A 129,626-nucleotide genomic window follows, 5' to 3' on the forward strand; every position below is an offset into this window, starting at 1 on the left:
AGATTCATAACTACACCCCCATCGCTTGGAAGTCCATCTGTAAACCCAAATCTGTTGGTGGTCATGGTATCAAGCTTGGTGCCAACTTCAACATGTAGCTAGTGCCATTCCTGCTTACACCATGTCCACTACCTTATTGTCCAAGCATATGGCTAGGAAGATTGATAAGTCTCTCATGAGGTTTTGGTGGGGTTTTCATCCTGATAAGATTCATAACTACACCCCCATCGCTTGGAAGTCCATCTGTAAACCCAAATCTGTTGGTGGTCATTGTATCAAGCTTGGTGCCAACTTCAACAAGACTTTGATGAGTAAGTGCCTTTGGCATTTAATTAGTAATGAGACTAGCATTTGGAAAGATATGATCACTGAAATTACCCAAGTACCTATGTGTATTCACGAATATATCCACTAATTTACTTGAACAAATTTGTTAGATCTCAATCTAGAAATTATTTAATCAAATGAACATATAAAGTAAATAAATAAATTGCATGACACAATGATTGGTGACGAGGGAAACTCTTTACAAGTAAAACTTTACGAGACAGGCAAATCCAGAAAAGTCAATTTTATTATTTGAAAATCAAATTACAAGTAAGTTCTCAATTACAAAACTTTTGTCAATTGACTCTCTTACTTCACCAAACAAACGACCCATTTGTATCTACCGTAGTAGCAGCCAGAATCTCTGATGATCTTCAAACATTAGCTTTTCTCTTGAAACTCCAGTGGCTGAAACTTGATTAATCAACTCTCCAACATGGAGCACAATCACACTCTTTGAAAGAAATAATATGACAATTCTCAAAGGAATTTTCTAACTAAAATATGCATTGGAAAGTTCTTTAGAAAATATCTAGATCTGAATATCTACAGATCCTAACCAGTCGGATCCCTTAAATAAACAATCTGAAAGTAGTTTTAGTTTCAGTAGGACTGTTGACGGATCAAATCTATCGCGAAGACGTCTACTGACGAAATGCTGACATCTACGCTAAATCTTCTCTGCAGTAATAGATTTCAATTTAACCTCTTCTCTGGATAAGTGCAGATTCATTGGGACTCGATTTTCATACTTATGACAATCTAAACAACCTGTAATACCTCTCGATATTCTTAATATTGCTATAAATAAACTAAATAAATAATTTACATTCATCCAAAATTACAAACTTAATGAAAGGTTAAACTCTATCATTTTAGTCACCTAATCCTATACAAACTTATCAACTTAGTCACCTAATCCTAGCCAAAATCTTGCATCTAAAATCTCTCCCTTTAACGGATTGGTGACAACCTCTTGCGTCTACATTCTCCTCCTTTGGCAGATTAGTGACAAAATAGACTTTAATGAATGTAATATAGGCCTGTCAAAACACAACTAGCAAACCAAGAAGCCGAGTAGAAATTCTAAGCAAATAATCAAGAAGAAAAAAAATAATGACATAGAACAATGACTAAAATTAGTACTATCAAAGTTCACACCATTTAAAGTCTAAACATGTTCTAGTCCAACATCAAAATTATGTCCAACAAAAATTAACTTAAATGAAATCAATCATCAAGTAAAAGTTTCTAAAGTAATTTTTGCAAGCCAGAATTTAGTTCTTCCCCTCAATATTATAATTAGTTCTCCCCCTCAATATTAAATTGTCTTAAACATACCAAAAAAAGTCATTCAACTCCCCTTAAGCAAATTCATTAAACAACACGCTTACTCAAACTCCCCCTAAATTTCACAACACAAAAAAATCAAAGCTCTTCTCTCCACTTCCCCCCCTTTTGTCACTAAATTGACAAGAATCACAATATTTCCAATGATAATATCCAACACTCACTTTATTTCCAATGATAGTTGCCATATGTGAATGACATGATGAACCACTCGGCAGTGTCCTGGTTTCCACAAGTACCAATCATTCTTATGTTCTAGATGTACAAGTAAGAAAACCAGATCAAATATGCACAAATACAGATTATGATATGGTTGAGGTATAAACACAAACACTTGGTGGACATTTGATTAGAACCGAGATGTATAAGCACTTAACCCACAAAAATCAAGTCTTTATACATCAATAAATTATATTAATGTAATCATATGTATAAATGCATACGCAACCCAACAACAATCCAAGTTCCAAGTTCCAACTTCATGTATCAACTATTAACAACCCAATCTCCATATATATGCGTCAAATCCTAGAATTTGAGAAAGAGAGGGATTTGATTAAAGTACGCTTACTGTGATACTGAATCGTAGGTGAAGATTATTTGGACTTAGTCGAAATTACAAAATAATCGTATGAGATTGATAGAGAAATTGTGACTATGGCTCGAGATGAGATGAAGGTGTCGTGAGAAGTAATATCGGGGGAGGGGGGGAGTCTAGGCGTGTGTTTGTGTTTGGCAAAAATAACTTGCGTCACTTAAGTGACTAGCAATTGTGCACGTGTTTTGTGCGTTAGAGTCACATTGGGACTTATGCCAATAAACCAAAAACCAAGTCCTAGACTTCTACTTCTGAATCACAAATACCCAACACTACCCAACCTCAAAAATAAAAAATATTGCATATATTTTATATTTTCATCACTTTATTTATTTTATATAAAATAAACAATAAATAAAAATAATAAAACAAAAAGTAATCTTTATCTTATATATATAAAGAACTTGATGAAAATAACATGCCTAGATGCACCTCAGTTCAAACATAGTGTCACTCACAAAAAATACAATAAAATACACTCTTATTTGCACCAATCATAATGAATGTTCACACCTCATAAGATCATCAATGTCAAAGTTCATGTGAGTGTGTGAGTGAGCAAACTTATATAAAAAAGTAACTCTTTATTTCTTTTTCTTTGCAATATATTTTTTATAATATTATTCATGAGTATTTTCTTCTTATAAATACTCTCAAGAGATTGTCACTCATCTCAAAAGTCAAATTTTATGCTAGGGTCTAGATACATGAGTATCTCCTCCAAATACTAGTTGCACAACCCTTTTTTCTATGTTCATTTTTGTTAATCATCTTTTTCCACAATGATTTGAGTATCGATTCTTTCTATAGGACTTAAGGAACAAATCCGGTAGGGTGTTTGTCATTTTTCATAATGATTCAACATCAACTTTTTCTATATGGATAAACTATTTGTATTTGGCAAGGGGAGATCCCTTTATTATTGTACTAGGTTCAACTAATATTAGTCAATTCAAGGCATGAACTCTCTCTATAATGAGCATTTCAATAATAAATATAGAACTTAATTATAATGAACATACATATAAGTTTCTTGTAGTGCTTGTAAATGAACTTTGTCAAGGTGACTTATACGGTTAGCTTAGACAAAGTGGACGGCACAAAATAGAGAGATGCATAAGTTCTAGAGTTTACTATGTGAGAACACAAGTGCTCAAACCTTGACATATCAAGCATGCACTTTCCTTTAAAAATTAGAAACAAACTAGAAAAACAATAATGTATTTTAAACTAAAATATAAAAATATAAAACAAAACTAAACAAAAATGCATGTTCTAGGCTAATGATTTGCAAGGAATGCAAGAACATACAAGTGGTCCTATTAATATGACACAACATCTTCTTTGACCACCCACATTGCTTTAAGTTTTGACCTATTCTTTTTATCAACACCACTTTGTATGATCTTTTCTTTGTTGTGAAAAAAAAATTATGCTAATTCACCAAGCTTGATACTTATGAAGGTGATTTGTTGACTCATCTCATCAACTTGATTTTCTAGAGTTTTTTCCCTCCTTTTTAACTTTCTTTCACCTCTATTTTTCTTCACTTTATTCGAGTTAAAGTAATATAGACTTATATGGCCAACAACACTATAATGATAACAAGTAGGAATAAACTTATCTACATACTTACCTTTCTTTAACCTTTTTGTGGTTGAGTTTCCATGCAGATTTTTTGAATAAACTGACTTGGATACAACATGATTTGGAGCATTTATACTTTGATTTCCTTTGATAAAAACAATACCTTTAGAAGTAGTGGCAATGGATGATGATGCTTGATATTCTTTGCCTTTGGAAGTTGTGTATCCTAGGCCAGTTCTATCACAACTTGACTTCTGAAAGCTCAACAATGTTTCCAATTTTTTGTTTGCAGTCCAAAAAATTTTTTATTTCTCTTTTTTGTGCAACCTTTTGATCATTTAACCTTGATACTTCAACATAAAAAATTTTCAGCGCTTCAGCAAGATTATTCTTTTCATTCTTCATAACTGTGAGTTTATTGTACAGCTTCTTGTTGAGTTTTTTCAGCTTGACCACTTCTTCACATAAATTATTATATGTTTCATGTACACTTAGCTCATGGTCAACATCAGCAATAGCTATATCCAAGTCATTATCATCAAATTTACTTTTAGATTTTGTTTGCACAATATCAGAAAAATCATTAACAACAATAGAAAAATCCATAAAAAATTTTTCATCCTCAGATGATGAACTTGAAGTTTTAGATTCTAAACTGTCACTAAGTGTGACATTCAGTGCTTGTCCTTTATTTTTCTTAAACTTTGGACATTCAATTCTAATATGACCATATCCTAAGCATTCATGGCACTTTACTTTATCAATTTTTTCAGATTTTTCTTTATCCCATTTTTCAAAATATTTTTTCTTTGTAGGAAATTCTTTACCTTATTTTCGCTTTCCACTAGCTTTTTTGTTAAACAAGAATTTTCTAAATTTCCTTACAATGAGATCTATATCCTCATCGTTCAAATTTTATTTATTAGAAAAATCATCTTGATCGTCTTTTACTGTTTTTAAAGCAATGAAATTACTTTTTCTTGTTTGAGGAAGTGATGACTCGTATGTTTGTAAGGAGCCGACCAGTTCTTCAACCTTAAAAACATCCAAATCCTTACTTTCCTTAATGGCTGTAACCTTTGGGCAAAATCTTTCAAGCAATAACCTTAACTCAGGACCCTTGAATCCTCTATCTTCTCGCGAAAATTAAATCTGGAATTAACAATATTATTAAGTCTAGCATAAAAATCATTAAAACTCTCATCTTCTAGCATTTTAATCTCCTCAAATTTAGTGGTTAGCATTTGCAATTTTCAATTTTTTACAATTCTTGTGTCTTCATGTGTAACGTCCAAAATATCTCAAGTTTCTTTGGCAATCTCACACATTAAGATTCTTTTAAATTCATCGAGAGATGTAGCCATAAAAATAACGTTAAGTCCTTTGCTATTCCAATTGGAATTGGTGATCTGATCACTAGTCCAAGCATCAAGAGATGTCTCGGGCTTAATTCATCCTCGTTCAATTGCATACCACATACGTTCATCCAAAGACTTGAGGAAAGCCCTCATACGAACTTTCCAATAAGCATAGTTTTCCTCATTAAAGTGTGGCGGGACATATAACGACGATGACATGATCCATAGGGGCATGGATCATACTCAGATGAGTGAACCACGCTCTAATGCCAATTGAAATTACCCAAATACCCCTGTGTATTCATGAAAATATCCACCAATTCACTTGAACAAACTTGTTAGATCTCAATCTTGCAATTATTTAATCAAATGAACATATAAAGTAAATAAATAAATTGCATGACACAACGATTGGTGATGAAGGGAAACCCTTTAAATCAATTTTATTATTTGAAAATCAAATTACAAGTAAGTTCTCAATTACAAAACCGTTGTCAATTGACTCTTTTACTTGACCAAACAAACAATCTGTTTGTCTCTACCGCAGTAGCAACCAGAACCTCTGACTATTTTCAAACATTGAATTTTCTCCTGAAAATCCAGTGAATGAAACTCATCCAATCAATTTTCCAACATAGAACACGATCATACTCTTTGAGAGAAACAATATGAAAATTCTCCAAGAAATTCACCAAAATATGCACTAGAAATTGCTCTAGAAAATATCTAGATCTAAATCTCTACATATCATAACCAGTAGGATCGCTTAAATAAACAATCTGAAAGCAGTTTTAGTTTCAGTAGGACATTACTGATGGATCAAATCTGTCGTGAAGAAGTCTCCTGATGGAATGCTGACATCTGCACTAAATCTTCTCTGTAGTAACAGATTTTAGTCCAACCTCTTCTCTTGATAAGTGCATATTTCTTGGGACTTAATTTTCACACTTATGACTTATCTAAAAAACCTCTAGAAAAATTTAATATTATTATAGATAAATTCAATAAATAATTTATTTTTCATCCAAAATTACAAACTTAATGATAAGATAAACTTTATCATTTTAGTCACCTAATCCTATCCAAACTTATCAACTTAGTCACCTAATCCTAACCAAAATCTTGTATCTACAATCACCCATAAGTACTTGAGGAATAGTAGCTGGAACTGTATTCAAGCTAAAATGACTGACTCCAAGTTTAGGAAAAGTCTTGTCCAGCAAAAAGGCTACATCATTTCCAACTTGTGCTTTCAGATCAACAATGGGGTCAGCACTAAGGCTTGGTCTGATCCTTGGATACGTAGTTTACCTACCAGACTCCCTTCCCCTAGATCCTTGGACACTAGGATTGACCCCCTTCTCAAGGTCTCAGAGCTTGTTCTGGAGGAACCCAAGAGATGGAATTTCCTCCGGCTCCAAACTCTCTTTTCTCAGTCCTCTGTGGAAGCTATAGAAAACAACCATCTCTCTTATTGCAACTATCAAAATCTGAGTGACATTCCTCGTTGGGTCCACCATTCTTCTGGTAAGTTTTCTGTCAAGTCAGCTTACACAACCATTGTTTGTAACCATTTTGAGCTCAATGACCTCCCCACCAGCCAATGCTGAAAAAAGCTCTGGTCTCTCAAAATCCAGGATCGACTTAAGCTCTTTCTTTGGAAAGTGCTTAATGACATCCTTCCCATTTGACAATCTCTTGGTAATTACCTTCATCTCCCTGAGGACCAACTTTTCTAACGTATTTGCCATCAGGAAGTAGAGGATACCACCCACATTTTTCTCAATTGTCCCTTTACTAGAATTCTTTGGAGACAGTACACTTGGCCGATGGATGTTTGAACTTTTAATCCTCTAGGTATTAAGAATTGGGTCAGAACATTCTCTATCCTAGTGCCAACCTCAATCTTTCTGATTCTGATGCTCATCATTTCCAACTCTTTGCTATGATTGCCTTGGACAACATTTGATTTAATCGAAACCAAAAGATCCACAATGGTAGATCCTTAGATATTGAGCAGTTGTCAAACAAGACCATTGACATATATCAGGATTACTGCAAAGCTTGGGAATGGAAAGTTGATAACATGTTGTAAACCTGGAAACTACTTGAAACAGAAGATACCTACTCTATATCCATTGATGTTGCAATAAGAGGGATTGTGAGTACTTTAGCAGCTATGTGCAGGTCTTGGCTAGGGGAGATAATTTTTGTGGTTACTAAATTCTCTAGCACCATTGATCCTAACTATGGAGAAGCTGTGGCAGCCTTCATTGGAGTCAAAGAAGCTCACCACAGAGGATTCAAGAGACTTATAATAGAAGATTCCGTTAATGCCATAAATGGCCTTAATGACCCTCATTCTCATTCTTCTAACTGCTGAGAAGTTGGAAACATTGCAAGAGCTACTAGATTTTTGCTCAAGACCATGATGATTGGCTAGCTATGAAATTTATCGATCTCAAAATCGATGTGCACACTCTTTTGCGCAAGGGGCATATTCCAACAATTTGTTTGGAAACATCCCCTCATCAAAATTCCTCCTTGCGTCCTTAGCTTTCATATTGGCAAAGATTCCCCTTCCCTTTATCCCTTGGGTTGTATTACTTTTAATTGCTTTCCTTTTTTATTTGAACGAAAATTCTTGAGGAAAAAAAAAAAGAAGCTCTAGATTGGATGCATCCCGGAAATTATAAACAGTTACATTGTCGAATAGCACTACCACAAACCTATCTGGCAATCTATCCACGAACTATCATCGCCTTTGCGAGATTCCATGTTGCACAATTTTAACATATGGCAAGTTCTTTTGTAAATTCACTTTCAATAGAAGTGATAATATCTCTCAATTTTTTATTAATTAAATTAAATGTATAAATTATTACAAACTGAATCAATTAATAAGCATTACCCAAAGAAATAACATGACGAAAGTTTCCAGAAACAAATCTCATCAAAAATAAAACCATATGCATGAGAGAGAGAGTGAGTAGTAAAAAGAGAGAAGGCACAAAAAACTCATCGTTGCCAATTATGTTTTATGTTTTTTTAGTGAAGTTCCCTCTCCAACTTTAGAATGTCTAAATAAACACTAGAAGCACCATCTTTCCATTTAACTTGTATAATTCATGTTTCCGAATTCCAACATCATTGTTAAACTCCATACGCATTTCACCTCCGAAAGATCTTCAAATACAACATGTTTCATCTAAAGGAAACCAAGAAAGGTCAGTGGTTTGCATAAAATCATGCATATAGAATTGCCAAAAAAAAAAAACAAAATCTATTGAAGTCGCTAAATCAGGAGGTTTGAGACTAACATCTTCCAACTATTCTAATAATTTTATTTTTGATAAAATAATATTTATGTTTATTTTATTGGCATCGAGTATCCAGAAACAAAGTCCGGAGTAATTCTGGGGCTGCACAACCTCTCACCAAGTGGTATCAAATGAGTCATTGTTTCCCCATTCCTCCCACACATAAAGCACCAATTTATCACCTTCGTCCATCACCTCCTTAAATTATCGTAAGAAAGAATTTCCCCCAATGCAGGACTCCAAGTAATCTTCTGTGGGATATGAGAATTATCACGAGAAGTCAAGCTATGATAAATTTATTTCACTTCAAATGTTACTCTCTTGGAGGGGGCACAACACATCTGATCTTCTCTCCCCATTTATAATCTAACTGAGTAGAACCAGGAAAAAATGAAATACAGATAGAAAAAGATAGACACGAAGGGTACAAAATAATGGATACCTATCTCCAGAAGATGGGAAAGAGAGTTCAGAATAAAAGAGACACCCAGCACAGGTTTGAGCAACAAAGGATAGTAGGACAGTAATCTAGTGTATCTTTAAAATTTAACCCAACATAAATTATCAACAAAGGCTTTCAGTAATTCATATCATTGCACCAACAGCATAAGAAGCAATAGTCAATTACTGGAAATCATTACTAGCAGTTGAGTAAACAAATCGTGCTTCCGTGATATAATATAAAAATACTAACTAACCATTCAAAGGTGATTTTCCCAAAACCACTGTCTCCCATGGCTGCCAGATTCTACACGAAATAATACAAAGATAAAGAATAAATAAAATTCAACACTAATTTATCAAAAATAAAAGAAATAAAAATCAACACTAAATATTACTTATCGAAATCAAACTCAACACCGAAAATCTGTATAGCTTCTCTTAAATTACAAAGTTGGGGGAGCTTAAAGCTTTATATTATAGAACTCTATGCACTTGGGCCATTGCTGTTGACTTCAATGGAATGGACCTACATGATTTTCTTGTCTTTCTTGCGCCTTCTTAGTTAGGGCAAACAGTTATTTTCTTCTTGAGTATTTTACTGGACTATGCCCATTCATTGATCAATAAAATTTGTTTACTTATATAAAAAAAAAGTCTTGGAGTCGGCACAACAATAGAATAATGCTAAACAAAAACTTAAAGTTCCGGTAACCAATCTCCTACTTTATACACACCGGAGACTTTCTAATATATATTAATCCAAAAGATTAAAGCCCAACACTTTGTAATAGCAATTAAAGGTTAATGCCCAACAAAATCTCCAGTTAAGATTAGAAAATGTTACTCTATTGACTTCCAGGACAGGCTCCATCTCATTTCCATAATCAAAAGTTTCTTAATAACTGGCAGAAATAGGCTAGAGATAATGGCTGCAAAAGATCGATAGTTTGTGGAATGAGAACAAGAGGATTACAGGACAAGAAGCTGAAATGAGGAGTTGGTGGATATATATCTAATAGAATGAGAAGGTAGTTATGGATTAGTACAGTGGCAGTGGAGGATTAGGGAGGGATGTAGAGTATATTTCAGAGTGGAAGCAATACCATGTCTTTGATTTTTTTAAATGGGTAATAGATATTTTATTAAAGGTGTGGCCCCTGTACACAGGTGGCAAATCTACAAGCAGTAAGCTAAGGTTATCATATGCAACTGTCCAAACTTAGAGAGACTAAAGCATAATGAAATCATTCACCACACACCTAGCGACAAAGATTACTATTTTCCCTTTCAGCATGCCACAAGCTCCACCCTTCCCAAGGGCATAACCCAAACTATCCCAAGACATTTGAAAATTGAGACCAAAGTGCTCTGGCCACGGCACTGTGAAGCCGTGCTCTTCCTACACATCCAGCTCATCTCATCCACGAGTGTAATCTCCTTGACAATGTGAACAACCTCATTTTTTATTGCCGTCACTTTGCCAGAAAAGAATCTTTCTTACCCATCACTTCAATATCATGGAGATTGCACATGAGTATCAATTTCATCCTAACGAGTCTTTGGTTTTCTGAAAACATGAAAAAATGAATAGCTCCATTAAGCTACCACTCTAATATAGAATATGAATCTCCACAGAGATCATAACCAATCATGGCCCTAAAATTTATGACTGGCATAAGAGGATCCAGTAGCCTAGTCCAATCAGATGGGATATTTGTTAATCTCATGGAAGGTCAGCTAAATATATGTATCAGATAATTAACAGATTCATCTATCTACCAATGAATTAATTTGAAATACGAAAACGACAAAGCCATAACAGTGGCTCAAAGGTACCAAGAATCAATGGAATCAATTTGCTTTACCTCGCTCATCCTCGGGGGGCTTTAGCCTAAAGGATTTCGCTGTCACAGAGTCTATACCATCTAATACCACAGCTTGATACGTCTTAATCTCGCCTCCATCGCCAAGATCCTTGGCCATGAAGGTTATATAATACCTGATTCCCCTGGAAGCCTGACCCATTGCCTTCAAGACCTTAACAAACTCCAACTCTGCATTGGCATCCTACACGCCAACCAAAGCCATGAAGAATTTGCTCAATTTTCTGGTTAAAAAGATGATGGTGATAATAATTTTTATAAATAATAATAATAACAGAGAAAAAAAAAAAAAAACCTTGAACCGACGATTGTATTCGTCTATTGCGAGCTGCGAATACCGTTTATACTCATCATAATTGTAGTCTATATTGCATGGTAGAATTTGGTTGAGACAATTGACGCCAGGGATGTCAGAAACATCAAAGCCCTAAACAAACAAATGACACGCAAAGATGGAGGAATTAAACAAAAAATTAAAGCTGGAGTAGGCGTAGTCAATGATAATAGAAGAACGGATCAAATATAGTCAGACTCACGTCACTCTTCAAAACTTGTTCACTGTAGGAGTAATCTTCCTCTGGTGTCATCTCATCACGGAAATCATATAGCGCGCAATATTCCGGCGAAGTTGAAGACAAATTATTTTGGCTGAGGATTAATTCTCTTTCCAGCTTGTCGTAACCAAACAATTCCACAAGACCCATGTCGTCCATCTCCATTGCTCTTCAAGTGATAACCCAACAATTGGAGAACACGAAGACAAGGCTAGCCGCTGCCGCTCTCGCTATCGCTATCGCTATCGCCTCCGCCTCAATGACCTAAGCAAGCACGGGAATTGTCTCTCTCGTCAATTTAGAAATATCTCTCCACATTAATTGTTCTTTCCGTTAGGTATCACCGTTAACAAAAATAAATAAATCAAACATCTTTAAAAAATTAAACTAGGTAAAAAAAAAAAAAAAAAAAAGAATTTTATAAAAAAGTAATTAATGTGGAGAGATGCTTGTTATCAACGTTTAATATTTATGATAATGCTCATGCAATTTTGAATTATCAACTCTCTAAACCACAATTTAGTATGCATAATGAGTAATAATACATCTATAATTATTATGAGTAATAGTACAAGTATATCACTTTATTAAAATATGAAAAATAATATTTGCAATCATAAAGTGTATAAGTGTACACTCCTTTTCAAGAAATTGAGTAAATATGAAAATTTAATTTTTTTGAATTATATACCTCATTATTTTTCAAAATGAGTACACAATGTTTGCATAACACATGTAAAATTGGGTTACACATGTTCCAATTATAAAATAATTGTAAAAATGTTGTAGATAAATAATTTTCTTTGTATAAAATAGGGTTACAAATGGAACAAAATGTCCAAACTTTGTTAGAGGTTATATTATCAAGTTATAGGTCAAACCGGAGTCAGAAAACCCTAATTCTGACTTTGACTCCGACTTTGTCAGAATTCAAATTCAAACTCTGGCTCCGACCATAGTAGACTCAATTGGATCAGAGTTGAAGCCACAACCACCCAAAAATCACCCAAATCAAAACAAGCAAAATCACCCAAAAATTGCAACAAGTAAAACCCCCTAAAAATCACAACAAGCAAAATCTAAAAGCAAAAATCACTAATACACCCAAATCACAAGCAAAATCACTGAAATCACAAACCCAACAAATCCAATAAGTTGAAAGTTGAATAAAATATTATTAGAATATTATTCTTTTAATTTTATTATTGTTTTGAAATTTGAAAAAATTGAATTATTTATTATATTTTATGTACAAATTTAGAAAAATTGTAATGATGAAATGAGATAAGATGAAACACTTTCACTATCCAAATAAAGTCTAATTTTTCTTTCCATCAGGCATCACCATTAACAAAAAAATAAATCAAACATCTTTAAATATGTAAAAAATGAATTTTATAAAAAAGTAATTAAAAAAATACTAAAAATTGAGAATATTGAAAAATAATAAAAGAATGGCCACCTCGAGCGAGGGCCAAAAAATCTTAAAAACTCAGGAAAACATAAGCTAATAAAAAATAAATTCAAAAAAGAAAGATATATAAAAGAAATAGAGAAAACTTAGGTTCATATTGAAATATAAAAAAAAAAAAAAAAAAAAAAAAAAAAAAAAAAAAAAAAGAAGAAGAAAAGATACATACAGTATTTTTTATTAATTAATTTAGTTATTTTAGCACATCGCATATATTTATAACCAAATCGATCTAAACTATGTCTAAACGGGTTGGTGTCTCTTTTTTTTTTTTTTTTCTTTTTTTGTTTTTAATTAAAACCGAAACAACTTTCATTTATCATTCAATACTCAAAGGAGTACATTGTTGCTCCAGTTGGACACAGGGTTTAATCCAATATAGACAATCTTCTATCCACACTACCTCTTCCTCACATTGAAGAGCATACTTAGCTAGTTTGCACATTACCCTCCCTAAGAGTGTATTGAAGTTGCCATTTCTGACCATTTCTGAACTTTACTATGATGTCTTCAATCAGTTGTCCATACTATGCACAATTCTCCTCCCTTTCCTTAACTTCCTTGATTAACTTCATGGCATCCCCTTCTAGAATAGCTTCCTCAATTCCAATTTCTTCACAGAAAACTATAGCTCTCCAAAGTGTATTTGCCTCTGCCACAACAACATCTTTAAATACAAGAGAAGGCATGCACGAAGCACCAATTACATCTCTTGCAGAGTCCCTAATCACAACTCCAGCACCCATTTTTAATCTGCTTTCATTAATGGTTGCATCCCAATTCACCTTATAAGTATGATGACTTGGAGTTTGCCATGTAACATTTCTATTAACAGGAATTGCTCTTAGAACCTCACCTCTGATCTCCCCCTTTGCTTGTGTAAACTCTTCTCTTTCAGCCATAGCAGTAGACAGCACATCTGTTGGACTTTGAAATGAGCTTTCAAAAATCCATTTATTTTTCCCCAATACATAAGCCATTCATTCCAGCTCACTCTTCTGTAATCTCAGCTCTAAATCTGTCCATGTTTCAGAGAAATCCTCTTCTCTTCATATCAGCTTTTGTGCATATGGTCTTTTGTTGACTTGCGTATGGCCTGAGCCTACTTCATTAATTAATTACAACTAAGTATGCTTCCTTAATTAATTACAAGAGAGTTTGCTTCAAACACATGCTTGTTTTCACCCTTTAATATTTATAATAATGCTCATACCATTTTGAGTTATCAACCCTATAAACCACAATTTAGTACGTATAAAGAAAGAGTAATGATACTTCTAGAATTATTTTATAAATTATTTTACATTTAACCAGTACAAGCATGTCCCTTTATTAAAATATAAAACGGTCTTTAATTTCATACAGAGTTATGAAATAATTGTAAAATATTGTGGACAAATCATTTTCTACATTTAAAATAGGGTTACAAATGGAACAAAATGTCTAGCCTTTTTTATTATGTTATAATATTAGAATTTCAATAAGATAATTTAAAGAATTCAACCTGTTGCTTCATTGGCAGAGGAAACCTGTCTGAGAATATAAATGGGATTTCCCACTTCAATAACCTTTTCTTTCCCTTCAGCTACAGTTAGAGAGTCCTTCCAGACCATATCAAACCAAAGTAGACCTACAGAATCATTTAACATGCTATTTGTGAATCATGTGGGATGGAATAATATAGTTGGACGTCTGGAAATTAGGCGTCACCTTTCCCATCCCTTGTTGAGTTGGAATCAAGACTATGTTTGACCGGAATGCCATGAAAGTTTCACCTACCTCGGCCTACAATCCCAGTCTCTTGATTGATCGTAGGAATCTAGAAAAACACAAGTGTCTTTGTAAACATTGGGAGACATAACACAATCAATCGGGAAGCAATGATTTTTAGAAGGTTCAGACGACACCAACCTACATTACCAGAAGCCCATATGTGCATAGCAGACTCATGGATGCAAACAGGATATCATATCCCAACTGGGTAAAAAAAAAAAATGGAGATTTAGAGTTTCGATATTACCCTTTTGAGCTCTGCTAGGTTTTTAACATCTTGCATGACGATAAGCCTTTTCATGGCCGCCTAGGGCCAATTGGGCCCACATGCGACGATTGGGCGACTGCGAACCTTTGCAGACATGGTTGCGCAGTCTCCCCTCCAAAGGTCATTGATGGAGAAGTTTGCATTATTTTTTCAAAAGAGGAGATTGAGCGCTTTGCAGAACCATTCAAGTTTTCCATGGTCTTGAAGTTCATGAGGTAAGGACCTACGTTGGACGCTATCTGTTCATTCATTCGAAGTCGTTGGGGATTGGGGTCACAACCAATGGTCTCTTCAATGCGCAAACGTCGGAATGTTTTCATCCGTTTATCAAATGAGGTTGATTTTTTGAAAGCATTGTCCAAGGAAGCTACCGAAATAGATGGAGTGCCTTATCAGGGATTTCATTGGCACCTGGAATTTAATGAGGATAGGGAGCCGTCGCTGGTTCTAGTTTGGGCAGTCCTACTGAACTTGCCACCGAATCTCTACCATGAATCCTTTTTGAAGAACATTATTGCCCCTATTGGAAGATACTTGCGCCGAGATAATACCACAAAGTGTGCGACTCGAACTGATGGGGCCAGGGTGTGTGTGGAAATGGATGCAGCTAAGGAACCTCTTCAAGGAATTTGGATTGGAATCTCCTATAAGCTATCCAGTTTGTATGTGGAGATTGAGTATGAGACCCTCTCGGCGTATTGCTGCGAATGTAATGTCCAAGGACACAACGCTCAAACCTGTCATTGGAGAGATGGAGGAAAAAAGGATGTGGAGAGGAAAAAGAAAGAAGGGGAGAAGCAGATGAAAAGTTGGGTATCGAAAACTCAGGAGCAAGATGGCAACCGAAACGTAGAAACACAAATGAACGGGTAGAGCAACACTGAAATAGAGGGAAACGGAAATAACACCATTGTGGTGCAGGAGCCTCAGGTGGGAGGGAGTGTAGACTCGGACACACGTGTGTTGGAAACAGTTTTTGGAAATAGGGATGATGTAGAGGAGGGAGAGGTGGAGGTTGGGGAAAAGGGGATGGTGCATAAAGGTCTTTGGTCAGATACAATGTTGATAAAGGAGGTTACCATGGTGCCGGATTCATGCCAGCTCCTTTTAGGTGGGTTTTCGAGTGAGGTAGCAGATTTAGCAGGTGAGAAGTGTGCTCTAGAAGCTGTTGAACATGATATGCTGCCTGAGATGCATGGGAGGGACAACATTGGTTTAGGGGAGGAGGATCAAGGTTCTCATGGTGGTTCTTTGTCGATCTAGAAAGGGAGGTCGGGACACACATGGAGAAATTCAAGGATACCCGTCGAATAGCGAAATGCAGCCAAGAAAGGAGATAGATTAGAGTGGGAAACGATTAAGAAGCTCTACCAAGGTTCCTAGCAAGCCCCTACGATTGAATTTATGATGTGCAAGCCCATGTTCTGGAATATAAGAGGGTTGAGAACGTCAAGGAGGAGACTACGCAAGATTATAAAAAGAAGGAAGCCTAATTCCTCACGTTGGTAGAGCCTTTTGCTAATGAAGCTAAACTGAAATTATTACAAAATAGTTTAAAATTTGAGTCCGATTTTTTGAACCAGAATATTGGAGGGAAGATATGGTTGTTGTGGGGGGATGAACTACAAGTTGCAGTTTTGAATGCTAGTGCCCAACATGTGTCAGTTTCTTTTCCATTTGAGAATCGGCGGATTTATATCTCTATTGTTTACGTGAAATGTAGCTATCAGGATCGCAGAGAGTTATGGCAACTCTTACAGAAGGACATTCCGCAGGACACAGCATGGTTAGGCCTCAGAGACTTTATTGTTATTCGTGGAGATAACGAAAGGCATGGGGGCAGACGTGCCCAAGTGATTTCTTGGAAGTTTGTAAATAATGACAGAGAGTGTAGCCTTTCCTCGTACCTGGGGATTGTTATTTATACTGGGGGTCGGAGGGAATAGATCGTATCTATCTCTGTGGAGCCCATGTCTTTACCATTGTTTTGCTTGTCAGTCTCTTAAATGTGGCGTGCCTCTATGACGATGCGACGTATGGCCCGGGTAGTACTGTCATTAATGCGGCGTGGCTTCCCAATTTGTCTTGTACTACTGGTGCTTTTTGCGGTTCATTGATGTTGTTCTGTCAGATGATCAAGGGTCCCTCCTTATTTCTCGCTGGTTTGCACAGACAGGCACTCAAAGGTTGGGTGTTGTTCGAGGGACCATCAGATCGGCGAGTCCCATCTCCTTTACTCCCGAGTTGGGCCGAGGAGCCCATTTCCATTGGGATGGGCCTTTTCTCCTTATCCTTTCAGGGATTCCTTTCAAGCCCACTAGGAGGGGGGAAAACCTCCTTACAAATCGAATCATTAATGTATCATATTATTATTTCACTTTTATTCTATTATATATAATATGGCACTTTCGTCACTCTTAAATTATTCTTTATTTAAGAAAATAAAAAATTGATGGATAATGCAATCTTGTCATAGTGAGATGAAAGTGATATGAGAGTGAGATGAGACTAAGATACGTAGAATTTCGAAGAAAAAGTGACGAGGCATGCATTTCTTTGTCCTTTTGTTATTATCATGTGTGATATAAATACCTCTAAATTAGCTGGTATGTTTGGTAAGTGGGATGAGACACAAAATTCTCATCTTATCATTACAATTTTTTTAAATTTTCACACAAAATATAATAAACATTTCAACTTTTTCAAATTACAATTCAACTTTTTCAAATCCTAAAATAATAATAATATTAAAAAATAATATTTTAAACTTTCATCTAAAACAAAAAATTCTTATTAATTGTACGGTTAGAGTATTTTCTCTATCGGAATGAGTAGTTTTCATCTCTAGTTCATTTCTACTTCATATATAATTTATCTATATGTTTTCAAATACAACTTTAATAAACTGACATGAACAGTGACATTTATTCCCTAACGGGTGGGTCTACACCCACCGCTAGGGCTCTGTTGGGCCATTTCAGTTCTTTTAATACTTTTAATATTTTTAAAAAAATTCATAATATTATTAAAAAATACTTTCTTAATCTTTAAGTAAAAATAAAAAATAAAAAAAGTGGAGCAATAGGTTACAGCGGGATCCCCTAGCAGATACCTACCTTTTTCCTTCCTAGAACATCCTCAATGGATTAGCTAAAAACTAAACCCAAAATGGCATCACAATGGATTATCTAAATTCTAAATAATTGGAATTTAGCTACAGTCATTTCCAAAATAATTTCTAAATTTGAAAATAACTATTCAAACATCAAATATATTTGAAAATAACCTTTTACTAAAACTTCTTGGATTAATTTTTTAGTAAATAGGCAACATTTTTCGATGGTTTTTTCTTTTGAAATCTCTCCAAAATATCTTAAAAACTAATCCTTTACTTAGAAGTTTCTGGTTCTTGGCAAACCATGGTCTTCTTAAGTTTGTGACGATATTCTTCTTTAAACTCAGGATTTGTAATTTGAGAAATTAAAGTTAATAAAAGATTTTCTTTTTTTCAGCTTTGGTTAAAACATTAATTGTTTTACTTAAAGTTTTGCAACAATAATCATTACAATTGCAACCAAGCTTAATACTAGGAGAATCAGGAGATTCAATTTCTTAGTGATATTCTGAATCACTAGAACTAAACTCATGAATGTCAGATGATGAGGAAGATTGTGTTTCCAGAAGTCAAAACAATTATTATTGATCATTGACATTAATATTCAGCTGATTCAGCTTATTTTTGAATTTATTGGGCTTCTTAGGACATTTATCTACAAAATCTCCATATTTGCCATAATTAAAGTATTTCCCTTTTGAGGAATTTTGAAAATTATTTTTCCTAATAAAAGATTTAAAAAAAGGTTTTTTATTAAAGGATTTTTTGTAAAAATCATCACGGGGTTTTCTCCTTATACCACCATGAGATTTGGAAAACTTGGTAGAATATTTGTGCTTTCGTCTAGATGGAGCAATAGGAGAAAGGCCAAATTGTTCATAAAAATTTCTCATTTCATATTTGGCTTTCTTACTATTTTTCATCTGTTCACGAAGCAGCATTTGATCATTACATATACTAATACCAAGTTTCATCAGTGAGGTGCTTATCCCACCAATGACGAAGCACACCAGAAAAATCATTAGTTAAAATAATAGCAATATCAGGTTACCTGATATTATTGTTAATATAGGCATTTGCAACTAAAGACATTTTACTCATGGTATTGAGTAAAGACATTTGCAACTAAAGACATTTTACCATTTTACTCATGGTAATGTGTAATAATTTTACACATTAAAAGTCGACATAGACCCAATTAGGAATAATCAACTTTGGCTTGAATTTCCATGAAGTTTCTCAAATTCCATATACACCATTCGTGTGTGTGTGTGTGTGTGTGTGTGTGTGTATATATATATATATATATATATAAACAACTCTTTGTATCAAACAACTCAAAAAATAGAAGGATTGAAAAACTCAGACCTTACTACCAATACATAAATTAGGGCAAAGTGATCAGAGGCCTTTTGGGTTTTATAAACTTAGACCAACGATAAAACAATGCACTCTCTGTCTTTGGGTGCGCATTGCAATTGACACCGAATTGAAATCAGACTAAGTAAAATCACATCCAAGAAAGGCCATAAATACATACTACACTAACATACATACATAAGCATACATGAAGTACAAAATTTCTTATACATGCATATATGATGAATATATAAAGACGAGGAGAGAGTGAACTCAAGGAGATAGAGAACGTTCGGAGCGGAGAATCGAAGAAGAGAAGGGAGCGGTAATGGTGTGCCTATGGAGGTGATGGAGGTCCTCTTTCATCTAAAATACCTAGCAAGAACTAGAACTTCAGTAGAGGTTTAATTTCATCAGATAAAGATGAATTGGTGACTCACGACAAAGGGAATGGATAGCTTGGCGAAAAAAATAGAGAAGAAATGGAGGGAAGAAACGGAGAGGAAGAAAGGGAAAGGAAGAATGGGAATTTAGGAATTCACGAGTTGTTGGGAGGGAAGAAAGGGAGAGGAAGAGAAATGGGATTTCGAGATTTCTGGTTGTTGGGAGAGGAAGAGAAAGGGGGAGACAGTAACGACATCATGGGTGAAAGACTGATTTTGCTAATAAAATAATATGGATAACAATGAACAGTAGGTCTTCAAATTTGAAGATGAATTGGAATGTCCTGTAACTCAAAGTTTTAGATTTTACCATATGGTGAATCCAATGCAGTGATTTGAAAGCCAAATTCATCAAATTTTGAAGATTGAACTCATTTGATAAGTCCAATGCTAATGCTTTCAGGGACTCTTTTTATTTGATATTCAAGTTTTCATTTTCTCTCCTACAAAATCTTTATAAAGGTTGGTGGTATAGTCACTCAAGGGAGTGAGTATAGAGGTAGTAGTCTTATCAAAGACTACCGAGATGGCTTGTGATTGTTACTCCCAATGTTTTGAATACTGTTTTGGTGACCGTTTCGGTTAAGGTATTTGAAATAAGATATTTTGGTACCAGTACCGTTTCAGAATAGTTTATATATAAATAAATTATATAAATATATATATATATATATAAATGTATATAAATTATAAATAGTTTGGTTTGAATTGAGAGGGTCCAAAAATGAGCTTGCAGTTTGAAGAAATGAAAAAAAAAAGTGTAAAGGCCGAAATATGTATATCGGCCAAAATACAATATATCGGCCGGTACAGCCCGATAAATCGGTCGATACGACCGAAATTTTGACTGGTACGAAACAATATATCTATCTGTATTGGCTACCCAGCCAGTACAACATATTTCAGCCTTACCGGCCGGTACGAAACAGATTTCAAAACACTGGAACTTACTCCCTCATTTCTTTACCTTTCTTTTTCTTTTTTCTTTTATGTTTTTTTCTATTATTTAGTTAACTTTTACTATTTTGATTTTTCATGTGCCACTCTCGACACACGTGATCACCATGCACTGCATATATGCCACCAATCTTCTCCTTCTTTTATTTTTGTCTTTTTTTAAGATCTTTTAATCCCAAAAATTGATACTAGATCCAATCGTAGAGTGCGTAAGTATCGTACAATTCTTTTATAAAAAATTTATTTTCTATCATTTAAATTCTGTATTTACTCTTTTTTTTAAAGATTGCACAATATTTACACATTCCAGGATATCATTTCTCCATATAATTTTTTCTTTTATTTTTCACGTGTCTTTAAATCGTATATCTAGCCCGATATGTCAACCACCATGCACGTGCCTGGCATCACCCAACCATGGTTCCCTTGTTGTCCTCTATTTGACTAACCTATCCCCTAACTTTTTTGTGAGAAATATTTTAGACATGAAAGAATTACACAAAAATAAACCTACAAATTGATTTGATATGATATGGTACGTCAGATTGTAAAGTTACTTTTATTGTATAGTAGATCTAACGGATCCTATAAAATCACATCAGTTTGTTAGTTTACTTTGTGTAATTTTTTTATATATGTACAAGTTCTCCTTTTTTATTAGGCGTAGTAGCCACGGTGCTAGTGTTGTTGCGTATGGTCTTCACGTGTCAACATACCACCATCGCCAAATCTCACCCGCACTTGCATTACCTCTGTCACATTCTCCCTAGTGCATACCTCCACTTTTTGAGGTTTGGTGCTGCTTTCTTTTGTTGATAAAACCACCCTTCTTCAGGAATACAAATAATATAGAGATTTTAGACAGCTTCAATTGCAAAAGAAAGGCAAAAATCTTGTTGGAAGAATTATTGGGCCAATTCGTATACTCGATACCATATATGTAAATGTTTGGAAAACAGAGTTGGTTTTGCAAGGATTTTCCATATTGATAATTGTATTATAGTGCAGTATATATATACAATGAATGAGCTGCTGTGAGCTGTCCTATACAATACTGCAAGCAGTAGGCGTGCACAGTGAGGTAGTGCTTGGTATGGCAGAGTTTGTTATAGTGCTCCGCCAAGACCGTTACAACAATTTACAGAGAATCAATTCACAACCTATTCTAAGTTATTCCTGAAGGTTCTGGAAGAGCTGCTGACTTGGAGATTCCTTGCTGTGTGGCTTGTGCCATGGATGCCAGACTGGATGCTTCAACAATATATAACTGTGACAAAATACCATGTAGCATGCAGAATAACAAGTGGTGAATTTCCATGTTTTGCAAACTACCATTTTGTAATTGCAGAGAATCAAGATGTTTTTGTAATTTCAGTAGGTGTTTTAGGGATTCCGTGGATTTGAGATATTTCAGGAATTTTATTTATTATTTTTCCAATAAGGATTTGAGAGATTCCATAAATTGTACATATTACTCTTTATGAAATCACTTAGAGAAGAAGTAGAAAGTGTAAAGGTATCTCTTCAAGAACCAGTTAATGAACAGAACAAATAAAGGAAAAGAATGCCAAAACACAAAGAATCGAACCCAGAACTCAAGAACTCAACACAGAGAATGACTAGCCCAAGAATTCCTCAATTCAATTCCTGGAAAAAGGTTTTCAAGGAACCTTCAACCTCCTTACAAAGAATCTGTAATCGGCTTTCTGAACAGCCTTCCACACAACTGATTCCATCTATTTATACAAAATGAAAGCATGAAACGACGTCGTAAACTAAACAACTATGAATTAGCACTAACTAAAACGCACCGTATCCCATTTATAAACTTAAGAGCTATTACATGAAACACACCGTTTCATTAAAATGAAACACAACGTTTAACTTACTCGACTGACCGTTACGAGTAGTTTGGATTTAGAGATGAGTTGAGGTGAATTGAGATTGTTTGTGAATAGTAAAATAAAAGTTAAATGATTTGTTATATTTTGTGTGGAAATTTAAAAAAGTTGTAATAATAAGATAAGATGAGCTGAGGTGGGTTTTGAATGCAAACGAGGTAGGTGCAGCGGTATGCATGCAAACGTTCTCATATGCTTTCCATCCATAGATCTTCTTATTCTCTTGAAGTTTCTGTCACAAACAATTCCTTTTTGGATGAAATGACTTTTGATGTCTGTTATAGTAGTGGCATCTTTTGATTTTGGTCAGGAGCTCTCACCAAAGTCACTATCAGATGATTCAGATCATTTCTTTGTATGAAACATCCATCCAGCCATTCAATTTTTCATGCAGAGTACGTTTGCATAGACGAAAGAAGACCTATGGCTTTGCAAGAAAGAAGGGTGCTAACCAAAGGTAGCAAGAACAAAAGTCAAAGCAAACAGGAAAGAAGAGGACGAGAGTTATTGGGCTTCTTTGTGTGGAGCTCGGTTTTGTTTGTGGCGGCTCGGTCCATGACCCAATCCATCAAGATCCATCAAGTATTATTGTGGTTATTAGATAGATATTCAACGAGACTTGGGTCATGTAGCGGAGGCTTGTGTCGTGTCCGATTGATTCCACTTTATATTTTTCTTTTCTCTTATTGTTCCTAACACGAGCTTGTTCGAGCATCAAACACTGTAATGGACCTGATTGTGAATGGCTAATGTATCAAGGAAGGTGATGGAAAACATGGAATATGCTTGCTGCAATGAGCAAGCAGAATGCACACCAGTTGTTTGTCAAATTGCTGAAAGGAAATTTCACTATGAATTGCTACGGGAGTAACTTCGAGGGCTCCTAAACCTCCTTACAGAAATTCAACTTCTACAATATTCCAAAGATGCCTCACACTGATTCCTCTCCTTGCCTTAGTACGCTGCACCCTAACAGAATTGAGACAAATTAAACTTACCACTATCACTTGCTAACATGTGACAGCTTGAACGCACCGTTTGGAAGACTCTTCCAAACGGTTGCGTTTTACAACTCTACTGACATTTATTTAAATGGTGCGTAGCACCCTAGCTAATACATAAAGCAGTACACATTTCACTTCTCTTCACGACGTCGTTCCTTTCTCTTGATATTCCTTTACTTCTCGTATTAGTTCGACAGCTCCAGACCCCTTTGCACTTCGAGTTCCTCTTCTCTTCTTCTAGTTGCTTCTATCAGAACCATAACAAACACAAGTAGTTTCATTTTACACATGACATTATAAAAATGAAGTTTAAGTAATTTTCTTTCTTCTCACACTGGAAAAATGCAAAAGACCATCGGATAATTAATTATTAGTGCAAATAATCAGGAATACGTCGAAGCCCATAAATAAAGAAGTTTTTCCTAAACTTACAATCAAAGAAAATTTAAACTTCAGCATACTAACAATTCCATAATAATGCAACTCAATGGCTTACCTGCCCTAGTTTTTCCATATGGAAATCATGTGATCCAGCACTTTCCCAACATTCTTCACAGCCTCATCGTCACCAATCTCCATTGTAAGACCCAGCATCGAGGCCCTTGAACAGCATCATTTTTGGTAGGTATTTTTTTCCCCTCATCTGCTTTCTCTTGTTTTTATTTTTCTTTTTCTCCTTTCCGATAGTTTCTCCCCCTCTTTCTCTTTTCGGTTTTCTTTTGTTTCTCTTCCAGCCGTTTCTCACTCACCCAGTACCCATCCTCCCCCGATTATTCTCTTCCCTTCGTTGGTTTCTATTTTTGGTGAGTCCGGGTTTCATGCACAACTGTTTCCCCATTTTCTTTTCCTCTCCTCTATTTTTACCGAAGACTACTCTACTCTAATTCTCTCTTCTCGGCAGTTCAGTTTTCCCTTGTTGTTGGTTTTTCTCCTTAAAGCTTTAGCTCTCTCAACAAACCCAGCTCCTCTTCCTCTCTCACTTGGTGATCTTTTGCCTACAGGTATCTTTCTCTCTCTCGTGTCCCTCTATTGTTCAGTATTTGTTGGTGCTGCAGTTTTGGGTAAAACAAATTTCAGACTTGGGTTGCTGAGAGCTCCTCCAGTTGGTAAATCTCCTCTTTTCTCTTTTCTTCTCTAAGATTTCACATCTCTCTTCATCTTACACGAAATGGCTATTGAATAGATTTTTTTTTTAAAGTGCAGTCTGTGGTTTTGGTGGATCTTTCCCGTGCGTCTTCATGTTTGTTGTAGTGCTGTGATTACATCGTTCTACTCGGTTTCTCATAACCGTTAAGCCTCCAACCGTAAGTTATTCACTTAGTTGGACAATTTTTCTCTCTTGAATAAACAAAATTCTGACTTTCTCATTGAATCACAGGGAATTATTTTCATCTCTAGACAGGGTTGCGTTGCTCCCTTCTTTCACCGGTCACCATATGACGCTAGATATAAGATATTGTTGTAAACTTTCTTAGTCACCTGTTTACGTGTGTAAGAAGAATAGAATTTGATTTGTTGGATTTTTGCTTTAGAAATAAATAGTAGTGAGTCTCGTTGGGTGCCGATTAACATTTAGAAGTGTTGGATTTTCTTTTTGTGGGTTGTGAAAGGAGAAAAACGTTTAGTGTGTAGTGCTGTTTTGGTGGAGTTGTTGGTGTTTGCTTGGAGTAATGGGTTGCTGAATTGGGTTTGATGTATTGATTATTTCAGTGGACGTTGGTTCGGTGGGTGTTTAGACCAATATTGAAATTAGTATATGCTATTTTGGGTTGAAGTGTGGGCTATCCAAGTGATTAGATGGCTGTTTGGGTTGAGTTAAATTTGCTGAAATATGGTTTAGAATTTGGGTCTTAATTGTTTTGATTAAAATTGTGTAGTTGGTCTTTAATACTTAGTTTATATATATTATTTTTATGAATAGGTGATGAGACTGATAGAGATCTTTTTCAAGGCATAGATAATACGCTGCAGGAGTCAAGTAAGCAGGGTTCCTATACTAGACTTTATACGAGTTATTAAGACTGATGTTAACTTTCTGAAAACTTTGCATATTTTGTGATGAAATGAGAACTTGGGAAAAAGCAACCTCGGTCGTTTATTTGCATTACTCATGAAATCTGTACGAAAAAGGAAAAATATTTTCTGACATACATTGTGTAAACATGAGCTAAATTTTATCATGTTGTCACTGAAATCTGAAAAAGAGTGATATTGAGAATCTGCAAATTTGTGCATTGATTTAGAAAGATGCTTCGACTTTTGTTTTCATTATGTGAGAATGATCTGATTATGTTTTGGTACTCTGTTTTATTTTAATATGGCATCTGAAAACCTTTGGCATGGTGTACTGATTTTGTATCTGACTCTGTCTCTACTTTACTATGTTATGCTCTGCTCTGTTTGGGTTGGTACTAACTTCTCTATCTTTGAGTGCACCCACTTTGGAAACAATGTGGTTTTATTGTGGTCTTTCCTGTGTGCACACTCGGGGCTCCGAGAAGAATAAAGGAAAGATTTCACCTCTGTCTCTGCCTGGTTTGGCCATCGGGGTTAGCACAACTCTACCACGGGGGTGAAACATGGTCTTTGCTCTATGAGATGCTCTGTTTGATGTGATGATGATGCTCAGTTTATGTTATGTCAAAGTACTCTGTGTTTTACTTGTCTTAAAACCATCGCTCTGTTATTTTTGAAAACATGTTTTATTTTGCATGATAATTCTAGAAAATATTTTGTTCTGCATACTATACTTTGTAAATGCTCATGCTTGCACGCTAGCATATGTCCTCTGCTTACTGAGTTGTGGATGACTCATCTCCCTTATCTTCATAATATTTTCAGATGATGTGGAGAGTTCAACTGAGGACCTAGATTTATATAGGAATGGTGAGCATGATTAAGCTGAGGAGAGGATGTTAAAAGAAGAAATTCTGATGTATTTTAGATTTGATGTCTTTTAGATCTAATTATGTTTTTGGTTTAGTAGGACTTATAGAATTATCAGTTTGGCATGTTATGACTACCGGGAGATTGTGAACCCCTTGGGTTATTATTATTATAGTAATGAGTTTGCAGAGTTTTTAAGATATTTATTTAGAAGATATGAGATTGATTTTGCTTATGAAGTTTTTGGAGATTTGTTTTAGATGTGTTGAGAGACATGTTTATAAGTGACAGGTAGACCCGGGTATGGGGCGTTACATCCTTAATCGAACCCAAAGCCTCGTTCAACTCCAATGCTTCCTTAATTCTTGCCTCTCAATAAACCTCGATATTGAGGTAAGGATGTGCCACAGGGCTGTGCTTGAGGCGGGTGAGAGAGAGAGAATTGAAAGAGAGAGAGATTTTGGAGTATTTAATTTTGATAGCTAATATTCTTTTAAATACTTTTGGGAGTATTTAATTTTGTCTATTACTTTTTTATGAAATTGTCATAGAAATTCACTGAATAATGCAAACCAGCTAATAAGTTTTTCTTAAACAATTTATATATAACCTAATTATATAGACCCAAGCACTCTTTAGAAAACTATTTTTCTTTTACAACTGATTGTAAAATTGAACGTAAAATAATTGTGTCGGTATCATTATCCTTATGAAAAGAAATTATACAAAATTGATGACAGATATGTCGGATGATCATCTTCTTCCTCATTAAGGGGAGCATCATGTGGAGTCTATCAAAACAGTAATTCTATGTGGGATCATCTTCTTGACAGTATATATACTTCTGACCTAAGCTTTTTATCACATTAATTGTGGAATGGGAACTTGGTAGAAGTTCTCTCTCTGGAGTAATTTTGTTGAGGAAGTTGATTCTGATCTTAATGCTATCTTGATGGCTCAAACTCATTGCATATGGATTGGAAGAAATGTCTGTTGCAATGTTAATTGCTGAAATGTGAAGAATCTTTAGTCAAAGGAATATCTGGAGATTTGAGATTTGTGTATTGGTTTTTGCATGGACATGGAAGCTACCTATCTCAACAAAGGCTCTATACTAAATAGAACACTCTCCTGGATGCTTCAGATTTTGTTTGGTCTTGACCTCTGCACTAAATAGAGAAAGTTATTCCATTTTTACTTTCTGACCAGCATCCAGCTCCATTATTGATCAGGCACCTTGCACAGGTTTGCAGGTCCAAAAGCTGTCAGTGAAGTTTTTGCATTTTACCTTATTATTATGCCTCCAGAGCCTGCATTTTATACGAATAAACCATAGCTAGCATTTTACACGAATCAAATGCATGGGGACTAAAATGGCAACTTGTTGGAACTGGTAATTCTCACTGCGCGCAGTCTATACGTACCAGCAATCGCTCTTGCCCGGCATAGCTGCTCCACCATCTGTCTGTGTCAGTAGTTCGTATGGTGGTGGTCCATCCTAAGTACGGAAAGGAGGCCAGCATGCAGCCCTGATTCTACGAACATATATAAGCGCGAGCAGTAGAGAAAATTAGAGCTAGCCATTTCTCGTATTGATTTTTTCTTTAAAAAAAAACTACTGATGTATTTGATTTTCGGGCTACCATTCTTTCATTTCAACAGATTAGGTTAAGTTCTGTACCTTAAAAGCTGAAAGGTTGGGTGATGAGAAGGGTATTAATTATGACTAATGATGAAATGTAACACCCGGGCAAGCCAAGCCCGCTTTACAAAATTTTTATGTTTATAAGTATGAAAAGTCCATTTAAAATTTCGAGTAAAATTTTTGGAAGAGAGTATGAGCCTAAAATATTTTTGACAGATTATAATTTTAGGATAAGTTTAAAATATTTTAATAGACCAAATGGATCTTCACTCCAAAAAAAAATTTAATGAGACATGTGTAATTCTTTTAGGTTTAGTCGAGGCCTAAGAATTAGGCAAAAAGTCCATGCATTAATCCCATAGTGCACGTTTTGTAAAGAGGCCTAGCCCGTGAAAATAATTTTAGACTTCACGTACTACACTTTCATGTCCGTTTACTCACTGCATGCACGCCACTCTCTCTTCTCTAAGGTTTTATCAGTTTTTTTTTCTTTTATATATATGTTCATTACACTGTATCGCACACAAACCCGTAGCCATCCTCCACCTAAAGCTAGAGCTACCGCTTCAATTTTCTCTCTTTTCTCCTAGTTTCTCACTGCCGCCGCACCACCAGATTATCCTACTCAGACCCTTTCCCCCACTAGCCAGCGACCATCATAAAACCCCCTGTCAAGCCCTCCCCGTTGCCGTCAAACCTCTGTGCTGCCCATGCTTCTCTCGGCTTCCCACTGCCGAGTGAGCCCACCTTTTAATACCAACTCTCGTGGTACCTCGCCCTCAGCAGAAGCAACTTGGGTTGTCCATTGCGCGTAACAAACTGCCCTGAACTCACCGCCGTAGCCCAACTGTGAACCCACGGGGAACCACCACTGGCCATCAAATAGAGAGCCCCTGTTTCTCCTCTCGAAAACAGAGCATCACCACAAATCCGGTTGATCACCACCTTATGACGGGAAAATTATCGGGCTAGCCACAGCATCGAGCCGGTTGTCACCTTTCCGTCAGCATCGAGCCTTCTCAGTTCCGACTTGTCCCTCGCGGTGAGCTATTGCTGAACGCTTACATTGCTTCTCTGTCTTTTTTTTTTTTCTCTTGCTGTGTGCACTTATTTTATTTACATCTCTCTCTCTCTCTCTCTCTCGTCCAGTGCATAGCCGCCGAGTTCACCATCTCCCATCGCACCCTGCGCCGTCGCATGTTACCTTCTTGGTGAGCCCCTGCCATGCATTGTTATTTCACACGTGTTATATATGTTTTCAAACAACAAAATGCCTAACTATACCTTACCGAATAGTTGGTCTTTTAATTAAATGAAATTTCAATAGTACTCTTTACTACAAGTTGTATTAATGTACTTTTAAACTTTTAATTTGTATTAGTACTCTCTAATTTATTTACCTTTTACAGAAATCTTTTAAGTAAATTAAATTGGTATTAAGTAAGGTTTTTCTTTCAAAAAGTAAACAATAATGTTGTATCTTTTATTATTATGATCTAGCTTATTATATTGTTGCTGTATATTTTAAAATATTTTGGTATAATTATATTATCTAGTATCAAACTTTATAATTACAACTCAATAGTAAATAAGTCAGACTTTTAAATATTTTAGTCAAAGTTATTAAATGGACATTAATGATTTTAGAAAGTGATGATTTATTTTGGGGTTATGAGAATTTTAGGTCTTGAGGAATTAAAATAGGTTATATTAGGAGTTTAGGTTTAAATATCGAAATACGTGCTTGATTGAAAATTTACAGAAATTACATGATTATTTTATAGGTGACAATTAATTATTGTTCGGCATTTTTGAGGAAATTTCTTAAAAAGGCTAAGAAGTCCAGGTAAGCGGGGTTCCTATGCTAGACTTTGCATTAAAATAAAATGGGGTGAGGCTGAGTTTTGAGAAGTATGCATATTTTGTTATGAAAAGAAAATTGAACTACCTCGGTTATTCGTTCTGTATTACTCATGAGATTTTGTTTAAGAAGAAAGTATTTTCTATCATGATTGGTGTAGACATGAGCTTATTTTTGACATTTTGTTTCTGAACCTTGCAAAAGAGAGCGAATATGAAATTTTGTGCATAAAATTATGTTTTGTGATCTGATTCAGTTCTGTTCTGAAGATGTTCAATACTCTGATGTGATATGATGTGTTTTCTGAAAACCTCTGGCATAACATTTTGTTTTTGTTCGGTCTGACCTTACCAAGGGTGTAAAACTGTGGCTTCTGTTTGGGTTGGTACCAACTTTTTTGTTTCTAGTGCACCCACTTTAGAAACAAAGTGGTTTTCTGCATAGTCTTTCCTATGTGCACACTTAGGGGCTCTGAGAATGAATAAGGAGAAGATTCACATTCTGTTTCTGCTTGGTTAGCTACCGGGGTTTGCACAACCCTACCACGGTGGTTAAACATGGTATTTGTTCTAATATGATAAGATAAGATGTGATGTTTCAGTTTATGCTATGCCAAAGAGATTTTGATTATGAATAATTTCGAACTTTCGCTCTGATATTTTTGATAACATGTTCTGACGCTACATTTTGAAAACATTATTCTGATTCTGCATTTTGAAAGAAAATATTTTGTTATACATTCTGAACTTTGTAAATGCTCATGTTTACATACTGGTATATGTTCTTTGCTTACTGCGTTGTTGATAACTCACCCCTTATCTCCATATATTTTTCAGATAATTTTGATGGTCTAGCTGGAGAACAAGAGTATGAAGTTTTAGCAAGATGTGATGATCGTAGTGGAATAAGTGCCTGAGGGTACAATGGCTTATTTGAGAGTTGTAGTTAGTAAACTGATTTATTTTTCGGGTATTTTGATTGGATGAGTTAAGGATAATTTCGAGTTTCTGAAGAGTTTTTAATTTATGTTAATGAGAATTTTTTTGTTGTCCTCATGAAGGAACATAGATATTTGGGTGGATTAAATGGATTACCATTTGATGGAATTTTCTGAATTTTATAGTTGTGTTATTGAAGTTGATATTAAGTATTAAGAGCTAACTCTCTGGACCTTCAGGATCGGGGCGTTACATGAAAGAGACCATCATCTGGATTTATGGATGAGTATGTATTCTTTATTTTAATAAAGTTTGGTAAGAGTTGTCAGGGTAGGTGTGGAAGTCGATTAGTTACATCAGTAATTTATTTATGACATTTTAACCTTTGGCAATTGGGTGGAATTATAAGAGTGCACAACTGGAGAATTTGCATGATGGACTGGGATTAAACGTCATGAAGGCTTAGAAATTTGTTTATTTGAGATCAATTAGGACGTAAATCTTGGCTATGAATTTTCAAATTTTTGGAGGATTTTAAGAACAATAGGTTCTTAGGAACCACAAATTGGATATCTTCATGAACAAAGTGTGAGATTAAGTGCCTCCAGACTTTGGAAAACTTTATTTTGCTTTGTGTATGAGGTTGTTAGATTATGTGAAGAGTTCTATTTACTTTTTGATATGAAGTTAAGATTAGAACTTGGGTGAAATTATTGTTAGGCTTTTAATCGAACCCGTTGTTGAGGTTTATAACCTGTTCTGAATCTTGAAGTGTACGACAAACAATACCAAGTGCTTGAATTAGGTGGTATTTAAGGCATCATGCAAAAATATTGGGAAGTTAAAATCTTGATATATTAGGTTCGACAAAAATGATCGAGGATTAAAATAGGCAGGGAATGGATGTCAGGCATAAGTGTGTAGGCCTTGCCACTACACAGTTGTCGCCACCTACCTCAGCCACAAAGCCACCGTAGGTCAATTTTCATTTTCGGAAACACAGCCGCAAACCGTTGCACCATCACCACGTTTAAACTGAGAGCATCAATTATAGGAGGCCAAAAACAGAGTCAAACATTGCACCTCCACTTCCAACGACTGAAGCTCCCCAACCACTAGCTATCGTGCACCATAACGTAGCCGTGAGGCACTGCCAAGTCGATCACCATTCACTGCCATAAGCTTTTGTGTCTTCCTCCCCTGTCTTCTCTCTTTCTCTCACTCTCTGTCTATCTCATCTCTCTCTCTCTCTCCCCGTTCCCTCTCTCTCATCACTTTCTCTCTTTCTCTCAGTGCTTGCTCTGCCGCCGCATCACCATTGTCGACCTCAGACCTCCCTGCGCCGTCGCATGTTCACCTCTCTCCTAGTATAGAACTTTACTCTCTAATGCACGGGTTAGTGGAGCGGTTGTAGTTTTTGAAGTTTTATTATTATTAATTTTTTTTATTGAGTTCCAGCCTTAACCTATACATATTTATGGTTAACTCCCAAAAATACCCCTGGTTATATGTTTGGGCTTACTTTTAATTTACTCTTTAAAGGCTTTGTTTTATGTGTGTGTGTGTGTATATATATATATATATATATATATATATATATATTATTACAGAAGATAGTTAGCGTTTTAAAGTGTATTACTTATTATTATATTATTTGGTTTCATAATTTTTATAAATGAATTTTAGTAGTAAGTGTTTAATATAATTTTGAACGGTTTAGATAGGATTAAATCTATTCTATTAAACGAAGTTTTGATTTTTACTTTAATAGATTTTATTATAACTTTGTAAACTAAAATATTAAGCTGGAGTTGTTTTGTCAAGTGGAAGTTGATGAATTTGGGAAGTGATGATATTTTAGAATTACGAGAATTTTGGAAAAAAATAGGTTAATTTAGCATTTCCAGTTTAAGTATCGAAATATGTGCTCAATTGAAAATTTATGAAAGTTACGTGACTATTTTATAGTTGACGGTTAATGTTGTTCGGCATAGTTGCAGAAAATTTTTGAAAAGGTAAAAAGACTAGGTAAGCCGGATTTCTATACTAGACTTTGCATAAAAAAAAATGAACTGATGTTGATTTTATGAAAAATGTGCATGATATGTTTGAAAAAAAATGTGGAAACAACCTTAGTTATTTGTTCTGCATTACTCATGAAATTTGTATAAAAGAGGAAAGTATTTTTGTCATGATTGGTGTAGGCATGATCAAATTTTTGACATTCTACTTCTGAACTACGCAAAAAGAGCGAATACGAAATTTTTGAAAATTTGTGCATGTGATGCAAAGATGTTCTGAATCTGTTTTTTAATGTGAAATGATCTGAATTTGTTTCAGTACTCTGTTGTGATAAGATGTAGCACCTGAAAACCATTGGCATGACTTTCTGATTTTGTATCTGATTCTGTTTATGGTCATGATCTGATGATTCTGATTTTGTTTTGCTCTGATATATGGCCTTGTCATGGGTGATAATAATGACCTCTGGCTCTGTCATGGGATATAATTGTGACCTCTGGCACTGTTCAGGAATATAATAGTGACCTCTGGCCTTGTCACGTGATATAATAGTGACATCTAGCCCTATTACGAGATATAATAGTAATCTCCAACCCTACCACGGGAAATAAGAGTGATCACTATTCGGAGTGAAATCTCTTTAGTAACATGGTAATTTATGTTTTACTTGGTTCTCTGGAGAATGCACAACCTTACCACGGGAATTAAATATGGAAAGATAGAGAGATTTTTGAGTATTTAACTTTGATAGCTAAGACTCTTTTAAATACTTTTGGGAGTATTTAATTTTGTCCAATACTTTTTTATAAAATTTTCATAGACATTCACTATGAATAATGCAAACCAGCTAACAAATTTTTCTTAAGCAGTTTATATATAACCTAACTATATAGACAGAAGCACTCTTTAGAAAACTTTTTTTCTTTTAATTGTGTCGGTATCAGCATCCATGCGAAAAGAAATTATACAAAAACAGTTACAAGCACTTGAGAGAAATAACAAACAAAATTGCCTGCGGTTGCTCTTTAGTGGTACTCTGCTGCAGCAGCAGTATCCTCTATGCTAATAAGATTCACATCTAAAGCCTTCACGCTCACTCTCATTCTTGACAGTATTTTCCCTCCAGCAAAAATAATTTTACATCTATGTACTTCAGACCCCACGCCATGCATGGCTCCATGATGCACGTTGCTCTCCTCACTTTCATGCTGCCCTGCACCACCAGCAACCACATCAACAGCTAGACATTTCTTCCCGTACGCGGCCACTATCAACTTGCCTGCCACTGTACCACCGTGGGATAGCCCCACTGCCAAAACCAAGTCGCGCGCCACCACCCTCCCATTTCAAGAAAAGCCGCAGAGGAAGCACCACGTGAGACGCCGAGCACAAGCAGCCACTGCTCCTGCACGACGAAGCAGCCAGGGCAACTAACTAAGCCTCTGCCTTTCACGACCGTAGTCCCACGCCACCCCAGCACCAACCCGCAAGCCTCCACTCACGACCTGCACCCCAACACTCCTCGTCTGTTCTAACCACCTTGAAACAGAGCAGTTTTTTTTTTTTGTTTTACTCAGCCAACCCACAGCATTAACAATAGCACTATGCTGCTGGCATATACATTTTTATAAAAGCGTCGCGCAGTCCTTGCTCTGCTCCACTATCGTGTCAGTTGTCCGAATGGTTGTGGTCCCTCCTACGTACGGAAAGGAGGCCAGCATGCAGCCCTCATTCTCATTCTATGAACGTATATATGCATGACCAGCCCTGATTCTTCATTTTGTGTTCATCTGTGCTTGCTTGATCCTTCCTCTCCTCTCTTATGGTTAGTACGTCGATCTTCTCTCTTTAATGATTCAACTTGTCTCTATATTCTTATTCATCATGTTTAAAACAGAAAGATGGAACCAGATGGGTGCTTAGGGCCTGCCCTGTGTTCTTTGTTTCGTTTGCCTGGGAATGCCCCAGTGTATTTGTACTGGTTTTATTTCTTTAATTCATTATTACTTCAAGTAAGTTATTTCTACAAAGGAGCCATTGTGAGGAATAGCCATTCTAGAACAATCATTGGTTTGTGATCTTTCAAATAGAAATGCTATATGTTATATGTACGCACATTTTATAAAAGAAAATAGGATTTAAACAATAGACCAAAACTCAGTCACTGTTGCTTTTCATTTCAGAAAACATCCCGTTCCATAACCTTGTTTGTTGGTTTTCCTGTGTAGCCACAACCATTTCCATGGATTAATGCGTTTCTTTTTCCAGTATATGAAACAAATATTTACTAGGCCGAAGATTGCAACTCTAGCTGTGCCAAACTTAGTGAATCGGAAATATTGAGAGTGGCTAAGAATGGCGGAGATGAATACTGTGACATTGGACGGGGAAAGGTAACAGATAACGGGTTTTGGTCTGTCCGTTGCAATCTTTTTTTCTTAAAAAAAAGTGTACTTATATTATAAGCTTAAAACGTGTATACATATATATAACAGCACTTCTCATGATGAAATTGCCTAATTTTTTTTTAATTTTTTTTTGTTTAAAAGGGATACTTTTATTGCTCATAAATATGCTTACGACAACTTATTGAGTACAATATTATGAATAAATCGTAATAAACTAGACCAGCACGAGAGAGGGATATATAGTTTTATGCATTTAAGGATAAAAAAATTCATATGAGAGAATCACATGCACTGTGCATTGTGTAAGTTCCACTTTAGAAACAGCTGTAAATCAAATGTCGTTTGATTCCCTCTATTTCAATTGTGAAAAACAAAGCCTAAATAGAAGTATACGTGAACTTTGCTTTACTTTTATTTTCATCGTGCATGAGCGATATTCTATAGAGAAATGTTTGGTTTATTTTCTGCGTACGTACCCTTTGCATGATTTATCGTATATTTCGTTCTTCATCATCTATGTTTTTTATCATAACGATAATTTATAAATAATGCAATGTGTAAAAAATATTATTTGAAAATATATGTTTATATTTTTTTTGACACAGTCATCTATATATATCTTCTTACTGATGTATTTTAATTAACTCGTAATTAGGATGATCAATTGCCTAAAAAATTTCCCCTTTTTTGGGACTGGCGTATTCGCAATGGTGGAACCTTGAATCCAGTTAAAGATCAAAAGAATTGCAGTAAGTGATACAAAGTTTTTTAATCATATATCATTTATCACTATATCTATTTGTCATGTCCTTAAGACCTTGGCATCTTTAAACCCATGTTTTTCTTGGTACAGATTGATATCATGTAATGTATGAAATTATATTTGAAATATTAGTATTGGTCATTGAGTTACTCCTAATTATTATTATTATTATTATTTGTTGATGTGCATGCAAGGGTTGCTCTATGCTCGTGTCTGTATTCATCATAGTTGCTTGCTGAGGCTGATGGAGAAAAAACTAAAATTCTTCTCCATAAATGTGTTATTTGAGGCCTATTGTTTGAATGTATTGTTATCTTAGACTGATTGATATTCTTTAAATATTGTAATCAATTCACCTTCTTGGTGTTGGCTTGCTGTTTGTCCGCTTACTAATAGTTTTAATGATTAAAAGCTATTGATTCTTGTATCTAACACTCATGGGGAATAAGATTGTTTCACTTATCTAAATATAACTATATTATTTAACTTAGCACGTAAGATATTAGATACTAATAATTTCTTAGACTTTTGTAAACAATAAGATGCGGCATTATAATTCCATTATTGTCAAGAAATTAAGTATATAATTCTCTGCTTAGATATGTGCTGGGCGATAGTTGCTTCTGAGGCTGTTGCAGCTTGTCTTAAAGCTAAAAATCCAGATAAAGATCTTCTCGAACTTTCTTCCCAAGAGTTGCTCGATTGTTGTAAGGAAGAAGAGAAACAATGTTACTCATATTCAATCATAAAAGCTTTGAAATGGATTAAAAGTTATGGGATTATGAAGGAGGAAGAATACCCATTCAAAGCACATAAATGTCCTTGTCGACACAAGACTGAAGAACAGGTTATATAAATTTGAAGTTCTCCTCTCTCTCTCTCTCTCTCTCACTCTATATATATATGTTTGTGTATCTACTTCATTTATTCTTATCTTGGCTCTACATGTAGAAAACTCTTGCTGTGAAGATCGTAGATGTCCAAAAGGTAGATCATGATAATGAAAATGAGCTACTTATGAGAGTGAAAGAACAACCAATAGCATGTGGTTTGATAGTGACCAAAGCATTCCAAGAACTTAAAGGCGTAAGTATTATCAATTTTTAATTGGGCATACATACTGGTAATAATATAATTATTCTTCCTTATCATTTTTTATGTTATTGTTTGATAGGGTATATATGAAGGATCCGGTGAACTCGATTTAATTCTCCAAGGAAAAAAGAAAGCTTATCAACATGCAATCCTTATAATTGGATTTGATTATGATGAGAAAGAAGATAAAAATTATTGGATCATAAAAAACTCCTATGGCAAAGATTGGGGAGTGCACGGATATGCTAGAATTGCTCGTAAGTCTAGTCTTCCAAAAGGCAAGCCTAACTTGATTTTCCGAACCTGCTACCCAATAGTACCTAAATTATAGCATCTAAATTAATATGTATATCCAACTTTTAATGTATTTGCATGTGAAATAGTTTAACTCAGAATTTCATATCATTGTCGATCGACATCTTCCAACTATTCTAATAATATTTATATTTTTTTTATTGGCACCGGGTGTCTAGGAACAAAGTCTGGAGTAATTCCGGGGTTGCACGACCTCTCGACAAGTAGCATCAAATGAGTCATTGTTTCCCCAATCCTCCCGCACATAAAGCACCAATTTATCACCTTCGTCCATCACCTCCTTAAATTATCTTATGTAAGAATTTCCCCTAATGCAGGACTCCAAGTAATCTTCAGTGGGACATGAGAATTATCGCAAGGAGTTAAGCTATGATAAATTGATTTCACTTCGATATGTCAATTTCTTGGAAGGGGCCCAACATGTTCGATCTTCCATTCCCAGTTATAATCTAACCGAGTACAAATAGGCATGAAATGAAATAAAGATAGAAAAAGATAGACACAAAGGGTACAAAATAATGGATACCTATCTTAAGAAGATGGGAAAGAAAGAGTTAAGAATAAAAGAAACATCCAGCAGTGTTATGAGATACAAAGGATAATAGAACAATAATGTAGTGTATCTTTAAATAAATTTAACCCAACATAAATTATAAACAAAGTTGGAAGAAGTTATAAGGTCTACAACTCTTTTACAACTACTCCATGAGAAATTGCTCTCTCTTTCCCCCCTCTCTCTCTCTCTCTCTCTCTCTCTCTCTCTCTCTCACGAGCTATCGTTTCCCTTTTTCCATTGCTCCTCGTTGGAAATAGCTATTATTTTCCCCCCATTTTGTTTCTCTTCACTGTTTTCCCTCCTCTTCTTATCTTCTTCCTTATCTCATGATGGTTTTCAGTAAGTTTTTTTATTGATTCCAAGTCTTTCTTCTTTCATAGTGTAAATGACAAATGGTGGAAAATCACTGAGAAAAGTCACAAGGTTACTAAGTTTATTACGGTAGATGTTTATGCTATGGAATGGTTGGCCTCTATAGTGTCTACCTATGGTGCGCCAGCTGGTCCGTCAGTGTTCTATAAATCCAAATGAATTGGGAATCAGGTGTTGATTGGCCAACGATGCCACAACAAATTTGGATGTTTTCTGTCGCTATCTGAATATGGAAAATAGGTGAGGCGTGGTTTTATCACCGTCCCGGAAGGATTGAAGGGTGAGGGATGGAGGCGTTTTGCTGCAATGCTGAGAGAGGCGGGCTTCAAGTCCTTTATTTCGGGTGTGGAAAACAGGGCAGGTTTTCAAAGGAACTCCTCGTCTTCTTGAGCGCAAGTGGTGTTGGGTTTGAAGAAGTCCTTCGAGGATGTAGTTAAAAAGTCGCCCCCCTTCTGATTCTTATGGTTGCTTGAGGGGTAAGTGGACTGTCTTTGGGGCAGATGGTGGGAAAGTGGTGCAGACGGAATTCAATTCTGCCAAGTATGACGTTTGGGTTTCCAAGGGTGACATGTCAGGGGTTGGAGAGGGTATGTCTTTGTTATCCATGCAAGACACATTATTGGACATGAGGGGTAAAATCGATTTTATGTTAAGTTGGGTAAAAATGGGCCTGGGCTCGAAGAAGAAAGGAGCAAGTTGCAATCTTGGAGTTATGGATAAGCAGGAATTGGATTACACTGTTGGGCCAGCCTCTAGGGGCCCAAAGCTTGGCGAGGATGAGAAGGGTAAGTAAATGACTGGGCTGGGCCGGGCCTAGCTAAAAACCCATTATGCATTTGGCGAGAGAAGCTCATATCGGGCCTGTTTTGGGGCCAAAAGGCATTGTGCCTTCACCACCACCTGAGTGCCTATCGTCGACTCGCAGCCACTAGGGTTAGCATAGACCTTGCCAAAGGTGCTAGTTGATCCCTCGGAGAGTGCAATGGTGCTGGAAAAGCCTCTGAAATTGAAGGGGAATTTCTGTCGAGTTTTGAGTCTCGGATAGTGGTGGAGTAGATAGCTGCCTTGTCAATGTCTCTAATCCCATATGTGAGGCGTTTGCATTCGGTAGACCCTGTTATGTTGGTTATTCAACCACCATTGCCAGTGGAGGCTTTATTTCGTATAGGGAAGGAAATTGGGAACTCTCCATAAGTGATGCTTAATTCAGAAATGGTGCGACAGGGTGTAGATGGGGAGGCTTCTGGTGTTTCAAACTTGCAATTGGTTTTATGCAAAGGGAATTGTACTGGTGGGAGCCCAAATCCTATATGTGCTCTTCCCCCCTCACATGCTGTGCCAGATTGGGTTCTTAAAAAAGTAGAGGAGCTACAGGCCTGTGTTGTGATTTCCAATGTTGGCTTTGAAGAACAATTCAAGGCACTTCTTATAGCCATTGAATTTGGACATTTGTTGGTTTTAAAACCTAATTCTAAAAAAAAGGGGGGCTAAGGAGACTATAATGCTCTATAAATTATGATATCAAGGAGGGGAGTGGAGGAATGGACAAATTGAAAGGGAGCGGATTACACCTTTTTCATGAAGCCCCAGATTCTTACATGGAATGTTAGGGGTCTTAATGATCCTAACAAACATTCTCTAATCAAGTCTTTGTTACATAATTGGAAAGTTGACATATTTTGCTTACAAGAAATGAAGTTACACTTCATCGATAGATGTTTAATTCATGGCTTGTGGGGTTGTCCCTTTGTGAGTTGGGCTTATTTGGCATCTTTGAGAGCTTCGGAAGGCTTCCTCTTGATGTGGGACACAAGGGTGGCAGAGTTTACAAGAATGCATTGGCAATTTTACTGTAGCATGTTTTTTTAAAAAATGTTGAGGATAGATGGGAGTGGGCCTATGCGGGCGTCTCTGATCCAAATTTAGATAGAGAAAGGAGTCTATTGTGGGATGAATTAGCATGTTTGTACTCTCTTTGGGACATTATGTGGTATATGAGTGGTGATTTCAACATTACTAGGTTCCCGAGCGAACGTTCAGGTAATTCTAGCTCTTCCTAAGCTATGAAACATTTTTTTAATTCATTTTTTATTTGGATCTTCTAGATCTTCCTCTTGTGGGGGCGTCTCTGCTTGGTCTAATGGTCGTGGCTGGTCGAGATTTGATCGCTTTCTTGTTTCCCCTTCTTGGGAGGCACATTATCAAGAGTTAATGTCAAAAGAGATTGCCCTAGGTGTGTTTAGACTACTTTCCTATCTTATTGGACAGTGTTAGCATTCATGGGGGTCAGAGGAATTTTAAATTTGAAAATATGTGGTTGAAAATTGATGGCTTTGTAGATAAGGTTAGAAGCTGGTGGGCATCTTACTAGTTCACAGGTACTCCTAGCTTAATTCTTGCTAGTAAGCTCAAAGCTTTGAAATTTAATTTAACAGAGTAGAACACAACAATTTTTGGGAATATCATTGGCCAGAAAAATTCTCTTTTGGAGGCGTTACAGGTTTTGGAGTCTAGGGAAGAAGACATGGTCCTTAAAGATGAGGCTTTTTTGAGGAAAAAATATGCGGTGGCTGACCTTGAGAGAGTGTTATTGATGGAGGAGATCTCTTGGCGGCAAAAATATAGGTCCCTTTGGTTGAGAGAAAGGGATAATGTTTTCATAAAATGGCCAACCCACATTGTAGGAACAATGCCATTGAGATGCTTCATTCCGATGGTTGTGAAATCTCCTCTCCTCCTGAATTGATGACATTATAGTGCATTATTATGAAGATCTTCTTTCCGAATCTATTTCTTGGAGGCCTAAGCTTGACGGGATGGTTTTTGACTCTTTTGATCCACTTAGTGTGAGTTGGTTGGAGAGACACTTTGATGAAGACGAGGTTTTTCAGGTGGTTAGTGGGATGGTCAAAGATAAAGCTCCTAGACTAGATGGTTTTTCTATGGCCTTCTTCCAAGTTTACTAGGATATTGTGAAGGAAGATATCATGTGGGTTTTTCAGGAGTTTTTTCTCTTTTAAAAAGTGTGAAAAATCTCTTAATGTCATCTTTATTGCACTTATTCCTAAGAAACCTAGGGCCTTCGAACTCAAGTATTTTCGACCTATTAGTATTGTGAGTGGGATTTATAAGATAATATTGAAGGTGCTTGCTAATCGTATGAGCAAGGTGATGGAACACATCATTTCTAAGCCCCAAAATACCTTTGTTCGGGATAGATAAATCCTTGACTCGGTGCTTATTGCTAATGAATGCCTTGACAGTTAGATGAGGGAGGGCACTCTTGGTGTCCTTTGTAAGCTGGATATGGAAAAGACTTTTGATCATGTGAATTGGGACTTCCTATTCTATATTCTTGAGAGATGCGGCCTTGGGGCTAGGTGGTATTCATGGATTCGACATTGTGTTTCTACTCCCCAATTCTCGGTTTTGGTCAATGGTAATTTTGCTTATTCTTTCATAGTTCGGGTCTTGAGACAGGGGAACTCTTTATCTCACTTCCTTTTTGTCATTGTCATGGAGGTGTTGGGTCGGATGGTGCAGACTGCTGTAAGGGAGGGATATCTATTGGGATTTTCAATTGGTAATGACACTTATGGGCCTATTACTCTATCACATCTTCTTTTTGCAGATAACACCATCATCTTTTGTGATGCGGATTTTGGCATATTCAAGCCTTAAGGGTTATACTATAATGCTTTGAAGTTGTTTCTGGACTTAAGGTGAATTTGGGCAAGTCCAAGTTGATTTTAGTGGGGGAGGTGTGTAACGTCAATAGTTCAGCAAGATTGTTGGGATGTAAGATTGCCTCTCTTCCCATGAAATACTTAGGACTTCCACGAGGGGCGCATTTTAAGGCTCGTGCTATTGGGATGGGGTCGTTGAAAAAGTTGAGAGAAGATTGGCTGGTTGGAAGCGTCTTTACTTATCTAAGGGTTAGACTCACTCTTCTAAAGAGTACTCTCCCTAATCTCCTTACTTAATTATCTATCACTGTTTCCACTGCCCGCGGGAGTGGTAAACCGGATTTAGAAGTTGTTTTGGGCTTTCTTTGGGTTGGTATGGGCGATGCTACTAAGTTCTATCTCATTAGTTGGAATAAAGTTTGTACTCCCATTTCGATTGGTGGGTTAGGTGCTCGTTATTGGGTAAGTGGCTACAGAGATATCAATTGGAAGGGGAATTGGTTTGGAGAGAGATAATTGATCGAAGTATAGTAGTGCATTGGGCGGGGGGGGGGGGGGGGGGGGGGGGGGGGGTTGGTGTTCTAACGCCATTCGGGGGACTTATGGTGTGGGGCTTTGTAAGTTTATTAGAAAGGGTTGGGGGAGTTTTGTTAGTCATGTGAATTTTTCTGTTGGCGAGGGAGCTAGGATCCGTTTCTGGTTTGACATTTGGTGTGGTGAGTGGGCTCTCTACAATATGTTTCCAGCTATTTATAGATTGGCTTCTGATAAGTTTGTTACTGTTTCAGATTTGTTTTCTTGCCCTAATGGTGTGATTTAGTGGGATATTTGTTTAACTCAAGCAGTTCAAGAATGGGAAATTGATGCTTTTTTCAGTCATCTATACTCACTAAGGATTAATGGTAATGCCATGGATAAAATGTTATGGACTGCAAGGGGAGCAAAAACTTCATTGTTCACTCATACTATAAGCTTTTGTCTTTTCAGGGTAGCCCTTCCTTTCCTTGAAAGAGTAGTTTGAGGTCTCACGTGCCTTCTAAGGTGACTTTTTTCGTTTGGACAGCTTCCCTTGGAAAAACCATGATGCTAGACAATTTAAGGAAGAAATGTCTCATTGTTTTGGAGTGGTGTTGCAGGTGCAAAAAGAATGGAAAAACAGTGGATCATCTCCTTCTGCATTGCGAGGTGGCAAGGGCTTTGTGGAATGGTGTTTTTCACAAACTTGGCCTGGATTGAGTGATGCCATCAAGAATGGTCGAGCTTCTTGCTTGTTGGAACGGGATTTAGGGCTGCTCTCAAGCGGGTGTGGCGTGGAAGATGATCCCCTTATGTCTTATGTGGTGTGATATAATATAAACATGCTAACTAACCACTGCACTGCAGAGGTGATTTTGCCAAAACCACTGTCTCCCACGACAGCCAAAGTCTACATGAAATAATACAAAGATAAAAAATAAATATAAATCAACACTAATTTATAAAAAAAAATAAAAATCAACACTAAATGTTACTCATCAAAGTCAAACTCAACGCTGAAAATCTGTATACCTTCTCTTAAATTACAGAGTCTTGAAATCGACACAACAACTGAACAATGCTAAACAAAAAATTAAAGTTCTTGTAACCACTCTCCTATTTTATAGAAACTAGACACTTTCTAATATATATTAAACTAGAAGTTTAAAGTCCAACAGTTTGTAATAGCAATTAGAGGATAGTGCCCAATAAAATCTCTGGCAAGATTATCAAATGTTATTTTATTGACTTCCGGGACAGGCTCTATCTCATTTCCATAACCAAAAGGTTTTGAATAACTGACAGAAGATAGGCTAGAGATGATGGCTAGAAAAGATTGATAGTTTGTGGAATGAGAATAAGAGGATAACAGGGCAAGAACCTCAAATGAGGAGTTGGTGGATAAATATCTGGTAGAATGAGAAGGTGCCGCCCCTGTACACCGGTGGCATTATCTACGAGCAAGAAAGCTAAGGTTATCATATGCCACTTCATCGGGCTGGTTTGGGGGCAAATACAAAACACAAAATTATCATCTCATCTCATTTTATCATTATAACTTTTTAAATTCTCACACAAAATATAATAAATAATTCAACTTTTTCAAATCTCAAAACAATAATAATATTAAAAAATAATATTTTAAACTTTCATCTAAAACCAAAATTCTCATCTCATAATGAATTCAAGCTCAAGCACCGTCTCTCTCCAACATCAAAGAAACGACCACTGCATTCTTCCCAAAGACCCCACATTAAGCATAATGGAATCATTCACCGCACATCTAGGCAACAAAGATTATTATTTTACCCTTTCAGCAAGCCAAAAGCTCCACCCTTACCTAAGGCATAACCCAAACTATCCCAAGACATTTGAAAATTGAGTACCAAAGTGCTCTGGCCACGTTACTGTGAAGCCCTGCTCTTCCTATCCATCCAACTCATCTCATCCACAAGAGTAATCTCCTTGACAATGTGAACAACCTAATTTTTCATTGATGTATCTTTGTTAGATAAGAACTCGTACTCATCACTTCAATGTCATAGAGATTGAACGAGTATTAATTTCATCCTAACACGTTTGAAAACATGAAAAGAATGAGTATCCCCATTAAGCTACCACTCTAATATAGTGTACGAATCTCCTCAGAGATCATAACCAAACATGGCTCTAATCTTCTTCTTTTTTTTGGCATCGGGTGTCCAGAACAGTATCTCAACTAATCCTAGTGGTTCAAAGGCCTCGGCAAGGAGTTTCTCATAAGTGCACCTCGGTTAATTTAAAGGAAAAATCTCCCAGTCCGATGACCCCTAGAGATTGTTAGCACCTAAGGAGATTTGAACCTTAGACCTAGGGGGAGCATACCCCTAAACCCAAGGCCTTTACAAGTTGAGCCAAACCCTCGGATTAGTAGCTAAACCCTAGGGGGTTTGGCTCTAAAATTCATTACTGGCATAAAAGGATCTAGTACTAGCCTAGTCCAATAAGATGGGAGATTTGTTATAGTCACACGGAAGGTCATCTATCTAATAATGAACTAATTAGAAATACGAAAACGACAACGCCACAATAGTGGCTCAAAGCTTTCAAGAATCAATGGAATCAATTATCTTTACCTCGCTCATCTTCGGAGGGTTTTTGCCTAAAGGATTTAGTTGTCTCAAAGTCTATCCCATCTAATACCACAGCTTGATACGTCTTAATCTCACCTCCATTGCCAAGATCCTTGGCCACAAAGGTTATATAATACCTAGTTCCGTTGGCGGCCTAACCCATTACCTTCAAGACCTTAACAAACTATTGGCATCTACACACCAACCAATGCCATCACGAATTTTCACAACTTTCAATTTAAAAAGATGACGTTGATAAAAACTTTTATAATGATGATGACGATGATCAGAATAATAATAATAATAGAAAAAAGGAAACCTTGAACCGACGATTGTATTCATCGATTGCGAGCTGCGAATACCTTTTATACATATCATAGTCGTAGCCTATGTTGCACGGTCGAATTCAATGGAAACAATTGACCCAGGGATGCAGAAACATCAAAGCCCTAAACCAACAAATGACACGAAAAGATGGAGGCATTAAGCAAAAAATTAAAGCTGGAGTCAGCGTAGACAATGATAATAGAAGATCGGATCAAATATAGTCAGACTCACGTCACTATTCAAAACTTGTTCCCTGTAGGAATAGGCTTCCTCTGGTGTCATCTCATCACGGTAATCATTTAGCTGGTTAAGTAAAGGCGAAGGTGAGGAATATTTCTTTGGGTGAGGATTAATTCTCTTTCCAGCTTGTCATAACCAAACAATTCCAATAGACCCATTTCGTCCATCTATGTTGCTCTTCAAGCGATAACCCAACAATTGGAGAAACATGAAAACAAACCTATCCATTGCCACACTCACACTCGCACCCTCTCTTGCCTCAACTAGACCTGCAAAATCATTTAACTTGCTATTTATGAATCATCTACGATGGAATAATATAGTTGGAAGTTTGGGAATTAAAGTCACCTTTCCCTTCCGTTTTTGAGTTGCACGCAAGATTGTGTCTGATTGGAATGCCTTGAGACTTTCACCTACCTCAGCCTGCAAGTCTCTTGATTGATCGTAGAATCTAGAAAAAAAAAGAGTGTCTTTGTAAACATAGGGAGATAACAGAATCAATCGGGAGGCAATGATTTTTAATTTTTTTGAAGGTTCAGCCGACAACAACCTACTTTACGAGAAGCCCATATGTACATAGCAGACTCATGGATGCAAACAGGATATCATATCCCAGAAATCAAATGTCCCATTGATATGTACATGTATTTCTTGCATACAAGGTACATTTAAGAGGACCACGAAATGTTTGAATTTTGTAGATTTAACTTAAATAACATATGATGAGAATGGTACATCGATGTAGGAAAAGTATCCCTGTCAATTAGGATTTCTATATTTTCGACCTTAGTTATAAGATTCGAGTTTTCAAGCATCTGCATTAGGATCCACAATCAATATCATCAACACCCGTTTGGATTTGAGATGAGTTGAGATGGTTTTAGATGAGTTGAATAAAATATTATTAGAATATTATTTTTTAATATTATTATTATTTTAAGATTTGAAAAAGTTGAATTGTTTATTATATTTTGTTTATGAATTTGAGAAAGTTGTAATGATGAGATAAGATGAGTTGAAGTGAGTTTTCAATCCAAACTGAGGAATATATAAAACTTGTTTACCTCTTAGCTTGAAAATGCACTCATGCTTCATCTTCAAATTGAACTACAAGTGGTACTAGCATCTATTCCATTAAATGTTATCTCTATAGCTCATCTTATATATTTTTAAGTCACGTTTGTTTCTTTGGAAAGAAAAAGGTTTTTCACACAAAACATGAAATACGTAGATATTATTGTAGAAAATATAACATGAAAAGAGATAGCTCTTTACCTTACAACGGGTGCATAGCTTCACACCCTGAAATGTGAAATTATTTATCCTGATCTCTACCCACATGTCTTCAACAAATGGTTCACAACCATTTATCAGGATGCTGAAAAATGGAAGTAATTACAACTTTTAAAGATTCTAGATATGTAACACCCGAGTCCAGCGCCAAGCCGCTTTCTATTTCTTTTTTTGGATTTATACGTATGAAGAACCCAGTTAATTTTCAAGTATTATTCTTTTCATATTGATTGTGGGTCCAAATTGTTTTTTTGTTTTTTGCTTTTTGTTTTTGTTTTATGTTTTTTGCTTTTTGTTTTTGTTTTTTGTTTTTTGTGCGGATATCGAATTTTTTATTAATGGGCTTTCTATTTTAGTATTTTTCTTAAACATTTTTGGGTCGGATGAAAAATATTTTTATGGGCCGAAAAAATTTATGGAACATGTATAATTTTTTTTAGGCTGAGTCGAGTCCTAAAACTCAGAGAAGTCCATTTATTAATTTTTTTGTTCACTACGAAACATGGGCCAAAAGCCCAAGCCCATGAGGTCTGGTGTCGCCCCCCGACAACATGCATGTCCGTTTCTTTTGCATGCACGTTTCTTTCCGCTAGGGTAAACGTTACACAAGTTCACGCAGCCCCCACAGACTCCTTTTCATGCACGACTTCATCATGTCCGTTTTTCACGGCATGCATGATGCACTTCTCCAGGGTTTCCCATCGCCTATATATATACATACGTACCTGCATGTGATAGTTTACCAACCTATGGTTGCTGCAAACCTCCATTAAAGCCTCCTTTCCCACGTCGGTGCATTGTGGATAACCAAGACCAGCAGCTATCAAGAACACCACCACCTCTCAGGCATCGTGTTCCTTGCTGTCTCTCATCTTAGCGTCAACCATGGGACCATAGTGGAATAACACCACCAGCTGCTGCCACGAATGAGCCCAGCCCGAAATGCAAAAACCATGCCTCCCTCATCACTATCCTAAGCCACCCGTGATCCTTCACGCCTCAGCCGCAATGGCAAGTCACAACATACCCAGCTGTCGCGAAACCAACCTCCACACCATGAGCTCTCCTTCCACTCAAAACCATCGTGTGATAGCCCCACTACCCAGCCCACGCAAAACCGGTAGCCACCTATGTAGAGAACTGAAGACCTCTATTTTTGCTCCCCAAAATAGAGTAAATGTGACTCAACCAACCTACGCCCCATTGCTCAGCCTCAGGCAGGAACCACCTAGAAAAGCCATAGAAACCATCGTCTATGCTCTAGTCATCTCGTGCTGATCCGGTAGGCCCACATCGATCCTTCCCACCGCCTCTCTCTCTCTCTCTCTCTCTCTCTCTCTCTCTCTCTCTCCCCCTCCTAGTGCCCAGCCGCCGCGCTCACCACTGTTGACCACCGCCCAAAACCTAGCCCCGTTGCGACTCATTCGCTCTCAATGAGTTGTGGAGTTTTGCCTTGGGTCGCACATTGTTTTCCTCCCGTAAGCCATTGTTTCCCTCTGAGTGTTTTAGTTTTCAGTATTTCACAATCAAGTTTTCCTTATTACTAAAATGCAAACTTTGGCAGAATTAGTATTGATTTGAGATGGGCTATGCTGCATTAGAGGCTGACATGTTTATGGGCCACGGCTAGAATTATGGGTTTACTGTGTATAGTTTGATGTCAAGACCACGTGTTTGTATGGAAAATATTATAAGACCAGTTTATGGAATAATATGATGTTAGGATTTAATCATGTATTTGTTTGGAGAAATTGTGTGAAAATCAAAGCATTATGGGAGAGTTGATATTTTAGGGTGTGAAGGAGTGGCCCATGCCTGAAGGGCCCAAGCCCAAAACCTTTCCATGAGCTAAGAGTTTGGGCCGGAGAATCACGTGCTGAGCCCGTGACCCTAAACCTATCTGGGAAGACCTTTTAGCGCCGAGCTCGGATGTGCCAGTGAGATCATCTCAGGGCTCAACAGCCTACCGGGACCTACCGTAGGGACGCTGGGCAAGACGTCCAGTTACACGCGGATAGCTGAATGTGCCAAGTCACAATCTAGTTAGATTCAAGGTACGTCGCACTCAAATGCATGTGTCAGGAAACCCGACACGCAACGGCTCACCCCACGTACGAAGGATGGCTCACCCACGACTTGACACCCTACCTTGGCAGAAAGCAACTGGACAGGCCTAGCACGACTGACATGGCACAATCTCCTTCAGCCGCCAGAGCCACGGGCTGACACATTTTGGCAGTAGGAAATGAGAGGTAGCAGGTCTGACACCTGACACACCACGACCTCCCTCAGCAACAGGACCTAGATTAGATATAAATAACGGGCATCCCTTCTGCGGGAGTTCTCTCTCAACTTTTGATTGTTATTACTATTCTTCAAAGTTGTTCATAGATAATCGTTCACTGACTTTGGCATTGGAGTGACCCCAAACGTCACCGGAGCCCTTTCTCCTTGTTTGCAGGTGGCGTGAGCTTGGTTGTTGCGAAAGTGCTCGGGTTGTGAAACATGACATCAACAATGGCGTCGTTTGTGGGATGAATTTTCCATAAAAGCATGTACTTCGAATGTAGGCAACGACGCGGTCCCAAGCTACACGAAGGGGGGAGGGACGACATGGAAGGGACGATGGAAGCGAGACTTGCGAGCATGGAGAGATAGTAAAGAAACTGACGGAAGAAGCTTGGATGCTACAACAGGAGAATGCGGACATCAAATGCACCAACAAAGAGTTAGTGGGAGGTGCAGAACCGAGTGGCAACGAACAAGAGGATTCACGACAGGTCTCTGCGGACACCGCGGCTGAGGAAGAGAGACACAAGATGCACGTTCAAATATGAGAGCTTGGGATAAATGCACAGAGATGGCTAAGAAGATAGACACGCCACCCACTGTTGACCAGCTACTTGTTAGCACTGACCTCTCATACAGCGCGGGGTCATGGCAGTGCCACTTCCCCCCAAGTTCAAGGTCCCCCAGATGGAAATGTACGACGGGTCCAAAGACCCATTGGAGCACCTAGAGACATTTAAAGCCCACATGACTTTGCATAGTTTCTCAGGAAAAGTCACCTGCTGAGCTTTCCCACTAACATTGAGAGGAGCCGCCAGGATCTGGTTTGGGTCGCTGACATCAGGAACGGTAGATAACTTCAAGGAGCTCGCCCACCTCTTCATGACGCAATCCTGGCAAGTCGAAAAAGGAGACTCCCGACAGCTTACCTTCTGATCGTCAAACAACGTGATGTTGAGAACCTGATGTTATACCTTGGGTGTTTCAATCGAGAGCGTATGACCACCAACAACCAAGACGAGAAGATCACGTTGGCGGCCCTCCTATGAGGAATCAGGCCTTTGAATTCGTTCATGGTGGAAATAGTGCGAAAGAGCCATACAACATTAAGGGAGTTCATGGACTGAGCAAATGGATTAATCAATGCAGAAGATACACTCGAGGCCCTGATTGCCCCACGACGATCCGAGATAGAGCGAGCGGGTCGAAGGCGTCAGGCTTGGGAGGAGGCCGAGACCAGGGAAAGAAGGGAGTGCAAGATACAAAGAGTACGGGAGAAATGTTGACTCGGCCTCAAGGGGAAGCCGCGCACACAAACTTGGCCATGGAAGGGAACCGGCTCCCTAGCCCCAGAAGAGAGTAGCCACGAGATGAGGAAAACCATCCATATTGTGAGTTCCACATGAATAACTGGCACAACACTCAAGATTGCTACGCCCTAAAGAGGATGAGGGAGGAAGACCAGCGTAATTGGACTCACAGGTTGGAGGACCGCGTAGATCGATGCATAGGAAGGCGCATGGGTCCCTGGCAAGGTGCAAGTCTGAGAAGGCAGAAAACGAGGGATGAAACGTGGAGGAGTCCCCCGGCAGAGAATAGGCCACTCGGGGAGATCGACACAATCACCAAGGGGTATGCTAGAGGCGAGACAACTTCATCAGCCCATAAAGCACATGCCGGAACTGCGCGGTACGAGGAAGTGTTTACCACTGAAAGAGTTGCAAATAGGCCCTTACTGCGCATCGGATGCCCCATGATAACCTTTGATGTGAGAGACGAAAAAGGCATGTTGCACCCGTATGACGACGCATTGGTGGTAACAATGCAAGTGGAAAACTTCAAAACCAGGAGGATCCTAGTCGATAACAGCAGTTCGGTAGACATCCTATTCTGGGAAGCCTTTGTGAAGATGGGAATCAATTTGGACGTACTACGTCCTGCTCCAATGCAACTCAAGGGCTTCACAGGAGACGTTGTTCAACCAATGGGAGCCCTTACCCTTTCAGTATTGGTAAGGAAAGCTCCCAGAACTACGGCCATCATGTTCGACTTCTTAGTTGTCGAGGCTCCATCCTCATACAACGCCATACTGGGGCGCCCCACCCAGAATAGTTTGAGGGTAGTAATATCCACTTACCACCTCAAAATGAAGTTTTCTACCGACTCGAGGGTGGGCGAAGTCCGTGGCAAACAGGTTCTTGCCAGGGAATGCTACGACCGAGAGTTTAGGCATGAGGTCAAATTAGTCGCGGCAGTCAAAAGGACAGAAGAAGCGCCCAAGCTGGGTTCACCTCCGCCCTTGACTGAATGGGACGAAGAGATCCGTGATGAACAGGCTCTTCGGCAAATAGAACCCAACGAAACCTTGGAGCTAGTTGTAGTTGACCAGTTGACACTAGAGTGAAAGGTCCGGATCGGGACTAAGTTGGACCCGAAGATGAGAGCGGTGCTGATATCCCTCCTAATAGAACATCGGGACGTGTTCTCTTAGAGCCAAGAGAATATGCCTGGGATTGACAAGTCCATCATTGATCACCAGCTTTGAATTGACCCAGCGGCTCGGAGAGTCAAGTAGAAAGGGCGAAGCTTCAGTGCCGAGAAGTATGGGGTGATAGCTGAGGAGGTAGACCGTCTCCTTACGACAGGGTTCATCCGGGAGGTTCATTACCCGGAATGGCTATCTAATGTAGTTCTAGTGAAGAAGGCCAATGAGAAGTGATGGATGTGTGTCGACTTCACCGACTTGAATAAAGCTTGCCTGAAAGACAGCTTCCCTTTACCAAGCATTGACCTGATATTGGATTCGACGACGAGGCATCCCCTCCTTAGCTTTATGGACACCTATTCCAGGGATAACCATATCAGGATGAACTAGGACGATGAGGAGAAGATAGTGTTCGTGACAGATCGAGGCCTCTATTGCTACAAAGCAATGTCGTTTGGCCTAAAAAATGCGGAAGCCACCTACCAATGACTAGTCATGTGATATCCCATATGATGAGGATAAGGATATGTGGTGTATGAGATCCGACATTGTTTGAGAATGAGAAGTTCTTGCACTTTATACGGTTCCAATGGAGCTCAAATTGTATCATTGACTGGTCCTTTTGGAATATAGGCCATGTGATTTAGGCCTTCCATTGAGGAGTTACAAATGGTATCAGAGACTATCCCAAACAGAAATGTGAGACTGGAGCCATGCCACCTACAATGGATAGGCCCGACGAGGACGTCAGGAATTTAAGGGAGTAGATTGTGATACCCGATATGATAAGGATAAGGGTATGTGGTGTATGACATCCCACATTGCTTGGGAATGAGAAGTTCTTGCACTTTATAAGGTTCCAATGTAGCTTCAATTGTATCATTGACTAGTCATTTTGGAGTATAGGCCATGTGATTTTAGCCTTCCATTAGGGCGTTGCATGTCAATCAAATGTTCAAACAACAGATCAACTGAAATATGGAGGTGTACGTAGACGACCTGTTGGTGAAGAGCAAAGAGTCCGGACAACATTTGGCAGACTTACGAGAAGCATTTTCTGTCCTTCGACAATACCAGATGAAGCTAAACCCATTGAAGTGTGTGTTCAGAGTGGAGATGGGTAAGTTTCTAGGGTTCATGGTCTCCGAGAGAGGGATTGTGGCGAACCCAAAAAAGGTGGAAGCAGTGATAGGAATGCCTTCCCCTCACAACCTTCACGAAATCCAGAGGTTGGCTGGGCGGGTAGCAGCACTGAACCGTTTCATTGCTCGATCAACCGATCGATGCCTACTCTTCTTCAAAGTCCTAAGGAAAGCCCAGGAGTGGGATGAGACTTACGAGAAAGCCTTCGCCGATTTGAACCTGTATCTGAGTCGTCCCTTAATGCTTAGTCAAATAAGACCCTAGGAGACCTTGACGGTATACCTAGTAGTATCACCACACGTGGAAGAAGGGCAACGACCCATCTACTACATGAGCCAGGCCTTCCTTGAAACAGAAGCAAGGTACCCACGAACGGAGATGTTAGTATTTGCCTTAGTCGTCGCTGCTAGGAGATTAAGGACATTTCCAAGCCCACCTGATGAAAGTACTCACTAATCTCCCCCTCAAGAAGGTACTGCAGAAGCCAGACACCTCGGGACGGCTTGCAAAATGGGCGATCGAGCTCAATGAATTTGACATGGAGTATTAGCCTTGAGACGCAATCGAAGGATAAGTGTTGGCAGATTTTGTTGCCGAGTTCAACAATTTCCAAGATGAAGTTCCGAACGCACCCCAAGAAAGCTCTGGCAGGTCTACATCAACGGCTCATCCTGCAGAGCTGGTGGGGAGTAGGGGTGCACATCGTCACTAAGCAAAGAGAGGAGCATAATTATGCAGTGAAGCTGGCCTTCAGAACGACAAACAATAAAGCTGAGTATGAAGCGCTCTTGGCCGGAATGACAGTTTCACGGTTACTAGGAGTTGAAGAAATAGAAGTGAGGGCAAATTCCCAAGTGGTAGTTAGCCAAGTACTAGGGCAATTCGCCACGAAAGGGGAAAGGCTAAAGAAGTATTTGCAATGAGCGTGACTGCTTTCACTACTTCAACATCCAATAGGTGCCAAGAGGAGAAAATCAGAAGGCGGATCATTTGGCGAGGGCTGCGTCAGGGCAGGAAGAATTCCCGCTTCCAGAACACACTGTAGTCAGGACGGTCGACGCCCCCTCCATCGTGGTGGAAGTGTCTATCACGACCCCAACACCTCCTGAGTGAGCAATAGATATCTAGAAATTCTTGCAGGAAGGGCAGCTACCTAGTGACCCAGAAGAAGCATGAAAGGTCAGGAATAAGGCGGCTCCATTCACCATGTTGGAAGGAGTTCCATACAAGAGAGGTTTTTTTGAGCCACTCCTCAGATGCCTCTCACTGGATGAAGCCCAATACGTGCTAGCAGAGATTCATGAAGGGATTTGTGAAAGCCACTTAGGAGGGAGTGCTCTCGTTGCGAGAGTGACCTAGGCCAGATATTACTGGCCTCGTTCCCTCAAGGATGCAGAAGACTTTGCCAAGAAATGCACAAAGTGTCAAGAGCACGGGCCGATTCTGCACTGCCTGGTGGAGGAGCTGACATCAATCACGGCCCCATGGCCCTTTGCCCAATGGGGCCTGGACCTGATTGGCCCATTCCCAGCAGCAAGAGGAGGATCCAAGTTTGTCATTGTCGCGATCAATTATTTCACAAAATGGGTCAAAGCAAAGGCTCTCGCGAGCATCACTTCCAGAACCATGAAGAAATTTCTATGGAAGTCAATGGTTTGCCGATTCGGCATACCTCATAACATATCAAACAATGGAAGATAGTTCGACTGCACACATTACCGGGAATGGTGTGCAGAGCTCGAAATTAAAGTGAAGTACTCCTCACCAAGACATCCTAAAGCCAACTGACAGGCCGAGGCAACCAACAAAACTCTCCTCTCCACCCTTAAGAAAAACATTAGGATGCACAAAGGAGCATGGGCCGAAGAGCTCCCAAGTGTGCTGTGGGTGTACAGGACTACTGTCCGAACCCCCACCAGGGAGACACCCTTTAGCCTCACCAACGGCAGCAAAGCAGTAATCCCCGTGGAAATCGGACTCCCCACATTCCGTGTCCAACATTTCAACCCGGACACTAACAACGAAAGGCTAGCCAAGAACTTAGATGTCCTGGAGGTGAGGAGAGAAGAAGCAGCAATCCAAATGGTGAACGACAAGCGGAAGGTGGAATAATACTTCAACAGACGGTTTGGCCACGCTCTTTCAAGGTAGTTGACCAGGTGCTACAGTAGAATGGAATAACTACCCCGAAAGTGGGGAAGCCGAGACTATGATGGAAAGGCCCGTACGTAGTGACTACGAGCAACTGACCCAGTTCCTATCGCCTAAAAAATAGCTAGAGACATGACCTACCCCACTCGTGGAATGCTGAACACTTAAAACAAGTATTACGTGAATAAGTATATTGTGTACGAACAACCATGAATGAATGAGGACACCTGGATGTTCATCTCAAATATCTTGTTGTTTAATATATATATATATATATATGAATAAAAATGAGCCTACGAGAGTAAGGTCCCAAGTCTCCAGACTAGGTATCGACGCCCTGTCCTACAAAGTCGAGTCCTTACACTCGTAAGAAGATGGGTTCATTGACTCGTTGCGAGGTAAGATCCTAAGTCTCCAGACTAGGTACCAACCCCCCAGTCCAACAAAGCCAAGTCCTTACACTCGCTAGAAGACAGGTCCCTTGCCACGCTATGGGGTAAGGTCCCAAGTCTATGGACTGGGTACCGGCCCCTCGTCCAATAAAGCCAAGTCCTTACACTTGCAAGAAGACGGTTGACTCACAGCGGGGTAAGGTCACAAGTCTCCGGACTGGGTATCGACCCCTCGTCCAACAAAGATGAGTCCTTACACTCGCAAGAAGACAGGTCCCTTGACTTGCTGCAGAGTAAGGTCCCAAGTGTTCGGACTAGGTACCACCCCCCGTCCAACTAAGTTGAGTCTTTACACTCGCAAGAAGACAGGTCCCTTGACTCGCTACGGGTTAAGGTCCCAAGTCTCTAGACTGGGTATCAACCCCCCATCCAACAAAGCCGAGTCCTTGCACTCGCAAGAAGACAGGTCCTTTGACTCGCTACGGGTAAGGTCCCAAGTCTTTGGACTGGGTACCGACCCCCAGTTCAACTAAGCTGAGTCCCTATACTGGCAAGAAGACGGGTCCCTTGACTCGATGTGGGGTCAGGTCTTAAGTCTCAAAACTGGGTCCTGACCCCCCTCCCCCGGATCAGTAAAGCCAAAACCCTTGTCAAAACCGCAACAAGGAAAACGAAAGGGGAGAAGAAAGGGAAACAAAATAACACAGTAGCTGCAAGAAATGGGCCTTCGTTTCATTCATCGTCAAGCATACATAGTTACAAGAAAGGTCGGGGGCGCCATGCAAGGTTACAAAGCACTAAAAAGAAAAGGGAGAAAGTGAAGGGGAGGGGTCGAGTCCATCACTGGGTGGAGAAGGGTGAGGAGCGCTCGGGGGAATGAGGGATACCCTAGCTTCCCAAAGTTCTTAAAGTAAGCTTGCGCCTCGAAACTAGAAGGAAATGAGGATAGTGACAAAGTGTGCAAGTCCAGCTCGGAATTCTGCAACAAGTGCTTGTGCATCTGATCGAGCCCTTCTAGATAGCCATCAGACCAGGCTGCATCCTAGAAGGCGTTTGCATTCGCAATTCCGGATTGGATCTCCCTAGGACGTTTGGTGACATCCTCCAGACAAGACTTCAGTCTGGCAATCTCATTGTTGATGGATAGGAGGTCAATGTTCTTCTGAATTCCCGACTATGAAAGCTCAATGATGCTTGCCTTTGCTTGTCATAGCTGCTCTCTTAAGTGCTGAGTCTCTTAAGAATGCCTAAAATGTTTGAACAGTAGCCGTGAATGCTGTCCGACAGTTAGAGCCCAATTCTGTCGGGATTCCTCCAACTCCCTTCGGGCGGACTCTGTCTCCTCCCTAGACTCTCGTAGCTCTTTCCAAGCGGACTCCAACTGCTCCCGAGTGGCCTCCAACTTCGCTTCCTGAGTGACCAAACTCTATTAGGAAGTTTGGCGAGCCATTTCCACATCATGCAATAGACCTTCCAAGTGCTGGTTTTGTTCCTTCATGTACACCACGTCGCTGATTAGCTCCTTCCGCTTAGTCTTGAGGTTCTTTATTCCTTGGGCCACCATCTTCAACCTAAAATATCTTAAGCACAACAAACTCCTGAGCTCCCAGTTGGCTTCCTCTAGCTCTCCCAATTCCCCACCGATCGTTGTGGCCAACTGGGCTGCGGCTTGCGAGATATGTATATATATGAGAAATAGAAGACTGGACAAGGCTTTGCAAAATATGTCAAATGAAGGAAGATACCTGGTCAAATAGGGTCGCGAGCCTCGTCCAGGGTCGAGGCTAGGGCCTGCGTCCCTTCTGCCCTTGAAGAAAATGAGGGGCTTGCGACAGCTAACCACCAAGAGAAATTCAGAAGGGACCCTTAGGTCTCGTTGCCGGGCTCGAGAGCCACGGGAGATAGAGCCTTAGAGTCGTCATTATCACTCAAATCTATGAAAACCAGAGGATCTTGAAAATCTGGGCCACGATTGGTCTCACTAGGCCCAGCAGACAAACGGGGGAAAGACCCCCATAACCAAAGAAGTAGGTTTGACGGCCTCGTCCAAACTCCGAGTTGTAGCAGGAAGAGCTTCAGGTCTCAGCCCTACTCCTCCTCCACTAACTTCTTTCTCTTCTTCTTCCTCGCCTTCTTCCTTATCATGAGGAGCTTCGGGCCGTCTCATCTTTGCCAGCACCTCCATGGCTCGTATTCTGGGAAGGAGGTTGCCTTGCCCAGGGAACCTTGCGGGCCATCTCCACCCGAACCTTATCCTCGAAAGAAGTGAAGGGCTTGAGCGGGTTAGGCTCGCAAGGCAAGGAATGCGCCAGAGAAGCAAAAAATGTTTTAAGATCGTAGGCATTCAATTCTTCTCAGGAAGGAAGCAACGGGTCTGGAAAAGGTTTGATGGGAGCTGGCTGAGAGCTAGTGAAAGTAGAGGGCCTAACAGCATGGCTTGAGCCGCTAGGGAATGACGTCGTGCTTCCCCATGTCGAAGGAACCAGAATCTCTGCTACGAGAACTCCTAGTCATGATGCATTTGGGGTCGGCTTCCCAGTTCCCCAGCACGATTGTCAGAAGGAGAAGAACCCTCAGCCTCACCACTTTATGGGGAGAATCGTGGCATACCCTTGGTCACTTTGCCTGGCAGCTAGAAGAGCTTGAAGTGCGCTTCCAGGGAGAGGGCTGGGCCTAGGGGGAATGCTACCCAAGAAATCCCTCCCGATAGTATACGAACAGTCAGGGGTAGATAGGTAGTTGTGGATGTTCTCGTTAGAAAGGACCAGATCAATCTGTGACTTGTCAGGGTGGGCTTGCACCCAAGCTGTCACCAACTCCAATCGAGCCTCTTCCCTCTGATTAAGGGTAAGTTCCAAGCTCTTTGTAGAAGGGGGAAATCCTCAACATGCCTAAATAGGAAACTCCTTGTGGGCGGCCTCCCCTTCGGGGTACTCCCAGTCCAGACCCAACACGAAGAAAAACTTCTGGGACCACTCCTTTATGCTCGAGCGAGGATATCTTGCAACCCAGAGACTGGGCCTAGAAACTAACGATGCTTCCCGGTCGGTAGATAAGGCGATATGCGGACAAGAGCTCCCGAGTTGTCAGGTCTGGGTATTCTTCATGAGTCTTGTTGAGTATCATCTAGAAGATGATGCAACCGCATATCAGGAGCCGCCACGCATTAGGGTGGAGTTGCGACGGGGCCAGTCAGAGGTAATTTAGAACCCCGTGAACTGGATGACAGAACAGGAGGCGAAGACCATTGGCAAACATTAGCTTGTAGAGAGCCACCCTCGTCGCTGTGCCATTAGGATTCACCATGTGCTCACCCTGGGGAATCTCCAGAACGACGGTAAAAGAAATCCTATACTTGGAGCGGAATGCCCTGAGGTCATCGCAGGAGACAGAGGAAACCCAACGTTTCTCCCTAAAATACAAAGGAACATGATCAACTTTGAGTGCCATCACAGCGATGGGAAGCGATAGGAGAGTGGTGACAGAGAGAAGAGAAGGGAGGGGAACACGACGACTGCTGAGAAAGAGAACGAGAAATGGTGGAAATACGACAGCAGAAGGCATAAGGAAAGGGTGAAGAAGAAGGGGTGGGCCTTATATAGTGAAGGCAGGATGGAGAGTGCGCATGAAACGAAGTGGCTCTGACAGTAGCGACATCAGCAAGCACCATGCGGCGCACGGTCTCTGAAGCATCCGCAGGAATGGAAAGCGTCATGTGAAGGGAGTGAGGGGCACAGACCAATAAGGTCCCAGGATACTAAAGGAAGGGTGCCAGCACATCAAACCAATCGTTGGGCGATGGGACAACCAGGGGAGAGGAGCCCCATCGACGATAGTTGGCCTCGGGAACTTTAAGCTCGAGAAGCCTAATGAGTGGCAACGTAATTAAAAGTATTATTAATTCCCACCACGTGCACGTGATAGGAATGCGCGGGGTACTGTGAGGGAGGGGCCCATACCTAAAGGGCCTAGGCCTGAAGAGGTCAAGCCCAGGAACTCTAGGCCCAAGGATGAAATCCTTTCGTGAGCTAAGAGTCCGGGCTAGAGAATCACGTGCTGAGCCCGTGACCACAAACCTATCCGGGAAGGCCTTTTAGCGCCAAGCTCGGATGTGCCAATGAGATCATCTAGGGGCTCGGCAACTGGGACCTACTGTAGGACGCTGGGCAAGATGCCCAGCTGCACATGGACGACTGAACGTGCTCGGTCACAGTCTAGTCAAACTCAAGGCACGACGCACTCAAATGCATGTGTTAGGAAACCTGACACGTAACGACGCATCCTACATACGAAGGATGACTCGCCCACGACCTTACACCCTACCCTGGTAGAAAGCAGTAGGATAGGCCTAGCATGGCAGATAAGCCACGATCTCCTTTAGCCACCAGAGCTACGAGCTGACACACTATGGTGGCAAGAAATGAGTGGTAGCAGGTCTGAGACTTGACACGCCACGACCTCCCTCAATAGCAGGACCTAGATCAGGTATAAATAATGGACATCCCTTCTACGGGAGCTCTCTCTCAACTTTTGATTGTTCTTACTATTCTTCAGAGTTGTTCATAGAGAATCGTTCACAGACTTTGGCATCAGAGTGACCCTGGATGTTATCGGAGCCCTTTCTCCTTGTTTGCAGATGGCATGAGCTTGGTTATCGTGGAAATGCTCGGGCTGCGAAACACGACATTAACATAGGGTTTCGAGGATCTTAGACATTAGAGAAGTATACAGCTTTAATATCTCAGGTTTAATTATGAAATACGTGTTCAATTGAAAATTTTCTCAGCTTACGTGATTATTTTATAGGTGACGCTTGGTATCTCGATGACACTGTTGTAATGAAATTCGAAGAAGGTAAAAAGTACAGGTAAACGGGATTCCTATACTAAATTTTGCATAAAAGAAATGAAACGAGGTTGATTTTAAAAATATGTATGCTTTTTTTTTTTTTTATAGAAATCTGAAATTTCATTTCATCAAAGGAAAACAAAAGTTACAGACAATTGTCAAGCCATAAAGCTTGAGAAATACAGTCTGGAACACAATCCCACCATAATGCAATATTGTCAACTTGACTCACATTCCTAGCCAACAAATGAGCAACCATATTCCCCTCCCGACATACATGTGTAAAAATACAACTCTCAAAGTGTGAAGAAAGTTGTTTAATTTCATAATATAACCCCCCCCCCCCCAAGCTAAGAATTATACATGCTGTCATCGTGTAAAGCCTCCACACAAAGCAAGTTGTCACTTTCTACTAAAAGCTTTGAAATACCCATGGTTGCACACAACTACAATTCTCTGAAAATGGCCATCAGTTCTATAGCTTCTATGTCTTCCATTTTTGTTTCCACTTTACTTGTAGCCATTAAAACCCTGACATGATCATCCTGTAAAACAACCCCGACTCCTGTTTTTCCCAACTCAGAAAAAACTGCACCATCAACATTCAGTTTCAACCATTCAGTTTGTGGAGCCTGCCATTTATAATGCTACTTTAATTGGACCCGATTCTTTTGTTAAACCTACCCAAAACTTTTCAACATAGAGATAGCACTATCTGCAACTTGTTTAGGTGGTAGTAACAGTTGATCATGCAGATATTTATTTCTACGAAACCAGAAACTCCAAGCCAAAGCAAAGAACACTGATAACTTTTCATACATTTGCCTTTCACAAAGATCCAATGCCATATCACTTAATGTTTTTTCTCTGTCAAAAACTAGCCTTGGAATATAAGCCTGTATCAAACCTGTTAAAGCCTTACAAGTCACTGTATATGAAAGAAGTATTTTCTGTCATGATTGGTGTAGACATGAGCTTATTTTGTTACATTCCATTTTCTAAATTGTGCAAAAATAGCGAATATGAAATTTATGAAAACTTGTGCATGTGATGCGAAGATGTTCAAAAGCTATTTTTGAATATGTAAATTGATATGATTCTGTTCAGTATTCTGTTTTGATTTTATGTAGCTTATGAAAACATTGGCATGAATTTCTGAGTCTGTATCTGATTATAATCTAGTTCCGTTGTTGCCTATGTTCTGTCTTTGTTAAGGCTCTGCCATGAGTATAATAGTAGTACACGGCACCGTTATGGGTATAATGGTAGTTTATAACCCTACCACGAGTGTTTAACATGGTATATGACCCCACCATGGATATAATAGTGGCATACGGCCTCGTCATGGGTAGAATAGTGGCATACGGCCCCGCCACGGGTATAATGGTGGTTTATAACCCTACTACGGGGGTTAAACATGATATACGGCTCTACCATGAGTATAATGGTGGTTTATAATCCTATCACAGGGGTTAAACATGGTGTATGTCCCGATGTGATGCTCTGATATGCTATGAAGATGAGGTCTCAGTTTATGATATGCCAAAGAATTTTATTTTTGAATAAGAATATTTATGAAAGTTTCGCTCTGACATTTTTTATAACATATTTTTATTACGAATTTTGAAAGCAAATATTTTGATTCTGCATTTTAAAAGTAAATGTTTTATTTTGCATTATGAACTCTGTAAATGCTTATGTTTACATATTAGTATATGTTCTCTGCTCACTGAGTTGTTGATAACTCATCCCTTATCTTCACAACATTTTTCAGATGATTTGAAAGTTTTAGTTGAGGATCAAGATTATGGAGCATGGGTGATGAGGTATTTTTAAGCATAGTGGATTAAGTATAAAAGGTTTCTATGAGTATTGACGAATTTTATTAAGTAATTTTGTCATGTTTTGATGACTTGGTATTTTGAAATGTTGATTATATTGAGGTAGTTGGTTTGAAACAATAATTTTTATATGGTATTGAGAATTTTGAGTCTATATTTATAGTGTTGGAATGTGAGTTTAAGTGACAAGAATTAACTCTCCGACCCCTCCGAGACCGAGACGTTACAAGTGTTTATGACATAGATTCAATGGCATTTGGTCCGGATTAGTGGTTGGTATTGACTTTTATAGTAGTGAATGTGTAAATATAGGTAGCGCATAGTTCATTTATGTTTAAAGATCATGAAATAAAGAGACGTGATAAGAGTGGATACTTGGGGACGTCTAAAACGGTTAGCTGGTACGTACGAGATTGTTGAGAAGCTCATATCCAGTGATCCCTGCAAAAGATATATGTTGAGATACACCTTTAAAATTCTATGTGAATAGTTTATAAATAGTAGTGAATTTGTTTTAATAATAATAAGTAGTAGTAAGACTACTTAACTTAACAAACACAGTTTAATCTACAATTCTCAACTAAACCAACCTGAGACAACAGCATGTATGAATACATGTCAGAAAATAAGACTGTGTCCAGGAGCATATTCAGGATCCACAGGCCTAGTTTCTAAAGATGCATTAAAAAATGATTGAATCCATGATGAAGGGAAGTATATATGAAAGAAGAAACAGGCCCAGAGTCTCATAATGACTGGAAATCATCAATGGAGGTTGCCATGGCAAGATGTTTGCATTTTGTCTACAAGGCTTTTTTCTTCAAACACGTACATCATGTGCAGGTGTCTTCAAGAGAGTTTTTATTTCCCACGACAAAGGAATTTCTGCTTTTCATGGGTACCAACAAGTATTGGACAAAAAATAGTAACGTTTTTCTGTTTTTTAATTTTCACCGTCGTAATGTTCTAAAACTCCTTTGATCAAGCCATACTAATATTAAAATGAACTAGACGGTAGGGCTTCCCTAGAAAATTTGAAAACCACTATGATGCTTCATCTCCTTCATCCAATGTAGAGCCTGATCACCATTCCCAGACTGAGACACCATCTGCTAGCTGTTTCATGTGCTTTACTTAAAGAAACCTTGAGCACATTCATCCCTGGATCTTTTAAAACTGTAAAAAAAAAAAAAAAAAGCAAGTGATAAATAATAATTAAGAGCACAAAGGAAAAAAAAGTAGAGCATCTTGCATGCTTCACGTGGAATAAAAAGGAAATAAAATCAACAGACAAATTTAACACCACCCAGCTTGCAATATAACCTCCATACACTACAACAAAAAGGCTCTTAAATTATAGCCATTTCGTCCTGAGCTTGTTCGAACAACACTGTGCCAAAAGATAAATTGAGATGAAAATCACCATTTCGTGCCAAAAAATATCTTTTGGGACGAATTTGAAGGAAACCATTCAAACATGTTCGAATAGGAATTTCTTTTGTCATAGTTGAAATTCGTCCTAGAATATCGTTCAAATTGTTACAATTTTACATTCGAACAGGATTAATGTGTTTGAATGATTGCAAAATACGTTTGAACAAAAATAAATTATACACACATTCGAACGGTATGTGGTCGTTCGAATGATAATTATTTTATTTAAAGTCAATAATAAAAAACTAAATAGACATTCATAATATTTGGAAAAATACATTAGAAACTGTTTAATACTCACAAAAGTTTTATAATAAGTGCGAACTAAATAAATAACTATGAGACTGGCATTGTTCATGGATAAATAGATAATCCCAAAATCTGTACGTAAAAAATCATCATTTCCTTGGAGGCCTGTACTGTTGCATAAGCTGATGCATTAGGAGTTGCATCTGTCTTCTGAACTCTTCTTGTTGTTCTTCGTGTTGTTTGAGAAGCATCTCCATGTCTGCTTGTTTTGCTAATTGAGCCTCTAACTCATGCTGTCTTGTAGTCAATTCTTCGATTCTGGAATTCGCATTCTCTAGCACTATAGAAGTCATAGATGCAAACCCAGAAGAAGAGGAGGAGGGTGAAGGCTTTACACAACGACCCAAACCCCTCAAATATCTTGAACGTTGACCTAGGACTTGTGTAAAAATATTAATATCACTTGTTGAGGAATTTTAATCTGATGTAGATTCAGCACGTAGGGCAACCATTTTATGCTAGACATATATATGATAAAAAATTAATATCGTCATAAATATTCTAATATATTTAATTAAAAAGGTTATAATACTTACATAATTTTCACGGGCATCATGATAAGTCCACTCTCTATTACGATCAGTACGCGATATAGCATATAATTTTGTCAGATCATAATTGGTATCTGAATCTTGCTATAACAAATATGTGTTAAGATATAAAGTTATTATGATTCATCCAAATAATTAATTATATCCAATAAAAAAAATATTAATACCAATTTCTTAGAGAGGCAATGGAAAGATCTTGAGCCTGCATGATGATTAATCTTTAATTTTGATCTATTTGTTTTGTTTATAGAACTTTGCTTCTGCAAAGAAATTGAAAATATTATGAGGCGAAATGAAAAATAGGATAAGTAAAATAATTAAATTTAATTACACCTGATATGATGGATCCTCAAACATGTCACAAAGTTTTTCCCACTCAGAAGGTCGAACATCCTGAAAAGGATGTTGGCATGCATCTTCCTTCTTCTCAAACTTATTATAATGCTCATGACATCTCGCCTTATATTTGTATCTTAATTTAAAGATTTAGTAGTATTTTAATTTAAACACTTCATTTTATTCATTTAGAATTAACTACTTAAGTGTTATTAAATCCTAACTATTTGTATTTTAATTTAAAGATGTAGTATTAAGTATTTTTATTTTTATTTAGTTGAAGTACTTTTAAACTATTTTTGACTAATCGTTATTGACAACTATCCTTATATATTTGTATTCTAATTGTAAATACATTGATGTATAGTTTCCGTTCGAATGATACTAAACTATGTTCGAATAATAAGCCTAAACCATTCGAACGTATTCATTCCAAATTTCAGTCCTCTTCAACAACGGAAAACCTCATTAATCACGAACTCACAACAACACAAACAATAATATCAAGAGCATACAAATTTTCAACATTGCAAAATATAATATTCAAACCAAAATGATAATATAAAAAGCATACCTGAATTTTTGGAGATGAGAAGACGAGGAGATTAGATTATATGCCGTGTACCCTTAGCGAAGGAGCTCCCCAAAAAGTAGTAATCCGAGAATAATTGTAACACCCCGTATTTTAGTGTATTTTTACTGAAGGAATTATTTTTATGTAATTAAAATAATTTCTCTTATTTTAAATTGGTTGGATTTTAGTGAGTTTATTTCTATGATTTTTATTTGGTGAAAATTATTTTTATGTGCTTTCCAAATATTTATTTATTATTATGCATTTAAATTGCTTTTAATATTTAAATTAATTACCGTGGGATTTAATTATTCCAATTTGACTTTACCATTACGTTTAGATTATTTTATTTAACTTGTGGTTTTAAAATCGTTTCCGTTAGATCATTTTTGTGACCCAAGTTATGAGGATTGGACCTCATTTTTTTTTTCCCTCTTTTTCTTTCCTCTCCTTTTCTTTTCCTCTTTTTTTCTTTTTCTCCTTATTTTTTTCCTCTCCCGCGCGATCTCTCTCTCTCCTCTCCTCTCCTCCGCCCGTTTCCATCTTCCACTCCCAGCGCCGCCGTCCGTCGGCGGTGGTCGACACCGCCCGGTCCTTTGCGTTCCCCAGCCGCCGGCCGTCCTACCCCACCAGTATCACCGCCGTTCGTGCCGCCGTTAGCCTCCACGAAGCCCACGAAACCCACGACGCCGCGGCACACTTTCCTCCATTGCGCCGCCGTCGCACCGCCATTGGCCACCATCTTCCTACCACTTCATTCCCGGGCTCTTGGCAACCCATTGGACCCAACCCCAGCTCCGATCCGTCACCGGTGAAGCCCCACCAAGTCCATCTCCGATTTGCACTTTTTTGGCCTAAAACCACCCCTTGCGCCGCCACCCACGGCAAACCACCACCACCACTAGCTTCACCGACCTCCCTAGGCCCTACCCTATCAATCTTGGGTCTTCGTTTGTCCTCGTTGAAAAGTTGGTAATTGTGACCCACGGCCACAGTGTATTTTACATTGTGGTGTTGCTCAAACGTCGCCTTTTTCAACTTCGTGATCCTCGGAAAATTATTATATTGCACTGTAAGTATTTCTCCAAAGAATTTTCGTAATTTAAATGTATTTTTGCACTAACCTATTTCACTGTATTTTTTTGGCATGCCGGACTGAGTCCGAGGAGTTCGGGGGTCGGATGGATTTGTGATTGGAGTTGTTTGGTTGGATTTGATTGGATTGGTATTTGTTGGTTTGGATGTTGTGTTGGTACATGTGCATTTCATCATTTCATGCATGATCATGTTTGTAAAAGAAAACTGGGTTTTCGTGTATTGCATTCATGTTCATGTGCTTTGAAAAGCTATGATTTTATGTGTTAATATTTTTGGTGCGTGTGTATCACGACCCCAAGCCGAGATGGGGCATTAACTCGGTGGAGCTCCTCTGGTTACTCGGGAGCGGAATATACTGAGTAACGTCCCCTGGATTGTCGCCGGGCGACAATGGGTTCGGACGAGATGGTCTCGTGCCGACTCCGTGGTCCTTCTGCTGGCCGGGACTAGAGGATGTCTGGCCACGTACGCGCTGGGCGCGGAACTGGGCATCGCTCGTTGCGTAGTGTGGGTGCTTGGCCATGTACGCGCTGGGCGCGGAACTGAGCACCGCTGCGAAGCCAGGACGTGCGAATGGTCCATAGGGGAGACCATGGTGCATATGGAAATAATGCATGGTGCATTTGGGATTAATGCACTATTTTCTGGGAAAATAGTGCGAGTTGATTTTTGGGTAAATCATTTTCTGAGAAAATGTTTTACGGATAATTTGGATTAAAATGAGATTTTGGTGTGTGTTGGAAATTTATCATTTTCGGAAAAATGATGTTTTGTGGAAAAATGCATGTTTTCATGTGCATGCATGTTAGTTGCATTTAATGCATTTTGTATTACGTTGTTGTTTGGGTTATACTTACCTGCGAGACCATTTTGTGGTGTCGCAGATTTTGATGCTGATGAGGAGGAGGAGGGCGAGCCTGAGGAGACGGCTCCGCTTGAGGAGTGATCTGGGATCACTCGTTTGTAGCTTTTAAAACTATTGTAAATTATTTTATGGATGACTGTATAACTGCTATTTAAATCTTTACTGATATTTGATTGTAATTAAATTCTGGTACTTAGTTGACTATCCGCTGCGTTATTTTATTTGAACACTGTTGCATGTACACACACTGGCACTTCGTTGGGATGTGTGACCGTGTTGTCACCATCCTGGCGTCTTGATCCCTGTGTATTTATATAAGGGGATTGGGGGCGCCACAGGTGGTATCAGAGCAGTTCGGCTCTGGGTAAAACCACATGTCCTTTAGGATAGTACCAGAAAATTATTTTTATTATTATTTTAATAAAAAAATTTTTTAAAAGTTATGTAAGTTAAGTTATTTATTTTACATTATGAGTTGTTGCTATGTCATTTTATGTTAATTGTTATTATTTAAATTATTTTATTTATCGCTTTAATTATTGTTTATTTTTGGTTGAATATAAATTATCTGGATTTAAGCGGGGTTGGAGAATGTTCTATGACAGGATTATGGTGAGACCAAGAAGGCAAGCTGAGGTGCCTGAAGATGAGTTACCTAGAGGTGATGGAAATTATGCTATGGCAAGAGCATTAAATAGAATGACAGAATTTCTTCAACAGAATTTCCGACCGCCGCAGGGAGATTCAAGTAGAGGAGTCCAAGTGGGTTGTCCCTATGAGCGCTTCCTAACGCATAGGACCCCTGCCTTCATTGGGGAGGAGGACCCAATACGAGCTAGGAGGTGGATTCAAGATTTGGAAAGAACATTTGAAGTTTGTGGATGCACGGAGGCTCAGATGGTATTATATGGAAGTTATATGCTGCAAGGTGAAGCGGCAAATTGGTGGGAGACCAAGCGGACATTATTAGAAATGGAGTTGGGTTCCTTGGCTGCTGTGTCTTGGCAGCGTTTCAAGAAAGAGTTCGATGACCGGTTCTTTCCTGCTTCAGTGAGAAGGCAAAAGGCTCGGGAGTTCAATAATTTGGTCCAAGGTGGCATGACTGTGGAGCAATATGCAAGAAAGTTTATGGAGCTTGGACGGTTCGCTCCTCACCTCATTACTACGGAGGAGTTGCGGGTCGAGCGCTTCCTGGAGGGTTTGCGCCATGAGGTACGTAAACAAGTGGCCTGCCTTCGGATTAAGGACTTTCAAGAGTTAGTGGATTTAGCCAGCATTGCAGAGCGGGAAAAGGCGGAGTTACCATGGCGAAGGGAGTAGTTCTGGGTCGCCTCATAAGTTCGTGCAAAGGACTAGTGCCCGTCCGCAGACGACCACCGGTGTTCGTGCTGGAGGTCGAGCTCCAGTTTGTAACAGGTGCAATAGAGCCCATGAGGGTGAGTGTGGCCAGAGAGGAATTCAGTGTTTTAGATGTGGCCAGTCGGGTCACTTTGCTCGGGAGTGTCCTGGTCAAGTTCAAGGAGGGCAAGAAGCGCGAGGAGCGCGAGGAGGTCGACGAGGTGGAAGGGGCAACCAGAGACAGTTGGTACAAGCTCGGGTTTATGCAGTGACCCCTGGTGATGTGGATTACGGAGCTCCAGAGACCCATGATGCTGGGGTTATTACTGGTATGCATTTAATCATTTTAATTTGATTTAATATTTGTTATGGTTGGATTATTTGGGATTGTCTGGTGGATGTGTTTGCTTCAGGTAGAGTTCGCCTATATGATTTCTATGCATGTACTTTGTTTGATTCTGGGGCGTCTCGATCTTTTGTGTCTGCCACTTTTGCACGGATGTGTAATCTGGTTACGGAGCCTTTATCGCAAACTCTAGTAGTGGCACTTCCAAATGGTGAGATGGTGTGGTGCTCTAAAGTTGCTTTGGGCTGTCCTTTGGATTTTGGAGGGAGGACACTGGATGCAGATTTGATTGTATTCAAGTTGTTGGGATTTGATATAATTCTGGGAATGGACTGGCTGTATCGATATTCAGCAAATATTGATTGTAGAAGCCGGGTAATTGGTTTTCAACTCTCGGATGATGATTATGTGGAATTCGTGGGAAGTAAGTTGAAGGCAAAACCCACAATTATATCAGCAATTCAAGCTAGGAGAGATATAGCTCGTGGAGCAGATGCTTTTTTGGTCCAAGTTGAGTCTACTCCATCTGAGAAGAAGTCGTTAGTAGATATTCCAGTTGTGGGCGAGTTTCCTGATGTGTTTGTAGATGATTTGCCCGGATTGCCTCCCGTTCGCGATATGGAATTTGTTATTGATTTGGAACCTGGTGCGGCTCCTGTGCATAAAGCACCTTATCGCATGGCACCGGCTGAATTAAAAGAGTTGAAGGCTCAATTGCAAGAACTGGTCGACAAGGGATTTATTCGGCCTAGTACTTCACCGTGGGGAGCGCCCGTGTTGTTTGTCAAGAAGAAAGATGGTACTCTCCGAATGTGTATAGATTATCGGGAGCTTAACAAAGTGACTATTAAGAACAAGTATCCTCTACCAAGAATTGATGATTTGTTTGACCAACTTCAGGGAGCGGCTATCTTTTCGAAGATTGATTTGAGGTCAGGGTACTATCAGTTGAGAATAAGAGATAAGGATGTGCCCAAGACTGCTTTCAGGACGAGGTATGGGCATTATGAATTTAAGGTGATGTCTTTTGGGTTAGCTAATGCCCCTGCTGCTTTTATGGATTTAATGAATAGGGTGTTTCGGCCTTTCTTGGATTCTTTTGTGGTGGTGTTTCTCGACGACATTTTGATTTATTCTCGAGATTTGGAAGAGCATGCTTGTCACCTTCGCCTGGCACTTGGGAAATTAAGAGAACATCAATTGTACGCTAAGCTGAGCAAGTGTGAATTCTGGTTAGAAGAAGTTAAGTTTCTTGGACATGTGATTTCTCAAGAAGGGGTGGCTGTAGATCCTAGTAAAGTAGAAGCTGTTTTGTCGTGGCCTCGCCCTTCAACAGTTCGTGAGATACGAAGTTTCTTGGGACTTGCCGGTTACTATCGAAGATTTGTGGAAGGTTTTTCTCGGCTATCAGGACCTCTCACTGCCTTGACTAGGAAGAATACTGAGTTTGTATGGTCTGACAAATGTGAGAGAAGTTTTCAAGAGTTGAAGAGAAGATTGACAACGGCACCTATTTTGGCACTTCCGGAGCCACACAAGCCATTTGTGATTTTCAGTGATGCATCCAAATTCGGGTTGGGATGCGTTCTTATGCAAAAGGGACGGGTTGTTGCTTATGCATCTCGTCAGCTGAAGATTCATGAAAGGAATTATCCCACGCATGATTTGGAGTTGGCGGCAATAGTTTTTGCGCTTAAGATCTGGCGGCATTATCTGTATGGCGAAGCCTGTGAAGTTTATACTGATCACAAGAGTTTGAAGCATCTGTTTACTCAGAAGAATCTAAACATGAGGCAGAGACGGTGGTTAGAACTAATTAGCGACTATCAGTGTGAAATCAAGTATCATCCAGGAAAGGCAAATTTAGTCGCTGATGCCTTGAGTAGGAAGTCACAACAAGTGGATGAAGCGGAATCTTCAGATGTGGACTCTCTCCTTTGTGGAATGAGGAGACTTCTTATCGAGAGTTCACAGCAAGAAGAATTATTATCTTCAGTCTTGGATGTCCGAGTAGTGGATTTTGATGAATTAAAGACTCTTCAAAGAAAGGACCCTAATCTGTTGGCTATCAGGAAAAGAGTCAGAAAGTCTAGAGGACCCTTGCATTACAGCTTGGATAAGGATGGCATTCTTAGGTTTCAGGATCGTAGAGTGATTCCCCGAGACTCTGAATTTAAAGAGCGAATTTTAGCAGAAGCTCATGCAGCTCCTTATTCGGTTCATCCAGGAAGCACAAAGATGTATAGGGATTTAAAGAAGAATTTCTGGTGGGAAGGAATGAAGTCGGACATCGCCCTGTTTATTGAGAAATGTGACACATGCCGACAGGTGAAGGCTGAACATCAGAGACCTGCTGGTAGACTCCAACCTCTCCTTATTCCGGAATGGAAGTGGGATGATATTTCTATGGATTTTGTGGTAGGGTTGCCGAGGACTCCTAGTGGGAAGAACTCCATTTGGGTGATTGTGGATCGGTTGACCAAGAGTGCCCATTTCTTGCCTGTTAATAATACTGACTCGTTGGGTAAGTTGACTCGGTTATATGTCAAGGAGATAGTGCGTTTGCATGGAATACCCAAGAGTATTGTGTCAGATCGGGACCCGCGATTCACGTCCCATTTCTGGAAGAGTTTGCAGGCGGCATTAGGCACTAAATTGAAGTTTAGTTCGGCGTATCACCCCCAAACAGACGGCCAATCAGAGCGTACTATTCAGACTCTGGAGGATATGTTGCGGTCTTGTGTCATGGAATTCCAGGAAAGTTGGGAGAATCACTTACCACTTATTGAGTTCTCTTATAATAACAGTTTTCATTCCTCCATTCAGATGGCCCCGTATGAAGCCTTATATGGACGGAAGTGCAGATCGCCTTTATGTTGGGATGAAGTTGGCGAGAACAAATTGCTTGGGCCTGAGTTAATTCAAGAAATGAAGGATCAAGTTCAGTTTATCAGGAAGAAGATGACTGAAGCGCAAAGTCGCCAGAAAAGTTACGCAGATACAAGAAGAAGAGACTTATCCTTTGAAGAAGGAGATTGGGTTTATCTTAAAGTCTCTCCTATGAAAGGCGTTAAGCGCTTTGGTAAGAAAGGAAAGCTTAGTCCAAGATACATTGGCCCTTTTCAGATCGTAGAGAAGGTTGGACTTGTTGCTTATAGGGTTGCCTTGCCAGATTATTTTGGTGATGTTCATGACGTGTTTCATGTGTCCTCATTGAAGAAGAGTTTTGGACAGCAAGAGCCACGTTTTGTGGATCCCGAACGCATTCAACTGCGGCCCAACCTTACTTATGAAGTTGCCCCGACCCAGATCGTAGATTGGAAAGAGCAAGAGTTAAGGTCCAAGGTAATACCTATGGTGAAAGTGGCATGGGGTGATCCGTTGGCTCAAGATTTCTCTTGGAGAGAGAGGCCGACATGAGGGAGCAATATCCATACTTGTTTGATTGATTTTGACGGTATGTTCTAAGTATTCTCTTGGTTGAATCTTGATCTTGTCATGGTGCAATATTTGACCTTGCCAATTTCGTGGACGAAATTTTTTTTAAGGGGGGAGAATGTAACACCCCGTATTTTAGTGTATTTTTACTGAATGAATTATTTTTATGTAATTAAAATAATTTCTCTTATTTTAAATTGGTTGGATTTTAGTGAGTTTATTTCTATGATTTTTATTTGGTGAAAATTATTTTTATGTGCTTTCCAAATATTTATTTATTATTATGCATTTAAATTGCTTTTAATATTTAAATTAATTACCGTGGGATTTAATTATTCCAATTTGACTTTACCATTACGTTTAGATTATTTTATTTAACTTGTGGTTTTAAAATCGTTTCCGTTGGATCATTTTTGTGACCCAAGTTATGAGGATTGGACCTCATTTTTTTTTTCCCTCTTTTTCTTTCCTCTCCTTTTCTTTTCCTCTTTTTTTCTTTTTCTCCTTATTTTTTTCCTCTCCCGCGCGATCTCTCTCTCTCCTCTCCTCTCCTCCGCCCGTTTCCATCGTCCACTCCCAGCACCGCCGTCCGTCGGCGGTGGTCGACACCGCCCGGTCCTTTGCGTTCCCCAGCCGCCGGCCGTCCTACCCCACCAGTATCACCGCCGTTCGTGCCGCCGTTAGCCTCCACGAAGCCCACGAAACCCACGACGCCGCGGCACACTTTCCTCCATTGCGCCGCCGTCGCACCGCCATTGGCCACCATCTTCCTACCACTTCATCCCCGGCCTCTTGGCAACCCATTGGACCCAACCCCAGCTCCGATCCGTCACCGGTGAAGCCCCACCAAGTCCATCTCCGATTTGCACTTTTTTGGCCTAAAACCACCCCTTGCGCCGCCACCCACGGCAAACCACCACCACCACTAGCTTCACCGACCTCCCTAGGCCCTACCCTATCAATCTTGGGTCTTCGTTTGTCCTCGTTGAAAAGTTGGTAATTGTGACCCACGGCCACAGTGTATTTTACACTGTGGTGTTGCTCAAACGTCGCCTTTTTCAACTTCGTGATCCTCGAAAAATTATTATATTGCACTGTAAGTATTTCTCCAAAGAATTTTCGTAATTTAAATGTATTTTTGCACTAACCTATTTCACTGTATTTTTTTGGCATGCCGGACTGAGTCCGAGGAGTTCGGGGGTCGGATGGATTTGTGATTGGAGTTGTTTGGTTGGATTTGATTGGATTGGTATTTGTTGGTTTGGATGTTGTGTTGGTACATGTGCATTTCATCATTTCATGCATGATCATGTTTGTAAAAGAAAACTGGGTTTTCGTGTATTGCATTCATGTTCATGTGCTTTGAAAAGCTATGATTTTATGTGTTAATATTTTTGGTGCGTGTGTATCACGACCCCAAGCCGAGATGGGGCATTAACTCGGTGGAGCTCCTCTGGTTACTCGGGAGCAGAATATACTGAGTAACGTCCCCTGGATTGTCGCCGGGCGACAATGGGTTCGGACGAGATGGTCTCGTGCCGACTCCGTGGTCCTTCTGCTGGCGGGGACTAGAGGATGTCTGGCCACGTACGCGCTGGGCGCGGAACTGGGCATCGCTCGTTGCGTAGTGTGGGTGCTTGGCCATGTACGCGCTGGGCGCGGAACTGAGCATCGCTGCGAAGCCAGGACGTGCGGATGGTCCATAGGAGAGACCATGGTGCATATGGAAATAATGCATGGTGCATTTGGGATTAATGCACTATTTTCTGGGAAAATAGTGCGAGTTGATTTTTGGGTAAATCATTTTCTGGGAAAATATTTTACGGATAATTTGGATCAAAATGAGATTTTGGTGTGTGTTGGAAATTTATCATTTTCGGAAAAATGATGTTTTGTGGAAAAATGCATGTTTTCATGTGCATGCATGTTAGTTGCATTTAATGCATTTTGTATTACGTTGTTGTTTGGGTTATACTTACCTGCGAGACCATTTTGTGGTGTCGCAGATTTTGATGCTGATGAGGAGGAGGAGGGCGAGCCTGAGGAGACGGCTCCGCCTGAGGAGTGATCTGGGATCACTCGTTTGTAGCTTTTAAAACTATTGTAAATTATTTTATGGATGACTGTATAACTGCTATTTAAATCTTTACTGATGTTTGATTGTAATTAAATTCTGGTACTTAGTTGACTATCCGCTGCGTTATTTTATTTGAACACTGTTGCATGTACACACACTGGCACTTCGTTGGGATGTGTGACCGTGTTGTCACCATCCTGGCGTCTCGATCCCTGTGTATTTATATAAGGGGGATTGGGAGCGCCACAATAATTGAGTGAGGTGAAAACTCTTTTGAGTTTGGGGGCTAGATTGAGGAAGAATGGTGCTAGTTGGCGAAGGGGTTCTGTTTCGTAAGAGACTGAGAGTGGTGAGCGGGAGGAGAGCGAGATTGTGAGGTTCTGTTGTGTATTTGCAGAACATTTCCTGTTTGAACGGTTATTTACTAACTGTTCGAACGTGAAACTATGATGCGGGAAAAAAAAATTCCCTCCTAAATTTTAACATAGTAAAGTAACATAGTAATATCATATTATAATATATATTCCTGCATATTATATATTATATTATAGTAAAGTATATATGAATATATAATATCATACTAATTAAATTATAGTATCAACATATTGTCTCATCTATAGTACTAGCATATATAGTGTCATCTAATTAGACTATAACTAAAATATATTATGTTAATATATTAGACTATATATACATATATATATATATAGTATCATATATAGTGTCATCTATAGTACTAGCATAGATAGTGCCATCTAATTAGACTATAACTAAAATATAATATGTTAATATATTAGACTATAGATAATATATATAGTATCATATATAAAGTCATCTAATTATACTACAATTAAAATATATTATGTTAATATATGAGACTATATATAACATATATATAGTATCATATATAGTGTCATCTAATTAGACTATAATTAAAATATAATATGTTAATAAATTAGTATAGTATTTAAATGTATTAAAGTAAACTGTTCGAACGTATTTAACCATTCAAACGGTCATGCATATATAAGTTGTCGCGGACGGTCATTTTCACGGACGCCGAACTGCTAACAAAGCGTCATTTTTTCCAACATAACTGTCCATCTCTCCTGTTTAGAGCCATCGTTGCCACCGCGATTAGTACCCAGTCGAAGCCTCTTCCTCTAAGCACTAGTATGCTATTTTTCTAACCATTTTACCATTTAAATTTAGGTTTTTGATGGATTATTTGTTTAAATTAGGATAAAACAATTTATCCACCAATACTCACGTAGATTTGCTTAAATCCATTGTAGGAAGGTTTATTTAAGTCTCTTTGTATTATTTTATTGAAAAATCGATGGAATCGAAGGATTCCATGGATTTTAATGCCTGAGTTGACTCAGCGTTGTCGCTAAGTTCCATTTGCAACGGCACAAGTTTATTAATTAATTGTTCAAACTTTGTTCTAGACATTCGAACAGTACCACGTTCGACCATTGTTTTATACGTTTGAACTATACAAGCCAAACAAGTTTTACATACCGTTCGAATACTATTTTAGGCGTTCGAAAAAATAGTGTTCGAACGGTACGATTAAATTTAGTAATATTAGTGAATCGATATTTTTATTCTATATTGTAGTTCTATTAAATCTTAACGAGAATAGATATTATATTATAGTTAAATTAACATAGAAATTTATCACATTTTGTTAAATATTTAATTTCTATTAATATTAATCTAATTAATATTAAATAATGTGATATTATTTTTATAAAATTTAGTTGATCACAATGTCTCACTTTATTACATTATTATTCGTATGTAATTTAGTGATTAGTTATTTATTATATTCACTTATCGTTAATGTTGTATTGATAAACTCTTTAATTGTAAACTTCAGGTTGATTAAAATGTCTTCTTCTAGGGTAGGACGTAAGCGATGCAATCCAGCTGAGACTAGTATTAGTCCAGGCTGGGAGATGACTGTTTTGCCAGAGCAACAAATGAAGCTTTCTGACTTCCAGAGTCTTGTCTGGGAGGGTCATTCCCTTCCATTAGTTTTCAGCGATTGAGGTTGGGGACCTATCTTAGATGAGCGGGAGGAATCATGGGAGAGCATCTCCTATATTGACATTGTTTCTGAGTTCTATAAAGAGCTCGGTGTGCCAACCTAGATGACAGAGGGGCATAAAGAATCTCTGTCTGAAGTGTTCCAGTTGTATTTTCATGGGACAGACTCTCTGAGCATCTCGGTATTCCTAGGCTGCCAAATGCATATCCGAACATGGTGCCTAGAGAGTTTGATCCTTTAGTTGAGGAGGAGACAGCTGAGGAGGAGGCACCAGTTTAAACAGATGAGGTCGATACCCTTGCTGATCATGAGGTGAGGGATTTAGTTGTTGGTCCAGATGCTCCCCCGTATGACCGTACGAAGAACATCAAGCAGGTAGATCTATCTTCTTTCTCTTACTCTTGTCAGACGCCACCTCTTCACTTGCCAAAAGTCACAAAGTCTAAACAGAGTCCCTCCATCCTCCACAAAGTCATTGCCCAATTTGATCATCTCAAAGGACCAATACTTGGTCACAAGCCTACTCTATCCCTATTAGTTAGTCCATCTGGGAAAACTTGCGTGGCTCTTACAAAAACTGTTAGTGGAGACTTCCAGTTTAAAGGTACCACTAAACCCACAACCAAACTTTGTCTTTCTAATTCCACAGCCAATTCTGTCAAAAAAATGGAACCATCCTCATCTTTGGATAACAAGCAAAGGAACAACATGGACATTATTCCTCTAGAAATCCTTGCACCTATTGATATCACACCTCTTGCTACCATCCCACTAGGCACTGAAAGTTTCATTCCCTTTGAAAAAGATATGTTTGAGTCACCACCAAAACCATTACCATGCCCATCCACTGAAATCATTTCTTCTAAAAAGGGGTTCTTGAACTCACCTGAGAGAGATCTACCACCAAAAAAGAAAGAACACTCTTCTAGAATATCAGAGTTTGACACCTTTGCTTAGATGGAAGCAACCTTCACAGTTGGAGCTGGAGGAGCAAGTAGCATGGAGGAAGACCCTCCCTTGTCATCATTCATGATAAAAGCCAAGAAGGAGGGAACCTGCAGAAGAACCAGGAAAACCAAAATGCAGTATTCTTCATATCAGAAGTCATATGCAACGCGAGGAGGTAGTAATACCCCACCAACAAACCATGTCCTTTTATCTTCCACAATCCAAATGGCCGAGGCGATAGAGCCTAATTTGCCCCACAAACAGGAATGAGAGTTCTGTCTGGGAACTACAGAGGCATAGCCTGACCTGCTGCAAGGAGAATTCTAAGGGCTCACATCAAGACTCATCATCTTGATGTGGTTTTCTTACCTAAGACACTTTTGAATGATGCAAAGACTAATTATGTTGTTAATAGTTTAGGATTTTCTTGATCTTTGCATGTCCCATGCCAAGGCAGGAAGGGAGGGCTTTTGGTAATGTGGCGCCCTGGTGTAGATATAGAACTTGTTTATAATTTCTTTAACATTATCTCTATGCTTGTGTACTCTGATCATGCTTATATGCCATGGTTACTTTTAATGGTTTACTGCCCTGCTCATCATTTTCAAAAGCATAATTTTTGGGACCTATTGTATAAGATCAATCACACTTTCTCTGGCCCCATTTTAGCACTAGGAGATTTTAACTCTCTCTTCAATAGCTTAGAGAAGCTTGGAGGCAGGCCTTTTGCCTCTACTTCCTCATCTAATGGCTTGAGAAATTTCATGGATGAGGCAAGTTTTGCTGACTTAGGTTACAATGGCCCTTGTTACACTTGGACCAACAATAGAATGGGCCAAGGTAACATTAAAGAGAGATTAGATAGAGCCATTGCTAATCCTCAATGAACTTTGCTCCATCCTGATGCAAAGATCTTACATCTGCCCATTCACAATTTTCACCATTCCCCCCATCCTCCTAAACTACCACAAACCCACACTAGCAAAGCCTTCAGATTTGAGGCCTTCTGGGCTAGGGACCATGCATGTAGTAATGTCATTAAGAAGGCTTGGGACTCCAACCATAGGGGTAATCCTTCCTTTATTTTCATGCAAAAGTTGAAAATGGTCAAAAGTGCTCTCAAAAGTTTGAACTTTAGTCACTTTGGTCATATTCAGACTAGCATTAAGACCCTTTCCAACATGCTATCTCAAATTCAGTCTCAGGGTCCCTCTCATAATCTCTCTAATCAAGAGGACTCTATCAGAAATAGTCTCAATGAGCAACTGAAAAGAGAGGAGATTTTGTGGAGACAAAATTCTCGAGTTTAGTGGCTCACAACAACTGACCAGAATACCAAATTCTTCTATATGTTCTCCACTATAAGAAGAAGAACAAATGAGATACACTATCTCAGAACTTCTAAATTTCTTGGAATTCAAATCCTCTAAATATTCAAATCTTGTTCCAAGAACATTTCAAGAAAATCTTTCAAATCTCTTACCCGTATTGCCCTGATGACCTCTCTAATATGTTTCCTGATAAAATTAGTGAGTAGGATAACCTTATGCTACGTATGATTCCTTCTGATGAAGAGATCCTCTCCACCATTAAGCAAATCCTCTCTTCCAAATCCCTGAGACTTGATGGTTTTATTGTTTTTTTTTACAAGACCTATTGGAATATTGCCAAAGAGGATTTGAATAAAGCTGTGAGGAACTTCTTCACCTCTGGTCATATGCTTAAGGAGATGAATCATGCTAACATAGTTCTCATCCGTAAGATTGCTTCTCCTATCACAGTTCACCATTTCAGGCCTATTAGTCTCTCTAATGTTTGTTACAAGAGGGAGGGAACCTGCAGAAGAACCAGGAAAACCAGAATGCAGTATTCTTTATATCATAAGTCATATGCAACACAAGGAGGTAGTAATACCCACCAATAAACCATGTCCTTTTATCTTCCACAATACAAATAGCCAAGGCGGTAGAGCCTAATCAACCCCATAAACAAGAATGAAAGTCCTGTCTGGGAACTGCAGAGGCATAGCCCGACCTACTGCAGGGAGAAGTCTAAGGGCTCACATCAGGACTCATTATCTTGATATGGTTTTCTTATCTGAGACACTTTTGAATGATGCTAAGACTAATCATGTTGTTAATAGTTTAGGATTTTCTTTATCTTTGCACTTCTCATGCCAAGGTAGGAAAGGAGGGATTTTGGTAATGTCGCACCCTGGTGTAGATATAGAACCTGTTTATATTTTCTACAACATTATCTCTATGCTTGTGTACTCTGATCCTGCTTATATGTCATGGTTACTTTTAATGGTTTACTGCCCTACTCATCATTTTCATAAGCATAATTTTTGGGACCTATTGTATAAGATCAATCACACTTTCTCTGGCCCCATTTTAGCACTAGGAGATTTTAACTCTCTCCTCAATAGCTCAGAGAAGATCGGAGGCAGGCCTTTTGCCTCTACTTCCTCATCTAGTGGCTTGAGAAATTTCATGGATGATGCAGGTTTTGCTGACTTAGGTTACAATGTCTCTTATTGCACTTTGACCAACGATAGAATGGGCCAAGGTAACATTAAAGAGAAATTAGACAGAGCCATTGCTAATCCTCAATAGATTTTTCTCCATCATGATGCAAAGATCTTACATCTGCCCATTCACAATTCTGACCATTTCCCCATCCCCCTAAACTCGTAGAAACAAACCCCCACCAGGAAAGCCTTCAGATTTGAGGAGTTCTAGGCTAGGGACCATACTTGTAGTAATGTCATTAAGAGGGCTTGGGACTCCAACCATAGGGGTAATCCTCCCTTTATTTTCATGCAAAAGTTAAAAATGGTCAAAAGTGCTCTCAAAAGTTGGAACATTAGCCACTTTTGTCATATTCAAACTAGCATCAAGACCTGTTCCAACCTGCTCTCTCAAATTCAGTCTCAGGGTCCCTCTCATAATCTCTCCAATCAACAAAACTCTATCAGAAATAGTCTCAATGAGTAGCTAAAAAGATAGGAGATTTTGTGGAGACAAAAGTCTCTAGTTTCATGGCTCACAAGCACTGACCTGAATACCATTGGTCTGGTATGAGAAGTTATGGGAAAGAGTATATTCTTCCATATGTCCTCCATTATGAGAAGAATAAGAAATGAGATACACTATCTTAGCACTTCTAACGATTCTTGGGATTCAAATCCTCTCAATATTCAAATCTAGTTCCAAGATCATTTCAAGAAAATCTTTCAAACCTCTTACCCAGATTGCCTCAATGACCTCTTTAATCTATTTCCTGATAAAATTAGCGAGGAGGATAACCTTATGCTATGTAGGGTTCCTTTTGGTGAAGAGATCCTCTCCACCATTAAGCAAATCCTCTCTTCCAAATCCCCGGGACCTGATGGTTTTCCTAGTTTATTTACAAGACCTATTGGAATATTGTCAAAGAGGATTTGAATAAAGCTGTGAGGAACTTCTTCACCTCTGGTCATATGCTTAAGGAGATGAATCATGCTTACATAGTTCTCATCCCTAAGATTGCTTCTCCTAGCACAGTTCACCATTTCAGGCCTATTAGTCTCTCTAATGTCTGTTACAAGATTATCTTGAAAATCCTCACCAACAGACTTAAGGTTGTCATGGGGAAAATTATCTCCCCTCACCAAACTGCTGGGAAAATAATTCAGGAAAATACCATTCTAGCTCAAAAAATTTTCCATGTCCTTAGGACAAAAAGTGGCAGAAGTCTTATGGCTATTAAGATTGACATGGAAAAAGCCTTTGACTTTATCAAGTGAGAATTTATCTTAACCATTTTTAAGAGTCTTGGTTTCAACCCTACTCGGATCAACTAGATAAAAGAGTGAATTAGTACAACTTCTTATTCCATTGGTGTCAATGGTGAGCCGTAAGGCTATAACTTCCCCAATAGAGGTATTAGATAGGGTGACCCTCTTTTCCCATTCCTTTTTATTTTAGGCAGTGAAGTTCTGACCAAACTTATCTTTAGGGAGGAACATGTTAACAACATCACTGGTATTAGGATTAGCAGATCTAGACCTACTTTATCCCATCTCCTCTTTGCTGATGATCTCATCCTTTTTTGTAGTGCTAATGTTAACACAGCCAAAGCATTCTTAGATTGCTTTAAGACCTATACTACTTGGTTTGGTCAAAGGGTTAGTGCTTCCAAATCTTCTATTCAGTTAAGCAAAAACACTAGCATCGATGCCATTAGAGATATCAAGGACATTCTTAATTTTAGCCCAGTTCCTTTGAGAATTAAGTACCTAGGCTTACCTCTTAACTTTGGTTCTCCTCAAAGACATCATTGCAATGGGACTTTGGATAGGATTTAGAGTAAGTTTCTGGGTGGAAATCAAAGTTGTTCTCCCAAGCAGGGAGAACCATCCTCATTAAATCTGTAGCTAGTGTCATTCATGCTTACACCATGTCCACTACCTTACTGTCCAAGCATATGGCTAGGAAGATTGATAAGTCTCTCATGAGGTTTTGGTGGGGTTTTCATCCTGATAAGATTCATAACTACACCCCCATCGCTTGGAAGTCCATCTGTAAACCCAAATATGTTGGTAGTCTTGGTATCAGGCTTGCTGCCAACTTCAACAAGGCTTTGATGAGTAAGTGCATTTGTCATTTAATTAGTAATGAGACCAGCATTTGGAAAGATATGATCACTAAAATTACCCAATTACACCTGTGTATTCACAGAAATATCCACAAATTCACTTGAACAAATTTGTTAGATCTCAATCTTGCAATTATTTAATCAAATGAACATATAAAGAAAAGAAATAAATTGTATGTCACAACGATTAATGACGAAGGGAAATCCTTTAAAGAACTCTTTAAACGTAAAACCATACGAGGCAGCCAAACCCAGAAAAGTCAACTTTATTATTTAAAAATCAAATTACAAGTAAGTTCTCAATTATAAAACCTTTGTCAATTGACTCTCTTACTTTACCAGACAAACAATTCGTTTGTCTCTACCGCAGTAGCAGCTAGAACCTCTGATGATTTTTAAACATTGGCTTTTCTCCTGGAACTCCAGTGGTTGAAACTCGATCAATCAATTCTCCAACATGGAGCACGATCATACTCTTTGAAAGAAACAATATGAAAATTCTCCGAGGAATTTTCTCACCAAAATATGTACTGGAAAGTACTCGAGAAAATATTTAGATCTGAATCTCTACAGATCTTAACCAATAGGATCCCTTAAATAAACAATCTAAAAGCAATTTTAGTTTCAGTAGGACTCCACTGACGGATCGAATCTGTTGTGAAGAAGTTTCCTGACAGAATGCTGACATCTACACTAAATCTTCTCTACAGTAACAGATTTCAGTCCACCCACCTTTTTCTCAACGATCCCTTTGCTATAATTCTTTGGAGGCAGTACCCTTGGCTGCTGGATGTTTCAACTTTTAATCCTCTAGGTATTAAGAATTGGGTCAAAACAATTCTCTATCCTAGTGCCAACCTCAATCTTTCTGATTCTGATGCTCATCATTTCCAACTCTTTGTTGTGATTGCCATGTACAACATTTGGTTTAATTGAAACCAAAAAATTCACAATGATAGTTCCTTAAATATTGAGCAGTTTACAAAAAAGATCATTGACATATATCAGGATCACTGTAAAGCTTGGGAATGGAAAGTTGATAACATGTTGCAAACCTGGAAACCTACTCTATATCCTTTGATGTTGCAATAAGAGGGAATGGGAGTACTTCAGCAGCTGTGTGCATCTCTTGGCTAGGGGAGATCAATTTTGTGGTTACTAAATTCTCTGGCACCATTGATCCTAACCATGGAGAAGTTGTGGCAGCCTTCATTGGAGTCAAAGAAGCTCACCACAGAGGATTCAAGAGACTTATCATAGAAGGAGATTCGGCATTAACAACCCTCATTCTTCTAACTGCTGGGAAGCTGAAAACATTGCAAGAGATACCAGATTTTTGCTCAAAGACCTTAATGATTGGCTAGTTGTGAAATTACATCAATCTCAAAATCGATGTGCTCACTCTTTTGCGCAATGGGCATATTCCAACAATTTGTTTGGAAACATCCCCTCATCAAAATTCCTCCTTGCCTCCTTAGCTTTCATAATGGCAAGGATCCCCCATCCTTCTTCCCTTGGGTTGTAATACTTTTTAAATTACTTTTAACTGCTTTCCTTTTCTATCAATGAAAATTCTTGAGGAAAAAAAAAAGCTCTAGATTAGATGCATCCCTGAAGGTGATAAACATTTACATTGTCAAATAGCTCTACCATAAACCTCTCTAACAATCTGTCACGGACTATCATCAACTTTGTGAAATTCCATATTGCACAATTTTAACATATGGCAAGTTATTTTGTAACTTCATTTTTAGAGAGGTGGTACTATCTCTCAATTTTTTATTAATTAAATTAAATGCATAAATTATTACCAACTGGATCAAGTAAAAAGCATTACCCAAAAAAATAACATGACGAAAGTTTCCAGAAACAAATCTCAGCAAAAATAAAACAATATGCATGAGAGAGAGAGATAGTAAAAAGAGAGAAGGCACAACAAGCTCATCATTGCCAATTATGTTTTATGTTTTTTTTTAGTGAAGTTCCCTCTCCCACACAAGGAAAAAAAAAAAAAAAAAACACCCAGTTCACATTGACAAAAGCATGCAGCATAATCTCACTTAAGGTACCATTGGGGAGGCTTGAAGCAAAGGAGTTTTGAAAACAAAATTAATAAGCAACATCAGGCCAACTTTAGAATGTCTAAATAAACAATAGAAGCATCATCTTTCCATGTAACTTGTATAATTCATGTTTCCGAATTTTAATAGCATTTTTAAACTCCATATGCATTTCACCTCTGAAAGATCTTCAAATACAACATGTTTCATCTTAAGGAAACCAAGAAAGGTCAGTGGTGTGCATAAAACCATCCATATAGAATTGCCAAAAAAAAAAAAAAAAAACTATCGAAGTTGCTAAATCAGGAGGTTTGAGACTAACATCTTCCAACTATTCTAATAATATTTATGTTTATTTTTTGGCACCGGGTATCCAAAAACAAAGTCCAGAGTAATTCTGAGGCTGCACAACCTCTCGACAAGTGGTATCAAATGAGTCATTGTTTCCCCATTCCTCCCACACATAAAGCACCAATTTATCTCCTTCGTCCATCACCTCCTTAAATTATCGTAAGCAAGAATTTCCCCCAACGCAAGACTCCAAGTAATCTTCTGCGGGATAAGAGAATTATCACAAGAACTCAAACTATGATAAATTTATTTCACTTCAATTGTTACTTTCTTGGAGGGGGCCCAACACATCCGATCTTCTCTCCCCATTTATAATCTAACTGAGTACAATTAGGCCAAAAATGAAATACAGATAGAAAAAGATAGACACAAAGGATAGTAGTCTGAACAACAAAGGATAGTAGGACAGTAATCTAGTGTATCTTTAAAATTTAACCCAACATAAATTATCAACAAACACTTTCAGTATTGCATATCATTGCACCAACAACATGAGAAGCAATAGTCATTAGTGAAAATCATTACTAGCATTTGAGTAAAAAAATCGTGTTTTCGTGATATAATATGAGAAATTATTTACATCAGCTACAGTACACCGTGTTGAGGAAGGAAAAAAAAAAAAAATCACGTTGAGTGTGCGGAGAGTGCGGCTGATGCATATCATTGCTCATATAATATAGGAAAAATCTACTCAACCTCCGGTCGGCTCATCGCACACCACACACTTCTAACGAGTTGGGCGGGAGAGAATGCAGGGGTGACGGGTAAATTTGGATTTGCAATGCGGAAGAAGAATGAGCTGGTGGGATTTGTAAATTTCTGGACCTCTAAAACGTACCGTTTCATTTTTTTATTTTAAATATTTACACGTAAGCTGGTGTGCGGAGGTTAACAGTGGGAAGTTGGGTAGAAGGACTCAATATAAAAATACTAACTAACCATAGCAAAGGTGATCTTCCCAAAACCACTGTTTCCCATGACTGCCAGAATCTACATGAAATAATACCAAGAAAAAGAATAAATAAAAATCAACATTGATTTATCAAAAATAAAAGAAATAAAAATCAACACAAAATATTACTCATCAAAATCAAACTCAACACCAAAAGTCTGTATAGCTTTTCTTAAATTACAAAGTTGGGGGAGCTTAAAGCTTTATTTTATGGAACTCTATGTACTTGGACCATTGTTGTTGACTTCAATGGCATGGACCTACATGATTTTCTTGTCTTAATTGCACCTTCTTAGTTAGGACAAACAGTTATTTTCTTCTTGAGTGTTGTACTGGACTTTGCCCATTCATTGCTCAATAAAATTTGTTCACTTATAAAAATATATATATATATATATATATATATTAAAAAAAATGTCCTGAATTCAACACAACAACAGAACAATGCTAAACAAAAAATTAAAGTTCTGGTAACCAATCTCCTATTTATACACACCGGACACTTTCTAATATATATTAATCCAAAAGTTTAAAGCCCAACACTTTCTAATAGCAATCAGAGGTTAATGCCCAAAAAATGTCCGGTTAAGATTAGAAAATGTTACTCTATTGACTTCCAAGACAGGCTCCATCTCATTTCCATAACCAAAAGTTTCTGCATAACTGACAGAAATAGGCTAGAGATAATGGTTAGAAAAGATCGATAGTTTGTGGAATGAGAACAAGAGGATTACAGGGCAAGAAGCTCAAATCAGGAGTTGGTGGATAAATATCTAATAGAATGAGAAGGTAGTTATGGATTAGTACAGTAGCAGTGGAGGCTTAGGGAGGGATATAGAGTATATTTCAGAGTGGAAGCAATACCATGTCTTTGATTTTTTTAAATGGGTAATAGATATTTTATTAAAGGTGCGGCCACAGTAAACAAGTGGCAAATCTACAAGCAGTAAGCTAAGGTTATCATATGCCACTGTCCAAACATAGAGAGACTAAAGCATAATGGAATCATTCACCACACAGCTAGGCGACAAAGATTACTATTTTCCCTTTTAGCTCCACCCTTCCCAAGGGCATAACCAAAACTATCCCAAGACATTTGAAAATTGAGACCAAAGTGCTCTGGGCATGGCACTGTGAAGCCGTGCTCTTCCTACACATCCAGCTTATCTCATCCACGAGTGTAATCTCCTAGACAATGTGAAGAACCTCATTTTTTATTGCTGTTACTTTATCAGATAAGAATCTTTCTTACCCGTCACTTCAATATCATGGAGATTGCGCATGAGTATCAATTTCATCCTAACCAGTCTTTGATTTTCTGAAAACATGAAAAAACGAATAGCTCCATTGAGCTACCACTCTAATATAGTATATGAATCTCCGCAGAGATCATAACCAATCATGGCCCTAAAATTTATGACTGGCATAAGAGGGTCCAGTAGCCTAGTCCAATTACATAGGATATTTGTTAGTCTCATGGAAGGACAGCTAAATATATGTATAAGATAATTAACAGATTCATCTATCTACCAATGAATTAATTAGAAATATGAAAACGACAACGCCATACAGTGGCTCAAAGCTATCAAGAATCAATGGAATCAATTTGCTTTACCTCGCTCATCCTCGGGGGGCTTTAGCCTAAAGGAATTCTCTGTCTCAGAGTCCTAGGCTACGTTTGGGTAGTGAGAATACCTGAGAAGTGTTGAGAATGTTTGTAAATAGTAGTGAAAAATTAATAATAGAATAATGAATAGTAGGTAAAAAGTAATGAATAGTAAAAAAGTAGGTAAAAAGTAATAATAAAGTAAAGAATAGTAGTGAGAGTACTTGAGGTACTCTTGGTACCCAAACGTAGCCTAAACCATCTAATACCACAGCTTGATACGTCTTAATCTCACCTCCATCGTCAAGATCCTTGGCCATGAAGGTTATATAATACCTGATTCCCCTGGAAGCCTGACCCATTGCCTTCAAGACCTTAACAAACTCCAACTCTGCATTGGCATCCTACACACCAATCAAAGCCATGACGAATTTTCACAATTTTCTGTTTAAAAAGATGATGGTGATAATAGTTTTTATAACTAATAATAATAATAAAAGAGAAAAAAAAAAGAAAAGAAACCTTCAAACGACGATTGTATTCGTCTATTGCGAGCTGCGAATACCGTTTATACTTATCATAGTTGTAGTCTATGTTGCACGGTTGAATTTGGTGGAAATAATTGACACCAGGGATGTCAGAAACATCAAAGCCCTAAACCAACAAATGACACGAAAAGATGGAGGAATTAAACAAAAAATTAAAGCTGGAGTAGGCGTTGACAATGATAATAGAAGATCGGATCAAATATAGTCAGACTCACGTCATTGTTCAAAACTTGTTCACTGTAGGAGTAGGCTTCCTCTGGTGTCATCTCATCACGGAAATCATTTAACGCGCAACATTCGGGCGAAGTTGAAGACAAATTATTTTGGCTGAGGATTAATTCTCTTTCCAGCTTGTCATAACCAAACAATTCCACAAGACCCATGTCGTCCATCTCCATTGTTCTTCAAGTGATAAGCCAACGATTGGAGAACACGAAGACAAGGCTAGCCGCTACCGCTGCTGCTCTCGCTATCGCTATCGCTATCGCCTCAATGACCTAAGCAAGCACGGGAATTGTCTCTCTCGTCAATTTAGAAATATCTCTCCACCTTAATTTTTCTTTCCATTAGCCATCACCGTTAACAAAAATAAATAATATTGCCATTAGCCCTGTTTGGAAACATCCAAAACACACAATTGTAAAATGTCAAAAATATCCTCACAACAAAACCCACTTCTCTCTCATTTCACACATCTAATTTTTGAACTAGCATTACTCTTAAAATATAACACATGATTGTAACTAGCATTACTCTTAAAATATAAAATAGGGTTACAAATGGAACAAAATGCCCAAACTTTGTTAGAGGTTATATTATCAAGTTATAGGTCTAACAAGAGTCGGAAAGCCCTAATTCCGACTTTGACTCCGACTTTGTTAGAGTTTGAATCCGAACTACAACTCCAATCATTGTAGACTCAATCGGACCAAAGTCGAAGCCATAACCACCAAAAAATACCCAAATCAAAACAGGCAAAATCAACCAAAAATCACAACAGGCAAAATCACCTAAAAATCACAAGCAAAATCTAGAACCAAAAATACCGATGCACCCAAATCAGAAGCAAAATCACCGAAATAAAAAACCCAACAAATCCAATAAGTTAAAAGTTGAGTAAAATATTATTAGAATATTATTTTTTAATTTTATTACTGTTTTAAATTTTGAAAAAGTTGAATTATTTATTATATTTTATGTACAACTTAGAAAAATTGTAATGATGAGAAGAGATAAGATGAAATACTTTCACTATCCAAATAAAGGCTAATTTTTCTTTCCATCACACATCAGCATTAACAAAAAATAAATCAAACATCTTTAAATATGTAAAAAATTAATTTTATAAAAAAGTAATTAAAAAATACTAAAAATTGAGAATATGGAAAAATATTGGTTTTTAAAAAAAATAAAACCAAAACAACTTCCATTTATCATTCAATATTCAAAGGATTACATTGTTTCTCCGATTGGATACATGGTTTAATCCAATCTGGACAATCTTCTATCCATACTACCTCTTCCTCATATTGAAGAGCATACTTAGCTAGTTTGTGAGCTACCACATTACCCTCCCTAGGAGTCTATTGAAGTTGCCATTTCTGACCATTTCTGAACTTTACTTTGATGTCTTCAACCAACTATCTATACTATGCACAATTCTCCTCCCTTTCCTTAACTTCCTCGATTACCTTCATGGCATCCCCTTCTAGAATAGCTTCCTCAATTCCAATTTCTTCACAGAAAACTATAGCTCTCTAAAGTGTATTTGCCTCTAACACAACAACATCTTTAACTGCAAGAGAAGGCATGCACAAAGTACCAATAACATCCCCTGCAGAGACCCTAATCACAACTCCAACACCCATTTTTAATCTGCTTTCATCAATGGCTGGATTCCAATTCACCTTGTGAGGGAAGGCCCATCCCAGAAGGGCCCGGGCCCAAGGAGGTCAAGCTATAGAGCCCCCGGGCCCAAGGACGAAACCCAACCGTGGGCTAAGAGCCCTGGCCCAAGGTCTTTCGACACCAAGCTCGAATATGCCAAGGAGAGCGACTCGAGACTCAGCAACTTACCGAGCCCTACCGTATGGCACCAAGCAGGACGACCTGATAGGCTACAATCTCCCAACCTAACAAGCTACGATCTCCCTCGACCGCCTAAATCGCGGACTGACACGCTGTTGTGGTGGGAAGTGAGTGGAGCAGGATTGACTCAAGTATGACCTGACACACTACAATCTCCCTCGACGTTAAAGCCTGGATCAAGTATAAATAGCAGCCATCCCTACCACGGGAGGTAACTCTTGAAACCCTTACTATTCATTCTAATATTCTGATCTTTCCTCATCACTAGAGAATTATTCACTAACTTTGGCATCGGAGTGACCCCAGACGTCATTGGAGCCTCTTCTCCCTCTTGGTTGCCGGTGACGTGGAGCTTGGTTATCGAGTTACTGCTTGACTGCGAAACACGACATCAGTAGTGGCGCTGTCTGTAGGATCTATTTTTCCATAAAAGCATGTACTTCGCATACCAGCAGCAACGCGATCCCAAACTACACGAAGGGGAGACTGCGAGGAGGAAACAATGGAAGCAAGACTCGCGAGCATGGAGGAGACAATAAGAAAGCTAATGGAAGAAACTGGGACACTCCGCCATGAGAGCACAACCCTCAGGCACACCAACGAGGAGCTGGTGAGGGAAGGAGAACCGAGCGGCAACGAGCATGTGGATTCGCAGTGGGCCCTTACGGACACCGCGATAGAAGAAGAGAGACGCGAGATGCAACTCAAAATCTAAGAGCTCGGGAACAAAAGTGCAAAAATGGAGAAGAAAATAGACACCCCATCCATCGTTGACCAGCTACTCGTCAGTACCGACCTCCCATACAGTGCATGAGTCAAGGCAGTACCGCTTCCCCCCAAGTTCAAAGTTTCCCAGATGGACGCGTACTATGAGTCCAAAGACCCGCTGGAGCATTTGGAGACGTTCAAGGCCCACATGACCTTATATGGTTTCCCAGAAGAAGCCTGTCGAGCCTTCCCACTAACACTGAAGGGGGCCGCCCGGACCTGGTTTGGGTCACTATCTTCAGGAATGATAGAAAGCTTCGAGGAGCTTGCCCACCCCTTCATGACATAGTTCTTGGCAAGTCATAACAGGAGACACTCGACAGCTTACCTCCTTACTGTCAAATGGCAAGACGACGAAAACCTGAAGTCATATCTCATGCGATTCAGTCAGGAACGTATGACCACTGACGACCAAGACGAGAAAATCACATTAGCGGCCCTCCTGGGAGGGATCTGGCCACGAAATCCATTTATGTCCGAGATAGCACGAAAGACTCCTTACATGCTAAGGGAGTTAGTGGACCGAGGAGATGGGTTCATCAACGCTGAAGACACCCTTAAGGCCCAGACAGCCCCACGACGATCCGAGGGAGCAGGCGGACCTGAAGGCTTTAAGGCAATCAGGAGGTCGCGACCATGGAGGGGAAAGGAGAGGAGCACCAGATGCGAAGAGAATGAGAGAAGCACTAGCTTGGCCCCAAGGGGGAGCCACACTCATACGAGTCTAGCAGTAGAAAGGAACCGACGCTCGAGCCCCAAAAGAGAACGACCATGAAAGGAGGAGAACCGCCAGTAATGCGAGTATCATATGAACAATCGACATAGCACCCGAGATTGCTATGCCCTGAAGAGAATAAATAAGGAAGAGCATCGTAACCCGGTGCGCTGGTCAGAGAACCAAATGGACTAACACGGAGGTGGGCGGCAAGGTTTTCTGGGGGAAGCGAGCCCAAGAAAGCAGGGAGCAAAGGACGAAACGTGGAGAAGCCCCCCCAGTGGACAGACCACTAAGAGAGATAAGCGCAATCACTAGAGGATATGCCGGAGGTGGAGCCAGGCCTGAAAGGCACACGCACGAAGGGCACGCTACATGGAAGTGTTCACCTCCGAGAGAGGCTAAAGCAGGCCCATACGGCACATTGGAGGCACCACGATAACCTTCGACGAAGGGGATGCAGAAGGCATCCTCCACCTACATGACGATGCATTGGTGGTAACGATGCAAGTGGCAAACTTTAAAAACCAGGAGGATCCTGACCGACAACGGCAGTTCGGCCAATATCCTATTCTTGGAAGCCTTTGTCAGAATGGGCATCAATCTGGATCAACTGCGCCTGGCTCCAATGTCGCTCAAGGGCTTCACAGGAGACATCGTTCAATTGATGGGAGCCATCACTCTTTCAGTCCTGGTAGGGAAGGCACCCAGGGCTACAGCCACCATGACTGACTTATTGGTCGGCAAGGCCCTATCCTTGTACAATGCCATGCTGAGACGCCCCACCCTGAACAACTTGAGGGCAATAACGTCCACTTACCACCACAAAATGAAGTTCCCTATCGACTCGGGGGTGAGCAAAGTTCACGGCGAGCAAGCTAAGACCGAGAGCTGAGGCACAAGGTCAAAATCGTTGTGTCCATCGAAAGGATGGAAGAAGCACCCAGGCTAGGTTCACCTCTGGTCCTAACTAAATGGGATGAAGAAGTCCGCAATGAACAGGCCCTTCGGCAGGCCACACCCAACAAGCGTTTGGAGCTGATCATAGTAGATCAGCAAAGACTGGAACAACAGGTCCGGATCGAGACTAAGCTGGACCAGAAGATGAGAACGACGCTGATATCTCTCCTTATCGAACAATGAGACATGTTCGCCCAGAGCCACGAGGATTTGCCCGGGATCAACAATTCCATCATCGAGCACTGGCTCAGTGTGGATCCAACAACCCAGAAAGTCAAGTAGAAATGACGGAGCTTCAGCGTTGAAAAGTATGGGACGATAGCCAAGGAGGTAGACCGCCTCTTAGCGGCAGGATTCATCCAAGAGGTCCATTACTCGGAGTGGCTATCTAACGTAGTTTTGGTGAAAAAGGCCAACAAAAAGTGGCGGATGTGTGTCGGCTTCACCGACCTGAACAAAGCCTACCCGAAAGATAGCTTCCCCTTACCACGCACCGACCTGGTTGTTGATTTGATGGTAGGGCATCCCTTCCTTAGCTTTATAGACGCTTACTCTAGATACAACCAGATCAGGATGAATCCGGATGACGAAGAGAAGACAGTGTTCATAACAGACAAAGGCCCCTACTATTACAAAGCAATGCCATTTGGCCTGAAGAATACGGGGGCCACTTACCAACGGTTAGTCAACCGAATGTTCAAGCAACGGATCAGCCGAAATATGGGAGTATACGTAAACGATCTACAGGAAGCATTTTCCATCCTCCGGCAATATTGGATGAAGCTCAACTTGTTGAAGTGCTCTTTCAGAGTGGAGACAGGTAAGATCCTGTGGTTCATGGTCTTTGAGAGAAGGATTGAGGCGAATCCCGAGAAAGTGGAAGCAGTGATGGGAATGCCTTCCCCCTGCAACCTTCATGAAGTCCAAAGGCTAGCCGGAAGGGTAGCAACTTGGAATCGGTTCATCGCTCGATCAACCGACCAATACCTACCCTTATTCAAAGTCCTGAGGAAGGCCTAGGATTGGGATGAGACCTGAGAAAATACCTTCACAGATTTGAAGTTGTACCTGAGCCACCCCCCACTGCTAAGCCAAACAAGACCTGGGGAGACCCTGACTACGTACCTAGCATTTTCCTGGCATGTCGTATTAGCCGTACTTATCCAAGAAGTAAAAGAAGGGCAGCGACCCATCTGTTACATGAGTCGAGCCTTCCACAGAGCAGAGACAAGATACCCCCGAACGAAAATGTTGGTATTCACCCTAATCTTCACAGCCAAAAGATTAAGGCTGTATTTCTACGCCCACCTGATAAAAATGCTCATCGATCTCGCCCTCAAGAAAGTACTGCAGAAACCAGACACATCGGGACGGCTCGCCAAATAGGCGATTGAGCTCAGCGAATTCAACATGGAGTACCTGCCCCAAGTCGTGATCAAAGGACAAGGTTTGGTAGATTTTGTTGCTGAGTTCACCAGCTTCCCGAAGGATTCCTGGATGCACACCAAGAAAAGGCTTGGCAGGTCTACGTAGACAACTCATCCTACTGGGCTAGCATGGGAGCAGGGGTGCACATCATCATCGAGCAGGTAGAGGAGCACAATTATGCAATCAAGCTGGCCTTCAACCAACAATGAAGCTGAGTATGAAGCACTCTTAAAGGGAATATTAGTCGCATGGTTACTAGAGGCTGAAGAAATAGAAGTAAGGGCTGATTCCCAAGTGGTAGTTAGCCAAGTACTGGGGCAGTTTGCCACAAAAAGAGAAAGGCTGAAGAAGTATCTTCAACTAGTCTACAACGAGCGCGACCAATAGGAATTCCCACCACTTGCCCTTGATAGGAATTCATGGGGTACTGTGAGGAAGGGCCTATCACAGAAGGGCCTGGGCCTAAGGAGGTCAAGCTCTAGAGGCCTTGGGCCCAAGGAGGAAACCCAACTGTGGGTTGAGAGCCCGGGCCAGGGGACCAAGTACCGAGAGCAAACCAACCCAGGAAGGTCTTTCAACACCAAGCTCGGATATGCCAAGGAGAACGACTCGGGACTCGGCAACTTGCTTAGCACTACCGTATGGCACGAAGCAGGACATCCTACTGAAAGCAGAAGGCTGAATGCGCCCAATCATGGTCTCGTCAGACTCAAGGCACGTCGCATTCAATGCACATGTCAGAAGGCCCGGCACGCAACGGTATGCCTCCAAAGCATGCACGACAGCTCAACCACAACCTAAAACCCAACCCTAGCAGAAAGGCAATAGCAGGTTTGACCCAGCAAAACTTGACAGGCCATGATCTCCCTCGACCTCCTAAGTCGCAGACTGACACGTTGTTGTGGCGGGAAGTGAGTGGAGCAGGACTGACTCAGGTACGACCTAACATGCCACGATCTCCCTCCACAGTAGAGCCTAGATCATGTATAAATAGCAGTCATCCCTTCCAAGGGAGGTAACTCTTGAAACCCTTACTGTTCATTCTAATATTCTGAGCTTTCCTCATCACTAGAGAATTATTCACTGACTTTGACATCGGAGTCACCCCAGACGTCACCAAAGCCTCTTCTCCCTCTTAGTTGCAAGTGAAGTGGAGCTTGGTTATAGCGTTAATGCTCAAGCTGTGAAACACGACATCAACACACCTTACAAGTATGATGACTTGGAGTTTGCCATGTAACATTTATGTTGACAAGAACTACTCTTAGAACCTCACCTCTGATCTCCTTCTTTGCTTGTGTAAACTCCTCTCTTTAAGCCATAGCAGTAGACAGCACATCTATTGGACTTTGAAATGAGCTTTCAAAAATCCATCTATTTTTCCTCTACCATAATTTCCTGAATACATAAGCCCTTCTTTCCAACTCACTCTTCTATAATCTCAACTCTAAATCTGTCCATGTTGCATAGAAATCCTCTTCTCTACATGTCAACTTCTGTGCATATGGTCTTATGTGTCCATTTTCTCTCATTTTCTCTACTCATTTCACCCGCCATGGACATACGCACCGACACCATACAGTCGCATCGGCACACTGTCAGGGGCTCCTAACAATACCAATCGAGGCCTAAATGGGCTGGGAATGAATCTTTCTCCTATTGTGCGATTTTTAGAGCATTAACAGATACTTCTAAAATTATTTTATAAATTATTTTACATTTAACCAATACAAGCATGTCACTTTATTAAAATATAAAACTGTCTTTAATTTTATATAGAGTTATGAAATAATCGTAAAAATATTGTAGGCAAATCATTTTATACGTTTAAAATAGGGTTACAAATGGAACAAAATGTCTAGCCTTTTTTATTCTGTTATAATATTGGAATTTCAAGAAGATAATTTAAAGAGTTCAACCTGTTGCTTCATTAGCAGAGGAAACCTATCTAAGAACATAAATGGGAAATCCCACTTCAATGACCTTTTCTTTCCCTTCAACTACAGTTAGAGAGTCCTTCCAGACTAGATTTAGACCAAAGTAGACCTGCATAATCATTTAACATGCTATTTGTAAATCATGTGGGACAGAATAATATCGTTGGAAGTCTAGAAATTAGTTGTCACCTTTCCCTTCCGTTTTTGAGTTGGATGCAAGACTATGTTTGACCGGAATGCCTTGAGAGTTTCACCTACCTCAGGGGATGCAATCTCAGTCTCTTGATTGATTGTAGGAATCTAGAAAAACGCAAAAGTGTCTTTGTAAACATTAGGAGACATAACACAATCAATTGGGAAGCAATGATTTTTAGAAGGTTCAGACAACACCAACCTACTTTACGAGAAGCCCATATGTACATAGCAGACTCATGGATTCAAATAGGATATCATATCCCAGAAATAGAAAGTCCCATTGACATGTACATGTATTTCTTGCATACAAGGTACATTTAAGAGGACCATGAAATGCTAAAGTTTCATACATTTAAGCCCATAAGACATACATTCATTTAAAACATTACGAGGTGGGTTTTACTTAAATTTCATTTCATAAAATATTCCCACACCTCGTCTTTTCATTCATAAGGAAACTAAAGCATACATACATTTGTTCATCTTATCACTTTTCTTCGGCTAGTATGCATTGTTACGCCCCGTGTGTGAGGGTTAGCGGTCTTCGTTTGAACCTGTACTCCCCCAGTGGCCATGGGTTGGAAATCCCTTTCAATCAAGGGGTAGCACTAGGTATCAGCATTGCAATATGCCCATTCATTGGTACCGTCATTCATTCATTCTTCTTGGCCGTTACGTAGTTTCATACATTAAAGCATTCATTCATTCAGTCATTTATTTTATTCTTTCATTCATCAGTCCATTCATTCACAAATGGCAATTAAAAGCATAGGCTTAAACATCAACTTTCAAGGCATCATTTAAAACACCAGTTCATGGCATCCTTTTAAAACATCAGTTCATTGCATGATTTAAAACATTAGTTCATAGGGTCATGTAAAACCTCACTCATAAACCTCACATTTCATTTCATGAAAATACATACAATATGTAATGCGTATAATATCCATTCACATCCATACAATTCATACTTTGGGGTGCATAAAAAGGGGTTGCCAAGGACTGCCTTTACATACATATACCTTAAAGCATTATACTTAGCATACTTTCGTAAAACATCATTTATTTCATAAAGCATTGTAAAGGAAAAACATTTCATTTTCATATCATATTATCTAGAAAACTCTAGAAGAGTATAAACATAATACTTACCTGGACTCCATGCCATACTCATGTCATGCAGTCTATTCACGTACGTGTCAGATGGCAACCTACATATATACACATAACCTTAGCTTCATTCTCTATCTAGTGCATAAGCAACTAACTAGAAAACACAGACTACACTTCACATAGACACACTCTTCCTTCTATTCTCATCTTCTATGTTTTCCTTTATCATGTTTCCTCTTTCTCAACTCTTAGCCTGTGACCTATCCAAGGTCACCTCACTAGATACATCATTCTACTCCATGTGCTTATCCTTTAAAGTGAACCTCCACGATTCACCTTAAAGCTAAGGGACACTAACACCTTCATCTTACCCTTCCCATCAAGCTCATCTTGATACATAACTTGAACCAACCAGGTCATGCATCTCAATCCTAGTCGATACACACGTCCCTTCCTTCATGTATCCTAAACCACTCTTCATCCTCATTCCCATCCATACATACTACACAACTTTAAGCTGACTCTGAGGCTTAAACATCGTGTATCTATGCTTAGGATAGATTACTCAGTACATATGGTAAATTAGTCCAGCACATGTGTTCAACCAATTACACATGTACCCTACCCCCTTTTTATCACGTAAGATCAACATATAATCCATTGATCACTTGCTTGTCTAAACAAACTCCATACTTTGATACCAACCTTCTCTTACACCCAGCTACCCAGGTAGCATGACTCTTCTTGCTACCCATCCAACTACATATCTCATCCCAACACTTAACATGACATAACTCTATTCACAGCTACACCTCCCATCACATCACGTAGCTCGGAACTACTTCCAAGCTACACTGTGACCTTGTCACTTCACATGGCATCCCACCACATCACCTCTACACCAAGTCCTCACTTATCACAAGCACGACTTCTCACTTAACTATGTCACTTCGTGACATCTCGTCATGCTCCCGCTACGTCACTATTACACTACTCTATCACTTTATCCATACTCCCAACCATAACACTAGGCACAGTAACTCCCGTCACAGTGACAACCATAACACTAGGCACAGTGACACCCGTCACAACTACTCCGGGACACTATTTCACAGGTCTTAACACTCCACATCATGCTTCACACTTCTCAACTATGCAACCATCTACCACTTCATGACATGTCATACAGTGCATCACAACTTCACTACGTGAAATACACTCCAAGTGTACTCCCTTTACATCACACTACACTTCTCACAGCAGAGTCCACAATATGACACAAGACACCTCACAACTACACCCATCACTTCACAACTATGCCACACCTCACATCACCTCACTACATAGCGAACTCCACAATACCACAGCACAATCCACAATCCACTTCACATTAAACTAATGGAAAGAGAGTTATACCGTACATCAGGATAACCCATGCATTGCTCGTTGTCCGATAAGGCCCCATGGTGTCGGAAGCCACTAGCTTAGGAGGTGGCCGCTCCGTCATGGTCACTGTCGTGACTATGGAATGTGGCTATCTCAGAGACCAAATCTAGGGTTTTGGTGACTAGATCTAGGCTATAGAGGGTGGCCTACATGGTGGGGAGTTCATGGGTGGTGGTTAGAGCCATATACGGTGGTTGTCCACTGTGTAAGGTGGCTGTTTGGGCTGCTTTGGAGGCAGCTCGACTCATGGCTAGAGGGGAAGGGAGATCTGAGAAGGTGGTCGTGGGTGGCCCATGGTGGCGTCGATGGAGGGTCACGACGGCGTTGGGTGGTGGAGGTCGTGCATGGCCAAAACTAAGAAAGGGAAAGGGAGGCTATGCGTGGGGAATCTAAGGGTTGGGTGTGGCTAGCTACGGAAGCTCTGGTGGGACTGTGGTGACGTGCAGCGGCCCTATGGCGGCAAATCTGGGCCATAATAGGGAGGAACCGAGAGAGGGAGGTGCTGCTCAGGGAGAAGGGAGAGAGAGAAGAGCTCCAATGGCTGGGGGGAGAAGCTTACGTTAATGAAGGGCTGGGTGCAGTGCAAAAATTGTGATGATATATTTATAATTGAGTAATTTTACATACAACCGTAAAGTACATAAACGTCGCGTAATCGAGTAAGTCCACTATTAAAAAATTAATTTTTTCATGTGAGTCTCATGTTTTATTCATTTTTTTCAAAGCGATTACATAATTCACGGTTGCAAATATATTTTCTCTTTATAATTATTTTATGATTGATTTTCAAATGATTAATAAAACCGTATCACTTTATTAAAAATAAACTTTAATATTATAAAATTACCTTTAGTTTCATGTAAAGTTGTAAATTAATTATAAAATAGTTATAAAATTATTATTTTGTTTATAAATATAATAAAGTCTCTGAATTAAATAAAACGGAAATGAAAAAGGGTTGGCAACCGCTAAACATTAAGAAGTTAGAATGGCTATGCACAAAACAAGCATGCCGGTCCACATTCAAATAAGCTTCACTATGTTTTTTTAAAAACAACAATCTTTTAACATAGCAATTGCCAATTAGCAAGTAACTGAATTATTCAAGGTACCATAGGACCACCTCTAGCACATGTCAATTTGAAATTGTGGAACTTAAATCACATATGGCACTGTAGTCACTCTTAGATTATTCTTTATTTAAGAAAATCAAAGATTGATGGATAATACAACCTTGTCGTACTGAGATGAAAGTGATATAAGAGTGTGATATAAGAGTGAGATGAGAGTAAGATAAGTAAGATTTCGAAGAAAAAGTAGCAGGACATGCATTTATTTGTCACTCTGTTATTATCATGTGTGATATAGGTACCTCTAAATTATTAGCTTACAGTCGCTAAGTCGTCCCCAACACCTGCATAAGCTACATTGACGAAAGATAATCGCATCGTCCAATGGTGGTAACTTGTTTAATTTATTTTTCTTTTCTCTAATGCCTTTGATTGTTACTTATCAAAGACTATAAAGGTAGCTTGTGATTGTTACTCCCTCCTTGTTTTTTTCTTTTTTCTTTTATGTTTTTTCTATTATTTAGTTAACTTTTACTATTTTGATTTTTCATGTGCCACGTGATTTTTCTATATATCGACACACGTGATCATCATGCACGCATATATGCCACCAATCTTGTCCTTCTTTTGAAGTCAACCTGGTCTTGACATATTTATAAAAATGGTTCTCTTTTAATTTTTATTTTATTTGTCTCTCTTTAAGATCTTTGAATCCCAATGTTAGATATAGTCGTAGAGTTCGAAAGTACCATACAATTCTTTTTAAAAAAATAAGGTCCACTATTAAAAAATTTACTTTTACTTGTTTACAATCTCACATAGCCTCTCATTTCTCCTTGTACAATGGAGATCTACTTGCTAGAGAATATGTTCTCCCTCGAAAGGTTGAAAAAGAAGTCGAACAAGTTAAACCCCAGAAGCCTCTCAAACCGTCAAAAAAGTCCTCAATCCATAGGTTCACCTTGCCTTTTATCTCCTGACCCCCATTTGCTTCAAATCACTTTCCTACTTTTCTCTCCTAACATCTTACACCTAGTTTTTCTTTGTTTTATGTCAAATCACTCATTTTCGTTCCCTGACACCCTCACTCCTTAGTCCCTTCTTGTCCCCTCTCCTTCTCTCATATTTTGTCTTCTAGTGAGTCCTCCCAATGGGTTGGGCCTAGGAAATTCCATGAGTCGAGGGAAAAATCCCCTCACAGTTACCATGCCAATTCCTATCCGACCTGTCCAATGGAAATTTTTCAGCCTATTTTCCATTTGCCTCACCTCATTCTGCTGGGCCATCAATTTTTCCGCTTGTCGGTCTTTAGGTGGGGTTCTTCCCCGCCAAGCCTTCATGTCGTCACTTTGTCCTACCAATTTCCTTTAACCTTCTTTTTCCTTTCCTATTTCCTTTAGCCATCTTTTCCTTCTATTTCCTATTTCTTTTAGCTGCATTTCCCTTAGCTGCCTTTTCCTTTTGCTCCTATTTCCTTTAACTCCGTTCATTTCGCTCCTATTTCCTTTTGCTCCTATTTCCTTTAGCTCCTGTCCTTTCACTTCTATTTCCTTTTTTTTTTTCTTTCCTTTTGCCTTCCTCTCCATTCTCTTCTTCCTTTCCTTTTCTTACGCTTTGTCCCACCGCTTTTCCGTAACTTTCCTTTTCATTTTCTCCTTCATGCATTGTCAGAGTGTTAGTTTTTGTTTGTGAAGATTCCTTTGATGGAGATTCCATTGTTGAAGATTTTATTGATGGAGATTCTACTGATAAATATGTCAGGTGGCCGAAGGCAGACCCGCACACCTTTGCGAGAGGGATAAAGCTGCCTCTAGCATGACTCGTCCCTTTTCCTCGCGAGGAGGTAGGTTGGAGCTGACGGAGTTTCCTTTGGTGGAGATTCCATTGATGAAGATTTCTGTTGATGGAGATTTTGCTGATGTAGAGTCTGTTGGTAGAGATTTTTTCTTCGAGTGGCCAAGGGCTGACCCGCACTCCTTCGCTGGAGGAATAAGACAACCTTTTAAGCCTATCTTTCCCTTTTGCCTCGTTGGGAGGTAAGTTGTGATGGCGATCCCGTTAATGTAGATTTCGTTGATGATGTTCGTGTCTTTCTCTTCATTATTCGGGCGGTCCATAGACTCGGCCCGCTCACCGTATGGAAGAGGTCTGAATGCCTCATGCCAAACTGCCTTTTTCTCCCAGGATGAGGTAATTTAGACAGTGATGTGGCTGGTCTCCTCCTTCGCTGCAGTGGGGATCAGGGTAAGTATTCAAGCAGCCTCAAAGCTGAATCTGCTCTCCTTCACGAGAGGAACAGGACGGCCTTTGGCTCATCTCATCCTTTTGTTCCCCACGGGAGGTAAGTTGCTCGAGCAGTCTGTTCTAGACCCGCTCCCACCAGTTGACACCGCAAGAAATTGTAAGTTTGGTTCAAGCTGGCACTAATCCCACACTTCGTCATAGTAGAGGTCGAGGTAAGTTATTCGGGTAGCCACAAGGCTGATCCCGCCCTCCACTATAGGAGGAATAAAGCAACCTTAAGGCCTATCTTTCCATATGGTATCCAGCAGGGAGGTAAGTCATTCGAACAGTTTGCTACTAAACCCGCTCCCACTCATTGACGCTGATGAGCAAGGTAAGCATTTTCCTTCGAGTAGCTGAGAACTGACCCACACTCCACCGCAGGAAGGATGAGATAACCTTTAGGCCTATATTTCCCTCTGTTACCCCGCTGGGAGGTAATTCGGATAGGGATGTGGCTGATCCGCTCCTTCACCGTGATGGGGGTCAAGGTAAGTTATTCGAGCAGCTGTGGGGGCTGGTCCCGCTCTCCCAGATGATGAGGTTGAGCCACCCGCTCACCTATCATCCTTTGTGGGGAGGTAGGTTGTTTGGACCATTTCTTCTAGACATGCTCCCGCCTGTTGACATTACAAGGAAGGGTAGGTTTGGGTCAGGCTGGCGTTGATTCCACACTTCGTCGCAGTGGAGGTGGGGTAATTCATTCAAGGAGCTGTGAGGCTGATCCCGCTCTCCACTGTGGGAGGGACAAGGCAACCTTTAGAACTACATTTCCCTTTGGTATCCCGCAGGGAGGTAAGTCATTCAGACAGTCTGTGATTGGACCCGCTCCCGCCTGTTGACTATTACGAGGAAGGTAAATTTTTGTCTTCAGGTGGCCATGGACCTACCCGCACTCCTCTGCGAGAAGGATAAGACAACCTTTTAGGCCTACCTTTCCCTTTTTGTCTCCTGGGGAGGTAAGTTGTTGATAGAGTTCCCATTTAGTGAAGTTGACTTTGCAGATGGAAACTAGTTGATTCTGTTGTTGCAAGTTACGCTAATTGGAGATATCGTGTCAAGTTGTACAACTGGTCTTTCAAACTATAGGAAATAATTACGTTAGTAAAACAAAATTCACATAAGTTTTGAGGGGGACAAACCGGAGCGTTTAGCTACTGTGACTGATTTTTGCCCACTGTTGTTTGCCCGTTGCTTGACCAAAATTTCCTGTAGTTGTTTTGTAGTTTCTTCTCTTCCTCACTCCTCAGTTTTATTTCCACTTCCATTTTCCCTTTTTTCTTCGTTGTTGGGGAAGTCACCCGTCTTCAGATTTGTTCATTTTCTTCTGATCATGTATTGTCGCGATGCTGTCTGTCGAGTAAGGTGGTGGGCCATGTGCACACCATGCATGACCGTGATGTCCTTAGTTGAGAGGCTCTGCCCGATGTGCATGGCCAAGCTACTGGTAGGTGAGAAAGAGATCACATGCACTGGTTGACAAACACATGGCCGAGGAGCTGGCCAAGTACTCTAGCTCAACTTCTGAAAAATGCTAGGCTGAGGTGCTAGTCATGTGCGCAGATTAAGGAGCTCCACCTGACATGCATGGCCAAGGACTGAGCTGTGCGACTGGAGGAGGATGAGGAAGGTGTTGTCCGAGGGCCTTGAACCGTAGAGTTTTTGGCAGAGGAAGAATAGCCGAGGAGGAGTTGCTCGAGGAGTGATGGGCCGACGTGCCATCGTGCACGGTCGAGGAGTGACGCTTCAAGGGCCATGGAGGGGCTGCCGATGAGTCCATGCCCGTGGAAAGTCTATGGCCGAGGAGTTGTGGCCATGGGCAAGGAGTTAAGGTCATGGAGTTCAGTGGCCGTGGCCGTGGCCGAGGAGAAGGATGCCATGATGCTAGGCCGCTAAGTGGTGGGCTGAGGGGGAGGATGCCGTGAAGGTTGGCCATGTGCGAGGAGAAGGATGCCGCCATGAGTTGGTCGTGTTCATGTGGCTGCATACCAGGTGAAAGAGGCTGCCACCAATTAAGAATGGTCGGCGTTCACTCTGGGGAGGGGAGTTTACATTATAATATGCTTGCTTACAGTCTCTCATAACCTCTCATTTCTCACTGTACAATGGAGATCTACTTGCTGGAGAAGATGTTCTCCCTCGAAAGGTTGAAGAAGTCAAAGAAGAAAAACTCCAGAAGCCTCTCAAACTGTCAAAAAAGTCCCCAATCCATAGGTCCCCCTTGCCTTTTATCTCCTGCCACCCATTTGCTTCAATTCACTTTCCTATTTTCTCTCCTAACATCTTACACCTTGTTTTCCCTTACTTTATGTCAAATCACCCATTTTCCTCTCTTGACACCCTCACTCCGTAGTCCCTTCTTAACCCCTCTCCTTGTCTCATATTTTGTTTTCTAGTGAGTCCCCCCAATGGGCTAGGCCTAAGAAATTCTATGGGCCTGGAGAAAAATCCCCTCACAAAAGCATTGGAAGAATTGTTGGGCCAATCCTTCCCATGTATCCCTTCTGCTTATTAATACTATGAACTTGACCATTAAAAGCAAAGAAAAAATAAAAGAACAAGATTAACGTGTAGGCCTCGTAATCAAACTCGAGTCTCAGTCTACGTAAAAGTTGGAATAGCATCACAGCTGCAACAACTACCAGATGTCCTGCTACATCCAACCATTTTCTCCTCTCTTTACACTACCCTTCTCTTCTTGCACATTTTCTTCCCTCCAGACCGACCACCACCACCCCTCACTTCTTCATGAACACTATCATTCTCTACCCCTTACCAATGTTGTCGCCACTGCCACCCCCATTGTCAGAGTTCGAATCCAAACTCTGACTCCAACCACAGTAAACTCAATCAGAGTGAAGTCGAGGGTACAACTACCCAAAAATACCCAAATCACAACAAGCAAAATCACCCAAAAATCACAACAAGCAAAATCATCCAAAAATCACAAGCAAAATCTGGAAGCAAAAATCATCGATTCACCCAAATTACAAGCAAAATCACTGAAATCACAAACCCAACAAATTGACACAAATTAAGAGATGGAGATTGAGAGTAAAGGACTTACGAGAGACTGAGACTGAGAGGTAGAGGGTGAGGGACTTAGAAGAAGGATTCAGTGGCAAGGGGCAGTTGTGGCGATGTTGAAGGGTGTGGGAACACAGAGGGATGACGATGAGAGAGTGAGGTCACAAAGGCGACAGGAGGGGCATTGTCGAGAGAAGAGAGAGAAGCTTACTTGGTCGAGAGAGAGAGAGAGAGAGAGAGATGAGGCTGGCGGGAAGGGGGACCTTGGGTTTCTTAGAAGAGATCGAGGAGAGGGGGCTAAAGTTGAACATTGAATGTCGAAGTGATGAGATCAAACGGGAGGAGGGGTGTTTAGGTACTAAACACGTAAAACGGAGTCATTTTACAATTTGAAAACAACGTCGTTTTACGCAATAGTGTGGTTGTGGTGAGGTGTACAAAGTGTTTTGACTCTGTTTGAGGCCTCTTGGGCTGGGCTGCGAGGGTTTTGGGCTTTTAAACCCTCTATTTTTTTCATAAACCTTATTTTGGCCCTTTTCTTCTCCTAAACCCTAAATCAAATCTTAAACCAATTTTAATCTTTGTTTTAGCCATAACTTTTTTTATTTATGAGTTCTATAATTGTTTTTTTCACTAAGTTTAATTGTTAATTAGTATTGATTATTAGAAATTACTATTTAATTAATGTCTAATTACATGTCATTATACGGTACTATTACATGTTATTAACTCGTTATAATATTTTATACTACTGTCTAATTTAACTTGTATTATAGTGTTTACTTACATGTTATTATACTAAACTTAAAGTATTACATGTTATTATATTAGTTTCTAACTTAATTATATACTAGACTTAGTATTTGTAACAATCCGATCCTAAAATTAGGCCATAAAATATGTTTTATGTATTTCCATATCATTGTTGAATGATAAATTATTATTATTATTATACTAGACCAAATGTATATATATTTTTAAATATTTTTTATTTATATAATATATTATTTTATATATTAGTTGTACAAGTTAATTATGTAATATTCATACAAAGGATCACCATTGACTATATTTATATTAAAATTATTTAATATTCATTAACTATATATAAAATGTTAAAAAGATCACTTAATTTTATTAATCATATATATAAAATAAAATAAAAATGGTCATGGACTGAATTGAACAGAATGGACCAACTAGACCGATACCTGACGGTCCAATTTTACAAAAATGATGCACTGAAATTTTTTATCCATGACTCTCCCTAGACTTAATCGGACTAGACCGACTACACCCCTAGGCACCACAAGGCATAGTGAAAACTCCCTACCAGTAAAGAACCCAATTCAACCACGACCCTATACCTCCACAAGCCACCATAAACAAATCAGAGCACAAAGAGATCACCATGCAAGGTAGTGCAGTCGCCTTACAACCCATGCACGACAACCCAACTAGCACTCGTCACTCTTTGTTTGGTGATACCAGGAACAGAGTATGCCGCCATCACTCAACCACAAAAGGAGGAAGTTAGCTCCGCCCTACACCGCTTTACACCGTCGTGACTCATTCTCTTTCCACGACAAGCCAAAGTACTATTAAATCATGACAACCATTGTGAGCCATCTAACACAAAAAGAACCCATGCCCGTGAACCCAAGGTAACCACCCTCATATTGTCGAAAACACCTAGAAAGCCCTCAAACTCGCCGGACACAACTTTCCCTCAATGAGTCCCTTTTGCAAACTATCATCTCCCTTTCCCATCGCTTTTCTTCCCTAATAGCACAAAAATCATTTTCTTCTCGGTCTAACAAATGTGACAGAATTATAAAAACCATTACTAAATTATAAAAAAAACTCCTATTTTAAAGATTGGGGAATCCACAGATATGATAGAATTGCTTGTAAGTCTAGTCTTCCAAAAAGCAGGTCTAGCTTGATTTTCCGAACTTGCTAACCAATATATACCTAAATTACACCATCTAAAATAATACGTATATACAACTTTTTATGTATTTTACATATGAGATAATTTAAGTCAAAATTTCATACTATTGTTGATATCTTATGATATAATAATTTTCCATTCTTAATAAGTGAAAATTGAAAAGTTTAGAATGGCTAAAAATAGGTCCAGAGATGCATCCCTGAAGGTGATAAACGGTTACACTATCAAATAGCTCTACCATATGTTTTTATCACTTTTAAAATGATTTTTTTAAAAAAAAAAAACTTTTTAACACTTTTTAAAAGGCTTTTTCATCCAAATTTGGACCAATATCCGGATTTTATAACACGTTTTTTCTTTTTTCTTTTTTTTAAATAAATGTGTTTTTAACACTTTCTAAAAGGCTTCTTTAAAGGCTTTTATGTTTATTATTTTTATAGGCATTTTTTATATAATGAATATTTTTTAGGCATTTTTTAACCTTTTTTTATTGTCTATTCAAATTTTTATAAAACAAAATAAATAATAATAGACATCAACATACACAATACATTACATTGTTGTTTACAAAGGAACAAATAGTGAAAAATTTAAAAGCAACAGCAAAGAACTGTGGAAGAAAGTTTGAAGTCAAGCCCCATATCCCTTCATTGTGAGCTGTGGGAAACAAAGAACAAGAAATCAAGAAATTAGTAAAAAAATCATATCCCAACTGATATGCATATATATTAGAGAAAAATGAGATAGTGAGAAAGCATAATAAGCATAATGGCTTGCCATGGAAGATGAATAACACAACCTTTCTCTTCATCTTTCACATCCCACATTGTCTTCTCTAAAGCCCATCTCAGAGAAACAGAAAGAGAAATAATGGTGTGAAGAAATGATGTTCACAGTTTGGGTCATGTGGACAGTTTTCTCATGAACTTCACACAAAATAATCATCTCAGCAGGTCATGAAGTTCACTTCTTGAGAACAGACAGGAGAAAAGAGAGATACCTAAATGAGACTAAAGATGAAGTGAGGCCTAATAAGCTGGAGTATTATGCATTGGGATTTCTTATCAGATTTCTCTAAACCCAGATCCAAACCAAAAGGAAGGAAAAAAAAGTTTAATGCACGCGGTGGAGAAATAGAGAACTTCAAATTCTTGACATACACACCAACTCTTGCTGGAGGGAGATCACCAGCAAATTAAGAACGGCGTCATTTTAATCCTATAGTTGTGTTTTAAACACAATTGAAACGATGTCGTTCAATATTAAACCAAACGGCATCATTTTATTCATAACGTATTAAAAAAAATAAGTAAAACGATATCGTTTGGTTTAAACCAATTGGCGTCTTTTTTATATCAATTCGTCTTCTTCCTCGCGTCTCAGCTCTCATCCTCTCTCTCTCTCTCTAGTCTCTACTCTCTCAGACGAAGCTCGGCCTGAGAACCGACCGTGAACCGCCATAGAAATGAAGCATTGGCCGACGTCGGATTTTCTTCTCCCCATCAACCGGTTTCGGCCGGTTTTCTCCCCCTAAAACTTAAGCGTCGGTCGGCATCGGTTTTGCCCAAAAAACACACCGAAGGGGTCGGTTTTCACTCCTAGAAGAGAGAGAGAAGCTTACTTCGGAGAGAGAGAGAGAGAGAGAGAGATGAGGCCGGCGGGATGGGGGACCTAGGGTTTCTTAGAAGAGATCAGGGGAGGGGCCTAAAGTTGAACTTTGAATGTCGAAGTGATGAGATTGAACGGGAGGATGGGCTATTAAGGTCCTAAACACGTAAAACAACGTCATTTTACCCTTTGAAAACAACATCGTTTTATGCAATAGTGCGGATATGGTGAGGTGTACATAGTGTTTTGACTTTGTTTGGGGCATTTTGGACTAGGCTGCGAGAATTTTGGGCTTTTAAACCCTCTTTTTTTCGTAAACCTTGTTTTGGGCCTTTTTACCTAAACCTTAAATCAAATCTTAAACCAATTTTAATATTTGTTTTAGCCATAACTTTTTTTTATTTATGGGTTCTATAATTTAGTGTCTAATTGCATGTTATGATACTGTAGTATTACATGTTATTAACTCATTATAATATTTTATACTAATGTCTAATTTAACTTGTATTATAGTATTTAATTACTATTACTGTACTAAAATTAAAGTATTACATGTTATTATATTAGTTACTAACTTAATTATATACTAGACTTAATATTTGTAACAACCCGATCCTAAAATTAGGCCATAACATAAGTTTTATGTATTTTCATATTATTCTTAAATAAAAATTTATTTATTGTTATTATTATACTATTATCACTTTATCAAATTCACGTCATTAATAAGTTGCTAATTTTAATTTGAAGTAGTATCATTATTGGCATCATTATTTTTATTCTTCAATAGGATAAGTGTAGTGGATTACTTTAAACTTCCACATTCTCCCTCTCCTCTAGGATGTATATTTTCTAATTGTTTTCCTCTCCTCTTGTAGTTACTCCTTTCATAACTGACTAAACGAGCATCTTTAAAATCTCCATCGGCCCACCGCCTTCAGATGTTTCCTTGGTTCAAAGTTTTTAGCAATCTTGTAAGCCTTATGGTGATTTCTTAGTCCTAAAGATTGAGGCAATCAGGTTGCCTACTTATATGCCTAAATCTCCGATGTTATAACCTTTCATTCCCCCACATTATTCCATCCCTCTCCTCCATGCCGATAGCCCTTTGCTCCTCAACTCTCAGGAGTAAATAGACGGACCCCACTGCCTTGCACCAACCACCGTCGAATCAAATTGAGAAGAAGAAGAAGCCCCAGCCCATACCGTCGAAACCGCCCAGCTAACGGTCCAAATTGGCAAAAATAATACACTGAAATTTTCGGTACGTGACTCTCCTCGGATTGAATCGGACCAAACGAATTACACCCTAGGCACCGTAAGGCATTGTGAAAACTCACTACTAGCAAAAAACACTATGCAACCATGACCCTATACCTCCACATACCATCATAAACAAATCAGAGCACAAAGAGATCACTCTCTACTTGGCGATACCAAGAATAGAGTATGCCGCCATCACTCAACCATAAAGAGAGGAAGCTAGCTCCACCCTACACCGCCTTAGACCATCGTGACTCCTTCCCTTCCCATGGCAAGCCAAAGTACCAATAAATCATGATAGCCATCGTGAGCCATCTAACACCGAAAGAACCCATGCCCATGAACCACCCATGGTAACCACCCCCATATCATCGAAAACAACCCAAAAAGCCCTTAGATTTGCTACACACAACTTTATGTCGATGAGTATCTGTCGCAAACCATCATCTCCTTTTCCCATTGCTTTTCTTCCCTAACGGCACAAAAATCATTTTTCTTCTCGGTCTAACGACGCTACTCTGTTCCCGAAGCCTTGTCTTTATTGATCTCTGTCCGGCCACCCAGAATGATCATCGCTTGGCGTCACTTTCTCCCTCTCAGTAAGCTCTACCACCAACACTCTTTCACTCTCATGTGTGATATCAACTGAAAATGAGCTTATATACATTCGTTACCCCAATGTGTAAAGGGGCAGCAGTTTAAGTTTTATTACCTGCAAATCCTCTAATCCATGGGAGTAGCATTTTAGGTAGGGGTGTAACCAGCCCGATCCATTCCAATTTTGGACAAAATTTAGGACCAAACAGGTATGGACCGGTTTTACATTTTTGAAAACCGATTACACACCGGTTACCCTCCTAAACCGGTACATCCGATTTTACCGGTTCCGGTTCGATTCGGTCCGGTTTTAGTAAAATGCAAATTTTTCATAAAAAATATGTTTATAAGAAAAATTGCATTAAAAAATCTGTTTTATTAAAATTCTGTTACTATTTACAAAAATATGCTTTATAAAAAAAAAAAATTGTTATGTAAAAAAAATCTGCTATAAAAAAACTGCTATAAAACAAAAACTGAAAGAAGAAGTTTGTTATTTAAAAAAAAAAAAAAAAAAAAAAAAAAAAGAAACTACTATAAGCCTATAAATATAACTGCTACAAAACTGAAAACAGAAATTTTCATGTTTAATATTACAATTTTAAGTTATAAATTATAATAACATTATCTTATATATAATTATAATTTACATTATTATATATATTATATATATAAATTTTATATAATATTAAAAAAATTAATTTAAAATATATAATATAGTGAACCAGTCCAGTCCGGTCCTAAAGCTTATAGAACCGGAACCGGACTGGTACTAGCCGGTGTTGGAACTAAGGGAACTGGTCCAGGACCAGTCCAAAACCAGATTGCTTCCACAGGTCCGGTTCAGTTTGATTTTTTGGTTAATTTTCACACCCCTAATTTTAGGTATAAAATTTTTATTCTCGACATGTATTAATTGCACTTGATTTTAAATAGGCTTGATTTATTTATTTTAGAAAATCCTAATATTGTAAATTGTACTGGGTTAATATATAAGTTGGGCTTGTGTTAACGTGATCAATAAGACCAAGCTGAGAGATTAACAGTATAGTAGTAACAAATGTGTATGTCGCAATAAGACCTAGCTGATAGATTAACAATATGGTACTTATATTTGGATGTTGAACTGAGTTGAGTTGAGTTGAGATAGAAGTTGAAAATTGAATAAAATATTGTTAGAATATTATTTTTTAATATTATTGTTATTTTAAGATCCAAAGTTGATCTGTTAATATAGTATAAGAAATCATTTAAAAGTAGCCACATGTTGAAAACGGTTTAATAAAACGCTTTAAAGATGTTAATAAATGTTAATTATAAAAAATATTAATAAAACGGTTTAAAGAAATATATGTTCCTCCATTTCAAGATGTTTACGCTTTGAAAGTTGATGGTAAAGAAGGAAGGCAAACCGTTTTGTGAATAGAAGTACTAGAGATAGAAACCAAGTGTGAATGAAAGCCAGATCAATATCGTTGATCCCAGTTGGTAATATAGAATTGCCATTATGATTTTGAGTCATCAAGATTATTTGGAAATTAAACTAGATGTTCAGATTTTAATGAGATGATAGTACTAATGGAGATGAAGTATAGGTGTTAACGTCATGTTTTGTACACCTTTGGACCTGGTTCAAGTAACTCGGGTCTTGGTCCTCGCCCCTGCACACAGAGAGAAAGAGGGGCCTTGGTGAATGCCGCGGAGTCTCCAATGCTTACGTCAGTATATCTCCTTAGTAGTTTGTGTGAGAATTTAGATAAATCAGATAAAGTTCTTCGTACATGGAGGTCAGTTTTTATACTAGATTTTGGGATGGGGACAACCCATACCTTGCCTTAGGGGGCTCATGTCACTTCAACTGTTTGTTTAGTCAAAATCTTTTAATGCGGCGTGGCTCCTAGGTGGCGCCATTAATGCGACATAGAGTTTAGGGAGTAGCACCATTAATGTGGCACGGCTCCCTGACTACACTTTAGTCTGCGAGTGATCATTGTTGAGCCTGTCCATGCCTGTTGTCAAGAGATTGAGGGCCCTCCGCATCTCTCGCACACTTACTTGTACAGATTCTAGAGGCTGGGTGTGTTAGGGTGGCGAATTTCATCTGTCCCAATCGTTTGTCTTTCCTGTGCGAAGGTTGCTCTAAGGGTTGGCCTTGCTCAAAGGCCAAATGCCCCTAGAGGCCCAATGACTTTTCTTCAAGGAAGGTCATCGAGCCGGTTTGGGCTTCTATGTGCTCCCCTCGAGGCCCTCTTTTGGGCTTGTTACTCAAGCCTTTAGGTGGGAAAATTTCCTTACAGTTATTCCGCCAAATCTAATCAGACTAGTCTGGTAGAAATTCGCTCATGCCTTTTGTCTTCTTATTCTTGTTTTCTTGTAGTCACATCCATAGAACTCTCCCACCTTTGAAATTGACAGTCATTATTGTTCTCAGTCATGCTACATGTCAGGCACTTGGTACTTGATGGTACTCGCATGCCTTTTTTGTCATTAAGGATGTCAGGTGATGGTTCCTCTCCTGACTTTAGTGGCACGTCTTCTGACAGTTAGATTTGGCACTTGATTGTGCCTGTTCAGTTTTCCTAGCATTGATGGTATCGGGCAGCTCTTCCTCTCCACGTCACATTGTATAGTATGTGCTACGGGATTCATGCTTGTCTCAATGGCTTTGTCGGGCGCATGTGCTCCAATGACGTTGGATCCCAGCCGTCACTAGTGCCTATTTAAACCCCAACCCCATTGTCATTTGGAGCCTTCCTTAATATTTTGCTTTTGCCTTCTTTACTTTCCCAAAGTCCTTTCTACCTCACTTCCTTCTCTTCGCATCCTCCTTCTGTGCGTATCCTGCCTCCACTCCTTTCATCTTTACATTCTCATGGCTTCCAAAAACTCTTCTCGCCCTGCTCCCAAACAAAAGCTCCAAGCCTGCCAAACCGTCTGGCTCCTCATGGACTCCCGAGGGCTTAGACCCTCCTAAGGTCAGTACTAAGTCACAAAGGTTCGATGGGTTTCTTGGCAGTTGGTGGTGTCATTGAAGTCAAAATTCAAGGTGTCTGGCATCGTCGAGTTTGAGGTGCCACCCCCCAATGAAGGTGACATAGATTCTGAAGGGTACGCCTTAAAGGTGGCCTTGTACCCTAGCATGTTTTCTAGAGGCCTTAGGCTACCTTTATGTTGTCCAGTTCATAATGTGCTGGACTATTTTCATCTGGCAACTGCTTAATTCCACCCAAACGTGTGGAGGATCTTGGTGTCGTGTTGTGTCATTTGGCAGTAAGTGTTGGAAGAAGTAGGTTCTGAGTTCCCTAACCTAATTGCTTGCGAGTTTCTCCATACCCACAATCTTTTGAACCAAAATGGCAACATATGCAACTTTCAGTCTATTCATGCATTGGCTCGTTTAAAGATGCAGTACAACAGGGTGAAGGGGTGGAATCAGAGCTCCTTTTCCTTATCCGGCAGAGGGTGGGAGCTTCCGGTCGACCAGGCCATCTAGGGAGTTGTTGGCTAGGACAAAGTTTCAAACCCTCGACAACTCCCAAGGAAGTGAGCTAGATTGAGACCATTCAGGCATGGGCGAACACTCAACCAAATGACATTTTTTATGAGGCCTTGTTAGATGAGGGCATCCTTTAATGGTACTTGGCTCCCCTGACCAACATGCATTTCGTAGATCGAACCAAACCAATGTTGTCAACAGTTCCCCAGGTCCATAGGAGATCCCTTAGCCCGTTGGTGGAGGGAAAAAGGAAAAAAAAATCTAGGAGGGACGTTCCTGCCAAAACTGGTTGCTCCTTTGCCCCCCCCCCCCCCCCCCCAGGGGAGTCTTCTGGATCCTGTGCTAGTTCAGCAGCCAAAGCCATCCTCAGAGAGGGGAGAGAAGCATGCCCTGTCTCCCAACACTGCACCTTCTTCTCCTTCCCCACGGGATGCGAGTGGTGTTACACAGCTCGAAGGGCCCTCACAATCCTTTCAGAAATTTCTTCTCCGACCCCGTCAGGCAATGCGAGGATTGTGGAACTCTTACCCTGAGAGGAGTTGCTCTCCCTACAATTATACAGGGTCATTTTGGACCACCCTACCCTAGAGTCCCAGGTAGTGGTCCCGTCCCCCGTGATTGATATCAATATGGTTCCCTCACCTATGTCCAAGGAATGTCCTGCTAGAGGCAAGGATTTCTTCAATTGGGTTTATATCACGGAATCTCTCCCCCAAAGCTAGGGTTGTCTCGTCCGAGACTTTTCCTAACAGCGACAGAGGCAACAAACTCTTTTTGGGAAAGAAGTGGTGATGGCCGTGTCTTGAGCTGTGGGGGTTCTGGTTGATGTGCCCAAAGCTGAGGCCTGATGGTGCCAATTGAGGTTAATAAGGCTTGGGCTGTTGTCATCGATGTTGGGGCTTCGTTGCCCACCACTTACACTATCCCGACCTTTGTATCGAATCGGCGGGAATAAGGGTCGAGGTCTTGGTGGTGCCACTGGAGACCAGCTAGGTAATGGTTGTTATGACAGACACTAGGTCCTTAATGTCCTTCACTAACACCATCCCAGAACTTGGTGTCAACAAGAGCCGGTGTCGAGGCAGGGATGAGAGATACGTGGGAGACCGAGGTAGCTCTCCCCGATCCTTGCATTGATGTGTTGGTGGCCGATGAGATTCTAGCAGCCCCCATGGGGCCAGGAGTCGGAGAGGTTCCTTAGCATGTCGTGGAAGGTGAAGGTGAAGGTCAGGGAGGTCCATTCCTAGCAGAGTTCGTGTACGGGGGCTGAAGCATCTGGATAGATGGCACCCTGGTTGAGAATCCTTCTGAGGAGAGGGGGTATGCTGCTCCGAGGTCGGCAATAGGCGGGCCTGTTCTAACCCTGTCCAAGAAATGGTCGGGAAGCTAAGGGGGTTCTTCTCCGAGATTGGTTATCAACTCGTTACATTCCTCTTGATGTTTTCTCGGCACATTTTACTTTGGTACTAATTTGAAAACTTTCATGGCATGGTGTGGAGTGGTTGGCAAACTTCATCATGGATGACTGGGAGGGGTTGAAAGGCAAGAACCAGGCACTCTGATTCTTGGCGTGATTGACTTTGCACCAGACCAAGAAAGAGAGGAGGAGGAAAGAAGAGCTAAGGAATCCTTCATTAAGGTGCAACTCAGTCGCTTATGGAGGCAAAAAAGGATACTCCAACTTTGTCACCAAAGGGCCCAACCCAAGTTTGACTTAGCGAGGTCACGGGATGAGGCAGGTTCATGGCATCTTGAAGTAGCGCTCACTATGAAAGAGAGGGACAACCTTTAGGAATCCCTCGATCACCAGCTAAGGAGCAAGAAAAGCTTCAATCTGAGAATTCGTGGTTTGGGAAGCAGCACGACTCCGATGCTCGGGCGTATAAGTGGCTTGAAGGGAGGTACAAGGATTTCTCCAAGTATTTGAAAAACAAGTCGAAATATCTCAAAGTTAGGTCCAAGAGGGTGAAGGACTTGGAGTTTGAGAATGTCGTGGCTCGCACTGGGGAGTCCAGAGAGAAGAGTTGGGTTGATGTGTTGGAGACTCGGTTGGTCGAGGTCGATCGTACGGTAGCCGCTCATGAAGCAACTATTGAGGACCTGCGCTCCCTCCTAGATCAGGTCGAGGCCGTCATCTCTCAGTTGAGTGCCGAGTTGTTACACGTAAGTTTGGTTCTCAATGATGCCTGGTCTTATGGGCACATGGAGGGTTGGGAGAGAATGAGGAACCATGTTGCAAAAATCAAACAAGTTAGTATAACTAATCTCCAATTATGGTTGTGAAATTTGCAAATTTGATGAGATTTGAGTTGCGGTGGAGATTTGAGGTGTTATTCACTTGGCTTGTGTTATTCATTCAATGGAGGTGGAGTGTGGCGAGATTCTAAGGTATTACTCATTTGGCATTCCATTTCAGGGGTGGCATCCCCCAGGAGTAATGTTGGGTAGTTGAAGGAAGAAACATGCTCTCCACCAGAGGAGAGGTCGGGATGCCTTAGGTTAATCCCGCCTTTTTGGTCCCTCTGGGAAGGTAAGTTGCCGGACAGCTAAAGAACTAGTCTACTCTTCATCATGATGGGGGTTAGGGTAAGTTGCCAGGCAGCTAAAAGGCTGGACCCGCTCTCCTCCATGAAAGAGGTCGGGCCATCAGGGGGCTAGTCCCTCATGTTGATTCTCACGGGGAGGTAGGTGTCGGGCAGTTTGGGACTGGACCCACTCCCATCCGTTAACATCATGGGGAAGGTAAGGGTTAGGTCAAGCTGGCGCTGATCTTGCTCTTCTTCGTGGAGGAGGTTAGGGTAAGTTTCCAGGCAGTTGAGAGGCCAGACCAGCTCTCCATTGCTGGAGGGATAAGATGGCCCTAAGGCACATCCCATCCTTTAGGGTCCCGCTAGGAGGTAAGTTATCAAGAAGTATGGGATGGGATCTGCTCCCGCTTGTTGACGCTCACGGAGAAGGTAATTCTCGGGCAATCGAAGGCTGGGCCCTCCATTGCAAGAGGGATAAAGCAGTCTTTAGGCGTAACCCATCCGTTTGGGACTTTGCGGGGAGGTGTCAGACAACTGAAAAACTGGGTCCGCTCTTCGTCGTGATGGTGGTTGGGGTAAGTTGCTGAAGTCGAGAGCTTGAACCACTCTTCGTCGAGCCACCTGCCCACCTATTAACCCTCACGGGGAGGTAAGTTGTCTGGCAGTTTAGAACTAAACTCATTCCTGCCTGTTGACATCATAAGGAAGGTAAGTGTTGGTTAGGCTAATGCTAATCCCAGTCTTTTCTGGGGTGGAGGTCGGGGCAAGTTGTCGGGCAGCCGAGAGGATGAACCCACTCTCGGTTGTGGGAGAGATAAGATGGCCTTAAGACACATCTCATCTTTTAGTGCCCCACGGTAAGGTAAGTTATCTGGCAATTTGGGATTGGACCCACTCCCATCTGTTGACACTCACGAGGAAGGTAAGTGTCAGGCAGCCGAAGGCTGGGCCTGTCTCCTCTAGGATAAATTAGCCTTTTGGGAGCAATCCATCCATTTTAGGCCTCGCAAGAAGGTAAGTTGTGGGTGATGGAGATTACATTGCTGGAGGGAGGAGTCGAGAAGTGGATAGGCAAGACGTAATTTATTCCTAAAAAACCACACTTTCATTAATAAAGTTTACACCATTAGCATGATAATGTAAATTACAAGTTATAAACTTTTTGAATAATAAAACTTTTGTAGATGCTCGGCATTCCAAGGGTGTGGCAACTCATTCCCTTAGGAGTCTCGGAACCAGTAGGAGTCCGAGCTGTTGCTGGCGGTGACCACGTAGGGGCCTTCCCACCGAGGGCCTAGTTTCCCTTCGTCTTGGATTCCCCGTCTATTTTAGCAAGAGGTCCCCTATCTTGAACGCCCATGGGCATACCTATTTGTTGAAAATCATTCCACTCTCCTCTTGTTGATTACAGTCCTCACTTCTGCTTCAAGTCTGACCTCCTCCAGCAAGTCAACTATTCTTCTAGTCATTCATTGTTGGAGTTTTGCCCGAAGTGTTGCACCCTGTAAGTAAAAATCCTGACCTCGAACAGCGACATCAACTTATGATTGGAAGTGAGACTAAAAGGGGTTTCTCCCATTGGGATCCTCACCTTGATTGGGTATGCCCATAAAACTCCAGGAAGCTCCTCTACCCAGGCGTCCTTTCTGTCACTAAATTTCTTTTTGAGTATTCCCATCAGTGTTGCCTCCACCTACCCGTTGGACTGAAAAAGTCCTGGAGACGAATATCGAAATTTGATCCCCAAGTCCCGACACTAGTGTCGATATTGGTCGGAGTCAAATTACATTCCATTATTTGGTATTATGACACAAGGGATGTCAAATCTAGAGATGACAGTCTTCCACAAGAAACGGGTGATGTTGCTTGCCTGATTGTTGCCAATGTGTTGGCCTCTACTCACTTAGTGAAGTAATCCACCTCCACCACTACAAATCTTACTCCTTTGCCTGGAGGAGGGGGCCCATTAGGTCAATTCCCTACTGGGAGAATGGCCATGTTGAGGTGATTGACGTTAGTTCCTCTGGTGGACAATGAGGCACTTCGGAGTATTCCTGACATTTTCTATACTTTCGCATCTTGGAAGGCGCGAGGTCAATAGTATCTTGCCTTCATCACTTTGCCTGCCAACACCTTTCTCCTAGACTAGTCGCCGCAGATTCACTTGTGTACTTCTTCTAGCACGTATTGGGCCTCTTCGAACGAGATGCACCTTAAGAGAGGTGTGGAGTAACCCCTTTTATACAGGATTCCCTCGAGTAAGGTATAACATGTTGCCCTATTCTTGATCTTTCTAGCTTCCCATTTGTTATCAAGTAGCTCGTTGGCATCTATGTACTTGATAATATCTAATGCCCATTTCGGAGCTCCTGGCTTTACTTCTGCAATTTCAATTCCTACAATGGGTATCTCAACAGTCTTGATCAGCGTTTGTTCTAGCAGAGGAAAATCTTCTTGCCTGAACGCTATTTACGACAACTTATCCGCTTTTTGATTCTCAGCTCTTGGCACTTTTGGATTTGAAAGTGAGCATGTTCGTTGTTCTATCAGTGTTATATACGTCTTCAATTTTTTGCTCTTTGTAGCGAACTCTCCTCGTACTTGATTGACCACTACCTAAGAATTAGCTCGCACCTCTACCTCTTCCGTACCCAAAGACCTGGCAATCACCAGACCAGAGAACAGTACCTCGTACTTTGCCTCATTGTTTGTGTTTTTAAATGCTAACTTAATAGCATAATCATGTCCTCGCCCAAATCTGTAACAATATGCACCCACACTCCCCTCCAGGAAGTTGTATGTTCAACATTTTCAGGGAAGCTGGTGAATTCTGCCACAAAATTTGCCAAAACTATTCTTTTAATAGAATTTATGGGTGCGTACTCGATGTCAAACTGGCTCAGTTCCACGATCAAGTTTGTAAGGCAGCCTGAGTTTTCCGATCTTTGCAAGATCTTCTACAGGGGGTCCCGATGAGGACCCTTACTGGGTGAGCTTGGAAATACGGGCGGAATCATGGAGTGCTCACTACTAAGGCGAAGTTAAGCTGCTATATGCGTGGGTATCTAGCCTCTACTCCCCAGTTAGCCCTGCTAGTGAAGTACACTAGCTTTTGGATTCCCCCTTTGCCACTTACCAGGGCCGAGAAAGTTGACTGCAAAGAGACTAATAGGTATAGGACCAAAGTCTCTCCACATCTAGGTTGGCTTAGCAGTGGAAGGTTGGTGAGATATTTCTTGAGAGCCTCGAATGCTTGGTCGCACTCGTCATCCCATGCTCGCACTTTCCGCAATGCTTTGAAAAAAAGTAGGCATTTGTCGTTAGACCTCGACACAAACCTATTAAGGGCCATTATCCACCTGGCAAGTTTTTGTACTTCATTAATACTTTGAGAATGGGCCATCTAGAGTATGGCTTCCACTTTCTTTTGGTTAGCTTCTATTCCCCATTGTGAAACCATGAATCTCAAGAACTTCCTGGAGCCTACACTAAAGACACACTTTGCGGGGTGTGTCCGATAGTATCCAAGGCTATTAATTCAGCTTCCATAGTAGATAGTGATATCATAGTTTGCTTGGAAGATCTCCAAGCCACAACTGCTCCACTGAGAGTGGAAATATATCCACTCGTTCTATGATCTACTGTGTCAGTTATCCAACTAGTATCACTATATGCTTCTAATACAGTGTGATACCCAGAATAATGGATACCATATGTCATGGTTCCTCTCAAATATTTAAGAATTATGTCCAATGCCTTCCAATGAGAATCATCAGGCCTACTAGTATATTTGCTAAGTCTACTCACAGCATATGAAATATTAGGTCTAGTAGAATTAGCAATATATAGTAACGTACCAATAATATAGGACTATCTTAGTTATGACACAGGATCTCCACGATTCTTACATAAATGCAAACAAGGATCAAGAGGTGTACTGGCAGGTTTGCAATCGAATCTCTCAAACTTTTTAAGAATCTTTTCAATATAATGAGATTGATTTATGCTAATATCATCATGAGATCTCATTAATTTAATACCAAGAATTACCTATGTCTCTCCTATGTTTTTCATGTCAAAATTCTTAGATAAAAAGATTTTAACATCAAGAACAATATATATATTGGTAATAAAGAGGAGAATATTATCAACGTAAAGACATCGCATTACGCATGCACCATCAATTATTATAGTCTATAAACACTTATCAAATTCATTTATCTTGAAATCATAAGATAAAATTATTTCATCAAATTTTTGGTACCATTGTTTAGGGGCTTGCTTTAAACCATAGAGAGATTTAATAAGTTTTCAAACTTTCATTTCCTGTCCTGGAACCACAAACCCCTCTGGTTAAACTATGTATATCTCTTCTTCTAGATCGCCATTGAGAAATGCAGCCTTTACGTCCATTTGGTGGACTCAAGTTTATAGATCGCTGCTAGAGCAATTAGAACACAAATTGTGGTTATTTTAGTAACAGGAGAATACGGATCAAAATAATCGATACCCTCTCTTTGTGTAAAGCCCTTTGAAATTAGCCTACCGTTAAATTTATCAATAGTACCATCAGGTCTCAATTTCTTTTTAAAAATCTACTTACATCCAACGGTTTTACATCCAGGAGGAAGATCACATAAGTTCCAAGTGCCATTAGTCTTAAAAATTCTATCTCATTATTTACTATTTCTTTCTAGAAAGCAGAATCAATGGAAAGTATGGCATCATTTAAGTCAATGGGTCTTCCTCCATAGAATAAGTATAAAAATCATGTCCAAAATCATTTTCCTTTCTAACTCGTTTTTCTCTTCCAAGTTCATTTTCTAATCCAGATGCACTCTCAGGATTAGATATAATGATAGGTTAACTACTGGTGGAAGGATAACTTATTGTAGGTAAAGATCTTTCTAATTTATTTTTGAAAAGAAATAGATCTTTAAAGAATGTTGCATCCCTAGACTCCATGATAGTATTGGGATCAATACCTTGGACTTCTGATTTGATAATCAAAAACCTATATGCAGAACTATATCTAGAATACCTAATGAATACTACATGCACTGTGTTGGGACCTAATTTCCTTTTCTTAATTTTTGGAACATTAACCTTTATAAGACAATTGCAAACTCTAAATAAATTAATATTGGATATTCTACCCTTCCAGAGTTCATACGGTGTCTTGTCAGATTCATTAAATGGTACTCTATTCAAGATAAAATAAGATGCAAGTATTGTTTTCCCCACCATTGTTAAAGTAGGCCGGAACTAGAAAGCATGCATTTGACCATATCTACCAAGGTTTTATTTTTTCTTTCAGCATCATTTGATTGAGGAGAATATGGAGCGGTTTCCTCATGTATAATATTATTCTCCTCACAGTATTAAATCAATTGATTATAGGAGTATTCACCTTCACTATCAAACTTGATAATTTTAATCTCTCTCCAATTGGTTTTCAACTTCAATTTTATAAACGACAAATTTACTAAAAGATTCATCTTTGGTTTTCATCAAGTAAACATAACAAAATTTGGACATATCATCTATAAAAGTAATGAAGTATTTATTACCATATTTAGAGAAGACACCATTTAAATAGCAACCATCACTATGAATTAATTCAAGTAGCGACGAATTTCTTATAACGGATTTAAATGGCTTTCTAGGTTGTTTTGATTGAATACAGATTAAACATTTTTCATCTAAATCAACAGAAATTTTAGGAATAATCTCTAAATCCATCATTCTTTTAACATTATGATAATTAACATGGGCCTAATCTAGTATGCCATATTGAAGAGGAACATATAAAAAATGTAAATTTATTATTAGAATCAAATTTTTCTATTACATTATTTTGAATATTTATTACAGACAAATCATCACTCACATAAACTTTCCCCACAAATGACTCATATTTAGTTTCAATAACTTTGTTGGATTGAAATAATAATGTGTAACCTACCCCACTAAGTAAAGATTCACTAATTAGGTTTCCCCTCGCCTCTAGTACGTAAAATATTTCTTCTGAATGAAGAGTATTTACAGACGTTAATTTGAGTTCAATTTTTCCTACTCCAAATACTTGTGCAGAAGTGGAGTTACCCATCATCACTTTCATACCGCTTGTATCCTGATATGTTGAAAAAATATTGCGGTTAGAAGTGACATATACATTGGCTCCTGTGTCTACTATCCAATCAGTAGCACTACAATCCAGATAAACTTGGAGACTTATGATTACATACCGTTCATCGGTTCCAACGGAGTCAGTCTCGGAAAGCACCATATGAGCCTATGGGTTAGGCAATCTTGGTTGTCCATTGCCTTGATTTGTTCTCTTCTTATACTGACAATTTCTAGTAAAGTGACCTAGTTTGTTACAGTTAAAACAAATCAGTCTCTTATCATCTTTGTTGATATAGGATTTTGATTTCAAATTATTCCCATAATTATTTTTACCCTTATTGAATTTGGACTTCTGATGTAATGGGTTCTTATGTATTTTATGGCCTTCTACAATATTTGCTTTAGACTGAAAATCAAAAACCAATTGTGTGCCAGAATCATTTTTCAAGTGTTGTTCTTGAATCCTAATTGCAGAGATCAAGGTTTCCATGGTCATATTTTTAGTCTTATGTTTAAGAGATAGGAAAAATTCTTCCATGAAGGAGGCAACTTGTCTATTGTACAAGCAACTTGCAAACACTTAGTAATACCCATTCTCCGTTGGCCCAACTCATGCTAAAAGATAGTTAACGCATGGGTTTGTTCTACCACAGATTTGGAATCATCCATATTAAAGCCAAGAAACTGGCTTGCGATATGCTTATCCATTCCGCAATCTTGTACACCATATTTCTTATCAAGAACATTCCAAATATCTTTGGCAGATTTAATGTGTAGGTAAACATAAAAAAGTGTATCACTTAAATGATTTAAAATCCTACATCTACACAAATTATTTTTTTAACATATATTTGCAATTCAATAGTACGTGTAGGCTCATGTAAATCATAAGAAGAATGATCATTTTCAATAACAAAATATACTCCCAAGCATTGTAAGAAAGATTTTCATCTTTTCTTGCTAATGCTTAAAATTGACTCCTCCAAATTTCTCGGGTGCAATAGGTTCGTTTGAAATCATGGTGGCAACTAATCAATTAAAACACACTTATAGTTTAACATAGAGAATCTCTACTCTAAGATTGTTGGAAAATATTTTAAAATGCTTTACAAACTAGAGAATATGTAAAATAACAAGAATAAATTAGAAAGAGAGAACCCAGTATTGTGGCACGTTGTGATGGACGCTTTCCTTATAGTAGATTCTGCAGCCTCCAAATTTAAACGTGCACTAGGCTTCTTGACAGTCTACTCTCAAGATACAACGTCGGTTCCCGTTAATCTCCTTGTCAGTGCACACAAAAGGAGATCTTCAAACTCAATATAAAATAGTCAAAGCCCAAAGAAAGAAAGACAAAAAGAATGAGGAAGGAACTACAAAAACTGTGCAAAATCTTTCTGTAAATGCATAAGGACTGTACAGTGCTAAGGTCCCCATATACACGTCCATCTCAACAAACTAACAGAAAAATATTCCTAGTATTCTCATCAGAAAAGGGAAAGTATATATAACAAATAAAATAACAATTAAATGTGTAGAGAAAGGAACAAAAGAATAAGTGATTATCCTTTTCCATTTCTTTGTGTTGTGACTAAGCAATCCGTATTTGTTGTTACTTCATTCTGGGCTTGAATAATTTGCTTGTGGGCTTTGACATCTTGAACTTGGGCTGGATGCATACTATGTAATAGTCCCCCACAAGATGAAGAATATAGATTCACTATTCCCATCTTGGACAAATGCAAGTGGTGAAGATATGCAGACAATGCTTGGTGAAAATATTGGCTATTTGAGATTGACAAGCAATGTGAGAAGTGATGATGCTACATTCTTAAATCTTATCTCAGATGAGGTGACAATCAAGCTCGAAGTGCTTGGTTCTCTCATGAAAAACCAGGTTGGCAGCAATGTGTATGGCTGCTTGGTTTTCACAAAAAAGTAAGGCAACTTGTGGACGTTGTACCCTCAAATCAGTGAGTAAATATCTTAGCCAAGTCAACTCAGAACAAGTGGATGCCATAGAACAATACCCAGCTTCAATTGAGGATTGAGATACCACAAATTGTTTCTTTGATTTCCATGACACAAAAGATTAACCAAGAAATATACAATAACCTGTTGTGGAGCGACGTGTGTTAGGGCATGAAGCCCAATCAAAATCACAATAAACTCGAAGCTGTAACTGAGATGTAGATGATAATAAAATGCCTTGACCAGGGGCACTTTTCAGATATCTGAGGACTTTGTTGGCTGCTAACTGGTGTGAAGTTGTGGGCTGACCCATGAATTGATTCAAAAGTTGGACTGCATAGGAGATGTCTAGCCGTGTGGTTATAAGATAAACCAATAGGCCTTCTATATGAACTAGGGTCAGAAAAAGGTTGTCCAGATGCTTTGTTCAGTTTAAAATTCTGCTCAAGAGGTAGCTTGAGTGGCTTGCATCCAAGTTGACCCGAATCTGAAAGTATATCTAAAGCATACTTTCTTTGAGATATATGTATCCCTTTGGAAGATCTTATAACTTCCAAACCAAAAAAATAACGCAAGCAACAAAGGTCTTTGATATGAAAGTGAGTAAGCAAGAATTGTTTAAGAGATGGATGTTGAACAATTTCCAGCAACAATAATATCGTCAACATGCACTAATAATGCAGTGAATGAAGCACCATCAAGCTTTGTGAAGAGGCTATAGTCAGCTTTTGATTGCTCAAAACCAAAAGCAATTAAAGAAGTGGAAAACTTGGAATACCATTGTCTTGAGGCCTATTTAAGGCCATAAAGACTCTTAATCAGCTTGGATACCTGATAAGGTTGCCCTTTATTATAACCAGGAGGTTTCTTCATAAATATTTCTTCTTCCAAGTCACCATGAAGAAAGGTGTTATGAACATCAAATTGATGTAAGGACCATCCCTTTAATGCTGCCACAGAAAGAAGCACTCGAACTATCACTAATTTTGTAACTGGGAAAAAAGTTTCGATATAGTCGATGCCTTCTTGTTGTGCGAACCCCTTTGCCACAAGTCTTGCTTTCAACCTTTCAATGGAGCCATCAGAATTAAATTTGATTTTGTATACATACTTACAATCAATGGGTTGTTTACCAGGTGGCAAATCAGTGCTGACCAAAGTCTGATTTTGTTCTAAGGCATTCAACTCAGTTTCCATGGCTTTACACCAGTCGGGATGTTGTATTGCTTGGTTGTAAGTAGATGGCTCAGAAACAGTAGAAATAGATGTGGAAAAAGCAGTAAATGAAGGGGTAAATTCCTGGTATGAAATAAAGTTTATGAGGGAATGAGAAGTACCAGGTTTACCTGTAGAACTCTTAGGCAGCAATTGGGTGGGGTTATTGAGGGAGGCCTATGTGCAGTGGAAATCTTGCAAATATTGTGATGCTCTTCTTTGCCTAGTAGATCTGTGAAGAGGGAATTGAGGAGTTGTTGATGGAATGGAAGAAGAAGTAGGGGTGTTGGGATTGGGAAGAATGGAAGAAGAAGGGGCTAAGTTATTGGTGGAATCAGAAAAAGTAGGGATGGGAGGAGAGGGTGCAGAATTTGTAGAAGGGGAAGAAAAAGAATAGGAACGAGAGGTTGGAAATTGAAATAAGTCAGGCAAAGAGGTTTAGTAAAAACCAGAGTATTGTCAGTGGAATGTGATAGAGTAGACAAAGAATGAAGGGGAAAAATGGATTCATGAAACACAACATCTCTAGAAATAAAAAAGGTTTTGGTCTCAAGGTCAAGCAACTTGTAACCTTTAATGCCAAAAGGATAGCCAAGAAATATACATATACGACCTCTATGATCAAACTTTTTACTACCATGAGTAAGTGTAGATGCAAAACATAGGGAGCCAAAGATTTTCATGTGAGCATAGGTTGGAGGTGAATTAAATAAGAGCTCATATGAGGTTTTGTTTTGAAGAATTGGGTTGGGTGTTCTATTTATGAAGTAAGTGGTTGTGAGAACACAGTCATTCCAATATTGAAGTGGAAGACCAACCTGAAACCTTAATGCTCGAGCAACATTCAACAAATGTTGGTATTTCCCTTCTACAATGTCGTTTTGTTGGGGGCTAGCAACACAACTTTTTTGGTGAATAATACCTTTGGTATTGAAAAAATCAATCATGTGAAATTCACTCCCATTATCACTTCTTAAGATTTTGATTTTAAGGTTAAATTGAGTCTCAATCAGATTGGTGAATGATTCTATGCATTTTCTGGTTTCAGACTTCTGTTTAAGGAGATATAGCCATGTGGTACTGGTAAAGTCATCAACTATGGTTAAGAAAAATTTTGATCCATCATATGCAGTGGTGGAAAAAGGTCCCCAGAGATCGCAATGTATCAATTCAAAAGAACGAGAAGTTTTATAGTGACTAGTAGGGAAATGAAGACGATGCAATTTAGCTAAAGGGCAAATGCAACAAGGCTTTCTATTAAGAGATGAAATATTGTTCTTTACAATGGGATCAGGAATTAAACTGAGACATTGAAAAGAAAGATGACCTAGGCGACAATGCCAAAGGTCATTATCAGCAACATTACTCAAAACAGAAGATGAAATTTTAGAAAACGTTTGTGAAAACTGTGAAACTTTGTTAGCTAGGCTTGAAGAGGAAACTGCAGTATGTAAGAGGTGATATAGGCCATTCCTCACTTCATCGTTCCCAATCGATGTCCAAGAGACAAGGTCCTGAATGAAACAAACATCAGAGAAAAAAAGCAGGCAGCAAGTAAGAGAGGCAGCAAGTTCTTGGCTGAAATTAAATTAAAAGTGAATGATGGAACATATAATACCTCAGTGAGACAAATGGGATGAGTGAGTTGGATGTTACCCATTTGTGTGACTGGAACATCAGTTCCATTGGGTAATTTTATAAAGTGCGAAATGGTGTGAGTGGTAGAAGTGAACAAAGAGGGGCAGCAGACCATGTGGTCTGTTGCACCCGTATCTATTATCCAAGGAAAATTAGTGGAAAGTCGTGGGTTGTGTGTGTGTGAGTGGATAGGCATAGGGATATACCAGAAAAAGTAGAAGTAGAGGAAAGGTTGGATTTGGACTAAATCTGGTTAGCCGAATGCTGAGTAGCAATGGAAGCATCCCTTGGTTGAAGTAGAGCCAATAGTTGTTGATACTGACCTTAGTCAAACCCACTTTGTCATCACTGAGTGCCTCAAGGTTAGGGGAGGGTAAGATGGTGGATTGGGTAGCAAACACAGCAGGAGATTGGGATTTGTTGAAAAATTTATGGCCAGGTGGATAGTCATGTAATTTATAATATTTTTCAGCTGTGTGACCAGTCAAGTGGCAGTGGGAACACACAAGAGCTTCAACATTGCCAATTTTGAAGCAAGTTTCAAGGGTATGACCCGTGATTTTGCAGTGAGTGCAATAAGGTCTGTTGGTTTTCTAGTTGGGTCGTGATTGGGGTGGAAATTTAGAAGCAGGAAATGGTTTCTTGATGGCTAAAGCCATTGAGTTAGGGGATGGGTTATGTTAAACAATATGGTGCTGGCGTTCTTGTTGTTGGATGAGGGAAAAGACCTTAGTGACAGGCGGCATAGGATCTAAAAGCATTATTTGGTCACAAACATTTGAGTAAACATCATGCAATCCATTAAGAATTGAAACAAACAATCACGCTGATATTGATCCACAAGAGTTTTTGTGGAGCCACAGTTGCAAATAGGGATAGGGTCGTAGATGGAAAGCTCATCACAGAGGGTTTTGAGCTTCCCATAGTAAACACGTACAGAATCACACTGGACTTAATGGATGGGTTGGTAGAATTTTGTATCCACAACCTGACCATATCGTTGCAATGGTCCCAGAGATCAGTGAGAGGATCGGCATGGTCAGTGAGGCGTGGGATGTCGCTGGTGATAAAACCTAGCTTATTCTTGGCACGAAGGGCACGGCGCATTGCCCTTTACCAGGTGGCATAGTTATCGACAGTGAGAAGTTCGGTGACAAGAATCACGGCGGAATTGTCACCATTGTCAAGCCGAAAAGCGTTGCCGTGGTCAGTGAGGTTTAAATAACGTGTCATGTTGTTGACACGGAAGGTGTTTGATGTTGGGTTTGTATGAAGAGAAGAAGAATCAGAGTGAGTGGAGGAAGAACTATCAGAATTTTCATGAAGATCAGCCATGGAAATTAGCTCTCAAGCTCTGGTACCATGTAAAGAACTAAAAGAAGAGAAGAAAAGGCACAAAATGTGTAGAGAGTTTTCACACAAGAGAAGCTGCAAAAACTGTGCAGAATTTTTCTATAATTGCATAAGAAATGTACAGTGCTCAGGTCCTCATATACACGTTCATCTCAACAAAATAACAGAAAAATATTCCTAGTATAGAATACAACTCATCAGAAAAGGGAAAGTATTTACAACAAATAAAAGAACAATTAAATGTGTAGAGTAAGGAACAAAAGAATAAGTGATTATCCTTTTCTATTTCTTTGTGTTGTGACTGAGCAATCCGTATTTGTTGTTGTTTCATTTTGGGCTTGAATAATTTGCTTGTGGGCTTTGACATCTTGAATTTGGGATGGATGCATACTATGTAATAGTTTGAGTAGAAATTTAATTTTTATGGGTAAATTGTCACAAACAATTCCTTTTGGATGAAATGACTTTTGGTGTTGGCATCTTTTGATTATGGTCAGGAGTTCTCACCAAAGTCGAGTGACTTTTGGTTTGATAAGTAATATATCCTTCCTTTCTTCTTAAAAGTCTGTCTCTTGGTTTGTATAATGAGTGAATTTATGCAAGAGTTATCTATCTAATATAGTGATGAGATGTGCCATTTGCATGAGTCGGTAAAAATGTAACCAAATTCAATTAATTTGTTTGAAGGTTTAACCCAATTACCTTAATCTATACGGGAAATTTAATACCAATTAAAAGAGTTTTCGCAGAAGAGGGAAACTATCAAGTGTATCTATAGAGAAGAGGCCGAAAGGGATAGGGTACCCGATCCCTCCTAATTATAGCATTACTTTTATATGAATATAAATAACAAAATTATTATATCATGAATTAGGGGTGTGCAAAATTCTGAAAATTCCGACTCCGTCCAACTTCCGCTCTGA

At 39.5% G+C, this 129,626-nt stretch overlaps 1 protein-coding gene, 2 long non-coding RNA genes and 1 pseudogene across 6 annotated transcripts; all 4 read right to left on the reverse strand.

The window, feature by feature from the left end:
• Nucleotides 1-554: 554 nt before the first annotated feature.
• On the reverse strand, nt 555-2,377 carry LOC121267539. Its single transcript, XR_005941036.1, has 3 exons — nt 2,249-2,377; nt 1,243-1,384; nt 555-735 (listed from the first exon to the last, which is right to left on the reverse strand). It is a non-coding gene; the product is annotated as an uncharacterized LOC121267539 (long non-coding RNA).
• A 5,920-nt stretch (nt 2,378-8,297) lies between these two features.
• On the reverse strand, nt 8,298-11,736 carry LOC121267536. Of its 4 annotated transcripts, none has more exons than XM_041171448.1 (5): nt 11,404-11,736; nt 11,163-11,294; nt 10,850-11,051; nt 9,239-9,288; nt 8,298-8,428 (listed from the first exon to the last, which is right to left on the reverse strand). In XM_041171448.1, the coding sequence occupies exons 1-4, from the start codon at nt 11,584-11,586 to the stop codon at nt 9,242-9,244; spliced, it is 564 nt and encodes a 187-aa protein (XP_041027382.1). In that variant the 5' UTR covers nt 11,587-11,736; the 3' UTR covers nt 8,298-8,428; nt 9,239-9,241. The 4 variants fall into 4 exon arrangements, with proteins under 4 accessions (XP_041027382.1, XP_041027381.1, XP_041027383.1 ...); XM_041171447.1 differs by having other exon boundaries at nt 8,298-9,077; XM_041171449.1 differs by lacking the exon at nt 9,239-9,288.
• Nucleotides 11,737-14,391: 2,655 nt separating this feature from the next.
• LOC121267129 lies at nt 14,392-63,901 on the reverse strand (annotated as a pseudogene).
• Nucleotides 63,902-84,639: 20,738 nt separating this feature from the next.
• LOC121267538 lies at nt 84,640-87,415 on the reverse strand. The gene is made up of 3 exons (XR_005941035.1): nt 87,383-87,415; nt 85,755-85,805; nt 84,640-85,016 (listed from the first exon to the last, which is right to left on the reverse strand). It is a non-coding gene; the product is annotated as an uncharacterized LOC121267538 (long non-coding RNA).
• Nucleotides 87,416-129,626: the final 42,211 nt, after the last annotated feature.

Source organism: Juglans microcarpa x Juglans regia, chromosome 5S (genome assembly GCF_004785595.1).
Source record: "Juglans microcarpa x Juglans regia isolate MS1-56 chromosome 5S, Jm3101_v1.0, whole genome shotgun sequence".
In the NCBI taxonomy this organism is placed as follows: Eukaryota; Viridiplantae; Streptophyta; class Magnoliopsida; order Fagales; family Juglandaceae; genus Juglans; species Juglans microcarpa x Juglans regia.

Bases quoted from the DNA above. Each gene is read 5' to 3' on its own strand.
- LOC121267536 (XM_041171446.1), bottom strand. From the start codon at position 11,586: ATGGAGATGGACGACATGGGTCTTGTGGAATTGTTTGGTTACGACAAG. The intron at 11,052-11,162 runs GTTTTTTTTTTT...GTTGGCGTGTAG, and splicing joins AATACAATCGTCGGTTCAAG to GATGCCAATGCAGAGTTGGA. The intron at 10,552-10,849 runs GTAAAGCAAATT...TCATGTTTTCAG, and splicing joins GCCCCCCGAGGATGAGCGAG to AAAACCAAAGACTCGTTAGG.